This window comes from Mesocricetus auratus, unplaced genomic scaffold, assembly GCF_017639785.1.
Source record: "Mesocricetus auratus isolate SY011 unplaced genomic scaffold, BCM_Maur_2.0 Super-Scaffold_100027, whole genome shotgun sequence".
Taxonomy (NCBI): domain Eukaryota; kingdom Metazoa; phylum Chordata; class Mammalia; order Rodentia; family Cricetidae; genus Mesocricetus; species Mesocricetus auratus.
The window spans coordinates 22,717,949-22,858,759 of NW_024429208.1; the positions used below are offsets into that span (position 1 = coordinate 22,717,949).

At 46.7% G+C, this 140,811-nt stretch overlaps 5 protein-coding genes across 8 annotated transcripts; 1 reads left to right on the forward strand and 4 right to left on the reverse strand.

Moving 5' to 3' along the window:
- The first annotated feature begins 1,356 nt into the window (after nucleotides 1-1,356).
- LOC101840911 (core histone macro-H2A.2) lies at nucleotides 1,357-51,731 on the forward strand. 2 transcript variants are annotated; one of them, XM_005070830.4, is made up of 9 exons: nucleotides 1,357-1,794; nucleotides 27,863-28,093; nucleotides 34,286-34,392; nucleotides 35,762-35,959; nucleotides 39,762-39,872; nucleotides 41,601-41,700; nucleotides 45,097-45,186; nucleotides 47,614-47,788; nucleotides 50,897-51,731. In XM_005070830.4, exons 2-9 carry the CDS (start codon nucleotides 27,922-27,924, stop codon nucleotides 51,060-51,062), a joined length of 1,119 nt encoding a protein of 372 aa, XP_005070887.1. In that variant the 5' UTR covers nucleotides 1,357-1,794; nucleotides 27,863-27,921; the 3' UTR covers nucleotides 51,063-51,731. The 2 variants fall into 2 exon arrangements, with proteins under 2 accessions (XP_005070887.1, XP_040588076.1); XM_040732142.1 differs by lacking the exon at nucleotides 1,357-1,794 and adding an exon at nucleotides 23,132-23,267.
- Nucleotides 51,725-73,038, reverse strand: Aifm2 (apoptosis inducing factor mitochondria associated 2). 3 transcript variants are annotated; one of them, XM_013113974.3, is made up of 9 exons: nucleotides 72,933-73,038; nucleotides 63,328-63,526; nucleotides 62,911-63,026; nucleotides 61,981-62,100; nucleotides 61,471-61,563; nucleotides 57,590-57,698; nucleotides 55,872-56,024; nucleotides 54,682-54,882; nucleotides 51,725-54,120 (listed from the first exon to the last, which is right to left on the reverse strand). In XM_013113974.3, the coding sequence occupies exons 2-9, from the start codon at nucleotides 63,503-63,505 to the stop codon at nucleotides 53,969-53,971; spliced, it is 1,122 nt and encodes a 373-aa protein (XP_012969428.1). In that variant the 5' UTR covers nucleotides 63,506-63,526; nucleotides 72,933-73,038; the 3' UTR covers nucleotides 51,725-53,968. The 3 variants fall into 3 exon arrangements, with proteins under 3 accessions (XP_012969428.1, XP_021083286.1, XP_040588075.1); XM_021227627.2 differs by having other exon boundaries at nucleotides 63,328-63,521; nucleotides 72,933-72,983; XM_040732141.1 differs by lacking the exon at nucleotides 72,933-73,038 and adding an exon at nucleotides 72,903-72,922.
- A 3,962-nt stretch (nucleotides 73,039-77,000) lies between these two features.
- Nucleotides 77,001-85,115, reverse strand: Tysnd1 (trypsin like peroxisomal matrix peptidase 1). Its single transcript, XM_005070832.4, has 4 exons — nucleotides 83,901-85,115; nucleotides 82,222-82,352; nucleotides 80,862-81,047; nucleotides 77,001-77,836 (listed from the first exon to the last, which is right to left on the reverse strand). The coding sequence occupies exons 1-4, from the start codon at nucleotides 85,067-85,069 to the stop codon at nucleotides 77,619-77,621; spliced, it is 1,704 nt and encodes a 567-aa protein (XP_005070889.1). The 5' UTR covers nucleotides 85,070-85,115; the 3' UTR covers nucleotides 77,001-77,618.
- A 2,298-nt stretch (nucleotides 85,116-87,413) lies between these two features.
- Sar1a (secretion associated Ras related GTPase 1A) lies at nucleotides 87,414-102,737 on the reverse strand. The gene is made up of 7 exons (XM_005070834.4): nucleotides 102,616-102,737; nucleotides 98,115-98,188; nucleotides 97,887-98,006; nucleotides 97,271-97,336; nucleotides 93,958-94,061; nucleotides 91,402-91,533; nucleotides 87,414-89,498 (listed from the first exon to the last, which is right to left on the reverse strand). Exons 2-7 carry the CDS (start codon nucleotides 98,170-98,172, stop codon nucleotides 89,382-89,384), a joined length of 597 nt encoding a protein of 198 aa, XP_005070891.1. The 5' UTR covers nucleotides 98,173-98,188; nucleotides 102,616-102,737; the 3' UTR covers nucleotides 87,414-89,381.
- Nucleotides 102,738-107,014: 4,277 nt separating this feature from the next.
- Ppa1 (inorganic pyrophosphatase 1) lies at nucleotides 107,015-135,850 on the reverse strand. The gene is made up of 11 exons (XM_040732200.1): nucleotides 135,665-135,850; nucleotides 132,894-132,952; nucleotides 123,670-123,723; nucleotides 121,587-121,706; nucleotides 119,844-119,930; nucleotides 118,304-118,430; nucleotides 114,978-115,105; nucleotides 114,156-114,241; nucleotides 109,971-110,040; nucleotides 108,632-108,674; nucleotides 107,015-107,358 (listed from the first exon to the last, which is right to left on the reverse strand). The coding sequence occupies exons 1-11, from the start codon at nucleotides 135,726-135,728 to the stop codon at nucleotides 107,327-107,329; spliced, it is 870 nt and encodes a 289-aa protein (XP_040588134.1). The 5' UTR covers nucleotides 135,729-135,850; the 3' UTR covers nucleotides 107,015-107,326.
- Nucleotides 135,851-140,811: the final 4,961 nt, after the last annotated feature.

Sequence of the window (140,811 nt, forward strand, 5' to 3'; positions counted from 1 at the left end):
TTTTTGGTAGAAATTACAGAGAACATGACTATTACGTTCCAATGAATAATTCAATTACATTCCTGTGAGCCTGGCTGACTGGGGCCCTGGAGTGATTGTCAAGTTCTCCTACAAGGTGCCAGAACTGTCTTGAATGGTGGCTTTAAGTTTTTTTTTTAAATAAGACATATTTCCCTCTAGGAATATGTGAAGATGCCAGTGGGAGACATCTCAGATGGCCATTTGAAATCCTTTAAATACACGTCTCTGGAAAGAGGACTGTGTGCTGCTTGGATTTCTGGCCTGGCAAGGGCTTCCAAAACAAAAGACGGAGAATCATACACAGAAAGCATAAAGGGTTTGGTTAAAAGAATTAAGGTTGCCCTGCCTCTCTGATTATGGGGCCCCTACCACAGGAGATTAAAATGGAGCCTTATTTACAGCATAATGAAACATATATAGTTTGGGGGAGAGCAGAAAGACGTCTGGTTCTCAGCGAACACTCAAGATTAAAATGCACATCTCAGTGGAAACCACTGTCTATGAATGCCAGCTGCCGGCTCCATGAAATGGCACCGAGGTAGGGTGGTAGGGTGGCTAGCCTCTCCCCACCCAGGCAATCACATGCATCGGTCACCCCACAGTCCCTCCCTGAGCACACAGATCCAAGTATAGTTTGTGGCAGCAAGCACACACAAAAGATCTCGGGTTCAGGGAATGTCCATTTGGTCAATGCTGAAGATTTCACTTCTCTTACGGTTGCGGATTATCAAAAGGTTGCCTGCCTCTCAGGCGCCTCTGATTCATCCAGAAAAAAAACCTGAGGACACATGGATGTTACACTAACGTTCAAGTTAGTGTTTATGGTGACTGGCCCTGGAACCATGTGTCTTTGACAAGCTTCACAGGATAAAAGAGTCATGGCTCCACCAGGAACAAGCAAATGCACATGCCCAGTGTCACCTGATACTGCTCACCGCTCCGCCATCACAATGAATTTTCTGGAAACTAATAAAAACTACTCCTTCTGACACTGTCTTTGTGCTAACCTCAATACCCGTTGGGAGACGGCAAATTAAAGCAACCCAATTTTAAAAAAAAATGATGCTGGGGCACACGGTCTTCATCCACCAAGAAGCAAACACATCTGTGCCTCCAAACACTACACGGCGGATTCTCACTCGGTCTTCGTTTATAAACAGTGGACAAGCAGAAGTATAAATTCTCGGTTCCTGTGGCCGCCGTGCGCGACACAGTAATGTGTTTAGTAATATTTTCAGGTCAGGGCTGCATCCAAGGTGGGTTTTTGTGTTCACCTTCTCACCCCATAACCGGCAGATGAACGCCCACACCTCTTCCTCCCAGCCAAGGTGGGTCGAGCTAAAGGGAGCCTGAGGCTGGTGACCACAAGGCCTCGGTGCAGGACTCTAGGGAAGCGAGGTCCTCGCAGCCAACAGCTCCGCGAGGCGCAGGCCCGGTGGTTCCATCGTGACCACTGCAGAAGGACAATAGCTCATCAAGCCCCACGAAAGCCCCCGGACCCGTCGCGGAGCCTGGGCTGGCGGGGGATGAGGCTGAGCGACTCCTCCTAGAGGTGGTTATGTGGAGAAGGAGCAATCCCTTCTCCCTCCTCCTCCTCCCCCCGCTACTATCCGCGGCCCGGAGAACTGCCGCTTGCCGCCATTGACACGCACAGATACAACCCCAAGAAAGGCAGGGTCCTGCCCGACACCAGCGGCACGCGGGCCGAACCTGTGGCCAGGGATTGGCGCGCACTAGGCCACCGGGCGCCCGGAGCCCGCGGCGCAGCACCAGGTGAGCCCGCCATGCCCGTGGCATCATTGTTTCGGGGGGCGCTGGGGGTCTGGAAACAAAACCCTGTGCCCGGGCAGTGCAGGGGCCGAAGGGAGCCACGGCGCCTCCCCCTGCAGCCCTGCGGGCGTACCCCGGTCACCGACCCACCTCTACCACAGAAATTAATAAATCGATTTGCTCAACTTGCTTCCTCGGGAGATAAAAGGGGGGGGGGTTGCAGAAGACGCCGCGCGATGCCCGCAGCCGGTGAGGGGCTGGGGCATCCTGGGCCAGGCAGGGAGGATGCAGAGATGTGGGGTCCAGCGGCCCGGCTGGCGGTGCCGGGAGCTCAGGGCTTCGAGGATGAAGAGCTCAGGGCGCAGGGGAGGGAGGAGGGAGGCGCCCGGGCGCCAAGGGGATCGGGCGGGGGACGCAGGCTCGCCAGGGCCGAGGGCGCGCGACCAGGGCCTCCGGGATGCCGGGCTGGGCGCGGACTGACAATGGAGGAGGACGCGAAGGCTCCGGGGCGGCGCGGGCGAGGAGCCGGGATGCTGCGGACACCGCGGCGGAGGAGGACACGGGGCCGAGCACTCCCCTCGGGTTCCCTTTCCGGGGCGCTCGGTGCTTCCACCAGCAAATGGCGGCCCCTGCGCGGCTCGCCCAGTCGGTCACAGTTGCTTAATTTGCGCGGGAAAGTAACAATAATATTAATAATATCAAGAAGAGGGAAATCAAAACCAAGTCAGGAAAAGGCTACACCCGCCGCAGCGGCTTGGAGTCAGCCCTGCCTCCCCGGCTGCCAGAGCGCCATCCAGGTGCGCCACATCCCAACCCTGCCAGCCTCCTTGATAACTCCCCAGAGTGTCTTTCCACGCCTTTCCTCATGGGGGCGCCCTCAGCTCCTGCCCTCTTTGTTCCTCTTAACAATGGCCAAAGGGGCATTGAAACCCCCCAAACGGCAATTGAGTCTTCTCCAGGAGCTGAGCATTGCTCATTGTGCCTGGGAGTAAAATGGGCCACCGATGGGCTTGATTTAGGTCTGGCCCTTGCTCCATCCTTTAGGGCAGTAGTTCTCTCCGGTGAGTGGAGAGTAAAAGGGCTAGTGGAAGGAGGTTGGAAAACCAAAGTGTGGATCGGTGCCTGTTGGGGGACGCAGTGGGAACCAGCCTAGACTGGAAAGCAGTCCTCCATCCAGGTGAGCTGGCAGTCCTAGCTTCAGGGGAATTCACAGCAGGAGGCCACACACCCTCGGAACCCTAGGGCGATCAATCCTTGGTCGTCACGTGTTTATGTGGAATGCAGTTGCACCCTCACTGGGCTCGCTACTTAAAAAACGGTTCAGTAGGTAAGGGGAAAAGGAAACGTTATTATTCAGAGCAAAATACCTTCGCTTAGGTCGTCTCAAAACAAATTAAATGGCGCATAATCCCCAACCTGTCCACTCTGTCTGCTAAACTGAAAGTTGTCCTCTACACCATAGGCACAGGGAACTCTCAGCTCCAGGATTGGACGACTGTGCCTTTTGGTTTTCAGAAATGGTGACATGAAGGAACTGAAATATTGGAATCTCTCTGTAGGAAGTTGTATCTTAATAAAATAATTCACATCAGCAAAATCTCTTTCCTGCATCCCTCTCCTCCAGCTTGTCCCATCCTAACACTGGTTCTGCCTCACCTAGATCCACTCATCCTTATCCTTCAGCTGAGATTTACAGATTCTGCTGTTTTCAGAACTCCATAAAGAGAACGTAACCTCTGTGGATCCAGAATGCCCCAGATTCTGACCCTACTCTATCTTCTGCCTTGCTGCCAGGGCTTGTTTGGCGCCTGTGGTCTGCTGCGCCCCAGTGGGTGGGACCCCCTGCTAACTATAGCTGAGACAACTAAGCTCTGTTTTCTCTGCCTCCTGCCAGGAAAGCAGGAGGTGAATTCTGTCGCGGACAGCTCTAAATGGAAGATATCAATACCCACAGAGAGGCCCGTGCAAAAACTGAATTCTCTTAAAATTTTATATATATATACACACACATAAGAAATAACCTCAAAGTTAGTTGCTGTCTTGGTGAGTGCTTTTGAAAAGTGTGTGTTGTGGAGATGAACAAGACTGATCCAGCTAGGAATCAGTCAGCCAGCATTCACTGAGCATGGACTCTTAAACACATCCAACAGGGACAGCAACACGGATTTAAGGAAGTCAGGGCCCCACTCTCAGTGAGCATCTAAGGTCTAAGAGATGCTAAAGTAAAAATGGAGGTGGAGCACTCCCCTCGGTTCCCTTTCCTTTACCAAGGAAAGGTAAAAAATGTTAACCTTCTACTGCCCAGATGTGTGATCACTGATAAAGACAATGTGCATAGCAGTTAGACATGATTTTTTTAAATTTTTACATTTATATGTGTGTTTACATTTGTCTGTGTGCCTGAAGGGGCATGCATGAGCCACAGTACCCATACAGAGGGCAATACCAGGTGTCAGTCCTTGCCTTCCACTGTGTTTGAGACAGGCTCTCTCCAGGCTAGCCCTCAGGCTTCTGGCAAGTCTGGCTCTGCCTCCCATTTTTCTGAAGTACTGGGATTGCAAATACTCTTCCTACTCATCAGGCTTTCATGTGGGTTCAGGGATTTGAACTCATGTTTTTGTGCCCAGAACATTTACCCAAGGAGCCATCTCCCCAGCCTGGAGCTTAGCATATTAAATACATAATATGCGCATTCTGTAAAGTAGAAATTTATTTCTTCTTCTGATATTGTTATATTTGGGGGGGTCAGAGGGAGACAACTTACTGGAGTTGGTTCTCTTCTTCCATGATGTGGGCCCTGGGGATCAAACTCAAATTATCATGCTTAACAGCATGCACTTTACCTCTGAGTTGGCTCCCTAGGACTCCATTTCTTGGTATATGTCCTACTGAAGCAGACCTGTGTGCTCCATATGTGTGAACGTTTGTGGCAGAATTTCGGTAGTTTCAACAATGAAAAACACCTTAACAGCCAAAAGTAAGGAACACTACATAATCCTTCACACATCTATATTCTGGAATACTAGACACCCGTTAAAAAGGATGGAGCCAACGTATATATACAGAGAAAGATCACCAGGGCATGCTATTAATAAAGAAAGAAAAAGGCAAATTGCAGACATGCAAAATGAAACTGTAGATTTCTATAAATTAAAATGCTGTGTAAATAGACAGAAAGTGTAAAGAAGGTATCTGAAGGACTGTGAAGAGCTTTGGTTCACAGCTATGTTGACTGTTGTGACCCTTGGCATTGTACACATTGACATTGCAGTTTATGGATTGCTTGGACAGGTCAATGCAACTAGTCATTTGGAAATGGTATAAGACAGTGTGTATGAAAGCCACAAAAACGCTGAAGTTTCTAAAGGAAGGTTTCAGGATGGAAGGGAGGAGCAGGGCTAGGCTTCCTAGAGAAGGTGGTGGAACTGAATGGAAGCCGTTGAGTGCCTAGGCAGGAAGACAAGAAGTGCTCCCTCACCTCCTCCATCTCCATCAAGATTTTATGTGTCGCCCCAGCAGGGCTGAGTCCAAGCTTATCAGCTTCCCCTCGAAGGATGAGCTAAAAACCACTCACAGTGCTTTTCACCACAATGATTATGCTAACAGGTCCATGAGAAATTTAGGAGGAAGAGAAAAATGAAAGAGGAGAAAGGGGTAGGTGGTGTTTGTTTTGTTTCGTGACAAGGCGTCATGTAGTCTGGCTTGAACTCTCTATTGAGCTGAGAATGGTCTTGTGCCCCATCCTCCTGCCTCTGCTTCCCAAGTCCCTCCAAAGTCCCTGGTGTACTCAAGCAGCACCACACCTAGTTTGTACAGGACTGAGCTGCATGATACTAGGAAAGACACACCCCCAGCCTGGAGTCTTGGTAACAGGGCTGAAAGCTGTGGTTTTCAGCAACAGCTGGAAGGCAAGGACCCCCTCTTGGGAATTCAATTGGGGAGATGGGTATTTTTCTGTACTTCATTTCACAAAATACAGAGGAAACCTAAAAATGCTTTTGTAAAAGGTTTAAAAAAATACCCATAATATGTTTTAGCATGTGGGGCGGGGCAGGATGAAGACAATTTCAAGAGTCAGTTATCCTGAGCCTCCTCCTTCTTATGGGTTCCGGGCCTAGAACTCAGGTCTTTAGGTTTTGCAGCAGTCACCTTCCCTACCTAGCCACCTTGATGGTTTTTAAAAAAATGCTTTTGAAGCAAAACATTTGAGTGGTTTCTTTTAAATTATCCACTCACTCTAGGAATACTTATTGGGTGTCAGCTGTGTCCCTAGCACCCTACAAGGTGATGTCCGGGGCGATGGGGAGTAAAGAAAGGAATCCAGGAACTGGAGGGTGGGGCCTCCCAGGTGAGGTTTTATGTAGACAGTGTAGCTGTGGCAAGTCATTTCCTGACTCCTGAAAGTTGTCATCTGACTGCCACACAAAAACTGCAGTGTGCACTAACACACACACACACACACATAAATAAGTAAATGTAACTCATTTTTTTTGTAATAGCTTCTTTGAGGAAACAAATCAAAGAAGTCATATTGAGGGCTAGTGAGTTGGCTCAGTGGCAAAGGATCTTGCTGCCAAATCTGACGACCTGACTGATCCCATGGTGGAAGGGGAGACCCAGGTCCTGGAGGTTATTCTCTGTACTCCACATGCTCGTCGTGGTACGTGCATGAACACACACAGGCATGCACACATGCACACAAACAAATAGTGTAAGAATTCAAATGCAGGGATTTAGAAGTTCATCTTGACTGTGTGTGCACTGCCAGCCGGGTTCTACCTGATATGAATGGATTTATTTAGTTCTGACCATGATGCCACAGATAGTGGATGCTGTCCCTACCCTTCAGAAAGGAAAGCGAAGGATGAGGAGGTGCCAAGGGACTCCAGCCCAGGAAGCCTGCAAGCACTCTCTATCCGTGTATTAAAAACAAAAACAAAAAAACAGTGCTCCTAGTATTCGAGCGATTCCATGCTGATTTATGCAGATTACTTTGAAGTATGAATTTTTTATTCATAACACTTCTTTGCATCACTGCCGGGAAGCCCCTCCCTTGCTGTGACAAATGAAAGATAAAGAGAATTCGATGGAGCCACGTCCAACTCTGCTTTAAGCCCTCGTGTCACTGAGTATTAAGTGAGATGAATCTGGTGGTGTCTCTGAAGCCTTCACTGTTCGTTTATCCATCTCGACATCCATCATACTTTGCCTGATTTATTTGACTGGCATTGCCAATTTGGACCTTGGCTGGAGTAAGTAATTCAAGTAAAAATTCCCACGCTTTGACATAAGTAGGTGTATGACTTACACACAGACCACCAGCCAGGGAACACCACTTCGGCTAATCCCCTGATATCACAAGACTCACTAAATTGGTCTTTTTTAATTTTAGCATTTATTTATTATGTGTATCTATGTATGTGCATGTGCACATGCTACCGCACGTATGTGGCAATGAGTATGTAGAGGACATGCTTGCAGAGGACAGAGGACGGTTTACAGGAGTCATTTTCCCCCTTCCCCCATGTGTGTCCCTGGGATCACATTCAGGTTGTCCGGCTTGGCAGCAAGCACCCTTATCTACTGAGCCATCCTGCCAGCGGTAGTTACACCACTCAGTCTGCCTCAAGATTTGAGGGTTGTTTCTGTGTGTAAGACACCATTCTGGGGAAATAGTTCAGATGCCTAAGTTTTGTTTTCATGAGAATTCCTAACATAATAAGGTCAAATCCAATTCTTCCGCACCCCAGGCCCATGCTTGCTGGGCAATGCTATAAGTGATGTATGTTCCACAACCCTTGCTGCTCAATAAAGCATAAAATTAAATAGTGGTGTGGCCCACAGAGAGGTCAAGTCCAATAGCTTCTGCAATAAATGCTATAAATGTTTAGGTCAGAGGATAATTCAGGGAATTCCCCATCAGCACAGGAAAGTTACAAATTGATTATTCGCATGGAATTCCAATCAAGAGATGACTGATTCCTGTATTCCTCTGTCCACCATCAACTGGCTTCTGTGTACGTGTGCACATGTGATGTATTTGTGGTTACATGTTTGTAGCTGTACATGTGAGAGAGAGAGAGAGAGAGAGAGAGAGAGAGAGAGAGTGTGTGTGTGTGTGTGTGTGTGTGTGTGTGTGTAGATCAGAGGACAACTTACAGGAGTTGATTCTCTCCTTCCACCACGTAACCTCCAGAGATGGAACTCAGGTCATCAGGTTTGGTATCAAGTGCCCTTACCAGCTCCAGCCCCATGACCCTTGTTTTGCCTGACCTGGCACTCACTTTGGTGACCAGGTGTCACGTCTGCTTCTCAGCCTGTGTCCGAGAACGTGCGGAGGGTGTCGGGGATTGACAACACAGAGACTCGTTCAACGATATAAAGAAAACTTTAAACAGGCTCCAAAAAGGTTCAAGAAAACCTCCTAAGAAAAGCTCCCACCAGAGAAGCTTCTGCTCTCTCCTCTACCCTGGCTGGTTCTGCTCTGACCCAGAGGTGGATATGTGTGGGTTTTGAAGGTGCAGTTAGTCTTTGGACAAGGTTGAGGTCAGGGCGGTTTCCGTGGGAAGGCCTTTTCCAGGAACTTATTGTATCGTTTTTAGTAAACATGTTTTTACTAAACATTGTCTTACAGCTGCCTACTCCCAGGCAGAAGGGGAAGTGGGTCTCTGCTCAAGGTCTGGTGTTCCCACAACCAGGTTGTTCTGGAACTCAGAGAGATCCGATTGTGTCTGCCTTCCCTGCTGTTGAGTTAAAGATGTATAATCATGCCCAGCCTACCCCCTGATGTTTTTAAGAAAAGGCTAGGCTGGGTGGTCAGTGAGCCCCAGGGATCTCCCTGTCTCTACCTCCCCACGTTACCATTGTGTAGACTAATGACACTGCGTCTGACTTTTTACATGGGCACTGGGAATACAAGACTCTGGTCCTCATGCTTGCAAGTTGACCCGTCGCCCTAAACAGAATGTTTCCTTTAGCTGTTCTCTGATTGACAGACAAGGTGTATCATTGTTCTGGTGGGTGAAGACTAGACTGTTTCTGTGCTCAGTGAAGTCCATTTGTCAGGCCGGTTTTTTCTTTTCTTTGATTATCACAAGCAATATGACAGTGGCTTCAAAAGAAAGCTCCTTGGGTGTGATCAGCTTTCTCTGATGTCAGCGATTGAAACCAGTTAGGGTCTGGTGGGCTCCTGTGTCCACTGTCTCTGGGGAGCATCTTTTCTGGAAGCCTCAGAGGTTAGCAGGTGGAACATTCTCAGGTAGAAACTCTGCAGAGTTCCCAGGCACCTTGCTCCCCTTCCAGCCAGGACAAATCCCTCCCATCTTGTCCTATTGTGAGAGTTCCTGCAAGCTTTTGCTCAAGCCAAAGACGAGTTTTAAAGAATCTACTGATTTGCCAGAGAGTTTACCTAAAGAATTGACTGATTTGACCCACAGCTGATCAGTGAGAAGTAGCCCGGTGCTCTACCACCATCGGGTCTCCATGAGGCAGCAGAAGAGATGATGTGACAAGAACAGTGAGAGATTCACTAGTGCCAGCATTTGGGGGGCAACACATTGTAATCTGCTACCTGCCAACAGCACAAAATGCTGCAAGAGAAAGAAAAGCCCCAGCCACTCCCTGGGGAAGGGCAAGAGAGTAGGGAGGTGTAGGTAGGAAAGGAGTGGGGGAGGGGATCCACAGCTGCTGCCTGTGTGTTGAGTCAGACTGTTGGTGACAGAGCAGTTGTCAGGTGTCTGTGTCTGCCTTGGTGGGTCAGGTAGCACCAGTGGCCTGGAACCCTCTCTCCAACCCTGAGCAGCCCATCGCCATTCAGACAACACCAGGCCCCTTCCTAGAGAAGCCCAAAGGATGCTGCTTGCAAGAAACTCCATCACTAGTTGGAATCCATCAGATTTGGAGGAAACAGAACAGTTAACCCAGACAAATCCTATCTGTCCATTCTTAAAGAGCAAAAAGGCAAGCAGTGACTAGGCTAAACACACTGAAGGTTTTTGTTTGTTTGGGTTTTTGTTTTGTTTTCCATCGATACATAGATTCAAGGCTAGTGAGGTGTCTCAGTGCATAAAGTGCACTTACCCTTTGCAGACTCCGTGCCCCGAGCTTTAGGAACCCATGTGAAAGTGGCAGGAGAGAACCAACACTGTAGAGGTTTCTCCTTGACTTCCCAGGGCTTATCCCCGCCCCCTGCACACACACTAGTAATAAATAAATCCAAAAGGCAAACTAGCTCATTTTCTGGTTGACTTTCTTCTGGGGTGCACTTTTAGCCCAGATTCATAAAATTATAGCCATCTTTCATCCAACTAGTACCATTAAAGGCCAAATGTATTTATATTAAAACAGCATATGGATAGCTGGAAAGAAATAAACACAGCAACCACTTCTGCTCTTCTCTTGTTTAAGAAAACCGTAGCTTGGGTTCAACAAAGACAAGAAAACCGTGTTAACAGTCACCATGTGCAGCTGGGGAGATGGCTCAGTGAGTGAAGTATTTACCATGCAAGCACAAGGACCTGAATTTAATCTCCAGAACCCCACATAAAAACAGTCAGGATTGGGACTGGATAGATGGCTCAGAGGTTAAGAGCAGTTCTTGCTTTCCCAGAGGATGCAGGTTTGATTCCCAGCATCCACATAACAGCTCATAACTACCTGTGACTCCAGTTCCAGGGATTCCGGCACCATCTGGCCCCTGTGAGCACTGCATGTACAGGTTGCATCGACATACATGCAGACCAAACACCCATACACATAAGATATAAATAAATGTGTTTTTAAAATGAAAGCAGTTGCCGGGCGGTGGTGGCACACACCTTTAATCCCAGCACTCGGGAGGCAGAGGCAGGCGGATCTCTGTGAGTTCCAGGCCGGGCTGGACCAATAGCCTCTGAAACAATACAGAGAAACCCTGTCTCATAAAAACCAAAAATAAATAAATAAATAAAATAAAATGAAAGCAGTTGACTTGCTGGTACATGCATATAATCCTCGTGCTTGGGAGGTGTAGACAGGTGTAGATCCCTGGGGCTTACAGACCAGCCAGCCTCGTCAAATAGGTAAGCCCTGGACCAGGAGACCCTATGGGTCTCACAAATTAGATCTACAGCTCCTGGTCAAAGACTCTGAAGTTAACTTCTGGCTTCCACATGCATTTGTGCACACATACCCACACACTTGCATGCATGATGCACACACACACGCCCCACCACACACACACACACACACACACACACACACACACACACACATTGACCCACCTCTTCTGATGTCCTCTGGAATGACCCAGGTGGTCCAAATTCCTTGCCTCTGAATTACAGATAGCACATGAGCTTCCTGCTTCATGGCATGAATGGAAATGCATTTTTTAAGGGAGTGATTTGTTTTCCAATAGTATAATTAAAATCAGTTGGATTAATGCTTGCTTTTCATGTTCCTGGTTGGTTAATTTGATCCTCCTGTCATTTTGATAAAACTGCATTTAGTGTTGCTTTTTACATGATAAATTGGTACTGTACTTTAATGTATGTGACAATGAAATTATTGACTGTTCTCAGTCACTCAGAGATGGCCCTGGAAGAAAATGGTGTGGAAAGTATTACTTGTGCAGTAATGGCTTGCCCTCGGAGTTCCTAAATGGAAGTGTAATAGAGCTAGTGATTTAGCTAGTATCACTGAAAATGGGTTTTACAGCTACAGAATAATGCTAACAAACTATTATTGTCTTAATACAGTGCTCAGGATAAGACACCAAAGCATGTTGGAATTCTATTAGGTGAGAAGCTGTCAGGAAGCCCTGTTTCCTATTTCACACCCTTTAAGATGCAGTTCTGCATATAGTCAGATATTTATATTGAATTCCTTTATGTCCTATTTAGTGCTATTTTATCTCATTTGATTCTCCCAGAGGACAGTTTTGAACTGACAGAGAAAAGCTACTTCACGGTGGCGTCTGCTTCATTTTTTTCATAAATATTTACAATCTAAAATATTCTGGAACACAATACCACAGAGGAGGGAAATGCCACAGGTACTAACAGAATTTTAACACAGTCCACTGATCCACTGGGGACAATGCTGGGAGCTTTGTGTTTGAAAATGTCTCAAAAAACAAAATTTAAAGGGTTTTTAAAGATTCGTTTTCATCACTAAAAAGCAATATGACCTCTTATTTCTTGCTTCCAGATAACACAGGTGAATGTTTGATTTGAATAGTTCTGAAGCGAAGGGTCTCTAACAAAACAAAACATGTTAATGGTCTCAGGATTCTAGGACCTTTGGCAAGATGATGTAGACACATGAACAGACATCACCTGGGACACAATGGCTGCAGTGACTGCATCCATCCCCCACCCTTTATCTCTCCTGCCTCCATCCAGTCTTCTTCAAAGCCTCCAGCTAAAGATACTGAGGATGAAGCTCATTGATGGAGCATTTGCCTAGCATTGCCAGTTTTCTGGGTTTTACACACACACACACACACACACACACACACACGAGAGAGAGAGAGAGAGAGAGAGAGAGAGAGAGAGAGAGAGAGAGAGAGAGAGAGAGAGAGAGAGAGAGAGAGAGCGCAAAACCCATCTCAAAAAGAAGCAAAATAAAGAGACTGGAGAGATGGCTCAATGGTTAAGAGTACTGGCTGCTCTTCCAGAGGACCTGGCCTCAAATCCCAGCACCCAAATGGCTGCTCACTAAAGTTGTCTGTAACTCCAGGCCCACGGGATCTGGCACCCTCTTCTGGCCTTTGTGGGTACTGCATACACATGGTGCACAAACACACAGTAGTCAAAACACCCATACACATAAAGAGTTTTCATTTAAAGTAGTGTTGATAGAAATGATAAATGCCTTTTGGGGAAGTATAACTGTTTTGAAAAATGGTCATTTACATGGGCACTGGAGGTTCATTTTTTTTCCTTCTTCTGATTTTAGCAATTGTTTTATCACATGCTTATTTGTGTGCTGGAAATGAAAGAGATTGAACTCAGGTTGTCAAGCTTTGTGGCAGGCACTTCCAGCTACTGAGCTTTCTCTCGGGTGCCCAGTTTTTTGTTTTTGTTTTTTTAGAGGCAAACTATCAGTATCCCAGGTTGGCCCAGAACTCACTGTGGAGCCAGTGGTGATGATGAACTCCTAATCTTCCTGCCTCCACCTCCCAAACAAAAGTCGTGGGGCTGGAGAGTTCGTTGTTCAGTGGTGGGGTACTCCCTTAGCACGCCCGGAGCCCTGGCTTCCATCCTTAGCACCTTGAACAAGACATTACTACAGGTGTTCGTCTCTTACAAATGGGTTGTGTTAGCCCTGTAGTAAGTTGAAGATACGAAAAGCATTGAATTCACCTGCAGTCCCCAGAGCACCCGTTCAGCAGCACAATACCCTGTACGGTACTGGCTCCTTCTCCCCTGTGACCACATGGTAAACTGTGAAACATAGCTCACTACAGCCCAGCAACACACGAGAGCATCAAACTGCATTATCGCTTGCATGTAAGATTAAAATGCCAAATTGAAGGTACAATTTCTACCAAATGCACCCGTCTAGCGTGTACCTCTGCCAAGTCAAAAAAAAAAAAAACACAAAGGCATGTCTATAAGCTGGTGGGCAATGAGATGGACACGGGAATCCAAGACTTGCATATCTCCCAGAGGCCCCAGTGAGGACACTGTTGCAGGAGAAATGCCTATTGGTTCCATCGATTAAGTGGCCGAGCCTGAAGAACTTAATAAGCCTGTATGCCCTCACTGCAGTAAGTGACTGAGGAGGCACGTGCACCTGTTGGGGACTGCACACACTCTCAAGAGGTGGGCTAGGCCTGGATGCTGCCCGCCATGTTTTCTCTATGTATTGACTTTCACCTGGTAGTTTTATTTACAGCGGTTCTCTAACCCTGCGGCCCTTTAATACAGTTCCTCATGTTGTGGTGACCTCCAACCATAAAATTATTTCATTGCTACTTCATAACTGTAATTTTGTTACTATTATGAATCATAATGTAAAATACCTCATATGGGGGCTGGAGAGATGGCTGAGAGGTTAAGAGCACTGGCTGCTCTTCCAAAGGTCATGAGTTCAATTCCCAGCAACCACATGGTGGCTCACAATCATCTGTAATGAGATCGGGTGCCCTCTTCTGGCTTGCAGGCAGACAGAACATTGTACATTGTATATGTAACAAATAAATAAATCTTTAAAACAACAACAACCAAAAGCAGACCCTAGGACAGCAGACTTCCAGCCCCCTTTCCCAGCATGCCCCATTGGTGTTCTGACAAGTATTTCCTGGTTCCCCATGGGTGTGCATATAACTCTCCTGGCCAGCCCATTGCAGTGAGATCATATGCCCCAAGTCCTTCAGCTATGGACCAACCAGATGTACTGCAGGTGAGGACTTTCTTCAAGTGCATTAAGGGATCCCATCTGCAGCCTGAATTATGCCACCCCCAGGGAGACCCTGGGAGGTCCATATCATTACACAGTGAGCTCCCGCCAGCCAGTGTTTTCTTCAAACAGAATATATTATCATCCTTGAGCTCTGCCTGAGTGAAACCAAATTGTTTGAGAGCAGAAGGATGGTAAATAAGGGTAAACATTAACTAGTAGTCAGATGGAATTGGACCCTCCCACTGATGGGTCTTTCTTCCTAGACCAGTGGCTCTCAACCTTCTTAAAGTTTCGACCCTTTAATACAGTTCCTCATGTTGTGGTGACCCCAACTATAAAGTTGTTTTTTGTTGCTACTTCATAACATAACTGTAATTTTGTGTTGTTATGAATCGTAGTGTAAATATCTGTGTTTTCCAATGGTCTGGGCGGGGGGAGTCATGACCCACAGGTTGAGAACCACTGTTACAGACAGTAGATCACCCCAGGCTCAAGCTCACAGCTGAAAGACCCCAACCGGGGGACTTCCACGGGAGGGAGACCCGAACCCAAGGAACACCAAGACCACGACCTTGGATGCAAACAGCAAGAGGCTTTATTGATAATACACGGGTACCCGGGGCGTCTCAGTCTCGGGAACTGAGAGCCCCGAGCTGGGGACTCGGGGGTTCTTTTATAGCAAAAAGCGCAATACAGAAGCGAGAAGCCTAGTTACGGGACCCTGATTGGGCAATTTAAATGAGGCGGGGGCTCAGAACGAGGGCAATTAAGGTTTCTCTCAGAACTCAAGTCTCGGCCTTGGCTCTATCTGAGGAACAATAGGTCTCTGTGCTTGCCCAATCTTGCTGGGCTGGCTATAGACACCTGTGTCCCTGGGCAGAGTTCCCTTCTGATAAAAAAATGACTATTCAGCTGTGGGGGAAACGGAATTTTCCATGAGCCTCAGCTTGCCTGTGTGGGCCGGGGTCTTTCATTCCCCCATTGCTCTTGTAACTGAATGAAATCTTTCATTCAGAGGTTTCTGCCATCTCGAGATCCCTTTGCTTTAGCTGCTGGTATTGCTGAGTCAAGACCAGTGATTATACAACCAATAGCCTTTCTTTTATGAACTGGGTCAGTCTGTTTAAGATGCATGGCCCAATATGTCCCACTGGGGGCTATCAAGTAGCGGCTACTTTGGGGCAAAGGCTCAGTAGCATTGCATAGTCCTTGATGCGTAGCGGGACTTTACCTATACATAGCCCCTCTCCAGACACTTCTGAGATGGTCAATTTATGTTGCATGGCTGTCCCACAAAGAGCCTCGGCTGTGGCCTGATTTGTATATTTGCCCACAACCGCTAAGCCTTCATAATAGGGAGGTTGCAGAGTCAGACAAAGCCAGCATTCCTTAGTCTTATCTGGGCGAGTTAAATTCAGAGTGGCATATGTCCCTTGGATCAGGGCTAATATTCTATTTCCCGTGCCTTTAAGGGGGGGGACCTGAGGAGGGGGGGTTTGGGAGTGCTTTCTGTAGGCGCGGGAGCAGCTGTGGTTTTAGGCAGGGTCAGGGGCCTGGTATCAGCCTTGGGCAGAGTAGGCTAGGCTGCTTTTGATCAGCAAGAACCTGGTTAGGGCCTATGGCCTGTGGATTGACAGGAGCCACCTTACATCTGATTTTGAAGATTACCCCCTTGTCTGGCCCGTACAGATACCAACGCAAACCCCAAGTATACCCAGTCTGCCAGTCCGGGGCTTGCTTTCCCTGCGCAGTGAAGGAAATGGCAAGAGGCATACCTATCATTCCAGATTGTCCTTTGTCCCAGCCTCTGCGTACTTGTATTTTATCCTAGGATGAGGACGGCCTCCAATATGCGTCCCCTGTGGTCTCGCACCCCCAAGCTGCACAGAAAAAGTAATCATGTCCCCCACATTTCTGGGCCTGTTGCCAGGCATGCCCATCTCGGGGGCAGACATAGAAGTCCTTTGAACTTAGCTGCTCTCTGGCTCTTTGATCAACACACCCGGGGGTGGTTTCTCTGGAGTCCATGAGTGCACGTCGACGTCTGTAAAAATGGGAACCACTGGCGCATGCCTTTGGGTGGCAATGGGGAATGTCCCAAGTGTCCAACCCTGCTACCAAATCATAAAATTCAGGCCATAGAGTAGGCCACCATGTCCCAAGTGCATGTGGTTCCGTGACAGCATAAATGACCTCCCCACTTGGGAGAGAACCTCCCAGGTTAATTTATAAACGGTATGGGGACTGGAGGCCACACCAGTGTCTGATTTTATGAGGAGGGCTATTAGCAGGAGGGAGAGGAGCGGGTAAGTTTTATTTTTAGAGGATTTTGAGTGCGCTGAGCCTTTCATCCTGGGTCCGGATCCTCAAGGAAGGCAGCTTTTACGTGCCAGGCATGTATCCAAGCAGCAATCCCGTCCACCTTGAGAGCAGTAGGGGTGGTTAACAGGACCGTGTATGGTCCCTTCCAGCGGGGTTCAAGGTTCTTAGCCTGGTGGCGCCGGACCCAAACGCTGTCTCCCACGTGGTAGGAGTGAGGGACGATAGGGTGTTTCCTCTGGTCTCGGTAGGCTTGGGCCAGAGGCTTCCAGACTTCCTGCTGAACCAGCTCTTGTGCCTGCAGGTGAGCTTGAAGAGAGGAGGAATTGGCATAGTCAGAAATATCTTGGTCAAAGAACTGAACAAAGGGAACGGTGGTTCCATATAGAATTTCAAAAGGGGTGAGGCCATGGGGGCCCGGTGTATTCCGGGCACGATAGAGGGCAAGGGGGAGCAAGAGGACCCAGTCTTTAGTGCCAGCTGCCAGCGATAATTTAGTTATAGTCTCCTTAATGGTTCTATTCATACGCTCTACCTGCCCTGAACTTTGGGGTCGATAAGCACAATGTAATTTCCAATCAATCCCCAACAAGGTGGCCACAGACTGACTTACCTGAGAAACAAAGGCAGGCCCGTTGTCTGTCCCCAATACCTGTGGCATTCCGTAACGGGGGAAGATTTCTTCAAGAAGTTTCTTGGTGACCACCTTTGTTGTCTCGTGCTTGGTGGGGTAGGCTTCAGTCCATCCCGAGAAGGTGTTAACAAAAACCAGGAGGTCTGTGAAATCTATTTCCCAGTGCACCCCAGGCCGGTGCCCACGAGCTCGAGTTCCCATGGGTAGCTTTAGCCTGGTCATATTGACGCGGGCGCAGGCATCACATTGCTCAGTCACTTGTTTTAGTATTTCTTCTATTCCCAACAGGTAGCGAGTATTTTCTTCCCGGGCTAACAGTTCTCTCGTTTTCCTGGAGCTCAAATGAGTGAGTTTGTGTAGGCTGTTAACCAAATATCTAGTCATTAGGCGGGGAAGGACAGTTTTTCCTTGGTAGGTCCAGAGACCATCATGTACTCGGGTCGCCCCCAGTCTTTTCATGGCTTTGATGTCTTTTATCTCATAGTCCCATGACGGGGAGGTCTTCTCGGAAGCCTCATTAGTTACAGGGACTACAGCTGCCTGGAGGAGGTGACTGCTGCTTTCCAAGGTCAGGGCAGCCTCCCGGGCGGCCAGGTCTGCCCTCCGGTTTCCCCGGGCAACGGGCGGGGCTGTCGCCTTTCTGATGCCCTGGGCAATGTATGATACTGAGGGCGGTTGGGAGGTGCAGAGCCTCTAAGAGGGCCAGGATTTCCTTTTTGTTTTTAATGTCTCTGCCCTCTGAGGTCAATAACCCCCTTCGCCTATAAATTTCACCATGGATGTGAGCGGTGGCAAAAGCATAGCGGCTGTCTGTGTAGACAGTGAGTTTCTTACCTTCTGCCAGTCTCAGGGCCTGTGTCAAGGCAATCAGTTCTGCTCGTTGGGCCGATGTTCCTGGCGGCAAGGCCTCGGCCCAAATTGTTTCTGACTCAGTTGTCAATGCAGCACCGGCTTTCCTTTCCCCTTGATGTACGAAGCTGCTTCCCTCCGTGAACCAGACATGGTCGGGGTTGGGAAGGGGTTGATCCGTGAGGTCAGCTCTCGCCCCATGGACCTCAGCCAGGACCTGCAAGCAGTCATGAGTCTCTGCTTCCCCGGGAGGGGAGTAGCGAGGCGGGGTTCAGGGTCACCGGAGCCCCGGAGTGAATTCGGTCCTTGTCCAGCAACAGAGTCTGGTAATGGGTCATCCTGGCATTGGTGAGCCAGCGGCCCGGTGGCTGCCTGAGCATAGATAGTCAAAGGCTGCCCCAACGTCAATTTGTCAAAGGGTTCAGTCAGATCAGGTAACCCCAGAGCTGGGGAGCTGAGCAGAGCCTTCTTGATGTCCATGAAGGCTTTCTCCTGGCTCTCCCCCCAGTCAAAGCTGTCCCGAGATTCCCAGGTCTGCATCCTGCCATTCAAAGGCAAACAGTGGCTGACTGTCTTTGTGTAATCGCAGGCAGAAGAAGGCATCCTTTAAATCCAGGACTGAGTACCAAACATAGTCAGGTGGCAGTCCACTCAGGAGGTTATAGGGATTGGGGACCGTGGGGTGTATGTCCTCAACCCGCTCATTGACTTCCCGGAGGTCCTGGACCGGCCTATAGTCATTGGTTCCTGGCTTCTTGACTGGCAACAGAGGAGTGTTCCAGGGGGACCGGCAGGGGGTTTGGGTCTCCGAAAGGTCCTTCTTTCTAAGTGAGGCCCCCTTCGTCCCTCTCTCTGCCTATCCTGTCTCTGCTCTGCGACTACTGTGGCCAACAGTTTAGTCATTTCTCTGTTACGCTTCTTGTCCCTTGCTATCCTGTCTCTCTCATTTCCTGTCTCCGACATTCTGTCTCCATCTTTTCTCTCTCTGTCTGAGCTTCTCTTTTCATAAAAAATGCGTTCTGTCTCCCTCAATACATAAGCTTCCTTAAGTCTTTCTAAAAAATGCAGCTGGCGATTCCTCTGCCTTCTTAACTATCTGTCTTACCTGGGCCAAATTTGTAGGGCACCCCCGGAGACCCGCTACAAGCAACTGGCAATAATAGATGGGTCCTACCTGCCTCAATGGTGAAGTCCCAGTCTGGGCGGTCGAGGGAGAAGCAGCATCAATTTCATTTGGAAGCTGCGTAGGTTGTCCATTTGTCCCAGGAACAATTTTTTTTCGGGCTTCAAGAAGGACCCGCTATCTCTCCTCCGAAGTTAGGAGGACCTGTAAAAGCTGTTGGCAATCGTCCCAGGTGGGGTGATGGGTAGTAAGAACCGACTCCAATAGATCAGTCATTCTCACAGGATCTGCTGAAAAGGAGGGGTTATTATTTTTCCAGTTATAAAGATCTGAGGCAGAGAACGGCCAGTACTGCAACTGGCCATCATGGCCCGTCCGGAGGCAGGGCAGTGGAATCCGGAGCGGCTGCTCCCTGCGGCCTCGCAGTCCGGAGGCCAGGGGGTGGGGAGAGGAGGAGGAGTGACCTCCTGGGTGTACAAAGGAGCGCACCCAGGGAGGAGGGTCATAGACCAGCACTTCCCAGGTAACTATATAGGGTACTTGGTCCGGGTGGCCCTGGGGTCCAGGATCCATGACTTTCTCTTTCACCTGGAAAATAATTTGAGAGTTAAAGGTGCCATCTCGTGGCCAGCCAACATCAAAAGTTGGCCATTCAGAAGAGCAAAAGGTGATTCATTGCTTCTTGCGCACATCGACAGACCGGTTGTGAGCGTACTCCTGGACCTGTTGCCAATGTGAAAGGGTCAGGCTAAGCAGAGTGGTAACTGTCTGGCCCATTTTCTCGAGAGCGATGACAAACGACACTAAGACGGACGAACAGATAAGAAACAAAAACAAACAGATTTTCGCTGCGCGGCTTTGACGAAAGTCAAAAGCAAATTCAGATCGGGGACGGGGGCCTTGTGCTCCCGTCCTTGTCCCCTATCAGGATGGAAACTCCCTCGGCCAGTGGGACTTCCCCAAACAGACGGGGCAGATTCCTAGGCATCTACCCCAAACAACCGAGTCCCTAAGGACTCCCAGATACAAACGGGGCAGATTCCTAGGCATCTACCCCAAACAAACGGTTCCTTAAGAACCCCAAATACAAACGGGGCAGATTGACATCCACCCCTACAAATGAGTACTCCAAATACAAACGGGGCCCCCAAACAACAGAGTACTCCAAACGCTACCAGGACGTCTCCTGGAGCTTACAAATGCATACAGCTGTATACTACAAACGCAGGCGCGAGAGAATAACAGGCATAGACAGACAGCAGACAACAGAAACAACAGAAATTTAGTCCGGACAATTCTTACCTCCCAGAAGTGGGTCGGTGGTCCCTGGGCGGGGTCTCAATTCCCGGCCAATGCACCAAATGAAAGACCCCAACCGGGGGACTTCCACGGGAGGGAGACCCGAACCCAAGGAACACCAAGACCACGACCTTGGATGCAAACAGCAAGAGGCTTTATTGATAATACACGGGTACCCGGGGCGTCTCAGTCTCGGGAACTGAGAGCCCCGAGCTGGGGACTCGGGGTTCTTTTATAGCAAAAAGCGCAATACAGAAGCGAGAAGCCTAGTTACGGGACCCTGATTGGGCAATTTAAATGAGGCGGGGGCTCAGAACGAGGGCAATTAAGGTTTCTCTCAGAACTCAAGTCTCGGCCTTGGCCCTATCTGAGGAACAATAGGTCTCTGTGCTTGCCCAATCTTGCTGGGCTGGCTATAGACACCTGTGTCCCTGGGCAGAGTTCCCTTCTGATAAAAAAATGACTATTCAGCTGTGGGGGAAACGGAATTTTCCATGAGCCTCAGCTTGCCTGTGTGGGCCGGGGTCTTTCACAGCTATGGATATAAAACTCACTCAAGCTTTGAACTCCTCCCTCTTCCAAGACAGAGTGGAGTAAGGAAACCTGGTGGAGCAAGTTAGGGCGATTTCTGCTGACTCCAAGCAGAGTACAAATGAGCCTAGAGAGGGGTGATCCCAGGGTACGGGGGCTCTCCAGGAGTCAGGAGGTGAGAGGCTTCCTTTCTTGGTGGACTTAGGTCCCTACCAGCTCCCAGCATCCCTCCTTACTTCACCTGTGGGTTCTAGCAATGGGCAGGGTGTCTCAGACCCAGCAAATTCCAGGACCCTGCAGGTAAGCGCCTGGCTGCTTGAAGGCAGCAGGCCTGTCTGAGAAGGTATGTTCCCCAGCACCAAGAACCTCTTGTCCCAGGGCAAGCCTGTGTCATCTCACAGGCAGACCTCACCTGGTCCTGCTCCCCAGCTCTGTGCCAGGCTGTGACTAACAGGAAGCCTGAAGCTGCAGAAGGAAGTCTTGCATTTAGGAGCTTTGGAAATTTACAACCAATTTCCCTGTGGCATCTCACCTTGATTTTCCTTACCTAGCTAATTTGTCTTCCTAAGTATTTTAAGCACCCCTAAAGTCACTTGCTGCTATTACTAGTCCTAATTTCTAAGTTTAGGACAGGATTTTACTAGTCTCCATTCATCTTGAGGAGTCCCTGGGTAGCATTATCTCACAAACCAAAGTATTCTGGTTTGTGTTAGAAAGGTGTGTGTGTGTGTGTGTTGTGTTGTGTTTTGTGTGGGGTGGTGCTCCTGTCCATTTGGTACAGAGCATATACATGGGACATGTTTACCTTGTGGTGGGCATTTCAGATGGTTTCCTTGGCAACCACACTTACTAACCCCTGGGATCAGGGGGGAGGGGGAACCTCATGTAATAGTGAGTAAAAAAGCGTGTAATTGGCTTAGTGGGCTCACTGTGCATCTTTGTAAACCTGAACTGACCCTGAACTGATTGGAGGGGTATAGTTTTGTTTAGCAGTTTGTTTATAGGGTTGGTTTTTGTTTTGTTTTATTTTGGTTTTTTGAGACAGGGTCTCATGTAGCCAAGTTCAGCTTTGAACTCCATATTATTTACACACACACACACACACACACACACACACGAATAAAACTGGGCTTAAAATCCTAATTCTGCTGCTTGCACTCCAGAGAGCTGGCATTACAGTGGTGAACCTACACCATCAACCTCTCTGAACTCTTTCGAACTGACTTTATTTAGAGGTTAACCTTCTTGACCAAAACAATTTGAAGGTGTATTTTAGAAAAATGAGAATATGTGAGAGAAAGACTATAATGCTCACGAGCCACCTGCCCTGCAGTACAAATGAAGCCCCAGCAGCCGTGCCCACGGCATGGGACACAAAGCCTCCTGCTCCCGCTCTGGCCTCTTTCCTCTCCACCATGAGCCACGTGTGTTTGAGCACCACCCTCTGACTTAACCCAAGCACAGGGAGATGTCAGGGACATTTACATTGCCGTGAGTCCCCTAGTTCTCAGGACAGTGCTAGTGACTGCTGGTGTTCCTTGCATTTCCTGACTCCTGACCCCTCCTCCTCAGCCTGTTTGATGTTCATACTTCAGTCTGCAGTTCTGGCTTCCTCAGGGACGGAGCACACTCACAGCAGCTTCGGACAGCACAAACACAGAAACCGCGGACATTTTCAACACTCGACGTCATCCTATTCCTACGTCCTACCTTCAGAGATGATATCCTAGGGCCATTATTGTTTACATTCCACCGAGGAATACCAATGTCCTTTGGTGGCAAAATGGCATGAAACAGGAGAGGAGTACCTGCATGTAAGCACGTAAAAAATGTAGGTCAGTTACATAATAAAATGCCCAAGCCCACCCACTTCATTCACTTCAGGGATGGTGTGTGTTAAGAATGATGTTTGAGTTGAACATAATGGCACCTGCTTATTATCCAAGCCAGGGGGAGCAGGAGGATCATGAGTTCGAGGTTAGTTTGAACTCCATAGGAAGATCCTGGTCAGCCTGTGATACATTCATATGCATATGGGATATTTTACTTGCCCGTATGTCTGTGTGTCATTTGCATATGGTGCCCACGGAGGCTAGAAGAGAATGTTGGATCCTCTGGAACTGGAGTTACAAATGGTTGTTAACTGCCTTAACTGTTGGAAGTTGAACCTAGGTCCTATGAAAGAGCAGCCAGTGCTCTTAACCACTGATACACCGAGTAGGTGTGGTGGTTCACACCTATAATCCTAGCATTTGGAAAGCTATGACAGCAGGATTACCTCAAGTTCAAGGCCAACCTGAGCTACACAGTGAGATCTAGATCAGCCTGGACTTCATGGTAAAACTTATTTTACAAAATGAAACAAACAAAAGGCCTAACTCTATAGGTTTTAGGGTTTGTGCTTTTTACAATCTCATACATGCACAGAATGGATTGTGGTCATGTCCACTCCATTTCTCTCTCTCTCTCTCTCTCTCTCTCTCTCTCTCTCTCTCTCTCTCTCTCTCTCTCTCTCTCTCTCTGTCTCTCCTTCCATTTCTGCTAACTTCCTTCTCCTTCCCCACTAGCCCCTCCTACTCTCACATCTTGAATGCAGTGTGCAAACTTGTTCAGGTAATGACAGCTGCTGTGTGTTCCTGATTGGGATGGCTGTGCCATATCCAGAGGACCACGTTTTGTATCGTTCCTCTCCATCTTCCAGCTCTTTTGTGGTATTCCCTGGGCCTTGGAGGGGGTGGGAGAGGGGTGACAGAGATGTCCCATTTCAAAACAGAAAGGGGAGGGGGCTGGAGAGATGGCTCAGCAGTTAAGAGCACAGGCTGCTCCTCCAGAGGACCTGGGATTGTTCCACAGTTCCCACAGCTCTCCACTGTCTGTAACTCCAGTCTCCATAGGATCCAGCACTCTCTTCTGGGCTCTGTATGCATAAGGCTAAACATGCCTGCACATAAAATAAGCATTAAAAAAGGGGAAATAAAGGAAAAGAGAGAGGGGAGAGAGGGAATGTCTCACTTAGTACTGAGCACTCTTAATTCCATAGTTTATGTGTAAAACACCTCAGTCATAGCAGACTATAGGATACTATAGGAAACTAAAGCCAGCAAGATGGCACAGTATGTAAGGGCAGGTGCCGTTAAGCCTGATGACCCGAGTTCAATTCCCAGGACTCACATGGTGGCAGGAGAAAACCAACTTCCTATAGTTGCCCTCTGTGGTGTGGCAGTCATGCAAGCTCCCCCACCCTGTACATGTATACATACATATACACACATACATATGCACACATAGATACACACATACTATCTTTGTTAGGGTTTCTGTTGCTGCTGTGAAACACTATGACCATAAACAAGTTGGGGAGAAAAGGGTTTATTTGACTTATACTTCCACATCATAGTCCATCACTGAAGGAAGTCAGGACAGGAACTCATGCAGGGCAGGAACTTGGAGGCAGGAACTGATGCAGAGGCCATGGAAGAATGCTTCTTGCTGGCTTGCTTCTCCCTGACTTGCTCAACCTGCTTTCTTACAGGACCCAGAACTACCAGCCCAGGCATTGCACCACCTAAAATGGGCTGGGTCCTCCCCGATCAATCACTAATTAAGAAAATGCTCTACAGGCTTGCCTACAGCCCGATCTTATGGAGGCATTTTCTCAGTTGGGGTTTTCTCTTCTCAGACAACTAACTCTAGCTTGTCAAGTTGACATAAAATTATCCAACGTTTGCATGCATGCATACATACATGCAAATACTATCAAACACACATATGTACACACTATAGGGAAAAGGGACCAGTCAAAGAAACACACTTTGGCTCTGCAATCAGAACCAAAGAAATGTACCCTGAACCTGAAACCAGTCCAAAGGAACACACTTTGTCCCTGGAATCAGAGTCAGTGGAAGAAATGCACCCTGGCCCTAAAATTGGAGCCAAAAGGCTAAAAAGGACCAGAGAAAGAAACACACTTTGGCCCTGAAACCAGAGCCAAATCTGACCCTAATCCTGTGCAGAAAACTAACCAATCCTGGAGCAGAGCTCTAGCCAATCTGAGTTCAGCACTGAAATTGGACCAATACTGACCCTGGAAAAACTTCCTCGCCCCCAAGAATCCCTATATAAACCTGTGTATGTTCAGCTTAGCTGGTCCAGCTGCTTTCTTCCAACTCTGGGCAGAGCAGAGCGAGCAGGGCTGTAACACTTTTGCCTGGGAAACCTTCCCTTGGCTCCCTGCTCTCCCCTCTCTGCTCTCCAGGAGCAGAGCTGAACTGCAGCAACTTCGCCAAGAAACCTCCTGCAGAGCAAAACTGCTATACCAGGTGAACATCCGCAGCTGGAAGACCCTGTCCTGCAGGAGCAGAGCGGATACACTGAGGAAGCCTTTCCCTGAGTCAAGGCTGTAAACTGCTAAGCTTACTACAACCTGTGGGTGGTCCTTGGCTCATGAGCTCCAGGGTACCTTTCCACCTGAGCTGTGTGACACTCAGTATTCTGTGGCTCCTGAGCTCCAGGATACCTGACCCGCCCGAAATGCACACATACAAAAATAAAAGAAAGTGGCCGGTGCCAGGTTCAGGAACCCTGGTTGTGTGTCTCCCAGCAGCTGCCCATTCGTTTAGCACTGTCCCATCATCCTTGAGCCTTCTTTGGCTTTCTCATTGTCACGTGGGCTGCAGCTAAGACAGTCTCATAGGAATGTGAGCCGTTGCCTCAGTGGGCACAGTTTCAGTTAATTTTGACTTTCTCGTTTCTGTCAACAATAGAATGCTGACACCCTGGAGTAGAGTTTTGACTCATTTCCTAGAAATGTCTATGGCTTCACTCTGCTCCTGTTTGTCCTGTGCAATTTACTTATTCTGAGTTATATTATTTCATAAGTATATATTGTTACATATATTATAATGTAAACATATAAGTTATTGTGGTGGTTTTAAAGAAAATGGCCCCCAAAGGGAGGAGTTGTCTATTAGGAGGTGTGGTCTTGTTGGGGTATGTGTGTCCTTGTTGGAGGAAGTGTGTCACTGTGAGGGTGGGCTTGGGGGTCTCTTGTGCTCAAGCGATGCCCAGTGTCACAGTTCATTTCCTGTTACCTTTGGATTAAGATGCAGAACTCTCAGCTCCTTCTCCAGCCACCCGCCTGCCTGCATGCCGCAATGTTTCCCACCCTGATGATAATGTAAACTTTGAAACTGTAAGCTACCCAAAATTAAATGTTTTCCTTTATAAAAGTTGCTGTGGCCGGGCGGTGGTGGCACACGCCTTTAATCCCAGCACTCGGGAGGCAGAGGCAGGCGGATCTCTGTGAGTTCGAGGCCGGGCAGGACCGATAGCCTCCAAAACAATACAGAGAAACCCTGTCTCGTAAAAACCAAAAAAAAAAAAAAAAAAAGTTGCTGTGGTCCTGGTGTCTCTTCACAGCAATTGAAGCAATTGAAACCCTAAGTGATAAATAGTATATGATTTTTCTTATCACAATATCCCCTTACCAGACAGCTCAAGATTAACCCAGCCCTTTAATAATTATTTTTAGCATTAGAAAGACTATGTCCGGGCCAACCTAATCCACATTCTGAATTCAGGATAGCCAGGGATACATAGATACACCCTGTCTGAAAACAGCAACAATATCGAGACTGTGTTCAGGATGCTAGAGCTGTGTGTTCTTTGCTCAGAACATGGCTTCCATAAGGGACAGTGTGTTGGCGAGTTACTATTGGCGCATTACATGGAACCCACCTCTCTGTGTGACTTCAAATGTCTCCCCCGAATCATCCTGGATTCCCCATCCCAAGAGCAGACGCCTCGGTTATGCTGTGACTTTCTGTTTACCGTCTGGTTGCTAGGCGGTAGTATATTCCATTAATATTGCCCTTCCTGGAGGGCCTCTGGGGTTGGGGCTGTAGCTCCGTTGGTGGAGAGCTTGCATGAAGGTCTGGCTTTGATCCCCAGAACCACATAAACTTGCTGTGGTCGTGCATGACTGTAATCCCAGCTGTCAGAAGGTAGAGGCAAGAGAATCAGAGGTTTAAGATCATCCTCAATTATATATATATAAATAAAGTTCCAGGTCAGCCTAGGCTACCTGAGACCCTGGGCAAAAGAATGACTGCATTAGAGAAGTTGCAGCGCTTCCTTTGGAGACACGTGTAAAGGCTTATTTACATCGCTTAAAACTATGGCCAGCCATGGTGGTGCACACCGTTAGTCCCAGTACTGAGGAAACAGGGGCAGGTGGATCTCTGTGAGTTCAAGGCTAGCCTGGTCTACATAGTGAATGTCAGGCTGGCCAGGACTACACAGTGAGACTGTGTTTTGTTTTGTTTTTGAGACAGGGTTTCTCTGTATTGTTTTGGAGGCTGTCCTGGAACTCACTCTGTAGACCAAGATGGCCTCAAACTCACAGATACCCTCCTGCCTCTGCCTCCCGAGTGCTGGGATTTAAAGGCATGCGCCACCACCGCCCGGCTGTGAGACTGTCTTTAAACAGAACAACCAAAGCTAACTATGGAGCCAGGTTGGCGGGACTCACTGGTCATTCTCAACATTTAGGAAGTGGAGGCAATAGAACAAGGGATTCACAAGGAACCTTAAGTATGTGAGAATCTGTATTTTTTAAAAAATCGTTTAATCGTGTCTGCAAATTCCCTTTTTCATGCAGAACCCATAGGTTCTGGGGACAAAGGAATAACATCTCGACCATCACTGCACAGCTGAGCATAGTGACAGCTTCCTTGAGCCTCTGCTGCTCAGGGCTGCCCCGTGGGGAGGAATGTTTGTGTGGGGGCTGCAGATACCCTTCCGAGGCCCCGCCTACCTCATGCCTGCAGCTTCCTGTGCTGGCAGCCAGACATGTCACATTATGTCCTGAGGCCACACTAACGTGCCCCTGACGTTTCCAGCCAGCCTCAATCCCCCCTTTCTTTCCTTCCTAGGGTTGTGTAAGTGCCAGGAGGTCACTGTGTCAGCAAGCTGAGAGGGAAACTGAGCCAAGATGTCAGGCCGGAGCGGGAAGAAGAAAATGTCCAAGTTGTCCCGGTCAGCCAGGGCCGGTGTCATCTTTCCAGTAGGTCGGTTGATGCGTTACCTGAAAAAGGGGACATTCAAGTACCGGATCAGCGTCGGTGCACCCGTCTACATGGCAGCCGTCATTGAGTACCTGGCAGGTAATTCTGGCATGTAAGGGACCTCACACCGAGGTCCCCGCCCTGTGGGATCCTTCACATTTGGGTAGGATGCTGTGGATCACCCAGTGCCTGGCTCAAAGATACTGCAGGTATTGATGGGGCTTTTCCTGGCCTTCTTGCCTAAGGTCGGCTTCTGGAGGCTTTGGGGAAGGAGAAAGGGCTTTGGGAAGTTGTTCCACATAGGACAGAGTCCACATGGAAGGTGCTCTTCTACACCTGCCAAGCAAAGTGTGGCTTAGAGTAGCAAACGCTATACACGACTTTCTAAGCTCACAGGAGACAGTGCAGAGAGTGTTCTGGTAAAGGGAGAGGGCTCTTCGCTTTGATCAGATTGCGCTTTAAGTCCCTGGGGGCAGGGGTTGTTTTCTGTTTGGGTGGTTTGGTTTGGGTATATTTAAAGTGGAAGGGGGTGAGATGGCTCAGATGGTGAAGTGCTTGCTGTACACTCATGAGAACCTGAGTTGTTTGATCCAGAGAACTCATGTAAAAAGTGGGCACAGGGCCACAGGAGAAGTGTAAACAGGTGCATCCTTGGGGCTTGCTGGCTAGCCAGCCTTGCCAATCAGTAAGTTCCAGCACACACACACACACACACACACACACACTCAAATTGTCATGCTTGTAGGGTGAGCACTGTACCTATTGAGCCTTGTCCCCAGCCCCAGGAAGAGAAGGGTTTTGGTTTTGAACCAGGGTGTCTGTTGCCAAGACTGGCCTGGAATTTTTTTTTTAAGACAGGGTTTCTCTGTGGTTTTGGAGACTGTCCTGGAACTAGCTCTTGTAGACCAGGCTGGTCTCGAACTCACAGAGATCCGCCTGGCTCTGCCTCCTGAGTGCTAGGATTAAAGGTGTGCGCCACCACCGCCCGGTGATTGGAATTCATTATTTCACCAAGCTTACTTCATACTCCATTCATTCCTCCTGCCTCAGCCTCCTCAGTGCTGGGATCACAGGTGTGTACCACTGCACCCATTAGGTAAGATGCTTGTTGCACTTCTTAATTCTACTTAACATTTACATTGTCTTCTTGTATTAAACCAAAACAAAACTTAAAATGGTATGGTTGCTTTTTAAGAAATACATCACCTGGGCAGGGGTGGCACACGCTTTTAGTCCCAGCACTCGGGAGGCAGACACAGGCTGATCTCTGTGAATTTGGGGCAAGCCTGGTCTACAAAGCTGCACAGAGAAACTCTGATTTGAAAAATCAAAAGAAGATGGAAGGAAGGAAGGAAGGAAGGAAGGAAGGAAGGAAGGAAGGAAGGAAGATGTAGTGCTGTCGTGGTTGGGTATGGTGGTGCACACCTTTAATCCCAGACTTGGGAGGCAGAAGTACTCAGATATCTGAGTTAGGGCCCAGTCTGGTCTACAGAGCAGTTCCAGGACAGCCAGGACTACACAGAGAAACCATGTCTCAAAAACAAGCAAAAGAAATCTATGCAAGTCAAACATACAAAATTGTAGATATCTAACTGGGATTAGTCCCTCTACAGTGTCACAGTTTGTCATTCCCCCTCCTGCATAGCAAAGTTAAGTGACATGAAAATTCTGCCCAATTGAAAAGCAACCTCCTGGTCCCTCTAACCTCGGCACTCTAAGCACTCAAGAGGCAGAGACAGATGGATTTCTATGAGTTTTGGACTAGCCTGGTCTACATAGTGAGTGCTAAGCCAGCCAGAGCTACATATAATTTTTAAGAGAAAGGAAAGCTGAGCGTCATCCTGAAGCCACATACCACATAATCTAATAGGGCATTAATTTCAAAATATATGTCCCCTCTTCTTTTTTTGGGGGGGTGGGTGTTGAGACAGGGTTTCTCTCTGTAGCTTTGTAAACCAGGCTGTCGAACTCACAGAGATCCGCCTGCCTCTGCCTCCCGAGTGCTGGGGTTAAAAGCGTGCGCCACCACCGCCCGGCTTGTGTTCATACTTCTACTACAGTGCCCCAACCTTTAATTCAGCAGATGAGGTCATGGGGCTGGTAAGATGGCTTAGTAACTACAGTGCTTGCTATGCAAGCATGAGGACCTGAGTTAGTAGCCCAACACCCATGTGAAAGCCGTGCATGGCTTATAACCCCAACACTGGGAGGGAGGGAGTCCCCAAAACTCACTGGCCAGCCGGTCTATTCAAAAGAGCAAGCTCTCATTTCAGTGAAAGACTCTCAAAAAGTATGGTATAAAAAAGGGGGACGCTAAGAGGGACACACACGGAGGGCCCAGGAAGGGAAAACAGTTAAGATCTCCTGGGTAAGCTGGGAGGGGGTTAGAAGGAAGGGGATGAGGAATGGGAACATGAGGGATCAAGAAGACCCAGTTGGGGGGAAAGATGGAGGGGGAGAGCAATGGAAGAGAGATCTTGATAGAGGGAGCCATTATGGGGTTAGGGAGAAACCTGGTACTAGAGAAATTCTTAGGAATCCACAAGGATGACCCAGCTAAGACTCCTAGCAATGGTGGGAGAGGGTGTCTGAACCAGCCTTCCCCTTTAATCAGATGAGTGACTGCCATAATTGTCACCGTAGAACCTACATCCAGTGCCTGATGGGAGCAGATGCAGTGACCCACAGCCAAACACTGGGTGAGCTCTTGGAGTTCAGTTGAAGAGAGGGAGAAGGGACCATATGAACATGGGGGGGGGGGTCAAAAGCAGGATGGGGAAAACCACAGAGACAGCTGACCCTAGCTAGTGGGAGCTCATGCACTATAGACTGACAGCTGGGGAACCTGCATGGTACTGAACTAGACTCTCTGAATGTGGGTGACAGCTATGTGGCTTGATCTGTTGGGGTGGGCCTGGCAGTGGCACCAGGACCTATCCCAGGGCCATGAACTGGCTTTTTGGAGCCCACTCCCCATGGTGGGATACCTTGCTCAGCCTTGATAGGGGGTGGAGGGGGCCCCTCTCTCTCTCTCTCTCTCTCTCTCTCTCTCTCTCTCTCTCTCTCTCTCTCTCTCTCTCTCTCTGGTCACTGTGTCAGTGAACTGTTAGTAAACTCAGCCACTGCTGAGTATTCCAGTAAAGGCACGAGAAGAATGTGGAGTTCATTAGTGCTTTCTATTCTGGAAATGCCATATAAATATTTAACTCTGGTGTTTGTTTTGTTTTAGTGCTTTTGCTAATTACATCTGCCTGGCTACTATGGCATACTTATGGCAAGTTTCAACCATTGCCCTAGGTTTTCTGGATGATGGCAGCTCTATGGGCTATTTGGTTTAAAATTTGGTTGATTGCAAAGACATGTGCAGAATCCCCTGTTCATTTCAGGCATGAAATCCTTCAACACACAGAGACTTGTCTGTGCACGTCCACACAGAACATTTGTGCAAACACATGCACCCTTCCTTCCCTCTTCAGTGAGGCATGTTGGCCCACTGCCTCCAGCTTTCTAGTAAATGGCTTTCTCATTAAACTCACTCTTCTTTTTTTTATTTTATTTTCCAGTTTAAATTTAGATAAGAAACAAAGTTGCTTCACAAGTCAGTTCCAGGTCCCTCTCCCTTTCCCTCCCCTCCTCCCGTGCCCTCCCCCCAACCCCCCCCCCCGTTATCCCCTCATTCCCCCAGGGAGGGTGAGGCCCTCCATGGGGATGTCCATAGTCTGTCATTTCATATAGGGCAGGGCCTAGACCCTTCCCCAAGAGTTCAGGGTGAGAGTGCACCTCACATTGTTCTATGGGAGTCCAAAGTCCGTGTGTATACTTGGGATGGGTACTGATCTGCTGCCCAAGGCTCAATAGATTCCCTAGGCCTCTTCACTGACACCCAGATTCAGGGGGTCTTGATCAGTCCCATGCTGGATTCCCAGGCTGATGCCTGGGATTCAAGAGTTAACCTTTGTCTGGTCAGCTGTTTCTGGGGGTTAAACCAGCCCAGTCTTAATCCCTTTGATCATCAGTCCTCCCTCTCTGTTACTGGCTTTCTTGAGTTCAGCTCAGTACTTAATCGAGGGAGTCTGCCTCTTCTTCGATCAGCCACTAAATGAAGTTTCTGTTTCCCAGACTCTCTGGCCATAGGATTGTAGGCTGGCACTCCCCAGATCTATGTCTAAAATCCATATATGAGAGAGTACATGCCATGTTTCTCTTTTTGTGACTGGGTTACCTCACTCAGGATAGTTTCTTCTAGTGTCATCCATTTGCCTGCGAATCTCATGATTCCATTATTTTTTTCTGCTGAATAGTACTCCATTGTGTAGATGTACCACATTTTCTCTATCCACTCTTCAGTTGAGGGACATCTAGGTTGCTTCCAAGTTCTGGCTATTACAAATAAAGCTGCTATGAACATAGTGGAACAGACATCTTTGTTGTATGAATGGGCATCTTTTGAATATATGCCTAAGAGTGGAGTTGCTGGGTCTTGTGGTAGGTTTATTCCCATTTTTCTGAGGAATCTCCATACTGATTTCCAAAGTGGCTGAACCAGTTGGCACTCCCACCAGCAATGGAGGAGTGTCCCCCTTTCACCACATCCTCTCCAGCATAAATTGTCATTGGTGTTTTTGATTTTAGCCATTCTGACAGGAGTGAGATGGTATCTCAGAGTTGTTTTGATTTGCATTTCCCGGATGGCTAAGGATGTTGAGCACTTTCTCAAGTGCCTCTCAGCCATTTTAGACTCCTCTATTGAAAACTCTCTATTTAGTTCTGCAGCCCACTTTTTAATTGGGTCCTTTGATGTTTTGGAGACTTGCTTCTTGAGTTCTTTGTAAATTTTGGAGATCAACCCTCTGTCAGATGTGGGATTAGTGAATATTTTTTCCCATTCTGTGGGCTGCCTTTTTGTCTTTCTGACTGTGTCCTTTGCCTTACAGAAGCTTCTCAGTTTCAGGAGGTCCCATTTATTAATTGTTGATCTCACTGTCTGTGCTACTGGTGTTATGTTCAGGAAGCTGTCTCCTGTACCAATTCGTTCAAGGGTACCACCCACTTTCTCTTCTAAGAGGTTCAGTGTGGCTGGATTTATGTTGAGGTCTTTGATCCATTTGGACTTAAGTTTTGTGCATGGCGATAAACATGGATTGATCCACATTCTTCTACATGCCAGTCTCCAGTTATGCCAGCACCATTTGTTGAAGATGCTTTCTTTATTCCATTGTATATTTTTAGCTTCTTTGTCAAAGATCAGATGTTCGTACGTGTGTGGGTTAATACCCGGGTTTTCAATTCGATTCCATTGGTCTACCTGTCTATTTTTGTGCCAATACCAAGCTTAAACTCATTCTTCTATTTTCTCATTTTCTTGTTTTTTGTTTGAGTCCCACTGTGTAACCCAGGCTAGCCCAGAACTTGGGCTCCTTCCACTTCAGCCCCCCCAAGAGCAGGCATTTGTAAACAGGCGCACTAAACCTATTCACATTTTTTAAAAAAGATTTGTCTTTTATTTGTATTTGTATTTAAAAGGATTTGTTTTTTATTTGTATTTGTGTATGTATCTATGTAAGTATATCCAACATGTGAGTGTATCTCACATGAAAACCAGAACAGGGTGCTAGACCCTGGAGTTATAGGAGGCTGTGAACCACCCTACCCGACATGGGTTCTGGGAACTGAACCCTGGTCCTCTGGAAGAGCAGCCAGTGCTCTTAACCACTGAGCGATCCCGCCAGCCCCTCATTCACACTTTTTAAAGCCAATGCATCATCTTTCCACAACTGAAAAATAAAACAAACCATTGCAGTAACTACATGGTGGCTCACAGCCATCTCTAGCTCTAGTTCTAGGGGATCCAAAACCCTCTTCTGAACTCGGCAGTCTCCATGCACATGCATGGTGCACACGTGTACATGAAGGTAAGACACTTGAAGATACAAAGTATGCAAATTTAAAAGAAATAAGAAATGCCAGAGAAATAAATGGTGTAAAGTACCAGATATATTCAACCTGTGGCCTTTGGACCGCATACACCTCTAGGTATCTGTGATGACAGCCCAAAACAAAAATCACAAATTTTAGGATGGGAGGGATGGCTCAGCAGGTGAAGACACTTGCTGCATAAATCTGACAGCATGGGTCTGACTCCCAGAACCCACATAAAGGTAGAAGGAGAAAACCAACTCCACAAAGTTGTTTTCTGATCTCCACATGTGTGCGAATGCACACACACACACACATACACACACCAATAGTAATATAATTTGATTGTCTATTAAGCTTCCCCTGTAATTTCAGCGGAAATCCTAGAGTTGGCTGGAAATGCTGCAAGGGACAACAAGAAGGCCCGGATAGCCCCAAGACACATCCTGCTGGCCGTTGCCAATGATGAGGAGCTCAACCAGGTAGGTCTGCACCCGAGACTCAACTTTGGGAGACAGGGATTAACAGATGGCACACATACTCCTGGGTGGACCCAGCCAGCCATCAGTCATTCTTGTGATAGTTCCCAGTTCCATACACACACACACACACGCACACGCACACGCACATGCACACGCACGCATGCACATACACACACCAGGGTGAGGTAGAGAAGAGAAAATACTGATGGCTCTGCATTCAGAGTCAAGATCAAATCCCCTCTTGAACAGACTCTGCCTTGCCTTCAAGACCTTGTCCCATCATTAAATACAAGTCGCCGCATGCATGTACTATTCCTGACAATTTCTTGACTCAAACCTTGTGGATGATTTATTGGGATCTGAGTAGGAGAGTCCTTATTTATGCAGTAGAACTGATTGACTCCACAGTCAAGTGAATGCCAGGCAAGCTGATGGGTAAATAGTATGAGAAATTTTATTTATATTTATACTCTTGATGTCATTGTTCTCAAACTAAAGAATCTTCAAAGTTGCCAATCCATCATAGATTGACCATTTTCAAAAAAAAGTAATAAAAACTGATCACTAGAAAAATGAGAAATAAGCTGGGTGGTTGTGGTGGCGCACGCCTTTAATCCCAGCACTCAGGAGGCAGAGGCAGGTGGATCTCTGTGAGTTCGAGGCCAGCCTTGTCTACAAAGCGAGTTCCAGGACAGGCTCCAAAGCCACAGAGAAACCCTGTCTCAAAAAACAAACAGACAAAACCAAAGGCATGAAAATGAAAATCCTCAAACATTCGTTGTCAGAGTCAGTGGTGCTGTAACAGCTTGCTGTAGATGTTTCTAGACTCTCGAGTTGTCTGTGCTGCTCTGGTCACATATGGGTGGCTAGTGGTTCAGCTGTGGGTTGAGACCACTGTCTGCTTTAAGATATTCAGAATATATGGCCATGAATTGATTATTCAAAATATATCCATTGGGAGGTACACGGTCAAACATATGTTCCTGATAGGACACGGGTTTCAGCGTGTGCAAACCACTGGATCTCGTTCTTGTGTTAATCTTTGAATCCAGGTTTGACCAGCTATGCTTCCTACCTGTGAAACCCTCTATTCTCTGGTGTCATCTGAAATTCCAGAGCCCTGGGCATTGTCCCAGTTCCAACGTCTCTGGCCCTTTGGTTTTGCCTTGCTTTTGCTGTCTATGCAAGACCACAGACCAGCGGATACCTACTGAGAAATGCTTTGCAAGGGCAGGATGGGAGAGCCAGTAACTGCATGTTAATCAGTTCTATTAGTTAAGCAGAAGCCAGACTCAAGCCTTGTTAGGCCCGCACTGAGACCTGAGTTAGCCGGCAAAGACCTGACCAGCTCCTTGCATTTCTCTGTCAGCTACTGAAAGGAGTGACCATCGCCAGTGGGGGTGTCCTGCCGAGAATTCACCCTGAGCTGCTGGCCAAAAAGCGAGGGACCAAAGGAAAGTCAGAAACGATCCTCTCCCCACCCCCAGAGAAAAGAGGAAGGAAGGCCGCATCGGGCAAGAAGGGGGGTAAGAAATCCAAGGCCACCAAGCCCCGGACGTCCAAGAAGGTGAGTCACAGGGCATTTCGGGAGCAGGGGTTACCATTGCCTTAGACACACTGCTTCTCTGTGGAACTCTAACCCCCAAGGAACAAGGTTAGGAGGTGGAGCCTTTGATCAATGGTGAAATCATGGTGACACATCCTTCAGGTGCAAGATTAGTGTGTGTCTTAGTTTACTTTCCCACTGCTGTGATAAAATACCCCAATGAAAGCAACTTTAGGGAGAAGGAGTTTATTTTGTCTCATAGTTCAAGGTTATAATCCATTATGGGGGTGGAGGGAGTCGAGGTGGGAGTTTGGAGCTGGGGATGACAGCACACATCTTTAATCCCAGCACTTGGAGGCATAATCTGGTGGATCTCTGAGTTCAAGGCCAGCCTGGTCTACCGAGGGTGTTCCAGGACAGCCAGGGCTATGCAGAGAAACCCTGTCTTGAAAAGCCAAAAAAGTGACAGGAGTTTGAAACCACTTGTCCACATCTACAGACAGGAAACAGACCATAAAAGAATTCTCGACTCCCTTTCTCCATTTAATGCAGTCCAGGATCTCTGCCAGGGAATGATGCTGCCCACAGTGGGCAGTTTTTTTTTTTTTTTTTTTTTTTTTGGTTTTTACGAGACAGGGTTTCTCTGTATTGTTTTGGAGGCTATCGGTCCAGCCTGGCCTCGAACTCACAGAGATCTCCTGCCTCTGCCTCCCGAGTGCTGGGATTAAAGGCGTGCACCACCACCGCCCCACCAGTGGGCAGTTTTAATGAAATCAAAACAATCCCTCACAGGCATGCAGAGTTCCGTGTCCCAGGTAATTCTAGATCCTGTGAAGGTGGCAGTACCACCCATCACAAAACCCTCAAAGTAAGGCCCAAAACAACTTCACCTCCATCACTTGAGGACACAGTCACACAGTTTCACCTGTGAGGAAGCCAGCCCTTGCCAGACACAGAATCTTCTAGAAAACCTTCATCTGGATCTTCCCGGATCTCTAGAACTAAGAGGAATATGCTTCTGTGTTTACAAGTCACATGTCTACGTTATGTGTCAGATCTTCCTGAACAGATAGAGATGCCCTTGCAGTGAGAAGGAAGTCAGTGTTTGCAAAGGTCCAAAGACACTGTAGCTTAGCACTGGGATTGAGTGATAAAATTGTGTATGGTGCTGGGTGTGGTGGCACAGGCTTCTAATCCTAGTATTTTGAAGCTGGGGCAGGAGAATTACAAATTTGAGGCCAGCCTGGGCCATCTAGTAAGTCTCAATCTTACTAGAATGAGCAGGGAGGATATGTTTGCAGAAGAGTAAAGAACCTTTCAGGTGGTGCTGGAGAGATGGCTCAGTGGTTAAGAACACTGACTGCTCTTCTAGAGGACCCAGGTTCAATTCCCAGCACCCACAACTGTCTGTAACTCCAGTTCCAGGAGATCCCATGCCCTCTTCTGGTCTCCAAAGGCACCAGACAATGCACATGGTATACAAACACATACATAGGCAAACACCTAAACCCCTAAAATGATAGAATAAAATAAAATTTAAAGAACCTTGGATTCTAGAGTTGACATCTTCATGTTTCCAAAGAATGGTGGCTTTCAGGTTCTCTTTTTAAAGCAAAGCTGGACCAGTACTCCCCTGCTAAGTCACATTCCTGGTCCTCAGATCATTTGTGTGTGTGTGTGTGTGTGTGTGTGTGTGTGTGTGTGTGTGTGTGTGTGTGTTCGAGACAGGGTTTCTCTGTGTAACAGCCCTAGCTATCCTAGAACTTTCTCTGTAGACCAGGCTGGCCTCAAACTCACAGAGATCCACCTGCCCTGCCTCTTGAGTACTGGGATTTAAAGATGTGCACCACCACTGCCAAGCTACCTCAGACCCTTCTTACTGCTTGAATTAGTCAGCTTTTATTGCTATAACAAACTGAAATATTCAACTTCTGGGGAAGAAAGGCTCATGGTATCAAAGGCATCAAGTTCATATTCACGTGGCCCTGTTACTCTGGAGCCAGGTCAAGACAGAACATCTTGGCAGTAGTGTATGGAAGAACAGAACCGCTCACTTCATAGTAGCCAGGAAGTATCAAGAAAAAGAAGAGAAACCAGGACCCCAGCATCTGCTTTAAAGGCACCTATTGAATGACCTGACTTCTTTTCCACTGTGGCCTGCCTCCTTAAGTTTCTACCACCTCCCAATGGTGCCACAAGCTGCCTATCAAACCTTTAACACATGACCTTCAGAGGACATTTAATGACTGAACCCTAACACTGTCCCCACCAAAGTCAGGAGTGACATCAACTTAGGGTGTTGTTATCCACCGTGTGCAAAGCTCGGGTTGGGTGTTAAGCCACCTTCAGGGTCTCACAGACAGTGCCCTGGATTTGGTCAATAGATTCCATGTGATTTGTGCAGCTTACAAGCTAAGTGACTTAGCTCCATGATGCCACCACTTGTGGAAAAGTATTTTCGAGTTTGGCCTAATGCAGTAAGCACCGGTCACATGTGACTATTACAGTTTGAGATAAAATTAAGCTGGGGATGTAGCTTAGTGGTGCAGCACACACCCATCATGTAGGAGGCTCTGGGTTTTCTCCCAAGCATTGAAAAGAATCCATTTCACATGCTCAGTAGCCCTGAGCAGGAGAGATGCCGAGTGTTTCCATCGAGGGTGGTAAACGACAGGAACTTTACAGGTCCTCATGAGAACACAAAAGTTCACGCCCCTGCCACATAGCCCCAGGACAATCCTGGGGAGGACGGAGGCCCAGCATTAATGCAGCTCCTTGACCCTGCTACTTGGCTTAGAATTCAGTGGCTCTTGATTTTCCTAACATTGCAACCCTGTAATGCAGTTCCTCATGTTGTCGTGACCCCCAGCCATAAAATTATTGTTGGTGCCACTTCATAACTATAATTTTGCTGCTGTTATAATCATAATGTAAATGTCTGATATGCAGGAGATCTGATCTGCGACCTGAAGGGGTTGCAGCCCACAGGTTGAGAACCACTGGCTTAGATGCTTGTAACAAACTATAAGTGTAGAAAGATTAACATAAGCAGTCAAGAATAGCCCCTCTATGTCCAGATTTGGATAAAGACTACAGGACCTGTTAGCTCCTGTAATAGTCGTGATACTGTGGGGTTTTGTTATTTTGTTTACTGTGGTTTTGTTTGTTTACAATAGGTCTTTTGTAGTCCAGGTTGGCCTCACTTGTCTTTGTAGCTGAGTGCTTGGATGCTATCACACCTTGGGTATTGAGTGATGGAGGCTATCACACCCGGGCTTCCTACCTGTGAGACCGGCACTCTGGCAGCATTACCTCTCCATATTGTGTTACCCTTTTCTTCTCCTTGCATTGCCGTCTCTTGTTGCTCTCCGTCAAGACGAGACTGAAGAGCTTGGGATGTGGCTCAGAAGCACCCTGCATGATTAGCGCTGTGAGGCCCTGAGTTCATTCTGTAGACCCCACCCCCACCCCAGAGAAAAGAAACAGCAGAGGGGCTAGTGGAGGGGGTGAGCGAAGCATAATGATATGTGTGTGTTGATGTCATAGCGAAAAGATGGGAAAAAGGGAGGGAGGGAGGGAGGGAGGGAGGGAGGGAGGGAGGGAGGGAGGGAGGGAGGGAGGGAGGGAGGGAGGGGAAGGAACAGAGAGGGACCAGCAGAGTACACATGATGCCCACATTCACTGCAAAACAAATCAACCAGAATTTACCACCTGACCGCTTCCCTTCACACCCAAGTTGTTGGCAGCCATGGAAGAACCATCCTGCAGTCGCAGAGGAGGCTTCTCCAGACTGTTTTCTCATCTCTCTGGTTTTCACCCACAGTCCAAACCAAAGGACAGCGATAAAGAAGGAACATCAAATTCCACCTCGGAAGATGGGCCGGGGGACGGTTTCACCATCCTGTCTTCCAAGAGCCTCGTTCTGGGGCAGAAGGTAATAAACTCCAGAACTGGGCTGTGGTGCGCCCCTCTGTATAACCCCACGGTTCACAAGCCGCCGTACCTCCTTCTTCCCTTCCTCCCTTCCACTCAGTTCTTGAATTGCCCATTTTTAAAGGAAAATCCACGTGATGTATGCATTTCTAGAGCAAACCAGGCCTTTGGTGCTGAGAATGGCTTGTACTGGTCAACCTAAGGTCACCTAAAGTCATCCTAGAGAATCTGATCAATAGGATGGCATTCCTGGTTCTGCTGGAGAATCCCCAAGCCCCAGTTATGTCTGCACCCACCAAGAAAAACCCATTGCTAACTCCCAACCAGGATCGAAGAGGCCTAGCTTCCATGATGAAATGTCATTTAACAGAGGGAGAGAATAGCCATGCATGTTTCTTGACTATGCCGGGTGCTAGAAATGAATTATTTGTCAATAAGTCAGTCTGCCTGCCTTCCTGAGCTGCAGAAAAAAATAAAATGAAAACCTAACAGGATGGATTCCAGCAACATCTCAACATCCTGCCAGACATGCAAGTAATTCATCTCTACTCGGGACAAATTCACTGAGCAGACAATTTATATATTGAGTCAACTGGGCTGAAATAAGATGCACCGGGAGGTAGCCAGTGAGTCAGCGAGCCGAATCTCTGGTTGCTGCCTGTTCTCAGCCTGCCAAACAGTTCATTTCCATCCATACAGTGGGGATCCCAAGGTCTCTGGGGAGCAGAGATGTGGTGGGTTCCTCATTCGTTTCTGGCACACACCTTTAATCCCAGCACTCAGGAGGCAGGCAGATATCAGTGAGTTCAAGGCCAGGCTGGACAGCTAGGGCTGTTCCACAGAGAAACCCTGTCTCAAAAAATAAAACAAAAAGAAGAAAAAGAAAATCAAAAGGAAAATGAAAGAAACTAAGATGCAAAAAGGTGGTATGAATGTCCAAGGAACATCCCCCCAAATTTATCTAGAGAATCAGAAAGTTCCTATTCATGTGAGGGAAACTGGGAAATGCTCTTCATCCTCCTCTGCTGAAACCACATAGACAGCCCAAAGAACGTGGTACTCGGGCTGAGGATGTAGCTCGGGGTAGGGTGCTCACCTGGCATTCACAAAGCCTTGAGTGTGTCCATAGCACAGGAGGAGGATTGGGGACGAGGCAGTTGTGGGAACCCAGAACCTACTCCTCCACGGCAATACTGCTGACCTCCCCAAATGTTCTGTCCTGTCTCGGGGGTGAGCAGAGAGCAAGCCTCGGGCTGCTTTCCACACACAGCCACTGAGACGATGTGTCCATAGAGACCAAGGTCACCAGGGTTAGGGACGAAAGACACATAAACGATGAAGAAAAGAAAGAGGAAGGGAGAGCCCATTTCTGTTCCTGATGATGGAGGCTGCGTGTTTGCAGTCTGCTGGTCTCAAGAGCTCCTGAACTCAAAGGCGCCCGCTCAAAAACAAACCCCTGGAAGCCTGGCACAGCAGCTCAGGCCTATAATCCCAGCATTAGGAGGTGAAGGCAGAAGGAGTTGAAGGCAAATACCAGCTATATAAGTGACCTCAAGACCAGCCTAAGCTACCTGAGGCCCTGTCTCAAAACCAAATACCTGGGAATTTGAGCCCCCACGCTGACCCTCAATCTGAATAACTGAGAAAAATAATGCTGATGGCTAAATTAAGATGATTTTCTGTGGGAGTTAATCTTGCCCCTAATCACTGTCTTTCCTTCCTAATGCAGCTATCCCTGACCCAAAGTGACATCAGCCATATTGGCTCCATGAGGGTGGAGGGCATCGTCCACCCAACCACAGCCGAAATCGACCTCAAGGAAGAGATAGGTAAGACCTGGGGTTTGGAGAGGTGTCATGGCGTAGCCCACTGTCCAGTTCTCGTGGACTCGGTCATCCTCTGCCTGAGGTCCCCCGTGGAAATGTCTCTCTGTGGATAAAGTGGCCTCACTGGAGAGGAACAGGCAGTGCTTTGATTCTACACAAATTTTGTCAAGCTTCTTGTGGGGTGCTATATTGAGACAGACCGTTTATGTACAACCTGATGGCACTTTCTCAAAATGACCGAGCTCAGCAGGATGGAGTACACAAAGCTCAACCCTCAGCATGCCATAAACTGGGTGTTCTGTGTCACGTGTGTAACAGTGACATTCAGAAGGTAGAGGCAGATGCATCAGAAATTCAAGATTGTCTTTGACCACGTAGGGAGTTTGAGGCTAGCCTAAGCTACCTAAGACCCTGTCTCAAAACAAAGAGTAAAGACCATTGTGCAGCCAGCACATTGATTGGTGAGTGGTCCCTTCCGGCCCTGCCCCTTTTCATGACTTCCTCTGGAGGAAAGCAATCTAACAGCACAGAGGGGCTTGTTTGGATGTGATTGAAATGGCTCCATATACTCTTCATGCCTGGCTCCTTTAGCTCAACTTAATGTCCGCAAGATCTGCCCAAGCCACTGAGTGTGCTTGTTTATTTTCTTGGCTGTGTGGTATTTCATTGCATGGATATGCCATAGTGGGGCTTCCATTCGGTAGCTGATGGTGGCACCTGGGTCATTTTCATACGGGGCCATCCTGAGCGCCGCTGCAACGAACATGGTCGCACACGTTTTGGATTCAACTTCACATGTGTTCTAAGTTCACATGTCGAGAATGCTCCTGGTGGAAAGGAAAGGGGACATGGGAACTTGGGGTACACCACTGCAACTTCTGCACTCAGGAAGCAGGCAGGACGGTTATGAGCTGCATTTGGAGACACTATCTCAATTCCCCCCAGCCCCCAAAAAGAGATAAAGGGCACTTTAGAAAGAACTAAGCAGCCGGGGGGTGGTGGCACATGCCTTTAATCCCAGCACTCGGGAGGCAGAGGCAGGCAGATCTCTGTGAGTTTGAGGCTGGGCTGGACTGACAGCCTCCAAAACAATACAGAGAAACCCTGTCTCAGAAAAACAAAAACAAAAAAAAGAAAAGAAAAAAGAAAGAACTAAGCAATCCGGAGGCCTGCATCACTGTGCCAACCCCATGAGTTGTGATGGAGGTTGTAAGCAGTGATGTAAAGGACAAGGGGGGGGGGTGGGGAGTGACACACTGTCAGAGGCAAACATAATGGCCACCATCTGGTCCATTTGCAGCCATGTTGTCCGTTTTCACAGTACAAAACTTGTTTTAAACCCTCCATTGAAAGGGTGAATGGAGGGGCTGGAGAGATGGCTCAGTGGTACTGAGTTCAATTCCCGGCAGCCACATGTGGCTCACAACTATCTGTAATGAGATCTGGTGCTCTCTTCTGGCCTGCAGGCAAACATGCAGACAGAACACTGTATACAGTATAAATAAATAGAAAGGAAGGAAGGAGGGGAGGAAGGGAGGGAGGGAGGGAGGGAGGGAGGGAGGGAAGGAGGGAGGAAGGAAGGAAAGGGTAAATGGAGTGAATAGTTGAACCCGGTACTAGCGGTTCATCCCTGGGTGGTGGCCTCAAACTACTGGGCTCACTATTTCTCTGGCACCAGAGGCCATTTGCTATGCTAGAAAGTTGGTGGGGTAGCACTGGGCAATAACAGAACTGCAAATCGTCTTGTTTCTTGCCGAGTTACAGACCCTGACATTGCCTTTCAGGAGGCAGAGGAAGGACGCCCCCTAGTGGCCAAACCTCCAGCTATGTTTTGTTTGCAAACAAAGCAAGTTTCTGTTTCAGACATCCTCATAGTTCTACTTCTCTGTTTTAAAGTAGGGTGGGGTGGGGTGAAGCACGCTGTTGCGGAAGTGAAAAGTCAAGTTTGGACCACGCTGGTGGACCCTGTGGCTGACCTGTGGCAGTCAGAGGAGGTGAATTGGGCTAAGAGGCAGGCAGATAGGCAAGAGAGCAACCTGAGTCGCCTTGGTCTCTCTCCAGGCACTTACAGATCACTTCCTAGCTGTGTGACTTTGGGTGTGCTCACAGGTGGTCTGAAGACCAGATGGCACAGGGCTGGATGCAACACCAGCTCACCCCAACTCCCTAACTGACAGGTCTTCATTGTTGCTGCGTCACTAGGAGACTGCCATCAAGAGTCCATCCGGTACCACCAGCACCCAAGTCAGTCGTCCTGTCCAAGCCCAGGCCCTGACTTGTATCCCCTAGCACAAGATTTAAAAAATGTGCTAGGGGATACAAGTGTAGCTTGGTGGTAGGACCTTGCATCATATGCACAAAATCCTAGAGTCAATCTGCAACACAAAATTTAAATGTAAAGACACTTACTGCCCAGGCTTGATCCCTGGGACCCACATGGTAGAAGGAGAGACCTAACTTGCCCAAGTTGTCCTTTGACCTATACACACATGTGCACACATGTTCACACACACACACACACACACTAAGTGAAATGGGGGGGAGAAAAGTCTTTTAACCCAATGCCTCTCCCACACTTCTTTGAGGTCTATTTACTGAGAAACCAGACCGATTTTCTCCCAGTTTGGATTTTTTTGCTTGCAGTATCACTAAACATGTTTCTACCTGCTTATCTGTTTAAATCGACAGTAGATCTAGAGACTTCAAGACATTCAGGCTCAAGAAATAGGGTCTAAGGCAGTGGTTCTCAGCCTGTGGGTAGAGACCCTTTTAGGGGTAGTATGACCCTTTCACAGGAGTGTGGACGGAAGTTTCTGTATCACCCTGTCCCACAGCTATTTAGTCCCAAATAAACACACAAAGGCTCATATTAATTATAAACTGTTTGACCTATGACTTAGGCTTCTTTTTTTTTTTTTTTTTTTTTTTGGTTTTTACGAGACAGGGTTTCTTCTTTGTATTGTTTTGGAGGCTGTCAGTCCAGCCCGGCCTCGAACTCACAGAGATCCGCCTGCCTCTGCCCCCTGAGTGCTGGGATTAAAGGCATGCGCCATCACCGCCCAGCTTAACTTAGGCTTCTTACTGGCTAGCTGTCTCTTGATTACTAATCCATAACTATTAATTTGTATATCCCCACATGGCCTTTTCTTACCAGAGAATGCCCATGCATCCTACCTTCCCAGTAGCTACATGGCATCTCTCTTGAGACTTTCTCTCTCTGTGTGTTCCTCTTCCCAGCATTCTCCTTGTCTGGTAGTCCCGCCTGTGCTTCCTTCCAGGGTAACAAATGGGACATGGCATCCCTAGTTTTCAAGGCTTTCCTGACATACTAACCCATATCCAACAATAAGACTCTATTGAAAGGTCGTTCACCACAGTCCCCATTGTTCTTCTTTGTAGGTAAAGCCTTGGAAAAGGCTGGGGGTAAAGAGTTCTTGGAAACAGTAAAAGAGCTTCGCAAATCCCAAGGCCCTTTGGAAGTTGCTGAAGGTAAGTGTGAGACTGGGCTGCATCCCAGCCTGGCTCAACCCCATCCTTGCAGTCTCCAGCCTCTCACATCCATACGTGGTCATTGTATACAACAAGATATGCCATCCCTCACCCCCACCCCAGTTAAAAGCCAGGCACATTCGTTGTCATAGGCCTGTGACCCATTGGTGGGGAGGTAGAGACAGGAGGATCCTTGGGGTTCATTGGCCAGTCAGTCTAACCTACTTAGTGAGGGCTAGGCCAGTGAGAGTTCATCTCAAAGGAGGGGACAGTCTCCATGAAGATGACACCAAGACTTCCTCTAGCCTCTACTCTCTCTCTTCTCTCTCTCTCTCTCTCTCTCTCTCTCTCTCTCACACACACACACACACACACACACACACACACACACACACCAATGGTTTGAAAGAAAATGGCCACCAAAGAGAGTGGCACTATTAGGAGTTGTGGCTTTGTTGGAGTGGGTATGGCCTTCTTGGAGGAAGTGTATCACTGTAGAGGCAGGCTTTGAGTTTCATATATGTTCAAGCCACACCCAGCATCTGAGTCCACTTCCTGATGCCTTCTGAGCAAGATGGAATCAAGAGGAATCCTTAAAGCTGCCCATGAGGAGAGATAAGGAAATTGTAGTTTGAGCTGATGAGATCACTGAGCCAGTGACAGTTCTCACCATGGGCTTAAAAACCTGAGTTCAGCCCTGGGACCCTCTCAATAGAAGAACTAGCTCCCTGCATTGTACTTTGACATGTGTACTGTGACCTGCATGCATTAGTGCACACACATGCGCACACACACAAATATGATGCCCCACAAAAAAAATCAAAATAAAGTGGGTAACAGCTAACCTTGCCTTGCAGAAGGGTAGCAAGTTCTGCTCTTGACCTTGGCATTAGTTGGATGGTGTCTTAGATACTTTTCTATTGTGTTGAGCAAATAGCACAACCAGGGCAACTTAGAGAAGAAGTTTACTGAGGACCACAGTTTCAGAACGTGAGTCTGTGACCATCACAACTGGAAACATGGCTGCTGGCAGACAAGCATGGTGCTAGAGCAGTAGCTGAGAATTTATGCCTTGATCCACAGAGAGAAAGATAACTAGGAATGGCATGCACTTGAAATTAGTGTGTGTGTGTGTGTGTCACTGTGGAGTTGGGCTTTGGGATCTCATATATGCTCAAGCCACGCCCAGTGTCTCAGACCACTTCCTGTTGCCCACGGGATCAAGATGTAGCTCTTTCTCCAGCACCGTATATGCCTGCATGCTGCCGTGTCCTGCCAGGGTGATAATGGACTGAAGCTATAAAACTGTAAGAGTTGCCATGGTCATAGTGACTCTTCACAGCTATAGTAACCCTAATTAAAACAGGGAGGGAGGGAGGCAGAGAGGCAGGGAGGGAGGGAAGAAAGAAGGAAAGAAAGAAAGAAAAGAGCCTAGAGAAGTGGCTCAGAAGTTAAGAGCACTGGCTGCTCTTGCAGAAGACACAGGCTATCTTCTAGCCTCTTAAGGCAGTGCAAACATAAATGTAGGCAAAACACCCATATGCATAAAATAAACTTATTTTTTAAAAAAGAGAAGAGGAAGGAGGGACTAAAGAGATGGCTCTTCCAGAAGACCTGGGTTCAGTTCCTAGCATCCATATGGTGGCTCACAGTCATATTTAACTCCAGTCCCAGAGGATTTGCCCTTTTCTGGTCTCCTTGGGTACCGCATACATATGGTACACAGACATGCATGGCAGGCAAAATACTCATACCTAAAAAAAAAAAAAAAACATGTTTTTTAATTAAACCTTGCCAGGTGGTGGTAGTGCACACCTTTAATCCCATTACTTAGGCAGCAGAGGCAGGTGGATCTCTTGAGTTCTAGGACAGCCTGGTCTACAGAGCGAGTTCTAGGACAGCACCAGGGCTGCTACACAGAGAAATCCTGTCTTGAAAAACTAAAAAAAAAAGAAAAGAAAAGAAAAGCCAGGCACTGCGGCACACCTTTAATCCTGGCATCATGGCAAATCAACAAAACCAGTGTGGCACCCCGACAGTCCATCTCCAGTGTCCTTAATTGCAGTCACAAAGTGCTCTTGGCCATGTCAGGGGACAGTTAACCTGGGGGTTCCCACGTTTGGGGATGGCAGTTACTTGACCTTCCATAGCACTAGATGTTATTTTGATATGTTCCTGCCACTAGGAACCACCCAGGTGGTCCCTGACCTGGGGCATGTGGGCAGGTCACCCACAGTGATAAACTGTCACATCAACACCCAGACTTGGCGTTTCTCACACAGTGACAGGGATGAATGTGTCTAGCTACCTGCGCTATCACCCCCTCGTCCTTCACAATGTGACACAGGGTCACCTGGGAGGCCCACTATCATCACCCAGATGAAGGTGGAGCTCCAGAAATAACCTACTGTGTTTCTCTCCTCCCAGCTGCCGTCAGCCAATCCAGTGGACTCGCTGCCAAATTTGTCATCCACTGTCACATCCCCCAGTGGGGCTCGGACAGATGTGAAGAACAGCTGGAAGAGACCATCAAAAACTGCCTGTCTGCAGCTGAGGACAAGAAACTTAAGTCTGTCGCCTTCCCACCTTTCCCCAGTGGCAGGTAGGACACAATTTCTGTCCCCAGCCTTTCCGTTGGGAACCAGCTGCTCACCAGCGTGTCCGCATTGCATCGGCCCATTCTAGAAGACGCAGACAGGGTCCGCCAGCACTGGCAGCATGTTACGTAGGCAACAGAGTAGAAAACCCAATTTCCCATCTTCCAAACACAGACAAGCCCCTGGCCTGGGGTGGCAAGTCTCCCTGGCCTGGAACCAGCTTCCCTGGCTTGTGGCTATCAATGCCCAGAACAGAAAGACACTATGGATGAAGCCAGGTAGCATTTTAGTTTTATGTTTGCTTGTGAGTGCACATGTATGTCATATGCGGACGTGTGTTGTGGAGACGAGTGTCATTCCTCAGGTAACTAATACTCTCGTTGCTGTGATAAAACATTCTGTCCTTTAAAAAAAAAAGTGTTCTAAAGTAACTTAGAGGAGCAAAGGGATTATGTGTCTTACACTTCCCAGTCACAGTCCATCATCGAAGGAAGTCAGGAACTGAAGGCAGGAATTTGATAATGAAACTGATCTAATGCTGCTTGCTGGCTCATACTTAGATAGCTTTTGTTTTTTGTTTTTTTAAGATTTTATTTACTATGTATACAGTGTTCTGCCTGCATGTATGCCTACAGGCCAGAAGAGGGCACCAGATCTCATTACAGATAGTTGTGAGGCACCATGTGGTTGCTGGGAATTGAACTCAGGACCTCTGGAAGAGCAGTCTGTGCTTTTAACCTCTGAGCCATCTCTCCAGCCCTAGATAGCTTTTTATATAACTCAAGATCATCTGCTAAGGACCCACAGTGATCTGGGCCCTTCCATATCAACCCTAAATCAAGACAACTCTCCCCCCCACCACTCCCCTCGCCCCCACAGACATTACCACAGGCCATTATGATCTGGGAAATTCCTCAGTTGAGGTTTCTCCTCTCAGATGACTCTACGCTGCCCATCTTGTTTTTGTTTGAGAAAGGGCCTCACTGTGTCATCTTGGCTGGCCTGGAACTCAATATGTAAATTAGGCTAGTCTAAAACTCAGAGAGATCTGCCTGCCTCTGTCTCCTCAGTGCTAAGATTAATAATGTGTACTATCACACTCTGGCACCTTGGGTTTTTGTTGTTATTGTTTTGGTTTGGGGATTGTTAGTTAGTTAGTTAGTTTGTTTGTTTGTTTGTTTGTTTGTTTGAGCTAGGGTCTGACCTGAACTAGGTCAGTGGCCCATGTCTTTAGACTAGGGAGGCAGAGGCAGTCAGATCAGATGCATTGAGTTCCAGGACAGCAAGCATCACGCAGAGAAACCCTGTTTTAAGTCTGGGGGGGGGGGACAGTGGGGAGAGAGAGACAGTCTCATTGAGTAACCTTGACTGACCTAGAACTCATTATGTAGACCAGGCTAGCCTTGAACTCACAGAAATCTGCCTGCCCCTGCCTCCCCAGTGGTGGGGTTAAAGGCGTGTGCCACCAACGCCCGGTCTACCACCTTCTTTTTGGCAAGTCTCTGATTGGTTTTGAGCTAACCAATCAGGTTAGACTGACTGGCCAGCGAGTCTCAAGGATCTACCTGTCTTTAGGGGTTTCAGCCATTATCGCCATGTTATATCACCTTGTTATATTTGTTCTAAGAAACTCAGGTCTACATGCTGCTGTGGCAAGCACTTTCCCCACCAAGCCATCGTCACAGAGTACCCCATGCTTGTTTCTAAAAGCCTGCTATGTTTAAAACCCACATCCCCACCCTTGGCCCTCACCTAGAACACACAATCCAAAACCCCAGACTCACAGGCCCTGCTGTTATACATGTGGTCTGGGATCCATCAGCAGCATCCCCTGGTTATAAATCCAGCCCCTGGACCGCACCCCAGACCTGCTTCCAGATCTGCAGGGAATGCTCCAGGGGACAGTGGAGGAGGAGGCTAAGATTTTGATGACTGTACCAGAGCAGTGGAGGGTTCTCGCTGCAGTTTGATGGAACGAGGCTGGGCTCTGAGACACAGGAAAGCTGAGAAAAAACCAGAGTACTATGGGATGTATTCTCCATAAACAGACCACGGGTGCTATGTTCCACACAGAATTCAGGAAGCAGACATATCCTGGACTCTTGGACCTACCCCAGGTGTCTTCAGTAGCAAACCCCAAATAGCCATGGTGGCTATGTCCCTAGAAGCTGGTAAACAGCATTATCAATGACTCCCTACTGGTGGGGTCCTCGGCAAAACTTTCACAAACCCAGCCCATCCAAAGTAGCTGAAGTCACAAATGGCATGGATGTGTGGGTAAATGAAAGATTAAGTGTGTATGTGAATGTGGGTTTTGCTTTGTTTTTGCAGGTAGGGTCTTGAACTAAGTAGCTGAGGGTGACCTTGAACTTGCAATTTTCCTGCCTCCACCTCCCAAGTGCCGGCATTTCAGACATAAACCACCATGCCTGCTTTATGTGGTCCTGGAGACCTAACCCAGCTTGTTAGGCACAAACACTGACCAACTGAGCCTCAGCCCCAGCAATTTTGAAAGGCCCTAGTCGGAGAAACTGATTAGCATGTGAACTGATTTGAAGGCACTAAAACAAAACAAAACATTTTTGTTTTTTGAAGACATGGTCTTATAAATGTGAAATCGATAGAGTTTACAGAGTCAAGTTCCTTGAGCCTGCTGACACAGGTTCAGAATTGTGACATCTTTTACATACCAGCCCTGTAAGCTTGTCTGCAATCATCATATCTGAGACAGTGTTGTAACTATGTAGCAGGGACATCTCCACCTACCCACGTCTTCCCCTTGACTGGTGCCAGAGAAGGTAATTTGTGGAGTGGCCTGCACATGCTGAGTCCCACGCTGTACAAACAAGGGTCCGGGGCCAGAAGAAGAAAAAGAAGCTGTTAGCAGGGTGTGATGTCACATGCTTTTAATCTGTGCACTCCGGAAAGCAGAAGTAGGCAGATCTCTGAGTTCATGGCCAGCTGGTCTGCACAGTGAGTTCCAGGGCTACATAGTGAGACCTGTCAAACAAAACCAAAAAGGAACCAATGTCCCTTTCCCCAAGCTAAGAGAGTATTGCAGCAGTGGGTACAAGGACCAAAATGACACAGGCTCTTCTTTTGTTTGGGCATAGAAACTGCTTTCCTAAACAGACAGCCGCCCAGGTGACACTCAAGGCCATATCGGCCCACTTCGACGACTCCAGCTCATCCTCACTGAAGAATGTGTACTTCCTGCTCTTCGACAGCGAGAGCATCGGTATCTACGTACAGGAGATGGCCAAACTGGACACCAAGTAGCTCTCCAGTGGGGATGGAGGAGGATCAATGTCATGTCACAAGAGCAGGGGTTTTATTTTTTAAAAGGATTGAGGAAGGGTGACATGGCAGGGGAGCAGAGGGTGGCTGAGTGGGTAGCAAGGGCAGTGGGAACCAGTCCTGCCTGCCTGGGGAAGGGGCCCGGTGCGTTTTATATTCTCTTTACAAAGGGCCACTTCCAAAATTAACCAGGTCTCCACCAGGGGTTTCTTTCCATGTGTTTTCTTCCTGTTGTTTTAGAACTTTTTTTAAAAAAACAAACATAAAAATAGACCTTGTTTAGATTTATAGCATTGACTTTTACACACTCTCAATCTCTCTCTCTCTTTCTCTCTCTCTTACACACACACACACACACACACACACACACACACAGAGTCTTTTCAAAGTTCTTAAGTCTTTGGTTTCTGAGTCAAGAGGGTGAGACAGCCACTTGGGTGAACTGGCTGTCTCCCTCAGGGGAGAGAAGATGGAAAAGACGTCCTAGGGTGCTTTTCTCTTCTGTTATAAGGTCCCCTCCCTGACGCCTAAAATATTTGTAACTACACCTCAAAGGGTTTTGCCTTGGGATTTTTGTTTGTTCAGTTTTTGTTTTTTAAAGAAAAAGAAAAAAATGAAAGAAAAAAAATAAAAGATCCAGTGTCTTTCTTATAATATATCCCTTTATTGCAATATTTCCTCCTCTTGGAAAACTGTCGCCACCAGTGTAAAGAAATCGCCCAAAGGTCTGTCACCGAAGAGTCCCACCGTGCTAAGGCTCCTGGTCAGCCAGCATCATGGCTGGCTTTCTGCAGACGGTTGGTTCTGCCTTCAGAGAGGGTGAGCCTGCTGGCTAGCATCCAGAGCAGCAGAGGCGGTGGCAAAACTGCCAGTGGGGTCAGCATTCCCTGGAGGGAGACTCAAGTCTCAACTCTGGCCTGTGCAACTAAACAGAACAGACCTTAGCCACAGTACCAGTGGAGATGGCCTGGGAGCATCAGGGAGGATGCTCAAGGATTCTGTCACTCATAACCAGAGGCCAAGGCCAGAAACAAGCGGGGAGAGGCAGGGTGGAGAGGGTGATGTCTCAATCTGCTGGAGTGTACTCACAGTCTGTCTTTTCTGCCATGGACATTCACCTTGGGCCATGCACAATGAGCTCTTCCCTGCTGGGTGAGCTCACTTGGAGAGAGAAGTCATTTGTGTACCTTGGCAGTCTGTAGTAGACATGATAGCCAGTGAGGGCCTGAGTGACAGGAGCTGACCAGGAATCGGCAGCCAGCATAGCCTCCCACCCCATGTCCCAGCAGCAGCCTGTGACGATAACCTGGAAATCAAATCACCCACAGGTGCCAGTCTGCTCTCTGAAGGTCAAGCAGCTAGTACCTGCCCCGAGTCATAGATCTCCTTCCTGGGATTCCTACAGCAGTGGCAAGCCAGACTTATAAAATTCACCCTGCTAGGATGGTGTTTGGTGACTATCCTCAGAGCCAAGCGACCACATCCCGGGGTGGGGGATCAGTTTCTCACCCCCCCTTTTTTTTGAGACAGGGTTTCTCTGTATTGCTTTGGAGGCTGTCCTAGAACTCTTCTGTAGACCAGACTGGCCTTGAACTCACAGAGACTCCCCTGTCTCTGCCTCCCAAGTGCTGGGTTTAAAGGTGTGAACCACCGGGCATCTGCTCCGTTTTAAAAGGAATGTGCCCGCTGGCACTGTTGACTGCTTCTATGCTTGTGGATTGATTGGCGGGGAGGCAGGAGACCCTCACCTGTGTATCCGGCAGCATCCTACCGCCTGGTGCATCCAACACTGCCTTAATCCCATGTGGCCTCCAGGAGGGGCTAAAGAATATAGGCCAGGAAAGGCTAGGAGACAGGACTCCATTCATGCTGCTCCATAGGTAATGAAGCCCTCATCCGTGTTGGTTAAAGATTTCCAGGTTTGGCCTGTTGTGGGGAGAAGCACTCACACCCCTCCGATACTATATAAGGAACCCCCAATAAACTCACTGGTTCCCCAGAATAAAGTTTTACAAACTTGTGCCTTGGTTTGCTATTGAGACCTAAGGAGAAGGGGACAGACGTTGCTTTTATCTTTCACCGGGAAGAGATTTCCACATCAGATGGACTAACTAGAGGGGAGTTTTGTCTAACTCTTTGTGAATGTATCTATGACCTACAGTGAGATGGATATGGAGATAAAGGGACATGAAAGTTAAGAGGGTCCCCAGGGACTAGAGAAGCTGAGGCAGGAGTATTACTTGAGCTCAGGACTTCCAGGCCAGTCTGAATAATGTAGATAAACACTGGAGGTGGGGGAGAGTTAGAGGGAGAGAGAAAGGAGAGAAGAAAGAGATAGCAATGTGCAGATACTAAGTTTGGGAGAATAAAACGAGGTCCCTATTAATAACCCACTTACTGTGGGGTATACAAGCTTGCCCGCCCCAAGTGAGGAGAGGTCGTCTCACAGGCTGTCTCCAGCACTCTAGCTGTCTTGTGCTGTGACTCTACTACAAGCAGGACGCCACCTAGAGGAGCCCAGCTCTGCCCAACGGGAGCTCTGCACACTGCGTCCAAAGCCCTATGCATTCACGTGCACGCAGACGGAAGTCTACTGTACAGAAAACCCCCTCTGCTGCCCCAAGACCCTTTAGCTGGCACAGCTGCAAGCAAACCTTCCAAACCCAGAACGAATCTTCTAGGGCTTTTTTTCTTTTTTAATGTCTCCCCTCTTTACTCTCTGTCTCTCATTTTGGCTTTACACAAGTTGCATTTCCAGTCATCCCACGACTGACACCATGATCCAGACAAAGAGCTTCTGCCCTGGGCACCTGTCAGGAGGGTGTCCTTTGTCAAGCAGTCTGTCACCCCCTCCAAGCAGTACCGCAAACTCCCACGCAGCCTCCCTGTCATGGCGGAGATTGCCGCATGGTTTTCCAGCTTGTGGAGACGAAGAGGTCCCTGCTCTTGGCCAGCCGCACCATGAGGCGGCCCACATAGAAGCCACTTATCTGGCCCACGCCATCATTTCTGCCCATGGACAGGAGGAAGGTCAGCGCACCTGGGAGGCAGACAAAGCAAGGAGATGCCTGAGGGATGCAACCTAAGTGAAGCCTTCAGAGTTCACGGGCAAGAAAGCAAGTCAGGGCGTGCGTGCGTGCGTGCGTGCGGGTACATGTGCCTATGTGTGCATGTGTGTGTGCCTATGTATGCATGTGTGGGTACATGCTGAGACCAGAGGACAACCTGGGCTGTCATTCTTCAGGTAACATTCACTTTTTTTTTTTTAAGACTGGATTTCTCACTAACCATGAGGCCCAGGCTTTTTTGTTTTGTTTTGTTTTTATTTTTTTGAATATGTGTTCTGGGCATCAAACTAGGACCCTCCTTGAAAGTGGCTTATTGACTGGGCCATCTCCCCAGCCTCTGTTGCTAGCAATGCTGGAGATGAGCCCTCAGTGTGCCAGGCAAGAATTCTACCACTGAGCTACAGCCCCAGGCACGTTTGCTTTTAAAGAAACGTGGTGTTGTGACCTGCAGTCTACTGGTCATTTACCTTATAGCCCCCAAAGCCTTCCACACATCTTACCCCACACTTAACAAAGTGTCCAGGCTTTCTTACCTGGCTTGTAGGCTTTGAGAGGCCTCTGCTTCATGGAGTTGACAATGTTGGCCACGACAACGTTGGCATGCAGGCCAGCATGATAGGCCATCTTGGGCTCCTTGATATCGGCACAGTCACCGATGGCATAAATATTGCTGTAACCTTCTACCTGGAGGAACTCATTCACTTTCAGAGCGTCATTGCTGGCCAGTTTATTCTCTGTTGGGCGAGACGACACCCAAGCAGCCCCTGAATAACGATGTAAAGTAGCCTCCAGCGGGATGAGTCCCGGGTGTGGGTCCAGTCACTTCAGATGTATGCTACAAGTGACACCTCCACCTGCTGTCACCTGCTGTCACCTGCTGTCACCTGCTGTCACCTGCTGTCATCCTGCCTGAAGTCCCATCCAGGCCCTTCCTGCCAAGGCAAGCCTGAGGCAGAGCAAGAGGCAAGACGAGGCAAGGACAGGAAGAGGCAAAGCTCCCGGAAGCCTCCTCAGACAAAACACAGACAGCCTTCCCAAGTCCCTTGCCTTTCTAAGTCTTTGGCTGCCTTTGGGACACACATTGGAATTTTAAAATAGGTGCAGGCCTGTCCTAAACAATAAACAGCTTCCGTAGGGACTTGAAAGAACTTATCTTTGAAAACACATTAGAACAGTGAGGTGGTAAACTCCGGGTGATCTGCCCACTACCGCTGTGGACTGCCTTCCTTCTAGACTAAAAGCTAACGTCCTGCTGGACTGGGCAGAGACTGGTCAGGGAAGGGTGCTCAGTGAGTGACAGGTCCCTGGTGATGCAGAGCAATCACGGGGCTTGGCCACTGAGTCTCACTCTCATATCAGTCCCTGGTATCTGAGAACTGAGCTGTAAGAGATGGAGACGTGCTAAGGTCCCCATTTCCCACAAATGGAGGTTTGGAACTGAAGTAGCCAGATGCTTGGGTCTGGAAAAGCCGTTCTCACCTCTCTGAAGCCTGTTCCCATCTCTCACCACTAGGGGGGAGAGCCCTAACCTTGGAAGATTATGGCCTCCAAGCAGAGCAGGCGAGGCCTCTCACCTTAATTTAAAGTTCAAGATCTAATGAGCTGATGGGGTAAGAGGAAGAGACAGAGAGTGCCAGTTCGGGTGCCAAGGGCTGTGAGGTGTCTCTGAATGCCAAAGAGAGGAGGCAGCCTGGGGAGCAACTACTGTTGGACGCCCACTCACCGAATGCACTGCGGTAGGCAGAGCTGTTGATCTTGATCCCATTGCACACGATCACCAGGTTGGTGGCCACCTCTGTGCCCTTGTCCGTCTGCACCTTGATGTACTCCCGGTACTCATTGAGAGGTAGTTCCTCCAGATTGCTCACCCGCTCACCTGTGGAGGGTTCCATGACAGGAAGCTGGCAGAGGCTGGGCACACACTTACGCAGACCACCACGGGGGCGGGGGGGGGGTGACTGCTCCCCCTCGTGACTCTGCCCGCAGTCCACTCTCCTGTCCCATCCCCGAGCAGCAGAATGTATGTGGACATCTGTCCCCAGGGGATCCATCTGGAGGAGAGTTCCAGGAAGCTAAAGCGACGAGAAGCCAATCTTTCCAAATTCTAGGAAACACTATTACTCAACAGAGGACCCCTTCCTTCTCTGAATGAATGGCAGCTTGCCTGTCCTATCTACGCAGAAGGCCCCCAGTACAGCACTGACCAGCAAACCAGAAAGCAGAGAAAGCCTTCAGCTGGTAGGGTACTGCTCGACATGCAGAAAGCCCTGTGTTCTAGACCCAGCACTGCAAAAACTAAGCATGGTGTGCATGCTAGTGCTCTTGAAACGGAAGCGGGAAGATTACAAGTTCAAAGTCCTCCACGATGACACAGTTTAAGGTCAGCCTGGTCTACATGAGATATTCTCAATCTCTTTTTTTTTTTTTTAATGAAGGGGCTGGAGAGAGGGCTCAGTGGTTAAGAGCAGAAGCTGCTCATCCAGGGGGCCCAGGTTTGATTCCTAGCATCCAAAGAGAAGCCAAAAAAAAAAACCATCTGTAACTCCAGTTCAAGGGGATCTAATGTCCTTTTCGGGCCTCCATAAGCACTGGGCACATACATGGTACATAGACGTGAACACAGGCGAAACACCACACACATAAAAATTATTTTAAGGGATAGGTGGGGTGGGCGGGAGGATGACAAAGGCAGAGAGAGCGAGGGAACCATCTGGTCGCAGCGTGCTTCCAGGCCTCCGTGACCAGTTGCCAAAGGAGGTTGTGACAGCCGAGAGGGGCTTCCACAGCAACGGCCACACTCCCTTCTGCACAGAACATGAAGGTGACACCCAGGTGTCACCCCACTCCAAACACTGGGATCTTCTCTCCCTTCCTGCTCTGGACTCAAAAAAAAGCCACCCTCAAAAACAAGTCAGTGATGGCCTTTAGTCCCAGCACAGGCAGGTGGAGTGCTGGGAGGCAGAGCGAGTTCCAGGACAGCCAGGACTACAAGGAAGCTCACCCTGGGGGTGGGGGCAGGGCATGGGGGGGGGGGGAGTCACACTCTATGCCTCAAATTACACCCTGTTCCCTCTTCCACAGAGACAGCAAAAATCAAAACGTGGGGCGGATCCTTTAGAGGCACTTAGGTCATTCTGTAAATGGCATCTCCTATCTGTCCTTGTCCTAATCTACAGCCGGGGACTGCTAGCCCTGTGACTTTGACCTCCAGTTGGATACAGCTCAAGCAAGCTCTGATGCTTGAGACTTCCTGACGCTTTTCAGATAAAGTGAGAAAGAGGAAGCCTGAGTGGATGTGCTGCCCCTGACACGCCCCCACCCCCCCTGCCGTGCACCCTCCCCCTCTCCCCCCTTCCCGCCCCACCCTGCCATGGCCATGGTTAGGCATTGGGCGGTACATCAGCAGGTAGGGGCTGGGCAGGAGGGGTTTGCCACACGTACTCAACAGCAGCTGCACACCCTTCCGGAGAAGGATCTCCTTGACTTCCTGCCGCACACAGGGCAGGAGCTCCTTGTCGGCCAGGGGTACTCTGGAGTGGATGAGAGTCACCTGAAAGAAAAAACACACACACAAACACCACAGGGCTTGAGAGGGAAGCCCCAGCTCTCCCCTACCTCCCTTGTCACACTGGGAATCTGAGCACCAGAGACACAAACCCGACGCAGTGTTGAGGGCTCCAGCCCGCCGCTCAGCACTCAGTGCTCCCAAACCAGAGGACCACCCATGTGCCACTGCCCAAACCCACACCTCACCTGAGGCAAATGGACAGTTACATACAAATGCAATTGTATGATCAGTATATGCTGGCATTCCAACCCGATACCAGGCTGATAGCAACGCTCATGATAGTTCTAAAATTAGCCTCATAGACATGTCCACTTGCTGTCTCAGCACGAAGACGTGGAGGCAGATTGTGACCACTGTCCAGGTCAGACTTTGAAATCAGGCTGCCTCTCTGGCCTGGTGGCACAGGCCTGTAATCTCAACTACTATGGAGGCTGAGGTAGGAGGATCTCAGTTCTAGGCTAGGCTGAGCTACAGGGTGAATTCTAGACCAAGGGGCACCTGAGTCAAACCCTGTCTCAAAAAGTAAAAAGAGGCTGGGCAGTGGTAGGCCACACCTTTAATCCCAGCACTCAGGAGGCAAAAGCAGGCAGATCTCTGAGTTCGAGGCCAGCCTGGTTTACAGAGTAAGTTCTAGGACAGCCAGGGCTACACAGAGAAACCCTGTCTTGAAAAAAAAAATGTAAAAAGAGGGCTGGAGACACAGCTTATTGGCAGAATGCTTGTCTAGCGGTACAAGGTCTTGGAAGGAAGAGTGAAGAAGGGAGAGAAGGAGAAGACAGGGAAGGGGAAAGCTAAGAAGTGGGGAAGTCGGGGGACTGGACTGGGTTGAAATCCCATCTCTGCCTCTTGGATCAGACATCTCCCTGAGACTCACCAGAATTCAACCGCCCCACTGTGTGATGATGGACAAGAAGATATTAAAGGGGGCTGGTAAAATGGCTCACCAGGTAAGGTGATTGTCACCAAGCCTGACAAACTGAGCGTGAGCCCAGAACCCACATGGTAGAAGGAGAGAACCAACTCCTACAGTGTCCTATGACCTCCTCATAGAGAGCAGAATGTGGTATGTGCACACGCACACACTAAAATAAATGAAAATGTTAAATTACTTGGTTTTCTGAGACAGGGTCTCTCTATATCAGTGATTCTCAACCTGTGGTCGCAACCCCTTTGGGAGGTCAAACAACCCCTTCACAAGGGTCACCTAAGACCATCAGAAATACCAGATGCTTACATTACAAGTAGCAAAATTACAGTGACAAAGTAGCAATGAAAACAATGTTGTGGTTGGGGATCACAGCATGAGGAACTGTATTAAAGGGTCACAGCATTAGGAAGGTTGGGAGCCACTGCTCTACATAGTCCTGGCTCTCGGTGTGTAGACCAGGCTGGCCTACAACTCACAGAGATTCTCCTGCTTCTGCCTCCTGAGTGCTGGGATAAAAGGTGTGTGCCACTATGCTTAGCCATAAATAAAACTATGTTAAAGGAGGTAACTCAGCACATGCCGATCACACAATGATAGATGGCTACTACAATGCCCTTTTATTTTATTTTATTTTAGTTTAGTTTGTTTTTCGAGACAGGGTTTCTCTATTATTTTGGAGGCTGTCCTGGAACTCGCTCTGTAGACCAGGCTGGCCTCAAACTCACAGATATCTGCCTGCCTCTGCCTCCCGAGTGCTGGGATTAAAGGCGTGCGCCACCAACACCCAGCTACTACAATGCTCTTACATGCCTATTAATACAACATAGATGTTTTACTGAGGTAAGTGAAATGTACTAATTCAGACAGACTTTATCCCTGTGTCATGACAAGAATTCCTGTTTGTCCCTGGTTGCTGACACAGAGCTCTCGAGCCCTTCTAGTGCTATGAGAATTGTTGTTCTTATATTTGGCCCTAATTCCTAACCCAGAGCTTCTTCGATCTTTGTAATTCCCTGAGTGACATAACTACCAGGTGCCTTGGAATTTCCTGGGTGACAAGCACATCATTCAGTCTGATGAGACAATGCCACCAGACTCAAACCATGATGGGAGTTTCCAGCTCCTGCCCCAATCCTGGAGGAAAATTGAGTTCGACAGTCCATCATGTCTAAATGATGAAGCCTTCAAAAAAAACCCCTGCAGGACCGAGAAAGTCTCCACCTGTCTGAACATGGCCAGGTGGCACACCCCAACTCCAAGGAGAAAGAAGCCCCTGTGCTTAGGCTCTCTTTTATCTGGCTGTTCATATGACCTTTAAAGATATATTTTATTAGTTTTTAGTTATATGTATATGTGTCTGTATGTGAATAAGTATGTGCACATGAGTGCAGTACCTGTGGAGTCCAGAAGAGGGTGGTAGATCCCCTGGAGCTATAGTTACAGGTGGTGTGAGCTCCACAAAAGAACCAAACCTCTCCAGCCCCATCTGGGATAGGTTAAACTCAGCAATGCTAAGCAAGCTGTATTCTGGGGTCTACCTATGGGAGGAACCTTCCATTTATAGCTGGGCCAGAGGTGTTATTTAGCCAGGGCCCTACCACTCCACTGTCTCCTAGGTGGCAGCTGTTTTATGGGACGGAGTCCTTGGTCTATGGTGTATGTGCTAATTCCAGGCAGCTTTGGAGTTGAGTTGCATCATGGGACACCCCACTGGTGCCAGTAAGATCAGTCAGTGCTGGGAGAGACCCACTCTTCTCATGCCAGAAGCACTGAGAACGAGCAGCGGAGGATGGGCTTTCCCTACGCAACACTCATGAATCAAAATGGACACTTTAACTACATCGATCAGTCGCCATAATTTCCAACCATTTGTCAGAGAGTAAGCATATAATTAAACTATGCCGGATTGATTCTCCTTGTTGAAGTCAACCATCTCTCCCCAGGGAGATGAATGATGTTCACAAGCTCTTTGTGGCTAGAAAAGGCTGACTCACATGAGCCAAGGATGACCCATATGAGGTACCAGGGAGCCGGGGACTGCAGAAGCCACCACTACAACTGTCATTCAGCCCCCAGTACTCAGGGAGTCTAGACCCTCCTCTCTTTCCAAGGTCCCAGCCAGGTTTCTATCTCTCCAGCATTAGAAAAGTCAGGGCAGGCTGTTGCTACCCTTCCATGGGGAGAAGGAATTGAAGACCAGTCCTACCCCCAGTGTGGGCAGGTCTGTCAATGCCATGGGCATGGACCACCATGCAGCTATCCAGGGCAAGGGCTGCCAATCAAACATACCAAGAAACTTGACAGCAAGGAGGTTATTGAAGAACACCCAGGCCTCATCCCAAAGGCCCTATCTCTGAAGGAGAGACATGGGAGGCTGGGTTTGAGAGACAGCTCCCTGGTCCTCCTCTCCCCACATTCAGAGCTCCATATAGCCAGAAGCCTAAGTAGGAGGCTCTTCTCGCTGTGTGGAATTGCTTTTAGTACAAGATGGAAAACACTCTTCTTATGCTGGTGGGGCTCCAGCCTCCCAAAACCTGAGCATAGTCCTGATTTTGCTGGGGTGGCAAGGTGGGTAAAGGTAAAGGCGGCGCTTGTCCCCAAGCATGATGACATGAGTTCAAAACTCAGGGTACACAAGGTGGAAGAAGAGAACTGACTTCCACGTGTTATTCCCTGACTCTCATGTGGCACACACATAAAGACTCGTGTGTGTGTGTGTGTGTGTGTGTGTGTGTGTGTGTGTGTGTGTGTGTGTAAAACTTTCAGAACAAAAAGAAAGGAGGGAAGCTGACTGCTGAGAGCTCATAGTCCAGGGGGCCGCCTCACCTCCTTCTCGGGGTATTCAGTTTTAATCTCGGCTGCCATCTCCACTCCTGCTGAGCCGCCTCCCACCACCACGATGAACGGTGAGCGCTGGATCTGAAGAAGAAGGGACCATGAAACACAGCCACGTGCCATCAGCCTATGGATGGGGTAGGGAGGCCCTGGCCAAGAAGGGCAGAACTCTGTCCATATTTGGGCTCTAGATGGGCTTCCTCCCCACCTCACAGGATCCCTGGGAAACCGGGGAGCATGTGGCCTGGTGTGCTGTACCACACACAGCATCTGGAATGGGAGGCATGCATATATGAAGAGGTCCCAGGTGGGACGAGCCAGAGACATGCCCAGCACAGCAGACACAGGAACTTAGGTCGGAGGCCTCCTCTGGGAAAATATATCTCTAGCAACTCTCGGCTGTTCCCAGACTGCTGAGGTCCTCCCAGAGAGTGTCCCTGCTCCAGCCCAGTAGCGAACTGTGCTCTGGCCCGCCCACCCACATCCGTCAGTGCGGCACACCTGTTTCACCATGTCCTCATAGGCCTGGATGGCTGCCTGCTGGCAGGACACCTCGTTAAATTTGCCAGGGAAGGGCCCGGTGCTGCCTGTGGCCAGGATAAGATGTGAGAAGGGCAAGGCCTGTAGGGGATACAAAAAGGAATTGTGAGAGTGAAGTCAGAGAGGAAGGACTGGGCCACTGCCTCCAACAGCAGGGCACCAGGGGCCATGGCGCACTGCAGAGAAGAGGCTCCTGGGCTGGGTTTACCACCCAACGGCCCAGCTCGCCTCTCCCCACATTCAGAGCTCTGTACAACCAGCAGTCCAGAAAGGAGTAGGAGAAAGAAGCATACAGATGGGATGCTTGCAAGGTACTGGGAGCCAGCATTACGTAAGGACGCAGGAGAGCGTGGGACGCAGAGCTGATCGGCATAGAGGCCAGGAACAAGAAATTGCATGGGGAAAGAAGCGTGGTGCAATAAACAAGACTCACGCCTCCAGTAGGGAGTTAGTTTGGAATCTTCTGGACTTTTGTTTTGGCGACTGGGTCTCCCAGCCAAGGATGACCTTGAACTTCTAACCCCCTGCCTCCAGCTCCGATGGAACTGGGATTATGTGGCACAGATCACTGTGCCCGGTGCTGAGGAACAAACCCGGGGCTTCATGCACGCTGGGCAAGAACTCTACCAACTGAGCCACATCCCCAGTTCCTCTCCTGGACTTTTAGAACCTCCATCTATCATGCCAAGGTGGGAGGGTGACACTCATGTAAAGGCTCGGGACAGTGCCTGACATGTAGGGAAGACTTGGGCATCCCCGGCCACCTCTGCTTGTGTCTGCTGTGGCCACGCCTTTGTCATGAGGAATGTGCTGTGAAGCAGGAAGCAGGACTTGGGGCCCACGGATGACTCCTCTTGGGCCCCTCCTACCAGAGCACCCACATACGCTCACCTCACCGCCCTGCAGCAACACTGTACGGTTCTTCAGGTCTACGCCAACCACTTTGCCCTGGCGGAAGTTGTCCTTGAAGGTCACTGAGTAAGAAATGAACGTCTTTTTGGCAAATCCTGGGAACAGACACAGAAGATGTCATGAGGTCACACAGGACTGAAAACTTTCCTGAACCACAGCCAGGCCAGTGGGTATTCCCAGGTGTCTATTCTGCCCTGAAGTGCCCATATGGTCCTCAGAAGACCCTAAGCTCTTACCCTGGGGCTTCGTTATGGGCGATGCGTAAGACCAGTGTCTGGAGCTTAGGAAATGAATCTAATGCCTGGAGCAACTTGCCCTAAATGGAGAAAATGCCCCCAGCTCTGACACCATACCCCATAAGAGTGACAAGACCATGCTTTCAAAGGAGCAACTCACCACTCTCCACGGAGGCCCGGAGGGCTGCCACATTGTGGTGGAAGGAGTCCTTCATGTCCACCAGCATGAAGGGGACATTCAGTGCCTGCAGCTGGCTGGCAGCCGCTATCCCTCCAAAGCCCCCGCCTACAATCACCACATGCACAGCTCCTGTATCCACCGAGACCTGGGACCCCATCGTGAACTTGGCACTGCTGGGCTGAGAGAAGAGACTACATTAGATTCAGGGGAGTGGAAGGCAGGGGTACCCACTGAAAGAGACAGGTTGACATCAGGAGTCCTCCTCAATCACGCCACTTTCCACCTTATTCATTGAGACAGGGTCTCTCGATCAAACCCAGGGCTAACCAAGTTGCTTCTCTGCCTTTCTAGAAATGGAATTACAGGTGGGCTGCCGTGAGCACTTGGCATTTATTGGATACTGAGTATCCAAACTCAGCCACCACACTTTCATGGCTTTAAACACTGTGCCGTATCTTCAGCCCCAAGAGTTTGTCTTTCATTCACAAAATTACAGCCCCATGGACACTGAAATAAATTAAATTAAATTCAAAGAAGAAGGGGGCTGAGCAATGGTGACACACATCTTTAATCCCAGCACTCAGCAGGCAGAGGCAGGCAGATCTCTGTGAGTTCGAGGCCAGCCTGGTCTACAGAGCGAGTTCCAGCACAGCCAGGGCTGTTACACAGAGAAACCCTTTCTCAGAAAAAAGAAGAAGAAGAAGCAGAAGAAGCAGAAGAAGAAGAAGAAGAAGAAGAAGAAGAAGAAGAAGAAGAAGAAGAAGAAGAAGAAGAAGAAGAAGAAGAAGAAGAAGCAGAAGAAGAAGAAGAAGAAGAAGAAGAAGAAGAAGAAGCAGAAGCAGAAGAAGAAGAAGAAGAAGAAGAAGAAGCAGAAGCAGAAGCAGAAGAAGAAGAAGAAGAAGAAGAAGAAGAAGAAGAAGAAGCAGACGAAGAAGAAGAAGAAGAAGAAGAAGAAGAAGAAGAAGAAGAAGAAGAAGAAGAAGAAGAAGAAGAAGAAGAAGAAGAAGAAGAAGAAGAAGAAGAAGGGGAGGCCTGCTCTCTCATCCCATCAAAACCACCCACTCCCTTCTCTGGAGGCATCTGAACCCTCCCCAGAGTTGCTCTATGAACCTGCGGCCATGACTATCAAACTGTTCTTCAGCTTGCTTTTCCTAAATATATGTCTTCAAAGATTTCCAAAGAGGGAGCGATGTCTACTCAACACACATGTACATAGCACGCTGTTGCTGTGCATCATGTGATCAGACAGACAGACATGGCCCCACCCTTATAGAAACAGAGCTCAGGCCAGCAAGAGGGTTCAGCAGGTGTATAAGCCTGATGACCCGGGTTGAACCCCAGAAACCAGTGGAAAGAGAGAAGCGATTCCCAAAAGTCGTCCTCTGAGGTACGCACACACAAGATGGCACACGCATGTCCCCCAACAATATCATACACACACAATAATTATTACTTAAACAAATAGTGCCCCCAACAATATCATATACATACAATAATAATTATTACTTAAGTATTCTTTTTAAAAAAGAGTTTAGAGGCCGGGCGTTGGTGGCGCACGCCTTTAATCCCAGCACTCGGGAGGCAGAGGCAGGCGGATCTCTGTAAGTTCGAGACCAGCCTGGACTACCAAGCGAGTTCCAGGACAACCTCCAAAGCCACAGAGAAACCCTGTCTCAAAAAACCAAAAAAAAAAAAAAAGAGTTTAGAATATCGAGGGATGGGGTGGATAACAAAAGGTGTGTAGGAAGTTGGGCAGGTAGGTGAACAAAGAACCATGTCCTAAAGCCGTATCTAAAGGAAAGTCCTTTGACTCCCATGCTAAGCAAACACTGCAATGAGATTATGCGAGGGTCCTGGGTCACCAGTGTGAACCCCGGGTCAAAGGGTGCCACTAGCAGAGTATGATAAATATCTTCCAACACAGGATGTTATTATGGTTCCAATGTGTTCCCTAAAAAGCACACCTTGGAAACATAATCTCCATGTGGCATGGAAGAGGTGGCTCTCCTGGGAGCTGTTTAGGTCATGAAAGTCCCACATATGAATGGATTTATGCTGAATATAAAAGTCGCTGAGGGGCCAATGAGATGGCTTAGCTGGTAAAGGTGCCTGCCACCAAGCCTGCTAACGTGAGTTCAATCCCAGCTCTCCCGTGATGAAAATCAACTTTTGAAAGTTGTCGTCTGACCTCCACACATGGGCCCTCCCACCCCCACACACAAGTGTGTGTGTGTGTGTGTGTGTGTGTGTGTGTGTGTGTGTGTAATTTTAAGAAGCAGGGCTTTGAGGCTTCAAGTACTAGCTCTTTCTTGCTTTCCCCATGGGAAGCTGCAAGGGAAGGCCCTTGGCAGAGACTGGAACCTTGACTTTGAACTTTTCCCAGCCTTCAGAGCCATGAGCCAACAAATTTCTGCTCACTATAAATTATCCAGTCTGCAGCAGTCTGTAGCAACACCACACACAGACTGAGATCACAGGGGAGGAGCCTGCCATGGGATAGGTCTCTCCACAGCAACACACTCCTCACCCCAGGGACATCTAGGGGGTATGACCCAAGACATGGAGGTGGGGCTGCTGGGAGAAATCTCAGTGACTGTCTGTGGGAGGACGAGGGTTGAGGGGAAAGCACTAGCTATCTGGTAGACCCCGTGCTAAGAGGGCAGAGCAAGGCCCTGATGGAGGTCGAGAGGAGAGATGAGAGTGACCATCCGAGGAGTGTGTCTGCCGTGGGCGTGGCCTAATCTTTGGGCCCACTGCTTGGATTGAGGCAGGGCTACCCAGTTCCCAACACACTGAGAGCAAACCTTGGCTGAGTCTCAGGAGTTAAAATCTCAAAACCTTTGGCCCAGAGCTGGATGGTAAGGTGTATCTAAGGCAGAGGAAAGTAGCAGTCTAGGTCACTAGACACAGTACTGCTAAACCTAAGGTAAAAGCAGATGGAAGGTGCCTGAGACTGTCAGGGCCACTCTCAGTATCCTGGAGTCTGTCCCTGTGTCCCCAGTCCCAGTGAACCCCAGAGACAAACATGTGGCCTTGAGTCAGTCCAAGGGCTTGCCAGTGTGGAAAGAGCCACCCATCCATGTGAGGGCCAGGTCCCTCCAGCTGAGATGTAGACAGCAGGACAAGGGTTGCTGGGCGGTACTGTCTCAGACCAAAGGACATAAGACTCCTCCAGCCTGGGCCAAGTCATACAAAGGGAGTCTCTAGGGAGATACTAAGGACAGAAAAGCTACAGAAAACAGCCAGAGAGGCCCAGCTACTCCGTGGGCTTCAGGGCAGGGCACCAATGACATTTGGGGGACATAAGAAAGGAGGAAGTAAGTCAAGCACAGTGTGGCCCATGCCTACAACCCCTGCATTTGGGAGGTACAGGCAGGGAGATCTGAAGTTCAAGGTCATCCTCAGATATATATCAAGTTCAAAGTTCAAAGGCAGTCTAGACTATTTGTTTAAAAAAAGTCTTGGGAGGCATCTCAGTAGGTGAAATGCCTGCTGTGCAAGCATGAAGACTTGAGTTCTATCCACAGCACCTACATAAAAAGCCAGGTACAGAGCCCAGCGTTGGTGGCGCATGCCTTTAATCCCAGCACTCGGGAGGCAGAGGCAGGTGGATCTCTGTGAGTTTGAGGTCAGCCTGGTCTACAAGAGCTAGTTCCAGGACAGCCTCCAAAGCAATTCAGAGAAACCCTGTCTCAAAAAAACAAAAAGCAAAAACAAAACAAAACAAAAAAGCCAGGTACGGTCGTGTGTACTTGTGGTACCAGTGATACGGGCAGGAGGATTCCTGGAGCTCACTGGATGGACAGCCAGCCTGGTGGAAATGGGTGAGCCCCAGGTCTCAGTGAGACACCCTGTCTCAAAACATAAGATGGATAGCTCCTAAGAAATGACGCACAAGGCTGACCTCTAGCTTGCACGTGCTTGCACACACATGTGCACCCACAGACAAAGAAAGGAAAGAAGTGCACGCGGAGGTGAAGGCTGGAGGCACAGGCTGACAAGGCTGAGCAGCCTCATGAGGGAGTATGTCCCAGCCCATCAGGGACAGTCTCAGGCGACTCAGTGGCACTGGAGGACCACTTATTATCTGACCCTGTGTGGGGCTAGAGGGAACCCTGCTCTTCTCTAGGCCGGGGTTTACTCCTTCCTTTTTTTCTTTTTAATTGATTCATTTCATTGTCTGTATTTGCTTGGCTTGCACGTGTATCTGTGTACCACATGCATGCTTGGTGTCTGGAAGGCCAGAGATGGTATCTGGAACCCTGGAACCGGAGTTATAGATGGTTGTGAGCGGTGGGTGCTGGGAATGGAACCCAAGTTCAGCCAAGATCAATCAGTGCTCTTAACCACTGAATCTAGCCCCTCAGTTTACCCTTTCTAAGGGGAAGCACTATACACATTGCCTTGTATGCATAGAATTGATTCCAAGGCATGAAAACCCCTGGGAGTGTTCCCAAATCCTCCCACCCTCGCAGGATAGCTGATGACTAGAACTCCTGGCACTGTTTTCATTGGTGCTAGTGTGGGGTGTGGGGGAGCTCTGCATCAGGGGACTGGAGGGGACTCAACGTTATTTCTCATTGGCCAAGAGACCGCTAATACACCAAGGCATCAGCATCTGACCCATCTGACAGATTAGGAAACTGAGTCCCTGACAGAACCGAGACAAGGACAAATGCCCCAGGAGGCAACGCTCCCTCTCCTCCTCTGACTCCTCAGGATTGCCCAGAGCTAATTCTGAGAATTTAGCAGACTAACTATGCCAACTGAATAGAAGATGTATATCCCCAGGAAGCCAGGACCCAGGAAGACACGGGTACTCAGGCAGAGGCAGGAAGGGACACCAGTAGGTTAGCAGGGCCTGGAAACGGGACCACAGCGGAGTATGCTCCACCTGTCCCCTTATGTATGGACCCAGTCCTGCCCTCAAAGCTGTCAGTCAGTGGTAAGTTCAGAAGTGAGTAGGAGCTCAAGGCACATGTGGCAGAAATGTGGGGTGCGCAGGTGACAGGCCAGCACAGACGTCACTAAGAGCCCATCATGCCAGATGGACCAACAAACCTACCCTCGCCTCTCCTGAGAACCCCATTCCCGGGAGGAAAGAGTGTCAGTGACCACTGAGCAGGCAGAAAGGCCCAGATGCCTCAGCTCCTCCCTGGTCACCAAACTGCTTCCCCAAAGGGCAGACAGACCTTTGCTGTGCTCAACAGAGCCAGCCCCCAGTGAAGCCAAGCTGTTGCTCTGGCCTTGAGGGCCAAGACTGCCAAAGGGAGGCCGTCTCTCACTCCCTGCTACTCTCTCTGGAATCTTTCTTCTCTCTCCTCCACTGACCTCTGCCACCCTCACTTGGGGGATAGGAGGCGGGCAACTCTCTAGAACATTCCATCTCCTTGCCCAACACTTGGACACACTAATTGTCCTTGGCTCTTCTCTGTCCATTCTTTCCTGCCCCTCCCTAGAGTGGGTAGGGGGTGGGGTGAAGCAAGGCTTCTCTTTGCTGGACCATGGCCTACTTGGCCAACCACCTAAAACCAAAGGCCTAGGCTGCAGTGCCCTCCACTTCCAGCTGCAGACCCTGTGGTCGCTCCAAATGCATGCCTGGAATGAATGAATGTTACTTGTGTGTATGAATGTACTTAACTTGGTAGCCAGGCTGGGCCACCTGAAGTAACCTGAAGACTCCATTAACCCACAGAAAGCTCCATTGGTGGGAGACTCTAGAAGAGACTCCCACACACCCACACAACCTGTTTGTTTTTAAAGAATGAATAACATTTTTCCATGAAAGGCTTGTCCATGGAAAAGTCAAGGCAACAGAATGACCATCTATAGACCCTCACCCTGCTTACAAGCAAAAAAACATAGCATCTCTGTGTATGCACACACGTGTGATTGCTGCAATGCTCAGTATATGCACACGCATGTGTGGTTGCTGCAAAGTTTGGCGTTCCCTGCCTTTTCCCTGCAGCTTTGCATTTCATACATGTGGGCTTTTCACCCCATTTTGGAAAAAGAAAGTTCAACTACTGGAGAATGAATGCTCCATCTTTATCACACCTGACCCCATCCCCTGAACCACGACATCAATAGTGGACTAAGAAGAGGTTTCTACTTTCCTCCTTAGCTTTTTCTTGTTTGAATTACTAAACAGGTATGTGTTGTTTTGACAAAAATAATTCAGCTTCAAAAGCGAGACATGGGTGTGGAGCTGTGGTAACGTGTCTGCCATGCAAGAACCCACTTAAAAGCTGGGCACTGTGGTTTGCACCTGTAACTCCAACACTGGATAAGCAGAGGCAAACAGATCCCTGAAGGTGACTGGCCAGCTGGCCTAGCCAGATCAGTGAGTTGGTTCAGAGAGACCCTGTCTCCAAAAAAAAAAAAAAAAGAGGGACAGGAATGGAGGCACAGATCTTAAATCCCAGTACTCTGGAGGCAGAGGCAGAGATAGGCAGATCTCTCTAAGTTCAAGGCCAGCCTGGTCTACATAGAGAGAGTTCTAGGCTAGCTAGGACTACAAAGTGAGACCTTGACTCAAAAAATAAAATAAGCTGGGCAATGGTGGCACACATCTTTAACCTTAATGCTCAGGAGGCAGAGGCAGGGATCTCTGTGAGTTTGAGGCTAGCCTGGTGTACAGAGAGAGTTCCAGGGCAGTGAGTGCTATATAGAGAAACCCTGTCTCAAAAAAATGAAATTAATTAATTAATTTAAAATAGGTGGGTACTTATCAAGGAAGGTACCCAATATCAACTTCAGGGCTACATGCGTGCGCGCGCGCGCACACACACACACACACACACACACACACACACACACACACACACACTGCACAGGGAAGCTAGCTGTGATGGCACATCATACCTGTGATCCCAGAATTTAGGAGGCAGAGACAGAAGGATCAACATAAGTTCAAGACCATTCTTAACTAAATAGTGAATTTCCAGGCTATAGAGTAAGACTTTCTCTTAAAAAAAGAAACTAGTGAGATAGGTCTGTCTCTACATGATTTCTGTAATCAGATAATTCATAGATAAAAGCTACCATCTAAAGTATAAATTGGCAGGTTTTATTATGCTTTCCAGATTGAACAACCACCACAACTATCAACCCAGACCACTCTCATCAGGGTGTGATTGTACATGCCTATAAACCCGGCACTCAGGGAACACGGCATGGAAGAATCGACAGTTTGAGGCCAGCCTGGAATGTGTACGGAGACCCTGTCTTGGAGAAATCCTTTGGCAGCTACTAACATACCTTTGTTTCTACAGATTTGCCTACCCTAGATGTTTTGTGCAAATGGAATCATACAACATTAACCTCTGTGTCTGGTTCCTTTCCCTGACTTGTATGGTGTCTGTTTCTCCTTCACTTGACTAAATAACACCATCATATGACTACACCACATTCTTAGGATGGTCCAACATTTTAGTTTGCATTTCATGGCTGTCGTGAACAGTGCCACCATGGATGGACATCTGTGCACAAGATTTTACGTGGCTCTGTTTCTAAGTTTAGTCAATGGCTACGGTAGAACTGCTGAGTCACGGGTAACTCTAGGTTTAACTTTCTCATGCACTCACAGCAAGAAAGCACAGAGAATCTCCACTAAAACTGCTAGGTTCAGAAATATAAGCTTAGCACAGCGGCTCTCAACCTTCCTAATGCTTCAACCCTTTCATACAGTTTCTCATGTTGTGGTGACCCCCAACCATAAATTTATTTTCGTTGTTACTTCATAACTGTAATTTTGCTACTGTTATGAATCATAATCTGTGTTTTCCAATGGTCTTAGGTGACCCAAAAGGGTTTCAACCCTCAGGTTGAGAACCACTGGCTTAAGAGAAGTCTTAAGTTCAGTTGGTGGATTTCTTGCCTAGTGTGCACAACGTCCTAGGTTTGATTCCTAGCATCACATAACCCAGATAATGCTCACTTGTAATCACAAGAAGAGACAGGAGGATCAGAAGTTTAAGGCCAGCCTTGAATACATAGTAAGTATGAGGCTACCAAAGGCTACATGAGACCCTGACCCCCCTGCCCATCCCTCACCCCTCAAAAAAAAAACTTATAGTACAGCAATTCCTAAGTAATTTTCCATTGTGCCATCTCCCAAAACACACACACACACACACACACACACACACACACACATACACACAGATATGGTTCACACTTGAACTTGCTAACAATCTTATTTTCTCTGCCATGCAGCCCAATCCCAAGGTAAGAGACCTCCAGGAATCTACTGGAACACATTCCTGCCATAGCTGTCGAGAGGTCAAACCTCAGACAACACAGAACAGAAGCCCTGTACAACCAGGCCAGAGTGAGACCACCCTGCTGTCTTGCTCTACAAAAATCACAAGTACACCACACAGCCATTTGAGTCACCCAGGCTTATACAAGAAGGAAGATTTCAACACTGACATACAGGGTAGCCTTGTATCCACAGAGGCCAAGAAGGAGAAGGTTACTGAAGTGTCACTCAATGGGCTATGACGTCCCCTCTTCCACTGGGGAAGGGAGGTGATGGCTCCCCTCTCTGAACAACAGGGACTAGGTTGAGAGTGGATATTCTATGACCAGCAGCTGAGGATGTACCCCCAAATGTACCCTTGAAAAACACCCAGCGCTAAAAGGGACTGACTGAAAGGATGAAGAGACAGGGAAGTTCTAGGACAAGCGGGCTCACTTCATGGACACTCCTGTACTCACACCCCACCTCAAGTGACCTGCCCATCCCTGTCCACCGCCAGCATTTCATCTGCCATCAGACAAGGCCCACAGACAAGGTCCTTGACAGGTCCAGCTCTATCACTTAGGGGCAAATGGTCCTGGAACACCCTAACACAGGCTGGGGTTCAGTGTCTTGGTGAATAGAAGGCAACCTGGGTCGGTGCTGAAGTTCACCCCCCTTGAGGAACTCCTCTAGGTGTGGCTGAGCACTTGGGGTGTGTGGGTAGCAGACACAGGCTCATGCTAGAGGCTGATGTCAGCCTTGGAGCATAGGTGCTGAGTGGGGAGACCTGGGAGTCCCTTCCCAAACTGTCTACGGCTGTTCTCCCACAGGAGACTCAGTTCCTAAGACAGCTGAGCACCCCCACCCCTTAAATTCCAGAGTCAAAGAGATCTTAGGATGCCAGGAGAGTGAGTGAATTGAGCCATGGCTGGTCTTGTTATGCCAGAACCCCGATTTCGAAGGGGGCAGGGTGAAGCCGGTTCCAATGCACCCGAATTGATGATCACTTGGGCAACCCCACTCACTTTCCCTGAGATCCCTAGGGATCTCCCCGCGGCACTCAGACTCTGCAGTCCTTCGGTCTGAGACCCTTCCGAGATCGGGGCCACGCCTGACATGCCTGCCCCACCGACCCTGAGTGTCCTGCTCCCAACACGGCCTAAATTCCCCCGAAAGACTTAGTGGGGATTTAGGGCCGGAAATCCCCGGGGTATCCGGTCCTACGTGTCTACGCTGGGTATCCTAGGCAACGCCCCCCCTCCTCCCAAAGCCTTGGTCCATGTCGTCCCTCCACCGTAGCCCCGCGCACCACCGGGAACAGGGGCCCAGGCGACCTCACCTGCCGCTGTCCGCGTGTCTTCCGGCGCCCGCCGAGGCCCTTGGCCGGGGCGTGCCCATCACTGTCCCTGGCCGGTGGCGCCGCCCCGAGCCCCGCCCCTCCCTGCTGCCCCGGCGCTGACCTTGACCGCCTACTAACCGCCTGCAACTTGGACACAGTGTTGCCCACGTAGCCTCTCCGCCTGCCAGGGCCCGGCGCCCCAGTTATGCCTGGGTATCTGGGAGACACCTGTAGGTCCTATGACCCCCAGCACTAGCTGTGCCTCCTTCACATGTGTGTACAGGCTGAGCGTCCCTTGTATGCCCAGCCCTGGGAGCTTTAAAATGGAGAGTGGTCCAGGTGTATCTTTTGGGGAAAGAAGGAGTTAAAGCCAAAACTGGGAAGGTGGGGTGTCGCTCAGTAGGTAGAATGCCCTGGGTTTCTTATCCAACACTACAAAAACAGAGAGTAGTGGTGTGTGCCTGTAATCCTAGTGCTCGGGAGGTGTAGACAGGAGAATTAGAAGTTCTGGGTCATCCTTTGTTACTACAGCAAGTTTGAGACCAGTTTGGGCTTCCTGAGATCCCGTCTAAAATTTAAATCATTAAAACCACTACCACTACCAAAAACATCTCTTGTCACCTACTGCGGTGAAGAAATTTGAAGGCAGAAAAAGGTATTAGACCTCTGTCCCATACTGAAGGCAGCACTGGGCAGAGGAGGAAAGGGAACATGTGTGCGCAGTGACAAACGTGACAGAGCTATGAAAGCCAGAGCGTTCTACCACACAATCTCTAGGGGAAAGAAAAAGATAGGCTAAGCCCGGCAGTGGTGGCACACGCCTTTAGTCCCAGCACTCAGGAAGCAGAGGCAGGAGAATCTATGTGAGTTCGAGACCAGCCTGGTCTACAAGAGCTAGTACCAGGACAGCCTCCAAAGCCACAAAGAAACCCTATCTTGGAAACCAAAAAAGAAAAAAGAAAAGAAAAGAAAAAAAGAGAAAGATAGGCTATCTGTCTCTGTCTCAATACAGTTGTTGTCCCCTGCCCTAGGAGCAGTAGGCAACTGTCTGTGAGATCACTTATATGACTGAGCTGGGTGTACTAGCTCATACCTGTACTTGAGGTACTAGTATGTGCCTGCACTCGCAGCCCCTGAGGAAGCTGAGCCAGGAGGATCACAAGTTCACCATACTCTGGGCTGCAGAGTGAGGCCTTGTCTCAAGTCAAGTAACACATATATGGAGGAGCTGGAGACATGGTTCTGTGGTTCAGAGCATTGACTGCTCTTCCAGAGGACCAGAGTTCAATTCTCACACCCACATGGCAGGTCACAACTATCTGCAATTCCAGTTGGAGGGAACCTGACACCCATGCTGAAACACTGATGCATATAAAAAATTAAAATTAAAAAAATTTAAAATAAAGGGGGGAAGGTACTATTTCTTTTTCCCCCTTTGAACACATTTTATGATAATTTTATACATGAATACTGTACATCAATTCCATCCCTCCCACCCCCCAGGTCCCCCAATTCCCCAAACTCATGATCTCTTATATAATTACTACTGTTGCATGCACAGAAAGAAACCAAACCTAAGTCCATTTAATGCTGGTCTTATGAACATATAACCAACCTGCTCTTATGAGCATGTAACCACCAGGAAATGTAAAACATTAGCGGGGGGGGGGGGGGCTTTTTCCTAGAGAAGCCTGATTCATCCATCCATCCATCCATTCAGTCTGTATGTCTCCAGCCATTGATCAGATCTCTCTCTACCTATCAGATCTTTCTCTGCATCTCTACAGGCTCTAAAGAACCTATAGCTCTTTAGAGATGGGACCTTGTGAAATCCCCATCCACATTGCCATGTTGTGTGATTATTATGCAGACCTTTTTTTTAAAAAAAGATTTATTATATATGCATTGTTCCTCCTGCATGTATCTCTGAATGTCAAAAGAGAACACCAGATCTCATTACAGATGGTTATGAGATGCCATGTGGGTGCTGGGAATTGAACTCTGTACCTCTGGAAGAGCAGCCAGTGCTCTTAACTGCTGAGTCACCTCTCTAGCCCCTGCAGGCCTTGTTAAAGCAACGTCATCATTGAGATTTCATGGTAGCATCATGTCCATGAGACACTATCTCACAGCAAACATCTTGGTCCTCTGGCTCTTACAATCATGTCCTCCCTTTGTCCTCTGTGTTCCCTGAGCCTTAGGTGTGGAGGTTGTGTTGTCAATGTACCAACTGGGGCCAATTGTGGATCCCTGCAATGGCCCTGGCTCCTTTCTCTGCTGCTTGCATGCAATGGCATAGACTGTACTCTTCCACCTTGCCCTCCACTCTGGGATAGATGGATACACCTAGAGCTGAGCCCAAATAGATCCCTTCTCACTTTGCTTATGCTAGGCATTCTGTCCTGATCAAAAAATTAACACAGCGTATCTGCTGGCTTTGCCCACCGCTAAGGACGGTCTCAAAACATGAAAGCCAAAATACTCTTTTACAATTTAAAACTTGTATTGTCGTTGTGCGTATGTATGTCTGCATGATGCATGGGCACTTGTGTAGGGGTCAGAGGACAATTCTGTGGCATTGGCTCTCTCCCTCCACCTTTGTGTGGCTCCTAGGGATTAGACTCAGGTCAACAGGCTTTAGGGGCAAGCGCCTTTACTGCCTGAGCCATCTTGCCAAGCTCTCAAAGGTTTTCTAGTGGTGGCCCAACAGCTTGTTGTCAAGCAGAATACTTGATCCAGGACAGGGCCTCTGCAGTCCTCCAGTTCCGTATCACATCTCACTGCCCACCCAGCAGTGTCCAGAGCCTTTGAAATTGGAACTCAGGGCTCACTGTTGTGCCCAAGTTGCAAAGTCCCCAGAGGCCAGCAGGAAGACAGACCCACTAAATTGTAACAGCAAGGTTTAAGGATTGTTTATCCAACCATAACAGGGACCCCCCATCTAGAAAGCTGTTGCAACAGCCTCCAGAGGGAGTGGAGTTCCTTGTCTACTGCTAGATTTTAAAGACAAAAGTTACAGGATTACATCAGTAGGTACGGGTTGGTTTATTGTTGGTTGACATTTGGGAACAATTAGGAGAATTTCTCAGTCATATTTTGGCATGAAATACCTGTGTACCAGCTATTTTTATTGGTCAGCGCTGAGAGGGAACATTCTGTGGTTTTTATGGCATTGTCTTGTTACATGTAGGTGGCCTGTTGTATATAAATGCCAATAGTTTTCAGAACTATGTCCTGGAGACTACAGGGGAGGTTTTGGTTCCCCCTGGAGTTTCTTTCGTGGCCAAACAGCTCCCAGAAACTGAGTATCTAGGAGGCTGGAGTTTCTTTGTGTTCAGTTTTGGCCCTAGACTCCAGGAGGCCAGAGAATCTGGAGTTTCCTTGTGTCAGAGGCCTAAGTGTCTTTTCTGTAGCCTGTCATGGCTGCTAAAGCAGGGGCTGAGTGAGGGTCTGGTCCCTTCATTTTAAAAAGTGAAGCCTTTGAGTTTAGTTTACCCCTTTCAATCACCACTTGACAAAGGACCTGGCTGACACAGCAGGAAGGATTGGTAGTCAGGATGCAGAAATACCCCATTTCATTCCACATACTGAGGATCAAACCCATGGCTTAATGCATTTTAGGCAAGTATTCTGCCAACTGAGCCACATTTGCAGCCCTCAGTCACTTTTTATTCATTTTTGGTGGTGGTGGTGTGTGGCAGGGGTGGGGGGTGGAGGTAGAAGGGATCCAAACCCAAGGTTCAACATGCCAGAGTAAGTGATTCAACACCAGACCATACCCTCAGCCCTTCTCATTCAATGTTGACCCCTTCTTCATTCATACCTAGGACCCATTCTGGGCCTCTGCACACCGAGGACATTCTGCGCACATCTGCTGCCACGCCAGGCCAGACCAGCACTTCCCAAGACCCTTTCCATGTCCCGGGTGGCATGGATGAATGCGGCTTTGGGCCAGGCTGGCAGACAAAGCACAGGGAGATGTGCAAAGCAAAGGAGCGTGTTTCCTTGCCAGGTGCTGGCCTCTTCCCTGCTGTGCTTTTAAGGAAAAGTAGCCAGTGTACAAAGTGAGGCCATTCAGACTGTTTATTCCCCAGCTCCCACCGCACACACCACCCACTAGACCCGAGTCTCAGGCTCTGGGCTAGTAAATTAAGGCACCGTGTCAGAGCGAAGGCAGGTGGCTTTGGGATATTTGCTTGTATATCAGTGTGGCAATGTTAAGGAATGGCCTGTTAATGAATGGCCTGTTAATGAATGGCCAGAGGGACTCTGGGCTTCCAAGCAGGGTCCTCTACCTGCTGAGTAGACTATCAGGCAAGAGCCCTAGCTGTAGCTACTTCAGGTAACCATGGGCTGTCAGGCAGAGAGATTCTGAACTGGGGGATGGGGGCGAGGCTGGCCTGCCCTTCCAGCACATCTGCCCAATGGACCAGAATCCCCAGGAGGAACAATGACAATACCGAGCCTAGTTCTGGGAAACAGATAAGACAGGCTCAAGAGAGCACCCCAAGGCAGAAGAGAGACCCGCAGAGCTGCACGGAACATTGTTCCTGGACAGTCCGTGGGTGAAGATGAGGGGGTGGCTTCGACTGTGCCCTGGCAGGTGACTGAGATGTCAAAGTTACCACATCAATGCACTTCTCACAGTCAAAAGGTGGTCTTCCTCGTCCCAGAAGAGGGACAGTCTCAGAGCTTGCTCCGTGGGGCTTCAGGCAGGGGCCGCTGCAGCCGCCACACCACCCTGACTGGTTCAGTGGCGAGGTCCAGCTCTCGGAGGCCACTTAGGTCACCGGTCTGACTATACTGCTCCAGGGCTGGTTGGAGCACCGTTATGGGAATGCTGAAGTTCAGGTGTGGGTAGGTGGCACCTGTGTCGTTGTCCCGAGTGTTGCTGGCAACGATGCCTGTTGGGGCGAGAGCAATGAGGATATGAAGCAGTGGGTGAATATCTACGGCACAGGGAGGACGTTCTCCTTGAGGAAACCTTGGGGGCCCTCTGGGAGTTTGGACCCTCCCCCCACAGCGACATGTGCTGAACTTCCTGCCATGGCTTCTGCTTCTCACACCTCACCTACCCCCAGCCACGATCTCTCTTTCATACCATCCATGTAAAATAACCTAGCTCACGTCTTTGGTCATCTTTCTCTCCTGCCCCAAACGGCAGGACTGAGTGTGTAGAGACCCTGAAAACAGGTACCAAAATGCACCAAATGGGGGGAAGAGTCACATGCACATTGCCTGGCCTGCTTTGTGACTGCCTTTATGTCAACTAGACACAACCAGAGTAATTTTAGAAAAGCGCATCTCAATTGAGAAAATGCCCCATCACATTCCTGGGATAGATTTTCTTGACTGACCAGGGAAGGCCCAGCTCCCTGAACTGTGCTGCATCAGCAGTTCCAGGCTCCTGCCCTGTTTGAGTTCCTGTCCCGATTTCCTTCAGTGATGGGACGTGGCGTGTAAGTGTGTAAGTGTGTAAGTGTAAGCAAGATAAGTCCTCCCCTCCCCATGTTGCTTTTGATCATGGTGTTTATCACAGCAACAGAAACTCTGAGCAAGAAGCCTGCCCAGGATCTTTTGTTTTTTTTTAAAGAACATTTTAAGGGTTAAAGAGACAGTCTGGTGGTTAAAAACATTTGTTACTCTTGCAGAGGGCCCAGGTTGGAGTTTCAGCACCCACAATGGCAGTTCACAACATCTGTAGCTTTATGTTCTGCCTGCATTATGTCTATAGGCCAGAATTCATTAGAGTTGGTTGTGAGCCACCATGTGGTTGCTGGGAATTGAACTCAGGTCCTTTGGAAGAGCAGCCGGTGCTCTTAACCACTGAGCCATCTCTCCAATCCTCCATCTGTAGTTCTAGTCCCAAGAGATCTGAAAGCCTCTTCTGATGTTTATGAGCACCAGGCATGTTCATGGTATACACACTACATGCAGAAAAAACATCCATATACATAAGTAATAAAGTAAATACACGAATCAAAACATATTCAAAAGAAATCACTTTAAATTTGGCTCAACTAAATACTGGGGCTCCTGTGTATTGATATCTAAATCTAGACAATACCACGCACCTGCCCTCCTCTACACTAATATCTTCTGTCATCAAAAAAGATAAATGTTACAACCAAGCTGGCCTCGAACTCACTGACATCCTCCCACCTCTGCCTCCTGAGTGCGGAGATGAAAGCCAGGCACCACCTCATCCAGCCTTCACTGGGCATTTGTTTCTAACCCTTCTGCCTCCAGTGCTGTGATTTAGGTGTGCACCACCATACCCAGCATCAACCAGACACTACAAAGCAAAAATCAGGCAGCTGAAGCAGCTCAGCAGTAGCTAGACTTGGCTCCCAGGACCCACATGGAGGGTCACTAACTCTGTTTCAAAGGATCTTATGCTCTCTTCTGGCCTCCACATGGTGCATGGACACACACACACACAGTAAGGCATTCATACACATAAAATAATTTTTTTTGATCCTGTGCAGCCCTGTCATAGAACTTGCTCTGTATATCGTGCTGGCTTCAAACTCAGGGATCTGCCTGCCTCTGCCTCCCGAGTGCTGAGATTAAAGGTGTGTGCCACCACTGCCTGGCTTAAATTTAAAAAAGAAAAAAAAAAGCTGGCTGTGATGGCCTGTAACCTGTAATTCCAGCATTCAAAAGGCTAAACCAGGAGGACTGCCCTGAGTTTAAGTCCTACCTCAGCTACACAGGGAGTTAAGGCCAGCTTGAGCTAATAGTGAGACAGGTCTTGGAGAAAGAAAAAGAACCTGCCCACAAGTAATGAGGTGCTTGCTAGAGTGGAGGCTCACAAGGAAGTAGATTTGCAATTCTAATTGTACACTAGAGCTTAAAATAAGTGCTTACACACAGACTGCCGAGAGCAAGGCTCAGCACCGCAGGAGACAAGAGTTAGAGTAAGAGGAGGTAGAAGCAGCAGCGGCCAGCCCAAGTCAAGCAGACTGCAATTCGGTGGTTTTGTTCCTTCATAGGTTTGTTTGGTGCTATAGATCAATTGCTCTACCGACTCTGTCTTAAAAAAAAATCCTGAATTCGGGGCTGGAGAGATGGCTCAGCGGTTAAAAGCACTGACTGTTCTTCCAGAGGTCCTGAGTTCAATTCCTGGCAACCACATGGTGGCTCACAACCATCTTGAATGAGATCTGGTGCCCTCTGCTGGCATTCAGGCAGAAGACTGTATACACAATAAATAAATAAAATGTATATAAAAAAATTCCTGAATTCATCACCAAAGCTTAAAAAGTGGTGGTGTACGCCTGTAGTCCCAATATTTAGGAGGTAGAATCAAAAGAATTAGGAGTTCAAGGTCATCCTTGGCTATATATTGTGCTCGAGGCCAGCCCAGGCAACATGAGACCCTGTCTTAAAGCTAAACAAGGACTGGACAACCACATACAGAATAAAAAGGTCCCTCTCTTCTTGAGACATCCTGGGTTATCACTCAGCTTTGAAGTCACAGTCTATTGAATTAAGCAGTGTCTGCCCACTGTCCCCTGCCTTGCCCTCCACCCTGCTGTCTTCACCCCTGCCTTGCCCTCCACCCTGCTGTCTTCACCCCTGCCTTACCCTCTGCCCATGCTCTCATTCACTACTTCACAAGCTCAGCTCTATAGACTTTTGAGTTTGTGACTCCCAAACTAAACTAACCCCTAAATTTCACGACTAAATGGGATTTAGTGACTTACGTAAGGTCACAGCAGTGGCCAGAACCAGGAGAGGTCACAGGCCTAGCTAGCTCTCCCCACTCTCAGTTCAGAGGCAGATTAGCTGAAAATTTTGTCTAACGATCTCAAGGGACAAGGTCCACCATTGTCCCGGAAGGGCCCCCCCAGACAGATGTGGGGGATCACTGGCAGGATCAAGGCTCTGGCAGCAAGGAGATTGGGAGTGGAAGGAACTAGTTACCCAAGAGGTCCCCTGAGCGTGTGGAGAAGAGGGGTCCTCCGCTGGAGCCACCATGCACGGCACACGTGGTCTGTAGCATCACTGGGGTGTCGCCCACATGCACCACGGCTGACAGGATGCCTGAGGTCACCGAGGGCCCGCAGGCGTGGCCAAAGACACCAAAGCCCACCACACTGACAGGCTCGCCTGCCAGAAAGAGAAGGAGGGAGAGAAGCTGGGTACCATCATTCATGGCACTTCCTTCCCACTCTCTCAAATGTCTAGTCCTCTCCCCTTGGAATTCCTGCTCATCCTCTCCCACACTCCTAGGCACCTTCCCCAGGAACCCTGCAGGGAGATGTAGAAGTCTTTGTCTAACCACTATTCTGGAGCATCAGGAAGGTCTCCAGTCCTAACCTCCTTACTAAATGGGGTAGTCCCTCTTGAGGCTGTTGTCACCTAGCTCATATGGGTAATTAATATTCATCTTTCTCTTGGTGAAGACGTGGTGATGGTGGCCATAACATAGCCCCACCTTCTTCTCCAAGTGCTGTGAAGGAACAGGGACTTCTCACCCAGTCCTCACCATGCCAGGAGCAGCAGCCCCATCTTACAAAGGTGCAAACTGTGACAGGAGGCATTTAAGTAATTACTAGCCCAGAGGGTCTATCCCTTTGTCACCACACGAAATGGAATATTTGGGGCTAGAGATGTAACTCAGTTGGTAGAATGCTCGCCAACATGTACAAACCCTGAACTGCATCCCCAGGACCCCATAAACAAGGTATAACAGCACATACTTTGTTTTTTTGTTTTTTCAAGACAGTGTTTCTCTGTAGCTTTGGAGGCTGTCCTGGAACTCACTCAGTAGACCAGGCCCTCAAACTCACAGAGATCCACCTGTTTCTGCCTCCTGAGTGCAGGGATCAGAGGCAAGTGCCACCACCACCCGGTGACAGCACACACTTGTAATCCTGGCACTTAGGAGGAAGATGCAGGAAGACCAGAAGTTTATAGTCATCCTTGGCCAGATGGGGTGTTTACTGCCAGCTGTGTTACCTAAGGTCCTGTCTCAAAATATACAAAATAAAGGAAGGAAGGCATGCATCTATATTCATGTAGTAGGATCAGACTTTCACCCAAATCACGCCACTGGAGCTCCCACATCCCAGCACCCTATACTACACTGCTGCAGGCCCTCAACAGGGTATCCCCGTGGCTCACCACTTGGGTTTTTTGATACACAAGAATATCTACAGTAAGAACCCCAAAACTCCACCGAAGTTGCCAAGTCCCTTGCTCAGCAGGAATGGGAAAAGGAACTGGCTACCGGGTCTGGCATGGTTAAGTGTCAACACTGACCCCCACCTTTGTCCTTTACCTTCATGGAAGTGCTCAGCGGGGACAGGCATGGGGACACCATTCAGGTCCTCTTCCAGGCTCACCACCGCTATGTCATATGGAGAGGTCTCCTGAGTGGCAAACACCACTCGACCCCAGATTGCCACATTCCTGGGGACACAGGAAACAAGTAACAAGCTAGCCTTCTGATTTAGCACTGGGGAGAGAGCAATATGAAAGACAATAAAAGCCATGGGATGGGCTGGTTTTAGTGGCACACACCTTTAATCTTAGCACTTGGCAGGCAGAGGCAGGAGGATTTCCATTGAGTTCCAGGCCAGCCAGGACTACATAATGGGATTTTGTTTAACAACAACAACAAAAAGTTATGGACTGAAGTCAAAACATATGGGTGTATATGGCAGCCCTGAAACCTTAGCCAGATATGCTTTACAGATTGTAGTATACTTCTATACACTGCTTATGCCTTACCATAACCAGCACCTGTTACCTAGTGAGCGCTGTGTGTGATGAGGCCTTGCCAATGCTGCAGCTCCTCACCTAGTTTTAAGCCTACAAACGAGGCACTGGTATTATCCTCTTCAGATGGTGCGACTGAGGCTCAGAGAGGATGAGCAACCTTCTAAAAGGTCACAGAGCAAATAAGGAGCCAGGGAAAACTGAGGGTCAGAAATCAAGAGTGTTTGTGTGTGTGACTTTTTTGTTTGTTTGTTTGTTTGTTTGTTTTTGAGACAAGGTCTCTCTACACAGCCCTAGCTGTCCTGGAACTGACTGTGTAGACCAGACACAGAGGTACCTTATTTCTGCCTACCCTACTGCTTCCAGAAAACCTAGTGAGTCACTTAGGAATCAGGCAATCCTCGTTTTCACTAGGAAATCATAGCTGTTGGGCTTGCTGCCTGAGGGGACTCTGGCAAAGCCGCTCAGCATTCGGGGCTAAGCTCAGAAGTTCAGAAAGGTCTGGGCTGTTAGTGGAGGGTCCAGGCTTAAGGTCAAGGGGCTACTTTGTCCTCAGTTACACTCCTGGGGCTACAGAGGAAACAGAGCTATAGCAAAACATGTCTGGAGCCAAGGCCACTGGCTCACTGCCAGAGAGAGAAGAGGAGGGTAAAGGTGTTTTCTCGCTACAGAGGGAGTAAGGTGACTGTATGAAGTCACTGCCTAGCTGAACTCGGGGGTCACTCAGGCTGTTCAGAACACAGCCATCTGCAAGGGCTCAAGGCCGACATTTTAATTAGGGAAACCCTCATCTTCAGGTGCCAGAGCAGCCCTAATGAGGCACTAAGGGAGCCCTTACTGGGTAGGGCCAGCTCATCACCTCAGGGCCTTCATTTACCACTTACACTGTAGTCTTACAGGGTTGAAGTCCTCAGGGTACGTGTTCTCTGGTCAAAAGGCTTTAACGGGGTCTAAACTGTAAAGCTAAGAGACAGAGGAGCTGCCCAAAGGGCTTCAGGCTAGTTCAGGGGCTCAAAGCTACACGGTTCTACCTGCCTATAAAGTCCCCTGGCATGCTAAGAGTTGCTTGTGCCTAGCAGTTTGCTCAAGTTCCGCTGGGGCCCACTAGGAGACCCAGATCCCCATACTGAGGTTCTGGTTGTCAGAAATGGACCGAGGTCTCTTAACAGTCTCTACAAGACTTGTCCCACATGGCCTCCACACTGATACCTGGTGAGGGGAGGCAGCCCTGGGCCTTACTTGGGGGTGGCCGAGTGCACCAGGACCCTGGTTGCTTCTCGGGGAGCAACATGCCGGCAGGTCACCACCAGGCGAGGAGCCACTGCCACTCCGGAGCCCCACACAGTACCACATTCCACCAGCACGGCCGCAGCTGCCCACGGCGGTCCAAGGTCTCGAAGGGGCGGGCCCCGCAGGGCGCCCACCTCGGGTGGCAGCAGAGCCGACATAGAGGCGGGGTCCGGATGCAGGCATGCGAGCGCGGAGCGGGCAACCTGGAGCAGCGGGGCTGCAGCGCAAAGCAACGTGAGTCCCACCCACTCGCGGGCCTTCCAGCAGAGCGGGGCGGCCACCAGTGCCACCAGAGCGCCCGCAGGCCGCGCCGTGAACACGCCTCCGCCTTCCGTGCCCGGCAAGCATCGAGCATCCGTGAGCAGTAACGGCCCCGCAGCGTTGCTGAGCACACCACGGCTCAGCGTGTTGAGGAAGATGTCCGGGCAGAAGGCGCCGAACGGAGAGCCGCAAGCCAGCAGCGGCGCGCCCTTGGCCACGGTCCCCAGCGGCGCCACGGCCACTGCCGGCCCCCGCCTCTCCTCCGCCGCCGCACCTGGCCGCACCCGCAGCAGCGCGAACCAGCCGAGTGCGCGCAGCTGGTCCTCCTCCTCCTCCTCCGACACCGCGTCATCGGGCGCCGAGCTCACGAAGTGCCATTGTTCGGCCGCTTCGGTCCCGAAGAGCCGTGCGAAGTGGGAGCGGAAGGCCGGGCAGCTGAGCAGCAACAGCAGCTGCGCGGGCCGCGGGGGCTGTATAGACCGTGCGCGGGCCCGGCTGGTGGCTCCGGGTTCGAGGCCCAAGCTTGCACACTGAGGCGTACACAGCCCCGGGAGCTCCTGCTCCGCGCGACCGGCGGGGCTGGCCGCCGCGGATCTCCACTGCACGTGCAGACGCAGGTCATCGCTGCAACTGTCACCGGGCAGGAAGGTGGCACCCTTCTGGGTCAGCGCCGCGCTGCCCGTCCGCAGGAAGGGGGTGAAGATGCCCCCGTGGCACAGCACAAGGCCTGGGCTGCGACTCAGGATCACCCCGCTGCAACTCCATGAGCCTGCGTCGGGCTGCCCGGCCCGTGAGGCGCTCACCACGCAACCTGCCTGCTCTGCCACCTTCATGGAGGGCCCCCACTGCCGTCCCATGGCTTCCCCAAGTCGCACAATGGCTGTCACCACAGGGCGACCGGCGCAAGCGCTGATTCAGGTCTCCTCGTTGAGCCTGATTGGCTAACCCCCAAGCAACTGCCCCTATTGGCTGGGCATAGCGCCGAGTACCGATTGGCTACTGATGCTTATCCTCCTTTCCCCGCCCCCTGGTTTACTCAACCTGGGACCTTTGGGAAAGGGAGTTCACAGGAGAAACCTGGGCAACAGGCATGTAGTATCACAGGGAGACTTGAGGGCATTACTCCCCAGTCGAATCTCATACTTGGACGGCACATAACTGATCTCCACAGCCTATGCACAGGTCTAAGCTATCTCTGTCCCTGAAGCTGGGACAACCTGTGCCAAGAGAACCCTTGATGGGTTATATACTATGAATTTTAAAGTAAATCCTATCACAATCCACCAGGGGGCTAACCACTCACAAAATTGTTCCTAGGATAGCTATCAAAATTCCCACACCACCAATCTAGCTTTTAGAATCGTTTGTTTCTGAGACAGGGTCCCACTAGTTAACCCACACTGACATCTACCTTTGGCGATCCTTCTGCCTCATCCTTTTAAAGTTCTGGGATTAAAGCTGTACACTATCACACACAACAGGTTAAATTATCTAACCTATACGTTATATTAACGAGCATGCACATTTCACATGACATCTCTAACCACCACATGGGATTTACTTTAGACCAGGGGGTAAATACTTTGTCTTTGAAAATCCAGAATGAAAACAGTTCAGGTTTTTTTGAGTTATGCAGTATTCACCTCCAAATACCACAACCCGGAACAGTCTCATAAATTCGAATTTCATACATAATTCGCTATCACAAAATTGGTCTCCCCCACCATTTACAAGTGTAAAAATCAAGACTTGGGAGAGGGTTCAGCAGTTAAGAGCCATTCATTACTTCTCTTAACCATGGACCCTAGTTTGGTTTCCAGTACCAACATGGCAGTTTACAATTGCTTCAATGGTATTCAATGACCAATTCTGGCACCTGCTGTCTCCTGCATTAATGCTGTACACAGGCCCAGGCAGGCAAACACGCATACATGTAAATACAAAAAAAAAAGTTCACCACTTTCCAAATCTTATCTGAGGACAAGTGAGAGCAGGTATGTTTGGAGACTTCATGAGCTCCCAGAGGAGTGCCACAGCTTGTTTCAGAGGGATGCCTGGATCACTAAACTATGCATTAATATCTAGTAAAAATTCTAGTATGTCTGCGAGCATTAGTGAAAAAAATATCCATTTGCTGTTTTGCTGTATAACTAACTTCTCTGAACAAAACTAACACTTCGGTGTTGCTTCCCCAGTAGGCATACCAATGCTCCTGGTGACACAGCCTATCCGGGACGAGAAAATGGATGAGCAGGGCAGAACTGGAATAAAACAGTCTTCCCAGGTAAGCAGTCCTGGTTTACCAACACAGGTGACCACAAGATCTCTTACTTTCCTCAAATTCCTGGCAATTAAGACTGTCTCTCTAGAATCCAACAATTCCTCCTCGATGCACCTCAAGCCTCCAGCACCCTCGTTCCTTAACAAGCTTTTGTGTTTAGGCAGACCACAGTACAGAAATCAAAGTCAGCAGGCAGCAGCTGGCGTTAATGACCTCAGATTTACAGTCACTCACACTCAGGTTCTTCTGCCCCCAGCAAACATACCCTTTTCCCACACAACCACAGTCTCTTTCCACTGTCATGGTGACCCCAGGGCACATCCAGCACCATCCTTTCTTTGCCTTAAAGAACGTACTGTGGCCGGGCAATGGAGGTATTGATTCCCAGAACTCCGGGGGCAGATAGATATCTGAGTTTGAGGACAGTCTGGTCTACATTGTGAGTTCTAGGATGGCCAGGACCATTACATACAAGTCTCACACACTGTCTCATAAAACAAAATGCAAACAAACAAACAAATCTGTTGTATTTGGTTCTGTCCTCTGGTGCTTTCTGTAAGCAACTGTAAATGCAGAACCATAGACTTCTGTTTTGCCAAGTGTGGCTCTGTATGGTTCACTCCAGTGTTTGGAACGAGGGCTGTCAGTCGGTATGTTCAAGCACAAGTCACTGGCATTCTGTTGCAGAGATGGTCAACAACCTCAGGCCCACAGCATGATCCAAGATGCTCAGACAGTACTACTACATTTGCTACTAGCGTCCAACCTTTTTATTTTGTCTTTTATCCTGGTAGCAATTCAAGTCTCACATTCACTCTAAATGTTCCTATGTGTTAGGAGAACATTTGTTTTTCCTCCCAACATAGGTAAAACTGCATGTTCACTCTAAACAAATCAATGCCAAAAAAAAAAGAGGCAAGTTCATTTTAGCTTTTTATTAAAATGCTTAGGCTACAGACTGACCTTTTGTAAATGACAGTTTTACTTTTGCTGAAACAGGACACATGTGCACTCTGATAAACAGAATGGAGAGTTTCCATTCATCGGAGCCCCCGCACAAGGAAGGCCCTGACCTCTGGTGGAACTGTGCTCACTGTGGCAGGTTCTTTTGGCCACCTTATTTAGGATGGGGTCTGTGGGGCAGGAAACAGACTGGTGCCACTTCTCAGTCATCTCTTTCTCCAGTGGCCAGAATAAACCACTTTCACAAAGAGCTGCCCTGGACAGGGTCCAGTCTTCTCGCTTGCGACAGGGTGATTAGGGACAAATGAGAAAGGCAAATAAGGAAATCAACACTGAGGCAACCATACCTGTCATGTGTCTGGACAGAGACCTAGGGGCAGCCGTTAGCAAAGGTAATGAAAAGCACACCAGAACCTACCCTAGTTCACTCACCGCCAGTTAGATTCCTTCATTAATGCTTTAACAACCCTTTCCACACTGACAGTTCTCATCCCAGCTATTCATGGGTGAATGCAAGGCATGCACTCTGCAGACAAGATAACCTCACCAAGCCTCTACATTGGGAACCTGACAGTGTAAGAGAACACTGTCTCACAAGCTTAGTGCTCAAAACTAAGGGAACTCACCCGCAGGAGTGTGCTACCCATCTTCACTACCCTCTTGCGGGACACAAGCCTGTCACAATGCAGCAGCATCGTCATTCTCACTTAAGAACATTCTTCTCACCTTGCAATAAAAATGAAATAAGAAGCAAGATAACCTCCCCTCTGCAGACCACCTCTCCTTCCATCTACTACAAGGATAGAGTATAAGGTTAACATCATGAAAACCTAAGTAAAGCAAATGCTATAAAAGTCATGCTCATAATCCTTAGAAGGCTGCTGCTTTCCCACCGGTGCTCACTGTTGCCAGGAGCTGCCCCCAAAGCCAGGCAAGAAGGCCATTTCGTGTTTTCTCTGCTTGCTTCTGGAATGGAAAGCACAGAGCCCACTCGGTCCTTCCTAGGCTCACTTGCTGCTACCAGAGCAGACGGAGAGGTCTTCTACTCACAGAAGTCAGAAGCTGTTGACAGTGGCCTGCGTCCTCTTGTTTAGAACCCACACATCCCTCTAGAATCCGTTCAGATGCTTGAGACACTCAGCATGGGGTCTACATGGGAGATGTTCTTAACTCTTTCATGAGGCAAAGTCACTTTTTCTATCTACAGTGAAAAAAGGAAGGTGCTACACAGGGATGAAAGTCCCCAACAGTATAAAAGCAAAGCCTGCTGAAACTGCTAACTGCAAGCAAAGCTGACAATGTAACAATGACACTTTCCCACTCCAGATGAGGGACTCCCCTTACCACAGTGGACACCGCCCCAGGTAAGGCCAAGGCTCCATCCTCTCCCAGCACTTGTGCTCCGGTGCCCCCTCCAACAAGGCAGTCAGACAGCGGAGCTCTGACCTCCAGTGCGCTATCTGTTCATAATTTTATGAAGTATCTAAGTTTCATTTACTAGTTAAAAAAAAAAAAAGAATAGAAAATCTGGACCAAGTAAATTGTGAACTCAAAAAGTTAGAAGGGATACCAATTACATTAACAACACTTTCTTTAAAAAATAGAATCACTTTCTTTTGAAATCAACCAGTGGTGAGACGTGTTTTTCTTTCCAGGTGTCCCATGATGGCACCCAGCTTTTCCTGGCAAATCCTGCCAGCCCCAGTCCCTGCACACTGACCTGCATCAGCAGACAGGCAGTGTTACTTCCCATGAGTGGAAAAGAGCACATGTCACCACTGGGCGATGAGCGTAGACAGAGATGCATGGCTTCTCAACGCCAGACATGGTTGGAGAGCTTTCCTTGTTCTATTAGAAAAGTCCATGAGGAAGCTGTGAATAGGATCAGTCCAGAAGAAAAACTCTTTATTTTCACTGTCCAAACATCAGTCAATATACTGGGAGAGCCAGCGGAAACCCTCGCCGTAGCCTTGCCTCTTGAGCACACTGCACATGAATACTTCCATGGGGCGGGCGTTCAGCTCTTTCAGAGACACATTTCCCTAAGGGAGGAAAAACCCAGAAAGGCCTGTTAGGAAATCCACAAATACACATAGAGTGTAACTGCAAAATGTGTCTGGCTACACAGATGACTTCTGTGGCCTCCTGCTTCAGAATAAAAATAAACAGCTTCTACATACTTCATTTGCTCTGAATGTTTAACATTCACCTGGAAGTTATGACAAGAAACTGTGAAGGAAACTTTGGGGACCCAGGGATCCAGCATGTTCTATGACAGACAAAGCAAGTTTGGACATTTTAGTATATTCATTAACATAAGCATTCTAGAAGAAACTGATGTCCATGTAGCACTCATACAGAAGACAATCAGATGAGCTTAGAGGAGGAAGCATTCACACCCACACAAATAAATGCAATAAAGGAAGGTTTTCATTCTGTAGCCCAGGCTGCCCTCAATGTGCACCATCACACCTGGCCTGGAACTATTTCTAGAAATAAAAAGATAATGAATGCATGGTGGTGCACACCTTTAATCCTAGCACCTTGGAGGCAGTGGCAGATGGATCTCTGTGAATCAGAATTCAGTCTATAGTTCTAGGTCATCCAAGGCTACACAGAAAGACTCTGTCTCAATAAATAAACAAATGGGAATTATGTACAAAAAAAAGCTCAACCGATGAATGCCAAATTCTTTTCTTGAGAATGACAGCCAAAGTTGACCTCAGATCTCTACATACATGAACAAGTATGTACACATACTCAAAGTACCAGGTTTTACTTCTGTATTCTTTCTTTCATCAGTCTGCTTTTCTGGAACAGAGCCCCTCTTCACACTATATGACACACTGATGTAAGACATTCCAGTTCTATTTCTGATTTTATTATCCATTTGCTCTATGAACCTGAACAAACTATTTCCTCATTTGTCAAAATGGGATAATAGTTTCACATCTATCAGTAAGAGGACACTAGGCATTGGGGGCGCACGCCTTTAATCCCAGCACTTGGGAGGCAGAGGCAGGCGGATTACTGTGTGTTCGAGGCCAGCCTGGTCTACAGAGCGAGTTCCAGGACAGCCTCCAAAACAATACAGAGAAACCCTGTCTAGAAAAACAAAACAAAGCAAAACAAAAAAAACCAAAAAACAAAAAAAAGAAGCACTGAGGATAACCAAGTGCTTTGATCTTAATACTTGGAAAGCATTAAGATTTATTTTTATGTTTTAATTATGCAATGTGCAGGTGAATGCAGTATGCATTGAGGCCACTAACTGATGTCAGATTCCCAAGAGCTAGAGGTACAAGTGGTTGTGAGCTGCCCAACACAGGTACTAAGAAACAAACTTCTCTGTAAGAGCAAGACATACTTTAATCCCAGCACTGGGGAGGCAGAGACAGGCAGAGCTCTATGAGTTCAAGGCTAGCCTGGTCTACATAGACTTTATCTCAAAATAGTAATAATAATTATTTTTCAATCCATAAATAAATAAATATTAGCATCCAATGGTGGCTAACAACCATCTCTAACACCAGTTCCAGGGTATCTAACACCTTCTTCTGACATCCATGGGCACTACATAGCCATGGTGCACAGGTATATATGCAGGCAAACACCACATAAAATATTAAAAGAAAACTGCCTCTCTACAATTTCTTCAAATATTAGGTATTAGAAAACAGGTAAAACAGGTAAAGAAAGAGGTAGGAGCATGGCTCAGTGGTACAGCACTTACGGGGCATGTACAAGGCCCTGGGTTCAAGGCCCTTTTTGTATCACTGGGAAGGAGGGAAGGAAAAAGGAGAAGGAAGATGGTGGCTAAAGGATATGCCCCTGATAAAACAGTCACACTGAAGAGACCCTGTCTCAAGAAACAATAAAGGAAAAGCACCCACGTTTAAGTACTGTGGGCATCCTCTCCATGCCTCCTCAAGACTTTTTTCTTACCTTTCCTGTGGTTTGTCCATAAAGCCCAAATATTTCACGGAGTTTTTCTTCACTGATTGCATCTGTCCTGTCAATTTTGTTTCCCAAGATAAGAATTGGCACATTGGATATTGTTTCATCAGTCATTAAAGCCTAAAGACAGGATTAAAAAAACAAGTAAACAAACCCAAGTGAGCAATTTATGAAATGAAAACTCATCATGTAATAAAAGTCAACTTCTATTGTGTTTTTTTTTTCGAGTCAGGGTTTCTCTGTGGCTTTGGATCCTGTCCTGGAACTCGCTCTATAGATCAGCCTGGCCTCGAACTCACAGAGATCCGCCTGCCTCTGTCTCCCGAGCGCTGGGATTAAAGGTGTGTGCCACCAATGCCTGGCTTCTATTGGTTTTATATGGCATCATCTGGTCCTCTTTGCCATCTGATGAACGGCATCTTGTCATTAGGTGCCAAGATCATCACAAGTGAGATGCCCTGGGTTCATGTTTATGTTAACAAACATAGATAAAAACAGGACGTACTGAGTGTCACAATGAACTGGGACAGAAAATCAACATGAGCATGTTTAGGTAAACATCCCAATTCATGCTTGAACAAAATCTCAGCCAAGATGTGCAACAGAACCTGGGTCACAGGAAGGGCAGGACTTGGTAAGTGAAAAGAAGGAAGGACACGCACAATGGCTCTGCAACAGTATGAAGATTTAAGAAGCCACACAGAGCACTGCTTAACTGAATTAAGACATTTACACAGATGTGCAGCAACAGAGCAAATGTGGTGGCAACCAACAACCCATGTCACAGCTCGTCTGCAAATTTAAGTTGCACTAGATCTTAAAGAGTGTGAACCTAAAGGCAACAAATCTACACTTTCAGGACAGTGAACTGAAAACACTGTCCATCAGTCACACTCATCTATGAGATGATCTGTAAGACATCAGAATTTAATGGATTGTGCAAGAAGGATTCTGGGAAGAATTGAAGTAAATGTCTAAAACAGTATTTTCAGACAAAAGAGAAGACAGTGCTGACATGGATTTCAAGAGTGAGCACCAGATTCTCACTAACAGGAAAGCAAAGTTGGAAGAACGTGTGTGTTTTTCCCTGAAAGTGATTGAAACAATTAAAGGAAACAAGCAGAGGAGTGAGTGACAAGTTCCCTCTGGCACTCCACTGCATGACGGGTGGTGGAGAATCTACAATAATTAATTCAGAGCACGTCCAGGATGGTGGAGAGGAACAATCGATAGCTTCGCTGTGGGAAGGACCATCCGGTAGGCAGCACTATAATGCTGGGTCTCAGCAGGTATGGACGAGAGACTCACTTGGAGGCACTGCCATGCAGATGGTGTCGGGAGGGCTTCAGGACTAGTTAGGTCCATTTAGGACAAAGCAGAAGAACAAGTGTGAGAGCTAGCACTGGCCGGGCATGTGGTGCACTCTTGCAATCCCAGCATTTTTGGTCTGCACAGCAAGACCCTGTCTCCAAAAAGCCAAACACATTAGTAAAATAAAATTAAATCAAAAGTATAAAGTAGGGGATGGAGAGATGGCTCAGTTGTTAAGAGCACTGGTTGCTCTTTCGAAGGATATGGGTTCAATTCCCAACGGCAGTTCACACCTGTCTGTAACTCCAGTCTAGGGTTTCTGACACCCTCACACAGACATACATGCAGGCAAAACACCAATGAGTATGGGGAAGAAAGAGAAGTAGAGCCTAAGAAAGGAAAGCGGTTAGCCCCACACGTATAAGACCTCAGCATCAAAAACATACATTAAAAACCTGAGACAGGTTCAAATTGCAAGAAGAGTGAAAGGAAGACTCATAAGGAGAGAGAAAGGCACTGGAGAGACGGCTAAGTGACTAACAGCACTGCTTTGGAGAGGACTTGGGTTTGGTTCTCAGCACCCAGCTCACAATCTTCTGAAACCCCAGTTCCATGGGATATGACACCTTCTTCTGGCCTCTGTAAGTACCAGGCATACATGTGGTGCACATACACACATGCATGCAAATACGCATACAAAATAATTTTAGAAAATAGAGATGAGCTATAGGTGAAGGAAGAGGCATTACAAGGAACAGTATTATAGAAAGTCTGACAAATGAGAAAACCCAAAGTGCAAGTGAGTAAAAAGCTGAAGAGTGCTAGCAGACGCCAAAGTCCATCACATGACTCTATAGAAGTAGATTCAAAATTTAGAAACTCAGGGCTGGGAGACGGTCAGCACTAGCTGCTCTTTCAGAGAATCTATTCCCAGCACCCACATGATCGCTCACAATTGTTCATTATTTGTTAGCTCCATTTCCAGGGAATTCACTGCCCTACTCTGGCCTCTGCAGGCCCCAGGCAAGCATATAACCCCCATATACAGATTTAGGCAAAACACTCATATACATAAAATAAAAATAAATACATCTTTAAAAAAAAACAAACCATATCTCAGATTTTAAAATCCTTTCTTCTAGGACTCTGGTCACATTAAGTACTGGCACTACTGAGTTTAGTTCTTAAAACCAAGGGCAAGACAGGAAAGGATACATACAAATATAAACCTACATTAAGTTCAACTTTAGATTCCATGAGACGAGAATGATCCGCACAGTCCACCAGAAAAACTATCCCATTAATCGCTGGGAGATAATTCTTCCAAACCCGACGTGCTAAAAGACAAAATTTGTAGACCAACAAAACAGTTGACAAGTGAATAACCTAATGGTCTATAAAACGAGATTTGTTGAGCTCACCAAGTCCTGGCCAATAGTAGTTAGAACAGAGTACACATATTGATGACCTGTGAGCAAATTCCAAGTTTTGAAAACTAAGACAAATGGTAAACCTAGCAACTCCATACCCATCTATAACTTAATGTCTGTCCCCTTTGTTAAAGTCTGCCAAAATCTCCACCAGTCCCAATGCTATAAATACAGAAAATAATAAACTGATCCGTGTGGGCCTTGGAGCTAACTTTGTTTTCAACCTTCAAGTTAAAACATGACAGTAAGATTTAATTGCTCATAAAATTTTAGTCCTGTGGTAGTTCCTAATAGCTAATGAGCATGTGTGCGGACAGACTTGAGTGGTAGGCCTGGTAGGTACTTGAAACTCTCAGGCCAGATACTCAGTCTCCAATATTTAAACAATGTTTGTTTGTCATTGTTCTAAGACACAGTCCCACAATGTTGAATAGTCTAGGCTGGCCTTGAACTCTCAATCTTTCTGCCTCAGTCCCCCAGTACTGAAATTACAGATCGGTACCAATATGCCAGCAATAAGTCATTTTTACATACATATTTATTGTGTGTGACAAAACATGGTAAATGTTTTTCAAAGAAGTGCTTTAATGTACTACCATTTCAGGGCATTGGGGGTGAAGACTGAATTCAGTGAGCTACATTCTCAAAACTTCAGGGATTTGTTTTTTTGAGACAGGATCTTCCCATATGGTCCAGGCTGGCACTCACCTCCCTAGTGCTGGGATTGCAGGCATGCGCCACCACACCCAGACTGTGTGACTAGGGAGGCAGATCTGCATGGTCACCTGGCTGCCTCTGAAGGGAGGTGGTAGGAGAACGGCAGCTTTCACTTTCACTTCGTTGTCATGCTGAGAGTGTATTACCTGCCTGCTCTGCCTTTATAAATTAGTCTCGCAAATAAAAAACATCAAGGCACACAATACTGTAGTAACTCCTATAAAATGGTAGTCATGCACATACCGGTAAAGCTAGCAGTTGGGAGCCTGAGGTAAGAAGATCAAGAGTTCGGGGCCAAAGCTCAGCAGGTAAGAGCACTTCCACTAAGCCTGATGACCCAAGTCTAATCCCTAGAGCCCACACAGTGGAAGGAAAGACTCCGTGCCCACAAGGTGTTCTCTAATCTCACAGGTTTGCCACAGTGTGCAAACACACACAGAATAAATATTTTAAAATGTTTATTTGTTAGAAACAAACAAAACCAGTTCAGGGTTTAGAGACGAGGTTCAGTACTTAGAACATTTGCTACTTGCTCCTCTAGAGAACTATATTTAGTTCCCAGCACCATCGGCAACTCACTAGTATCTGTAACTACAGCTCCAAGGGATCTAACACCCTCTCTGGCCTGTACCAGGCCGAGTCTGATCTCTCTCCCTCTCCCCCTCCCCCCATCCTCTCTCGCACGCACGCACACACGCACGCACACCAGCAGGTACTAGAGAGATGACCCAGTGGTTAAGAGTGTATATATACTACTAAACCTAAGTTCAGTTCCCAGCACCAAGGTCTCTAACTCCAGCTTCAGGAGGATTCAATGCCTCTAGCCTCTGCCAGTACCTATATTCACATGCACACCTTCCACACACAAATTATAAATAAAAGTAATGTTTTTTAATATTTTATTTCTTTATTATGTATTCAATCTTCTGCCTGCATGCCAGCAGAGGGCATCAGAGCTCATTCAAGGTGGTTGTGAGCCACCACGTGGTTGCCGGGAATTGAACTCAAGACCTTTGGAAGAACAGTCAGTGCTCTTAACCACTGAGCCATCTCTCCAGCCCAGTAATGTTCTTTAAAAAATTTACAAGGCTGAAGAAATGGTTCAGCAGGTAAGAATACTGATTGCTCTTCCAGAAGACCTGGGTCCTATTCTTAGCACCCACCTGACAGATTACAAATGTCTGAAACTACAGTTCTGGGGGATTCAATGCCCTCTTCTAGGTTCCATGGGCACCAGGAACACATAGCACAGACACATACACACAGGCAAAACACCCAGACAAAATAATTTAAAAACAATTTATGGAGTAAATTAAAAGCAAATAAATATCCATAGAAAGCACTTTATGGAAATCTAAGAGCAAAAGACACAGGTCACATTGGGCAAAGTGGACTTAGAACTGAACAAAAAGTTAATAGAAAATGTCCCAACTGAGCAGAGCACAGAAAATACAGTTCAAGGGTTCACAACACTGTGTTCTTTTGGGAATTTTTGAGAAATTTAAAATTACTTGCTAAGTAATAATTTTATACAAACTCATGTCCTACTGAATAAAGTATACAAAACAGAACTAAACTAAACAGAAACATGACATTTTTATTTATTTATTTTTATTTTATTTTATTTTTTTGGTTTTTCGAGACAGGGTTTCTCTGTGGCTTTGGAGGCTGTCCCGGAACTCACTCTGTAGACCAGGCTGGCCTCGAACTCACAGAGATCCGCCTGCCTCTGCCTCCCGAGTGCTGGGATTAAAGGCGTGCGCCACCAACGCCCAGCTGAAACATGACATTTTAAGGCCAGCTTGGTCTCTACAAAGTTCCAGGCCAGCCAAAGCTATATATTGAGATCCTATCTCAAAAACAAGACTACTAAACAATACATGTTGTTGAATAAACAAAACTTCAAAAATGATTCATAAAAAAGACAGTACTATGTATTGAGGAGACTAGCAAATCTGAACAAAATCTGTTAAGTAAACAGAATTCCCTGTATTATTTACACTGTTTTTATACATAATTGAAATTAGAAAAACTCAGACATGGTGGTGCATGCCTGTAACCCTATGGGAGGTAAAGGCAGAGATGAAGGAATTCATGGCTAGCCTGGGCTACATGAAACCTGTTTCAAAAAGAAATAACTTCACTGAAGTAGTAAACCTCTAATCCTAAACACAAGTAATTTATAAGGTAAAATGGGGGGTGGAGACTAGTGAGACAGCTCACTCCTGACCTGAGTTTGATCCCCAGAAACCATGAAAAGTGGAAGGAAAGATCCAATTCTACCAGGTTGTCTCCCAACCTCCACAGCAGCACCACAGCATGCACACCCCATACACCACGCACACACAATTATTTAATTTTACAAAGGTTAAATGGCACATCCTCACTCAGTCTCTTACCTTGCTCATGTCCACCAAGATCAAAAGTGGTAAAAGTCATTCCAGCAATCGTCAGTTCTTCTGAGGCTGAAAGTGCCAAAAAAGGCAAAAATAAATAAACTTCCAACCAAAGGTCCAAGTGCCAGTCCTGAAAACCAATACTAACGCAAATGTAATCATTTTCATTTTGTAAAGAAAAGGACACAGGGGGCTAGAGAAATGGCTCTGAGTTCAATTCCCAGCACCCACATGGTGGTTCACAAACTAATAAGATCTGGTGCCCTCTTCTGGTGTGCAGGTACACATGCAGGCAGAACATTGTATACATAATAAATAAATTTTTAAAGAAAAAAAAAGGGTACAGGAATGAAAACAGTCTTAAGCTAAAAGGCTTCTATTTCCCTCTTCTCCAAGAAGTTTTCTGCCTAAGATCAGACTGGGACTATGTCTCATAGAACTGGTCAGCAACGTCAGTGACTTGGTTCCAAAGATGCAGAGCAAGTGACCTGAGTGTATTCAAAATAACTTGAACGTAATCTGCTTCAGGGGCCTCAGCAACTGAAGTACATTAACTGGGGATTCATCCTCCATGCATGACACTGACTGTCAAAAGGTCACCTGATATTCTGAAACTTACTGGGATGTAGTGTTGGTACGTGCTGGCCTAGTCTGTCATCTTTCAGCATGTGAAGAAGAGTGGTTTTGCCTGCGTTGTCCAAACCCAAAAATACAAGTTTTCCAGATTTCTTGTAGAGTCCTGCAATAGAAAAGAACATCTTAATGTTCTTCCCACCAAAGGCCCCTTAGATAGAATTTGAGGATCTGTAGATGCAACCTATAATATAATCCATAAAAATGGCTTTACCTAGGAACTGAAGCACACTGCTGAAGCCATTATAGATCCACTCAAAGATGAAAGACATTATTGATGCTTACAATCTGTGTAAAACATGAAAACAACAACATTAACTTTCTATATGCCTTATTCTCTGACCATGACACATATTCAAAGACCCAAGTTTTCTAGACTAGGAAAGCAAAGTCTGGGGCTGGAGACATGGCTCAGCAGTTAAGAATGTTGCTCCTCTTCTAAAGGACCCAGGTTTGACTCTCAGCACCCACATAATGGTTCACAACTATCTGTAACTCCAGTTCCAAGGAATCCAACACTCTTGTTTAGCTTCTGTGGTAAGCATACATGCAAGCAAAACACTCATAACACATAAAATAAAAATCAATCTTGTGCCAGGTGGTGGCAGTGGCACATACCTTTAATTCCAGCACTTGGGAGACAGAGGCAGGCAGATTTTTGAGTTCCAGGCCAGCCTTGTCTACAAAGTGAGCTCCAAGACTGCCAGGGCTACACAGAGAAACCCTGTCTCAAAAAACAAATCAATCTTGCAAAGACCAATTAATCTCCTCCCCTCTTGAGACAGAGATTTTGCACTCTGAAGGGAGCCCTCTAGAAGTCTCTTATCTGCAATCCAGATACTCAAAGAACTCAGAGTTATACATATACTGTCCTCCTTTACTGCTCCTGGAAGCTGTCCATTCACATCCTTAGATAACCACTGCTGCCTAACAATTAGCAACATTCTTAGGAATTCTGTGTCTTTAACAATCAGAATCAAGCCCAGCGGTGGTGGTGTTCACCTTTAATTCCAGCACTTAGGAGAAAGAGGCAGGACAATCTTTGGCCAGCCCGGCCCACAATGAGTCCCAGACTACCCAAGGCTACATAAAGAGATTCTGTCTCAAAACAAGCACAAAAAGAACCAAAACAAAACCATGCATGAAAATTACATTAACCTGAACAAAGGTTTATTAAGCTATTCTTCGCAGTTCTAAAAGAGTCATCCCAAATCTATCAACTGGCCCAATTTGTTCGGTTCTACTTACCAATACCCTTAACTATTTTACAGATATGTTTTGACTCACAAAAAGATAAACTATTTTATAGAACCATGTAGGAATAAAAAACTTCTGTAAAACAATTAAATACATATCCATTTTATAAACTCTTAATTTCTTAAAATAGTAATACTCATTCATAATATAGCAAGAGATCCCAAAGCAAGTAAATATATTTTATTTGTTCTTTAAAGACAGGGTCTCAACTACATAGCACTGGATTGCTGGCATAAGTCATGTCATTAACACAGACACCAACACTACTTTTTCTATTTCCTATAGAAAATACACCAGCTCTAAGTGTAGTTAAGAGGGAAAGATTTAGAAATACTGAAGAATCAAAGACTCTCAGAGATCCATTTCCTGGTCACACTGAATTTTTACATCAGTACCTCAATTTAGCACAGAGAAGAAAAATCACTACTTTTTCAGTAAGACAAACTTTAATCAAGATGCAGTCAACTGCAATCAGACAAAACTGTCATGAACAGTAGCTGGAGGAACTGTTACCCACAAGATATGCATGCATATACATTGGTATATATGTGTGTATAGGATCTTGCTGTGTTGCCCAGGCCAGCTTCAAGCATCAGGGTTTAAGCTAGCCTCCTGCTTCAGCATCCTAAATAGCTACCATGCAAAGTGTTACCTACATTCTTCAAATATGCTAGATGAGCCAGTTGGTGGTGGCGCATGCCTTAAATCCCAGAACTCGGGAGGCAGAGGCAGGTGGACCTCTGTGAGTTCGAGGCTGGGCTGGTCCGACAGCCTCCAAAACAATACAGAGAAACCCTGTCTTGTAAAAAAAAAAAAAAAAAAAAAAAAAAAGCTAGATGAAAAGCAAACTATCTAATTATTGGGGTTAGGCCTTAGAACCCACTTCATGCTTATTTCATTCAGCTTTTCCAAAACAAGAACATAGTTTGGTCGAAAGTACAGACGAAACCATGGCAGACAGAACACATTTAGCATGTTAAGTAATAGCCAGGAAAGGTAGTACACACCTGTCATCTTACCACACAAGAGGCTCAAGCAGAAAAATCACAGGTTCAAAGCCAGCTTAAGCTATACATAAAGACCCTGTCTCCAAAAGGAGGGGGAAAAAAAAGCTGGAACCGGGCATGATGGACTGTGCCTGTAATCCCAGCATTTAGGAGGCAGAAGCAGAATATTAGGAGTTCAAGGGCAGCCTCAGCTATACAGTGAGTTGAAGTCAACCTAAATCATGAGGGGTTCCATCTCCAAAAAATTAATAAAAAAGGTTAAGGAGGGGAAGTCGAAACATAGCTCATTGCTATAGGGAGGCATACTTAGCTAACATGTATGACGCTATGTTTGAGTCTTAGCATTTACAAACAACCAAACAAACACACACACACTCACTCACTCTTTCGGGGTTGGGGGGGGGGTTGCGCTTTATCTATAAACTTAGCACTTTAAGAAGCCAGTAACAAATACATATTAAGTTTAAATTTACTGCAGGATAAATAAAATACGCCTTTCTTCTCCAGTTCCCCAAATGAGACATCCTCTCTTGTTTTTCTCACTTTATTCTTGGAGAAGCACAGTTCTTCTTTAACAGGCTATTACTCCCACTGTGGCCACTCTTTACAACCCAACACTTCTAAATTCATGTGTAATGGTTTGCTGTCAGTAGTATAGGTGGGTACTTCTACTTTTTTTTTTTTTTTTTTTTTTTGGTTTTTCAAAACAGGGTTTCTCTATATTGTTTTGGAGGCTGTCCTGGAACTCACTCTGTAGACCAGGCTGGCCTTAAACTCACATAGATCCACCTGCCTCTGCCTCCCAAGTGCTGGGATTAAAGGAGTGTGCCACCAACGCCCGACTACTTTTACATTTTTTAACACATCTTTTTAGAAGTAGTCACAAGATGGGCATGGCAGTGTAAACTTTAATCACAGCACTTGGGAGGCTGAGGAAGGAAAATGAGCTTCTGTTTGTAGCAGCTTTGCCTATATATAGTAAGCAAAAAAAAAAAAAAAAAAAAAACAAAGAAAGAAAAGGAAAGCAAATATTCTCAACCCGGTTAAATTTATGTGTCACTTGGGGGATTTTTTTTTTAAAGTAGTAACTGAATTACTTTGATTTTCTAACTTGTTTTCCTTTTCAGTCCCTGTCTTTAACGCCCTATAAAGCCTTCCCACCAAAATGATAAGGGAAAAGTATTAGAATGAACTCTTCAGCAATGTTAAAAAATAGTAACTTCTACCAGACCTCAGGAGTTGGGTTGTACTGCTGCCCAAAGTTGAGTAAATGGCCTCTGTCCTTGAGAACTCAGGATCTGAACCAATTCATCCATCAGCAACCTTAAAATTTGCTAGGCACCTGCCTATATTTCTCACTTCATCTCCTCCCCAAATCTACCAAGCAGGATCTCTGGCCTCCTTAAACACGATGAGGATGTGGACACTCAGGCTACCTTGTTCAAGACTGCTGCGTTGCTGAAAGTTTCAGTTCCAAGGACTTAAAACTCTCGCCTAAAACCGGAGCCCTTCCTGCTAATGTAAAAATCCCAACCACCAAACTTCCAAAAATGAAACTTACTTCCCTACACAGACGATAATCTTCCCAAGAACACACCTTATTTCTTTTCTATTCTTCATCTACTCTATCATTTATAGACTGTTAAGAACATGAAAACCAACACTATTCCTGAACCTAAAGTAAAAGCGTGCAAATAAATATCCAGAGCAGTGGAAACAAACAAAAGAGAAGTCCCAAAATGACCATTGGCCAATGAAAACTACTCATTACTTAATGTGTACTTCAGATGAACCTGGGGTAGAAAGCAGCTGGTTATCACCTAAGGAATTCTGCGCTGCTGCGGGGTAAATGTCAAAGATCAGCTCTCTGCCAATTCCCCCTAAACTTCTCAACCTGAGCAGATGGAGCCAGATACTAAGAAAACACACCAGAACAAGGGAGAATACTGAGAAAGGGAATTTGTTACTATCCTCATCTGGGTAAAAATGATGAAGAAAACACTCTTCTACAATAAACGCCAGAGAGGGAATTTTCCCATGTACAGAAAAAAAAAAAAAAGAGGCGGTGTTGGTGGAAGGAGCGACCACTGGGTTCCAGACAGAGCGTCGGATGCCCAGAGGCTGAACGTGGGGCTCGAGCGCCCACTCGGGACCTGCGTGGCCCCCAGGTCTGCAGAACCCAAGGATGAGCTCCCAGGGCTCCAGCTAGCCTCACCAAGGACCGAGGCTCCTGGGCCACGGAGGCCACCAAGCCTTTCAGAAAACTCGAACGCCGCCACGCCACCCCGCAGCGGCGGCCCGTCCCCGCCCAGAGCCGGCCCGCGGAACCGCCTGCGTGTCACTTCCCCCCCCACCCAGCCCCTCCACAGCGGCCCCCGCCCCGACCTTCGCTGCCGCCCACCCCGAGCCCAATGCCCCGCTGCCTCGTCCTCTGCTTGGGCCCGGACTCACGGCCCGAGGGGCTCCTCCCGCGGTGGCTGGCGGCGCGACCCTCCCTCAGAGCACACAGACCAGCAGTACCCGGGACCGCCAGCTACGCGCCGGATGTACGTCACGCCCCTCCCACGGGACTTCCGGGCACGCACTTGCCTCGCCCCCTCTAAGCGTCACGCCGTTCGGCCGGTAGGTACCGCCCTAGCATCCAATCAGGCGGCGGAGGGGCGGGCCCAACGAGTGACGTACGCTCCGGGTGTGGCCCCGCCCTCTCCCTGAAGGTGCTCAAGCCGCGCAAGACGTGGCAGTGCCTGTCAGGCGGCCTGGGTTTCTGTTTCCAAGTTAAGCAGCTTCTCCACCCCGGGGCTTCCAATCCCAGTACGTTTCTAGGCGCCCCTGAGACGTCAGAAGTGGAGGCTGCCTGATATAGGTAGACTCTAGGACCGCAGAACTGACTTTGGTGACCTCAGCCTAGGTGGATGATGCCACCTAGTCATTGTTTTAAGTTGTTTTCCCTGTCTTGGGATAGCTTCTTTTTATTTTTATTTTTTAACGTAATAAAAGAAGCAAGAGTTTATTAAGTAGTGCCAGGCAGTAAACTGAGTACTTGGGATGCTTCATCTAATCTAACCCTCGTTACCATTCTATGAAGTAGCCCCCTTGAACACCCGTGAACTGGCTCATCGGGGTAAAGGCGCTGGTTTGCCGCCTGTATTAGCCAGGGCTCTCAAAGAAACAGCTGTCCCGGCATTGTGGTGCATGTCTTTAGAGGCATTTGGATTTCTGAGTTCCAGGTCAGCCATAGTTACATGGTGATACCCTGTCTCAATAATGATGCTAATACAGGAGCAGAGCTGAAAGAGTGAATATACATTTGTAATTTTAAATCTTTTTAGAGCCAGGCGATGGTGGCACATGCCTTTAGTCACAGCACTCAGAAGTCAGAGGCAGGCGGATCTCTGTGATTTCGAGACCATCCTGGGTTTCTCTGTATTGCTTTGGAGCCTGTCCTGGAACTGGCTCAGTAGACCAAGCTGGTCTCGAACTCACAGAGATCCGCCTGCCTCTGCCTCCTGAGTGTTGGGATTAAAGACCTACGCCACCACCGCCCGGCGTGACTATATCTTCTGCAATGTGTATGTTAACCTCTTCCATAAAAATGGGTTCTATAGCTTAAGGGTCTAAGAGAGGGTCTGGTGTGGTCTCAGCCATACAGATAGCATAGAGGTCACCAAGCTATAAAGTATATGTGACATCTCCCCTGAGGAGGGGTTCAATCTCCAGCATCCACAAGGCAGCTCACAACTGTCTGTAACTCTAATCCCAAGAGGAATCCAGCACCCCTTTCTGACCTCCGAGGTCACTTCAAACACAAGTCACATACATGTTAAGCAAAACACCAGACACAAAATAATTCATTTTAAGAATTAAAAGCAACACAGCAAGGTGTAGTGGAATGTACCTACATTCCAGCACTCAGAAGGCACAGGCAAGCCAACCTGGCTTGCACTGATAAAGAGGCACAGCCTAGTCCGCACCTGTAGCCTGAACTGTTCCTTTCCCCACTCCACTCAAACAAAGCCAGACACTTGGTTACCGTGCAGAAAAGACTATCAGAAGAATCAGAGTGAAGCAAAGTTAGCCAGCTTATTAAATAGACCTCAGAGAGGAGACATGCTTTAGAGAGGTGGTCCCCAACCTTCCTAAAGCTTCAAGCCTTTAATACAGTTCCTCTTGTGATGACCCAAACTATCAAATTATCTTTTGTTGCAACTTCATAACTGTAATTTATTACTGTTAGGAACTGTAATGTAAATATCTGTGTTTTAGGATGGTCTTAGGTGATTCCTGTGAAAGGGCTCATCCCACAGGTAGAGAACTATTGCTTTAGAAGTTAAGTTTGAGAAGATAGGTGGGGGTTATTTGGTTTAAGAAAAACAGAGTACAGAACCCAAGTTGTGGGTATGGGCTTCTCAAAAGGTTAATACTTGGTTGTTGTTGGTGTGTGTGTGTGTGTGTGTGTGTGTAATTTTGTGACTCTCTAAGTTACATTGTTCAAAGCCTGTGACTAATAACAAGGCTTAAAGATTAAGCAAAACTGGGCTGGAGCGATGACTAAGTGTTTAAGAAGGCACACTGCTCTCACAAAGGACCTCAGTCCCATTCCATTGGGTAGCTCACATCCTGTAATCCCCAGGACTGCACTCGTGTCTCACACCTACACACAATTAAAAGTTTTTTAAAACGTTTTGAGATTGGAGATGGTTTTGCTTTTTTAGAGGCCCCTGGTTTGGTTCCATGTTGAGTGGCTCACAACTCCCCCACAGGATGATACGCTCTTCTGGCTTCCACAGGCACTTGTACTCATGTGGACACACCTACCCACCTACCTACCCACAGATAAATACATAGTTAAGAATGTATCTTTGGGGACTGGACAGATGGCTCAGTGGTTAAGAGTACTGGCTGCTCTTCCAGAGATCCTGGGTTCAATTCCCAGCATCCATACGGCAGCTCACAACTGTCAGTAACTACATTTCCAGGAGATCTGACCACCTCTTCTGACCTCTGAAGACACCAGGCACACATATACACTATGAAGTCCTGACTGGCCTGGGCCCTGGTATGTAGACCAGGGTAGCCTTGAACTCAGAGATTCATCTGACTCCGTCTCCCAAGAGCTGAGATTAAAGCTATGTGCACCATGCCCATCTAAAATCTTTTTAGATTTTATTTTTTAGCTGTGTTTGTGCACTTAAATGCAGCCCCTACAGAGGCCAGAAGAGGGTGTCATTATCTTCTAGAGCTGGAGTTACAGGTGGTTGTAAGCCATCTGATGTGGGTGCTGGGAACAGGACTAGGGTCCTCTGGAAGAACAGCAAGCATCCTTATCCACTGAGCCATCTCTTCAGACCCTAGAATAATTTTTGAGACAGGGTCCTATTATCTTACTATCAAGTTGTCCTTGAACTCACTTTTAATCCATGCTGGCCTTGGTCTCATAGCCTCTTGAATTGCTAGGACCATAGGCTCACACCAACCCTAGAGATCTTGAGGATTCTAGTTTAGCAATGTGGTAACTCCTGGATGGATTCCCATGCAGGCACTATTGGAAGATGGGAGTAGGAGGTTAACGATGTAGACACTATGTATGTACTTTGGCAGATGTACTTTGTACCCAGGCCCATCTTGCCTCTTCCTGATGGCCACAGGGTTCCACTGTATTAGGTCTTATCATTTCCAGAGCAATGGATCCAGTCAAGCTTGGCCTGAAACTTATGAGCCAAAATAAACCTTTCTTCCTTTCTCTCAGGTATTTGGCCATACTAACATAAAACTAACACAGAGACATTTTACCAAAGAGGAGACACAGGTGAGACATAAGCATATGGAAGACGCTTGACATCATTACCCATGACAAAAATGCAACTAAAACAACAAGGAGACATCATTATGCATCTAACGGAGACAGGAGGATCCCCAGAGCATGTTGTCAGCCAGTCGAGCCAAATCAGCAAGCTCCAGGCTCAATGACAGATTGCCTCAAAAAAAAAAAAAAAAAAACAGGAGACCGCTTGGCTCAGTTAGTAGTGTGTATTGACTGCTCTTGCATAGAATTGGAGCAGTTTCCAGAACCCACCGGGCAGCTCAGACCACCTGTAACTCCAGCTCCAGGTGTTATTAAGTCTCTAGCCTCCAAATAGCACCTGCACTTACCTACACACACACACACATACACACACACACACACACACACGACAATAAAGTTCAGATTAAATAAATATGAATGTTTACTATAAGTCAGTACCTGATATTTAAACAGGTTTAGTGGTTTGTTCCTTGCCTGAATACAGACAGAACTGGTAAGAATTCAAGCTCAGGTTCTTTCCAGCTTCAAAGGCCACAAGCTCACCAAAAATTGTTCTGGCTGGTAATTTCAGTGCAATGCAAATGACTTAAGGGTTCAGTTCATTGAATAAAAGGTAAATATCATGCTTACTTCAACCTTCAATAAAGGTTTGGCTTTCTGTTAACATAATACTAATTTAAAAGTTTTTGGTTTAGAATGCGATCCCAGAAACTAGACATAGAACAAGAAAGATTTCTACATGCACAAGAGATTCCATTCTCAGATTCCTAAAAGCAAATAGTTTATCTTTTTTTTTAAGTAAGCACTTACAATGTAGTTCAGGCTATCTGGAAGTTGCAATGTAGACCAGACTGACCTTGAACTCAAGAGATCTGCCTATCTCTGCCTCTTGAGTTTGAGGATTAAAGGATATACCACTGTGCAGTTTTCAGTCTAATAATATAAAACGGAATTCTAAGACTACTGCTAGGAAACAAACACGCAGAAGTACCCACAACACCTTGGTAATGTTGACTCTGGAATTAAAAAAAAAAAGCCTAAACCAAGTTTCAGGAAAATAATTTTATTTCCTAATACAGTAAACATATACATCCAGTATGTGTTCACCTTGCACATCTATGCGTAAACGACTCCATGTCACAACGGCTTTGAGAGCTAATGTGGTAAAAGCTTTCTTGGTTGAGATGCGAAGTGTCTGGATGGCTAACCTTCTGAACATATTGGACTGACCACAGCACAATCTGCTTCAGTAGGTAAGTTATAGATGTAAAGCTATGAAAAGTGACTACACTTTTTGCATCTAATGCTTCCAGGTGAACAGGATGCAGCAGGATCAGCTTGGATTGATTCCAGGGCATCTCAGTTTTTCTGGTGATGGAACCATTTATCCACTGTATCCAGAAAAAAAGATAAACAAGTTAAGAGTCTTTGCTAGGAACCCAAATTACCAACGTAGAACAAAGAGAGAGCTGGGAATGTGGCTCAGCAGGAGAATGCTTGCCTACCAAGGAATACCACAGGGCTTTGCATGGTTCCTCCTCTAGGTGACCTCTAGAACATGCATGCAAAGCCACAGTCAAAAGCTACTGCTCAGCACAGAGCTTACACCAGGGCCGCCTCGTCCATCTTTCCCCTCCCTTCTTTCTTTCCCTGTGTCCATGTTTTGAAATGAGGTCTTGGCTGATCTGAAACCCACTATGGAGCCCAAGTATCACCAAACTCCCAGGTACTAGAGATGAAAGGTATACACCACCATGGCAACATGAATTATTCTAAGCGGCAGACCCCTTTTCTCACCAGAAGAAATTTAGATTCCTTTTTTTTTTAAGATTTTACTTATTTATCCTGTATACAGTGTTCTGCCTGCATGTATGCCTGCACACCAAAAGAGGGTACCAGATCTCATTATAGATGGTTGTGAGGGGATATAGCTATTTTTCTGAGTGAAGCATAAGCAGCCAATGTCTGGATGAGAACATAGAACACAGCCCATGCTGGAAAACTCCCTCAGTGACCACTGGAATTTGAGGGGTCAGAGTGATAGAAAATGCCTACAAAAGGAAAAGGGAGGAAAAAGGAAAGGTGGCATGTGGGGTCTCATCCTTCACACATGCACTGTAGAACCCTAGCATAGTTTGCCAAGTGGAATAAAGACAAACAGCTTGACTCAACTATGGACTCTTAAAAGTGTGGAATTCTGCAGAGGTGGAGAATGGTTGCCAGAGGCTGCGGGCAGGGAGGCTAGATGGGAAGGGGAAACAGAAGCTCATCAAAGGGCACACCGTCCATGTTAAGTCAGGGCAATGAGCTTCATTTGAAGGAATGGGGACTGACTACTAATAATGCACTGCCTATTAATATCTTCTTCCTGCTGCTGGGGAATGAACACAGGTTTTCTAGCATGATAACAAACTCTACATCAATCTACACTCCTGGGTCCCATTATATATTCAAAATGGGTACAACTGTCGATTTTAAGTGTTTGCCCACAAATAAGTATAAAAGGTGATAGATTTGCTAGCTTGATCTAATCTTTCCATATTATAAACACACTGTAAAACTTATACCTGTACCTATATATAACTATTTTCCAAAAAGTATGTATACATATAAAATTTCATAGACATATATTTCTAATATGACTGTAGTAGAGTCAGGTCTTACCATCTGTTGGTAGTGAGCAGGCAGATTCACATGGTGGCGGCAACTAAAATAAAACATCAAACTATTAAAATGTTGTCTAACCCCAAGAGGGAAAGCTAAAAGCATACTGGTAAAACTGGAAAACAACGGGCAGGAAGACTACCAATTTTCAGTACCTAAAAATAACTTACAAGAACAGTGTGAGTTGCTAAGACAGGGTTCTCAACCTGTGAGTCACAACCCCTTTGAGGTGACATAGCAGATATTTATATTATGGTTCGTAACTGTAGCAAAACTATGGTTATGAAGTAGCAATGGAATAATTTTAAGGTTGGGGTCATCAAAGCATATCCTAAGTGTTTTGCCTACATGTACATCTGTGCACCATGTGTGCCCAAAGACCCAGGTTGCATCCCCTTGGAGCTGGAGTTACAGGTGATTGGTTGTAAGGCACTATTTGGATGCTAGGAACAGAACTTAGGTCTTCTGCAAAAGCAGCAAGTGGTCTTGACTACTGAGCCATCTTGTCAGTCCCAGAAATGAAAATAATTTTTTAAATGATCTAGTTCAGTCTTTTGCTAAATTCAAATTAGATTTTTTTTCTTTTTGGTTTTTCAAGAGAGGGTTTCTCTGTGAAACAGTCTGGCTGTTCTGAACTCTGTGCAGACCAGGCTGGCCTCAGACTCAGCAATATGCCTCCTCTGCCTCCTGAGTACTGGGATTAAAGGCATATACCACCACTGCCAAGCCAAATCAGATTATTAGTAACAGTATAAAAGCCAGGTGTAGTGGCACATGCACACCATTAATCCCAGCACTCATTAAGTAGAGGCAGGCAGACCTCTATGACTTCAAGGCCAACTAGAACTATACAGGGAGACTCTGTCTCAAAAAACAAATAAAAAGAACAAAAAAATCCTATAAAAGCCAGGTGCTGCTCTCCTGGACTGTACTTCTTGTGAGAAAGTTCTGTACCATACATCATTCCTGCACTTATTCCTGAAGTGTACCTAACTACCTTGGTCTTGCCTTAAACAAGTCAACTAACTTCCTATTTGGTCTCCTGTGGAAGATGGTTGACAGGTGATGGGTTCCTAGGCTACTAAATATATTCAGCAATAGCTTTGGTTTTTACAAGTTACCTACTTTGTATCTGTACAACTTAGGGTTGATCTGGACCACCCTTCAGCTTTCCCCTCAAGTGTCTATTTGTCTATGTTCTGATCCTCAAGATGTTACACAGTAACATGCACACAAAAGACATTCAAACACTTGTTACAACTAGTGTTTCTTCCCATGGAGCACCCTATCTTTCAGCCACCCAGGCATCTTTCAAAAGCAAACATTAAACATTACATACAGCATCCACAATGGCTTTGGCAGCATCAGGATCACATTTGAAGGGGCTCTCCGACACTGTGGTATTCATGCTATTGAATGAAATGAACATAATCAGAAGAGAAAAGAACAATATGGTCTTCTTATACATTTTAAAAAAACCTAAGTTGATGATAGTAGATCAGATGGCTTTCTTTGGGGGGGGGGGGGGGAGAGGTGTAACAATGTCTCATAATGTAGCCCTGGCTAGCCTTGGACCTCAGAGAATACTGGGATTAAAGGCAAGTATCATCATGCCTAGACCAGATAGCATTTAAATTTGGTTTAATTGAAAGCTTTCTTGCCTACATTCTAATTATTTATTTGGTCAAGGTACACGTGTTTTTTTTTGTTTGTTTGTTTTGTTTTTTTTGTTTGTTTGTTTGTTTGTTTTTTTTTGGTTTTTCGAGACAGGGTTTCTCTGTATTGTTTTGGAGACTGTCCTAGAACTCAGTCTTTAGACCAGGTTGGCCTCAAACTAACAGAGATCCACCTCCCTCAGCCTTCCGAGTGCTGGAATTAAAGGCATGCACCACCAATGCCCAGTACTCACTAAAATAGCTGAGAAATGCAAAATAAATTCTGAAATGTATCTTCCCCAATTCTGAAAAATAAAATGAAGCTAAGAAACAGAAAAAACAAAAGAAACCCTGCTCCCATCAATGTTGGTAAAACATGTAAAATATACATACTCCTGATAAGAAAAAATACATGCTAGCTGGGTGGTGGTGGCACATGCCTTTAATCCCAGCACTTGAGAGGCAGAGGCAGGCAGATCTCTACAAGTTCGAGGCCAGCCTAGTCTTCAAAGAAAGTTCTAGGACAGTTTCCAAACCTATAGAGAAACCCTGTCTTGAAAAACAAAACAAAACAAAGAAAAAAATACATGCCTTAAATCCCATCACTCCAGAGGCAGAGGCAAGCAGATCTCCAGTTTGAGCACAGTCAAGGCTACAGATAAACCCTGTCTCAAAAACCAAAACTGCTTATTCACAAAATGGATTAGATGGTTATGGAATCTTATACAATCTAATGGGTGAATGCTTAGGATGTAGTTTTAATATTAAAAAGCATAATATAATCCTAATGTTTAAAGAATATTTTGCACACACATAAAGGACTGATAAGACAAAACAAAAACCCTACAAAAAAACTTTATTTTTATGCAGTGGAGGGTTTTTTTGGGAGGGGCTGTTGTTGTTTTTCAAGACAGGGTTTCTCTGTGTAATGACTCTGGCTGTCCTAGAAATTGTTTTGTAAAGCAGGCTGGTCTGGAACTCACAGAGATCTGACTGCCTCTGCCTCCGAGTGCTGGGATTAAAGGTGTGCGGCACCGCCGCCGCCACCACCACCACCATCACCACCACCAGTAGCGGGCTTACTGCTGGGATCTCAAATGTATTAGGAAAGCATTCAACTAATGCTAATTCCCCACTCTTTTAAAATTGTATTTTATTATTTTCTGAGACAGGGGTCTCCTGTAGTACATGTTGGCCTCAAATTGGCTCTAAAGCTAAGGACGACCTTAGAGAAACTTCTGATTACTGGGATTACAGGCACCAGCTAGCATACCTACCTTGTGCAGCAACGGGGTGGAATCTAGGGTTTTGTGCATACCAGGCAAGCACTGTATCAACTGAGTTACATCTCAGTCTCAGAGCTAATTTTCAATTATAATTAAGACTATATATCTTCAGCAGGGCGGGAGTGGCATACAACCTTTTCTTTTCTCGAGACAGGGTTTCTCTGTGGCTTTGGAGCCTGTCCTGGAACTAGCTCTTGTAGACCAGGCTGGTCTCGAACTCACAGAGATCCACCTGCCTCTGCCTCCCTCTGCCTCCTGAATGCTAGGATTAAAGGTGTGAGTCACTACCACCCAGAAAATGGCATACAACTTTAATCCTAGCACTCAGGAGGAAGAGGCAAGATCTCTGACATTGAGGACAGCTAGGGAGGGCTGCCTTGAAAAACCAAACAAATAAATAAACAACAAGCAAACATTTATTTTGTGTATGTGTATGTGTACATGCATACACGCACCAGGGTAGAGGACAATTTATGGAACTCAAGCTTGCAGTAAGTGCCTTTACCTGGTGAGCTAGCTATCATGAGGGCCACACTTTGGTTTTGTTTTGTTATTTTGTTTTTTTCTTTCAGTATTAGGGTCTGACAGGTATTTAAGATAAGATACCAACACTTATTCTGGAGTGAGTTTGGTTAAGTTCCTCTATCTGTTTCATGCTTGGCAAATGTTAATTAATCAATTAACATTAACTATTAGTACAAGTGGGAGTAAATCAGGGAGCAAGGGAGATACTGGAATAGCAAAGACTGCTTTCTCGTGGCAGTTAGTACAAATCAAAAATATTGATCCCCGCCGGGCTGTGGTGGTGCACGGCTTTAATCCCAGCACTCGGGAGGCAGAGGCAGGTGGATCTCTGTGAGTTCGAGGCCAGGCTGGACCGACAGCCTCCAAAACAATACAGAGAAACCCTGTCTCGTAAAACCAAAAAAAAAAAAAAAAAGATCCTCAAAGAGCTCTGGTACTCATCAGATTACAAATCCGCAGAGAGCTGAATGAAACATGACTGGAAAGAAGCCAATCCTGCTTCCTAGGAAATGAAGCCACAGCCACTGATATATGGTCTATGCTGTCCCACCAACGGTAAAACCATGGGAGAGGATAGCAGCCACCTCAACCTCAGACATATGGGTTGCAGTTTGCTCCTGAGACAGCTTTTGCTTCTCTGGAACTCTGAAGCAGTGCTGATGGTGCTCCAGGAAAGCTGAAGGGAAGCTACCGGACTCCACATCATCTCAGCCCACAGCTGTACCACATCCCTATCAGAGAATGCCAGCACAGGCACTCACCCAGGCTCCCAAGCTCTGACCTTATTGTCCCTCTTATGAATCTAGTCTGTATTTGTTTAGACAAGGTTTTTCATTATTTTCAGTTATGTGCAGGTGTATGGGTTAGCATGTAGGTATATGCATGTGATTGCAGGTACCCGAGGAGGCCAGAGATAACTCCCCTGGAACTGAGTTAGACAGTTGTGGAGCCATCTGAGGTCCTGGGAACCAAACTTGAAGAGCATCAAATGCCCCGAAACCCGGATCCCTCCCCTCTAACCCACTTAGAAAGGAGCTTATGGGAGGTTTTAAGTTGCTGATTCATTAACTTGAATAGAAACCATTTTTTCCATTATTATTTATTTATTTATTTGTTGGATGGTCTGGAACTCGCTATATAGACCAATACTTCGAACTCATAGAGATCTACCTGTCTTTGCCTCTGAGTGCTGGGAATAAAGTATTACCACACCCAGCATTTTTTTTAATTTTTAAATTTATTATTGTGTGTGTGTGATATGTGCATATGTGGAAATGCACATGCTATGGCACACATATGGAGGCCAGAGGAAAATTTTGTGGAGTTCTCAGGGCTTGAGCAGCAAATACTTTATCTCACTGAATTATCTAACTGGACCTAGTTTTTTTTTTTTTTCTAAGTAAATGTAAGAGTAGTATCATGTTAAGGCAGGTAAGTATGGAAATAATTTAGTATACTTGGGACTCTCCTTCATTTGGGTTATGTACACCACCCCTATCTAATAATGTATTGGCAACCTGGCTACTTTATGTTTAAGCACTGTACATATCCCTCTGAACAAAGGACCTAACTATAATCTAATTTTCTCTACCCCTAACAAGCATTAAATAGGGACAATCTGCGTTCAAATATATTCCCAATGTATCTTGTATTAAGAATGGAAAAGCAACTTGATCTGAACTGGTTTTGGGTATATGGGTAGGAAGGCAAAACTGTATCCTCTAATAACCTTTTAGAGAGAACCCCCTATTTAGCATCTTATGACTATGCATAATTAGGCCTGCATTTGATTATGAGAAGGGACTTGTCCAATAGGAAAAGAAAATATATGACCTAATCTATCAAGACAGAGTATCCCTTTCTGATCAAAGCTCCACTTTGAAAAGACTTTGCTACTGTTGCAAATCTGTGTATATCATTATTTTAGTTCTTTGATTAGGAGGTATTCTGGAAACACCTATCTAGACCCTGACCATTGGCAACATTACAATCTCTAAAATGTTTGGTGTATGCTGGCCTACTGTGTGTTAAAGGCATAGAAAAAGAGTTAATACTTACCAGCTGATTCCTTTCCCATCTGTTTTCTTAGTCACTAATGCTTTCCAATAATCATGAGTGCTTTTAATAATGTCAATCGCAAAATCCTGTAATTTGAAAACAGGCATTAGGACAGTAAAAAGGAGGTCTTTCCCCATCGCATTTTCTCAAAATTGATACTATCTCTTTTGAATCAGGAAGTGACTTAACAAAAGAAAAATTTGTTTACAAAGGAAGGGAATACTTACATAAATAAGAAGCCAAGACTATCTTACATCTTTAGAACTGTCTTATATGAGTAATGGGGGGGGGTTACTAGGGGTCCAGCTCAGGGTCTTATGCATACTAGACAATCACTCTACCACAGAAGTATATCCCTCTCCCCCTTCTTTCATGAATCTTTGGATAGGAATGATGGGGGATGTCCTTCTGTATGCTGTGATTATGTTTCTCTTATTGGTTGATGAATAAAGCTGTTTTGGCCAATGGACAGGCAGGATTTAGCCAGGCAGGAAATCCAAGCAGGGATAGAGAAAGGTAGTAGGTGGTGGAGTAAAGGAGGCACCGTGTACTGCTGAAGAAGCAAGGGATCCAGACACCTCTGGTAAGCCAAGACCACGAGGAGATACACAGATTAATAAAAATGAGTTAATAATTAAGAGAGAGCTAGCCAGTCATCGGCCAAACAGTTTATAATTAATATAAACCTCTGCATGTTTGTTTGGAACTGAATGACTGTAGGACGGGGTGGGGCAGAAACTTCCATCTGCATGGGAGCAACATATTTTAACTGTAAATCTCAATATAAATGCTCTAAAGGTACAGTATTGAAAGATACATTACCTTGCCTTTAAATTCTGCATTGAATGCAAACTCATTTTCTGGTTTTCCATCAGGAACCTTATACCTTCTAAACCAGTCAACAGTAGCTTCCAAGTAGCCAGGTTTCAGCCGTTCGACATCAGAAATATCTAAGGGGAGAAAATAAACACATTGCATAATGCTTAAGTAATTATTTAGGCATTCAACAACAATATCAAATGTTTACATTGAGAGAGACATGGGAAGGTTATGAAGAATCCCAAGATAACATGAGAGTTGAGAAAAGAAAATCATCCAGTGTCTTTGAATAGCTTTGACATTAAGAACCGGAGAGGATCAAGCATGACTAACTGCTATAGATCCAAGAGAGATGAGTAGGGTTATATAATCAAACCAGTTTGGCAGGTAGCATATTGCTGTAAGGAGGGTATGGAATACTAAAACAGGCAAGTTGAGGCTGTAAGTCAGAGGCTCATACCCCAACACACCAAAAGACAAGAAAAGTAGACTCTACTCGTACTTACGGATTACTAAATTCTAATTGATTACAGCCAGGCTACACAGAGAAACCCTATCTCGAAAAATCAAAATAAGTTAGCTGCAAGTGGCCGCACATGCCTTTAATCCCAGCACTCAGGAGGCAGAGGCAAGCGGATCTCTGTGAGTTTGAGGCCAGCCTGGTCTACAGAGTGAGTTCCAGGACAGCCTCCAAAACAATACAGAGAAAAACCAAAAGATCAGCCTGGTCTACATATCAAGTTCCAGGCGAGCCAGAGCCCCATAGTGAGACCCTGTGTCAACAAAGTCTGGAAAGCTTGTGAACTGGGAAATTACACTCAGGACTAGGATGTAGCGGGGGTGGTAGAGTGCTTGCCTGCATAATAAATGAGGTCCTGGGTTCCATCCTTAGATGGCATGGACTGATGTAGAGAAGGACACCTATTATCTCAGCATTCAGAAAGTAGGCGATCAAAACGCACCCTCTGTGGTACAGCTGGTAAAACTCTATTCATTTTATTTCATGTGACTGTTGTGCTAGCATTCATGCTTGGTGCCTGTGACATCAGATTCCTTAGAACTGGAGTTAGAGGTGATTGTGCGTCACAATGTGGATGTTGGATACCTAGCCTAGGTCCTCTGCAAGAGCAGCAAGTGCTCTTAACTGCTGAGCCAGCTCTCCAGTCCCACATTATTTTACAGGTTTGTTATCAAAGACAGCACACTCAGGAACAGCACAAGGAGGGGATGCATGGGGACAAGCAGAGAGACACACACTGCCTTCAGGTGACATGCAGTGAAAACAGCGCATAGCTTACGCTATGGCACTGATGAGCCAGGGAATTTTCAGGAGTCTATAGCTCCATTGCTGGGCACCAGTCAGAGCAAACCAGTGCTGAAACAGTGGTTCAGCTTTACAAGCCGTGGCCAGGGCATGCCACCAAGCGTGTGTGGGCACAGACCCTGACCAACACATCAACTGCATACCGGATGGCTAACAAATGGCCTAAATATACTCACCGTACCACGTTCAAACACAGAGCCTAACAGACAGTTAAACTTTTTATCATTGCACTTCAAAGACTACTGTCCTCCCAGCAGTCTATGAGATCACAGGCACACCAAAGTACAAAGTACATCATTTCAAGGGTCCACGCTCAAGAAGACCTTCTCTATTAACCACTGGCTGAGGAGTTATTTCTCTGATGTAAAGTGATTCCTCCCATAGTGCACTCTTAGCACGCATAACCTACAATGAGAGAGGGACTTATAGAGTGCCACAGCTGCATAAACTACTTGGAATTTACACTAGAGATTCCTTTATCTTCCTCAGTTGCTAATTTGTCTATTTATTTATGTGGTTTCATGGTTAGTTATCTATTCTGGGTTACAACCCAGAATTCTTTGATGGATACCTCATTCACTGCCTTTTAAAAGCATGTCATAACTGGTTCCACTGGTTGGTCCAGGTTTACCTTTTTCATTCCCTGGCCCAGACTTGGAATCAACCATTTCTCCAAGGAGCCTTGACTTCTTTCTCACTTAAACGTTATAAGAACCCCAGATTTGGGTATCAGGGGGTGATATCACTGAGAGGGTCTTCCAAGTCCCCTTGACTGACCAAATGTGTGGATCCTAATCCACACCTATAATCCTAGCACCTGGGTGGACAATATTCTGTTGGCCTGACTAGAAATACATATAACACCCTTTACAGGAGGTGTGGGGGGTGGTGTATGAGGGAGGGTGGTGTAAAATGACATCTGTTTTCATTTATATAGCTCACTGTGATCTCAGCTTGACTATTCTCTATAGTTACAAAGGACCCTGAACTCTTGGCCCTCCTGTCTCTGCCTCCCAGATTCTAACTACAGGAGTATGGCAACATATCTGGAAGTTGCCTACATTTTAATATCAGACATAGGCAGACAGACCCTGACAAAATTACCTTCAAAGACAGGCAGGTAAAGAGAGTTAAAGCTAATGTGGTTGAGACTCTTTCAAAAAACAAAAAAAAAACAGATGCTGAGATGACTTCGTAGATAAAGAGCTTGACGAATATGAAGACTTGAGTTCTATTCCCAACTCTTAGTAAAAAGAGCACAGCAAAAGTGGAGATAGGCAGACCATTGGAACTTGCTGGCCAGTCTCCCTAGCCTAATTAGCAAGCTCTATCTCTGAAACAGGAGAGACACTATCTCAAAAAACAAGAGGTCCTAAAGAATGACACCCAAAGTTGACCTCTGGCTTTCAAAAGCACAAATGCCCCCCATGCCCCCGAGACCCATCAAACTACATGCTTCAAAATGGCAACGTTTATGTGAATATCTCAAACATTGAAGAAATGAAAATAAAACCCACATTGATGGAGTGCTAAACTCCAACAGTTCTGTAGTAGAAAAACCAGTGTCAATGTTTGAATGTGTCACTCCTCCCATCTAACAACTTGAAGGCACAAGTTTGCAATTCCATTATCACAAGTGTGGTGGTACTTTAATCCCAGCACACCTTTTACCCAGCAGGTGGGGGGCAGGGGCAATCGGATCTCTATGTAGGGTCTACATATTGAGTTCCAGGACAGCAAAGGATACATAGAAAGACCCCGTCTCAACAATAATAATAACAAAATGATTAGAAAGCCTGACATAGCCAGGCATTGGTGACACATGCCTTTAATCCCAGCACTCGGGAGGCAGAGGCAGGCGGATCTCTGTGAGTTCAAAGTCAGCCTGGTCTACAGAGTGAGTTCCAGGACAACCTCCAAAACAATACAGAGAAACCCTGTCTTGGAAACCTTCCTCCCACCCCCAAAAAAGAAAGCCTGACATATACTTTTCAGATTTCCTTACCATTATAATTGGCTGCATCTGGGTCGTCCATGTTAATGGCGATGACTTTCCAGTCGGTTTCGCCTTCATCAATCATAGCCAATATGCCCAGAACTTTCACCCTGATTATTTCACCTCTTGAACACACCTGCGAAATAACCAGAGTCAAAACAAAACACTACAGGATGAAATTTGGAGGTTTCTTTGGTGATAATAAGGAAGAAAGATGTCAATTTTTAATTGTCTTAAAGAAGGAAAAGAAACCTCTTATTGCCAACCATGATGTCAATCATCTTTAATCCTAGCACTCAGTAGGCAGAAGGCCAGTCAGCCAGGACTATACAGTGAGATCCTGTCTCAAAAAATTTTATTATTTACATATGATGGAGGCAGGGAGTAATACACATGCCATTGCATGTGGGGGACAGAGGAAACTTTGTAGCGTTGATTCTCTCCTTCCATTTTTTTCATGGGTTGTGGAGACCAAACTCAGGTCAACAGGCTTCCATAGCAAGCACCTTCACCCATTGAGTCATCTCACCAGCACCATGTTTTTGAGACACAGCTTCCCTGTGTAGTTCAGGATAGCTAAGAATTTGCTATCCCAAGCTGATTTCAAACTTGCAATCAATTACCCTGCTTCAGTCTTCCAGGTGCTGGAATCACAGATGTGTGTCCTCATGCCTAGCTCTTGAAGTTTTAAAAGCCAGGCAAATAAATACTTTAATAGTCCCATTTAGGTTGAAAACAGGATGATATATAGGACCTGTGCTCTTTTTTGTTTATTTGAGACAACTTCTCTCTACAGTCCCGGCTGTCTGGGAATTCACTATGGTCTCAAACTCAAGAGATCTGCCTGCTTCTGCCTCCCAAGTGCTGAGATTAAAGGCATGCACCACTACACTCTGCTCTGTATACACTCTGCTCTGTATACACTCTGCTCTGTATACTTACTTTTATGGTGTGTTTTGCCTGCATGTATGTATATACACTACGAGTGTGCCTCGTGTCTGCAGAGGCCAGAAGAGTGTGTCAGTTCCACTAGAACTAAGTTATAGACAATTGTGAGCTGCTATGTAGGTTATGGAAACTGGCCGCACTTAATTTTTACACCATCTTTGATTGTGCTAAATAAGGCCTATATAATTTGTTTTAGACACACACTTTAATATGCTTTATCTTTTATAGAAGTCACTGAATTGAGCCAGTCATACGTCTTTAAATTTTTCACTTGCTGAGGCTCTGAGTTTAATCCCCAGAACAACAATAAAACAAAGACAGAAATGAAAAACCTAACATATTGGTTTTGGGTTGTTAACTGCTCTGCTGAGCTTGAGAACTTGAATTTTAGAATAGCAACCCACTGAACAGAAGACTCCCTACCAGTCCCTGTAGCATGGAGGGTTATTTAGCTGGAGTCAGTCACTGATCATCCCAAATCCTTGAGCAAGGCCTATTTCACTAATGCTCATATTTTATTCACAACAATTTCCAAGTATAAACTTTGGTATGATTTGTTAATTTAATTTTAATATCACAGAAAAAAAATTGATTTCACTACCTTGCTTCCAATTTCACAAACGTCAATTGGGTCGTTGTCACCACAACAGCCAGTGTGTTTGTCACTGTGTCCTGGGTCTTCCCATGTCTAAAACAAAGTGAGGGTTAAAGCATGCATTCAGACAGTCATTGCCAACCAAGCAGAATTGCTTGACACTAACTAGTAACAGTGCATGAATCTTAATGTGAAAATATAAACTTCGGCTGTTTTTAAAATGTTTACAAGTTCCATGAGAACTTTAACTATACAGAAGAATTCTAATTAAATACTGGAGCTATTATGCATATAATGCTAAACTAAATCTAAGCTTCAAAACAGAGAATGAAGCTGGGTGTGTCAATACACGCCTTTGAACCTAGGAGCCAGGGGCACGAAGATCTCTATGAGTTCCAGGCTAGCCAAGGCTACATAGTGAGATAGCATCTCAAAAAACCCCAAAACAAAAACACTAAGGGTCGGGGGCATGTAATTCTGTGGGAAACACTTGCCTAGCATGCACAAAGCCCTGGATTTGAGCCGGGGCACTGAAAACAGAAAAATACGTTGATTGACTGTTCTAGGCACTTCATCTATCTGCTATAAGCTGGATTCTCTTCATAATAAATTTCTACAACACAGATGAAGAGGCAGTAAGCCTGAAATGGAAATGATACCCTCTGATGTTGAAAGCATCGCTGCTGGCTGGGAGCCAAGGCTGAAAAGCCTAAATTGCCGGTGCTCTTTCTTGGCTAAATTGTGGCCAGAGGCACAGCAGAGCATCTCACAAAGAACCGATGGTGTACTGTCAGGTGTGCGGTGGAAAATGAGCTGTCTTTTATTCCTAAGCAGAATACATTCGTGACTTGGATTTGCTTCCCTATTCAGTGGCAGGAAGAAGATCAAAGTGAAAGGGGATAAAGGCAGACTGCTTCCGACACTAGGAAGGCAAAAGTCAGCCCCTGGAAAGAAGCTCTTCAGCACTGTTTCCCCACAGGGGTCACACTTCAAAGCTAAATACCAAATCAATTGAAGAGCAAAATAAATTGCTGTAATTGGGGCAGACAAATGACTTTGTGATTACTCAACAAACTAGATGAGTTTGACCTATATCTTAATAACTTATGGAGTTTCACAATGTTTCCACTTAATAATTCCGCCTAAGGATGAATAAACCATTACCCACAGGAAACAATAAATTGAACAAGTGTCACTGGATCAAACATATGTCCTTACTAATAATAGATACAAGTCTTTTTTTTTTTTTTTTTTTTTTTTTTTTTGGTTTTTTGAGACAGTGTTTCTCTGTGTGGTGGCGGTGGCTCACACCTTTAATCCCAGCAATGGGAGGCAGAGGCAGGTGGATCTCTGTGAGTTCATGGTCAGCCTGGTCTATGGAGAAAAGTTCCAGGACAGCCAGGGCTACACAAAGATACTCTGTCTTAAACACACACACACACACACACACACACACACAAGCAAGTTAATTTTTACTGAGCTAAAAATGTTCATTTTCAGGCTGGAGAGATGGCTCAGAGGTTAAGAACACTGACTGCTCTTCCAGAGGTCCTGAGTTCAATTCCCAGCAACCACATGGTGGCTCACAGCCATCTGTAATGAGATCTGTTGCCCTCTTTTGACCTGCAGACATACATGCAGACATAACACTGCATACATAATAAATGAATAATGAAATCTTCAAAATAAATAAATAAAGATTAAAATTCTTTAAAAAAGTTCATTTTCAGCAAACTCTTGGAGGCATACCTGAGGGATGGCACCATAGTTCCAGATGTATCCTTTATAAGGGAACAGATTCGCAACATAACGGAGCTTTCCTTTCTTCACGTCTTGCTTAATTGGATTTAAAGGGTCCTTTGTAGCAATCTGAAATAAATGTCAGACGGTTGTGAAATACTACCTGAATAAGGATCTGAGGAAACAATGGTATGTATGTCCCCAAATTCCACCTTAAGGACTTGAATCATCCCTAACATGTTGATTAGTGAACTAATAAACTAATAAACTCTTACAGAGTTTACTTGTGTATAACAACACTCAAGAAAAGCAAAGGAACATTACTGGTTCCAGAAAGGAAGAAGTAATATGGGAATAAACACCAGCATTATAGAGAAAAAGTTCTGTGCTGGCAAGATGGCTCAGCAGGTAAAGACTCTTGCCACCGAGCCTGACTACCGGAATTTCATCCCCAGGACCACGCCTACACATTGTCCTCTGTCCTCCACAGGTGTGCAGTGGCATATAAGTACCTACACACACATGCAAGCTAAAGTTTTTAAATTATTAAAAACAAATAAATGCAATGGTGGTGCACGCCTTTGGTCCCAGCACTCGGGAAGCAGAGGCAGGTGGATCTCTGTGAGTTCCAGGCCAGCCTGGTCTACAAAGCCATACAGAGAAACCCTGTCTCAAAAAACAACAAAAAAACAAACAAACAAACAAAAAAGCCAAATAAAGTAACAAAATAAACAAGACTTTTAGGAAAAGTACAAAATAAATATCCAACTTTGGTATTCTTTCCTATTATTCAAACATCTGAAAGTTTGCAAGTGTGGTTACTGTTTAAAAAAACAAAAAAACAAAAAAACCCCCGTAATCTAAGGTAGCAAGGAATAGTGGTGAAGGTCTTTAATTAATTAATCCCAGCACTAGGGGACAGAGGTAGGCAGATCCTGATGTTGGAGGCTAGCCTGGTCTAATAGTGAGTTCTAAAACAGCTAAGACCACAGAGAGATACCCTGTATCAAACAACAACAAAAATCCAAGTGACACAAGGTGAGTATCAATAAGGAATGGCAGCTATGTCATTTGCCATCAGAAACAAAATTCAGCTGGGTAGTAGTGGGGCCCACCTTTGAATCACAGCACTAGGGAGGCAAAGGCAGGAGAATCTCTGTGAGTTCGAGGCCAGCCTGGTTTAGAGTAAGTTCCAGGACAATCAGGGCTGTTACACAGAGAAGCCCTGTCTTGGAAAATAGAAAGAAACAAACAAAATTCAACAAAAGTCCAGCAAGCTCTTTCTGGCTGAGATGCTAAAGGAGTCCAGGTAGGCTAGGGGACAAGGAGAGACAGCTGTCTACGGCCACACATGCCTGAGATACCAGCATTTGGGAGGCTAGGCAAGAGGATGAAAAAGAGTCAAGACCAGCTTGGGTTACAAAGTGACAGCTTATCACAAGAAGAAAAGAAAGGAAACGAAAAGAAAAGGAAAACTGAGATTCGGCAGTGGGGTCGCACGCCTTTAATCCCAGCACTCGGGAGGCAAAGGCAGGTGGATCTCTGTGAGTTGGAGAACAGCCTGGTCTATAAGAGTTAGTTCCAGGACAGGCTCAAAAGCCACAGAGAAACCCTGTCTTGAAAAACAAAACAAAACAAAAACGAAAACGAAACGAAACAAAAAGAAAAGGAAAAGCGAACACTAACACTGGCTTTGGGGCCATCAGAAGCAGTGGCCTGGGGAAGCAGTCAGGGGCATATATATAGGTTTAGACAAGACATAGGAAGCCAGAAGTCTGGATAGTTCTCATCTTTAAGCAAATCAGTTTGGCTATACAAAAACTAATAAGCTGGGGGCGGGACAGACGGCTCAGCACTAAGAGCTTACTGTTCTTGGAGAAGAACCCAGTTCGGTTCCAACACCCATTTGGGCAGCTCACAACTGTCTATAACTTGGGTTGCAGTAGATGCTACACCCTTTTCTGGCCTGTGCAGATACCTCAACACACAACTTGGCACACTCACAGACACACACACACACACACACACACAAACTAAATAAAATCAATCTTATAAAAATAACTAATACACCAAGTGTGCTGATCTCCCTTACCTCCATCTTGGCATTTGACCAGCGTGGAACCTCAACCACCATGTGGAACACATCCTGGAAAGACAGAGACGGTGAGAGAAGCAGAGCTCATTTGTTCTCATCATTTGTTCTCGCGGTGTGTCCACGCTCTAGTTCTTTCAGAGCTAATTCTGACAATTGAAATTTCAACGAAATGTAGGAGAAAGACAGAGGTGTGTGTGTGTGTGTGTGTGTGTGTGTGTGTGTGTGTATGAACGAAATGCAGGAGAAAGACAGAGACGTGTGTGTGTGTGTGTGTGTGTGTGTGTGTGTGTGTGTGTGTGTGTGTGTGTGTAGATGAAGACAGGAACACATTATAGTAGAATCAAGGTGGCAGGTGCATGGTCATTTACTGTATATGATTCTCTGAACTTTCTTATGTTTTACATTTTTTCATAATAAAGCATTTGTGAGTTTCTCAAAAGAACCTTCCCTGAAAGGAGAGGATAGTTTTTCTTTTCTTTTCTTTTCTTTTCTTTTAATATTTTATGTATTTATCATGTATACAGCCTTTTGCCTGCATGCCAGCGGAGGGCACAAGATTCCATTCAAGGTGGTTGTGAGCCACCATGTAGTTGCTGGGAATTGAACCCGGCTCCTTTGGAAGAGCAATCAGTGCTCTTAACCGCTGAGCCATCTCTCCAGCCTGGAGGGGATAGTTTTTAAACAAACATGAGTATTTCTCTCTGGCTGGAGAGATGGCACAGTGGTTAAGAGCAGATACTGCCCTTCCTGAGGACCTGAGTTCAGCTCCTAGCGCCCACATCAGGTGGTCCGCAACTACCTGTAGGCCCAGGGCAATCTGACCTCTGGGGGCACTTGCATTCATGGGCACATACCCCCCATACACAATTAAAATAATGAAAATCAATCTTTATTTCTGCCTCTGGAAAAGGCTGTCTTCAGGAAAGTCACCTCCAAAGGCTGCTGCTGTTCCCTGCAGTGTCCTCTAACTACCCAGGGGGTGTGGAAGCCCCTCTTTCAGAGCAGCTCTGTAAGACAAACATGATCCAGCCCGGTACCTGGTGGCCTCAGTTTCAGTGTCAGCACTAATCAGTCGGATTGCTGACACGATTCTCCAAATTTGGCTGCTTCCTGAAGTGATGGGAAAGTCCTGTGTATATGTCAATAAAGCACTGTTGGCCAATAGGGAAGCAAGATAGGTGGGACTAGGAGTCCAGGAGGACTCTGGGTAGGAGAAACACAGGGAGTCATCATGTAGCCTGCCAGAGAAGTAAGATGTCGTCCGGTAAGAGAAATACTTAGATGGGTTAAATACTTAAGTCAGAGCTAGCCAGTAAGAAACATGCAAGGCCAACAGCTTCATAATTAATACAGTGTCTTGTGTGTTATTTGGGCACTACAACCCAACAGAGCCCAGGTGGGGGAAAACCGAAGCAGCTGGCAAGGAAAAGGCTTCTCCCTACACTGAAGGTCTTCCAGCAGAACTAGAAGCTTGATATTAATGACAGGAGCACACCTTGATATTTTACCTGGTGGGAGCTCTAGTATAATTACAGCTTAAACTGTGTAATACATTGCAGTGAATGATACATTCACAAGCAGAAATCCCAAGATGCCAACAGCTTAAAAGGCACACAAGTCATGTATGGATTTGACAAGGGTTTTTTTTAACTGAAACTGAACATCAAGTTGTCTAAACAGTGATTTCTATTAAAAAAAAAAAGGACTTTAAATGAAGTATTTCAGTTTACAGCCTTTACAAGGGCACTCATGAACCAAGCTGCAATTGTTCTTTAATAAAAAGCTTATCTTTCAGACAGGCGCGGTACACATTTGTAACCCCACCACAAGGCAGGCAGGAACAGGAGAACCATGAGTTTGAAGCTATCCTGGACCACCAAAAAGACAAGTTTCAAAAAGGAAAGGAAGGAAATAAAAACAAAACCCTAAATTTGTTTCCAACAGCAATACCCAGAATGTTCACAAGGTGGCGCTGTTGCAGCATGAGAGATTAAATGAGAAACTCAAGTTGGTTGTTAATTTTTCTTCTTTTTCCATCCTCCACCACCCAAGGAATGGCATACAATGCCTAGACATGGCAAATGCCTGTAAACTCAGCACCTAGTAGTTTCAGAAGACCAGCCTCTGCTACATATCAAGTTCAAGGTCAGTCTGGGCTGCATAAAACCCTATCTCTGCCGGCGCACGCCTTTAATCCCAGCACTCGGGAGACAGAGGCAGGCGGATCTCTGTGAGTTCGAGGCCAGGCTGGACTGACAGCCTCCAAAACAGAGAAACCCTGTCTCGTAAACCCAAAAAAGAAAAAAAAAAACCCCTATCTCCAACAACAACAACAAAAAAAGTAAAACCACAAAAAGAATTCACTCCTGGAAATTAAAAAGTAGTGCCTGGCAGTGTAGTGTGAGTCTATGACCAGAGCAACAAAGTGGAGCATGATCAGTTAGAGCTGAATCCCAAACCGGAGGCTGAGAACAACGCTGAACACGTTAGTGGAACCAAATGACAAACACACACGGACGGTAAAGTTGCCTATTATTACACTACTACTCTAAACACAAAAAAGGAAAGAAGAAGAAGAAGAAGAAGAAGAAGAAGAAGAAGAAGAAGAAGAAGAAGAAGAAGAAGAAGAAGAAGAAGAAGAAGAAGAAATCCTCAGGAAAAATGGTAACAAAAGAATCCTACTGCAAACACTCTTAGAAAAGCTAAACAAACTTTAAAAGCTGGGATGTAGCTGGGCTGCTGGAGAACTTATTGAACATACATGAAAACCCAGGTTCCATCCCAGGCACTGGATAAACCAGACATGATGGTGAAAGACCCCTACCCAGGACCCCCTAAAACAAGAAAAGCAAGGCCAGGCCGTTGCCTAATGAAAGAAACCCAGACCAGGTGCCTGGCCCAGCTGGCAGGATGTCAAACAGGATCTGTGGTCACCAGAGCAGTCATGGGACCCGGATAATAATTGCTGAAGCGTGCCAGGGTCTTTCATAAAGTAATACCAGGAAACTTAGTCCGTGGGAACTACCCCTGCCCCCAAGATGAGCCAATGAAATGCCTGTTACTTATGTAACCATTAAAACTCTATAAATATTGTACTCCCTGCAAGCCCGGTATGCTCTGCACCCGAGTTGCAGTAGCATCCACAGGCGCCTGTGTACCTAATAAATCACCTCTTGCATTTGCAGCCAGTGGTCTGGCCCCGGTTCTTGGGCAGAGGGTTCGGTTCAGTGCCCGGCGCTTTGATGCCGAGGTCTTTCAATGGCACATGCCTATAATCGCTGACCTTTGGAGATGAAGGAAGGAGGATCAGGAGGATCAGGTTATCCTTGGTCAGAGGTTGGAAGCAAGCCTGGGCTACATGAGACCCGGTTTCAGAAGCAAAAAGGAGGGCAATTGATACATTGAAGTTGGTAGTGGGCTTGCCAGGTGTCGTGGTGCACACCTGTAGCCCCAGCAACCAGGAAGCAGAGACAGCTGAGGTGATCCTCAGATGCATTGCAAATTCAAGGGCAGCAGGGACTACATGAGATCCCGCCTCAAAGATGAGCAAAATGCTGCCCCACCCACCCACTTCCAGAGTTCGAAAACTATCAGAAGAGCTCACCTTGTATATATAAGGAAATGCTCCTGCCCAATAACCACACTCTGTCTGGACTTGAGACAAGGTTTTGCCACGTAGTCCCAGCGGGCTTTAAACTCAACCTCAGCCTCCTAACTGCTGGGATTATAGAAATGCGATACCACACTCAGCCTCATGATGGCGCTCTCACACAGGTATCAGGCTTCACCATCTCTTGTCAAGAGTTTCCCTTACTGCTCACTGAGACAAGGGATTTTAACCCTTAATCTTTAGTCTCTTAAGATTATGTTATAGGAGCCGGGCGGTGGTGGCACACGCCTTTAATCCCAGCACTCGGGAGGCAGAGGCAGGCGGATCTCTGTGAGTTTGAGACCAGCCTGGACTACCAAGCGAGTTCCAGGATAGCCTCCAAAGCCACAGAGAAACCCGGGGGGGGGGATTATGTTATAGGAAACCAGGCGGTGGTGGCATAGGTCTTTAACCCCAGCACTAGGCAGAGACAGGTGAATCTCTGTGAGTTTGCCTGGTCTACAGTGTGAGTACCAGGACAGGCTCCAAAGCTAGAGAAACCCTGCCTTGAAAAACAACAATAAAAAAAAGTTACAGAAATATATTGTCGAAGTAGTTAAAAGTAAATACAAGACTGGAGAGATGGGCTGCTCTTCCAAAGGACCTAGGTTAGATTCCTCGTACCCGCAGGATGGCTATAGCCATTGGTAACTCCAGTCCTGCGGGATCTTGTAGCCTCCGGGCAGGCACCAGGCACACATGGTACACAGACATACATGCAAGCAAACACCCATGCTCATCAAAAACTTAAATTAAAAAGTAAAATTTCTGAATTATTTTGTTGAGAAAAATATGATGGACAAAGCTGACACTATTGTGTTGTAACTTAGAGCTCTTGTTGTTCTTGACTGCCATGCCTGCTGCTATTTTTGTGGAGTACTAAATAGACGTGTTTCCTTAAAAAAATATATAATTCAACCAAAGAAAATGTGATATATACCAACCAAAAGACTACTTCTCAACACATTGTTAAGAGTCAAGAGTTAACCTATTAGAGTTGAAACACACACACACACACACACACACACAAAACAAACAAACAAAAACTAACACGCACACAAATTTCTGGTAGTACAAGTCGAATGTCCCTTTAGGCAAATGTTTGGAGCAGGGCTGATGAGATGGCTCATGGGATAAGGGTGCTTTCCAGCAAGTATGACAACTTGATTTCAATTCTTGGAACCTCCGTGGTAAAATAAAATGATTCTACAAACTATCCTCTGATCTGTACACCTGCTCTGTGGCAGGGACATTCCACACATACACACTTAGATAAACGATCATAAAGATGGTTGGGACCATAAATGTTTCAGATTTCAGAGGTTCTTAGGGTTTGATATACTTCTGCAGGATTTACTGAGTGAGCACATCTAATCCAGCAATTGAAACTGCTCTGAAATCTGAGTGTTCAGTTTAGGGATGTTGAAATGGAGTGCCTTTGTCCTGTGATTAAACCTTCCAAAAGGCTGGTCACACTCACTCCTGTAGTCAGAAATACAGTGGTCATAGGCACCTATGCAAAAAAAAAAAAAAAAACAACTTAATCTGCCATGTGAACTAAGACCAAGGCCCTGTTTCCTCTTCAGAAATACTACAGTATGATTGAAATTTGCTAGGATATTCTAATCATACCTTTTATCTTCTCTTCTGTACAAACCAAGCAAGAGTTTGTGTTTTCAGTTGTCAAACCTGCCTATAATTTGCAATGACTATGCATTTAAACATCAGTCTATCTAATTAAAATTTGACTTCCCCACCCCAAGGGAAAAAAAGAGATAGTTTCATATTTATTTGTGCCCTCAGGAGCCTGGAAAACAGAAGTATAGTCACTACTAGTGTTTAACATGAACACTGAAGACCCAGCACTAAAAAACATCAAATTTCCAAAATTATAGTATCAAGTCATGATAGCTGAGCATTTTAAGGTGTGGATCTTGGCTGGGTATGGTAGTGTATGCCTATAATCCTAGTGGGAGTAAATGGAAACTCAGGGACTTGAGCCAGGGCTATCAGTAGTTTGAGGTCAACTTTCATTGTATAGAATGGGCCTGATCAAATTGCCTCTAATCCTAGCTACTCAGGAGGCTGAGAGAAAGATGGTGAGATCAAAGCTTGCCTGGGATAGAGAATGAGCTATGCTAACTTCACAAGATAAAAAGAAGGCTAGGGATACAGCTTAGTGGTAGAGCATGTGCCCATCACAGTGTAACAGCCTAGGTTCAACTCTCAGTAACAAGAGGAGATACAATCCAAAACCAAAACCAAAACCAGAACCAAACTGATCTTATCTACTCAGTGTTCCATATTGTTTATGCCAGGTTGAGTTTTCCATTGTTCTGAGTTTGTTTTCTGTTATCTCTAATGCTGTCATAGAAGATATTCTCAGTGATAACTACACTTTTAAATTTAAACCCTAAATAGACTCCAACACAAAGAACATTTCTGCAATTAACAAAACAAAACAAAATCCAGTAAAGTCCCTGCCATCCTCTTTACTGCCCACTATGTTTGGACAGAATCCAGCAGCACACCTGATTTACAAGAATTTCCTGATCCTGCTGGCTTTGTTAGCTAAAGCAAAAGCAATCCCAGTATTATCAGGACTGAAAGGTCTGACGTGGACTAAAAGCTCTAAATCCTCGGACATTTTTCTGCAGAGTGGAGTCATTAAAAGCATATTGTCACTTGTTAGAAGCACACCCTCACAACCCAAAACTACTCACGTACACTTACACTAGAATTCAGGGGTCAGGGAGAGGCAGGGAGATGCCTGAGGTGAGGGCTCTTGCTGCACAAGTTAGCAACCTGAGTTGGATCCCTGGAACCCATACAAGATGGAAGGAGAGAACTGACTCCACCAAGTTGTTTTCTGACTGCCACATTAAAATTACACTCTTCTGTATTAGGTCAGGTTGCTTTTTTTGTTGTAATCCAAAATAACATCTGTCATCCACACCCTTATTTGTATTGCAATTAAATAACTTCCTTAAAAACAAACGAACCTGTTCCGGCTTCTTGAGTGGCAAAGAGAAACTAGAAGGCCCTTCTAGTCTGAGCACTGCTGAAATCCAGTTCTCACAGGGGAATGTGTCTTATGAAAAAGATTCCTAAGTAATTCCATCACAGACACAACACAATCTCTAAGAAATGGTGTTTTGCAGGATGTAAAACTTCATCTCCATTTCCTATTTTGCAGTGTCCTGAAACTGCTATCAGAGCAGGAGCCACAACTATGGTGACCCGTGGCTATAGCACTGTGAACTTGTGAAATGGGAAACCAGCTCTGGATCAAGATACTTCTCTCCTCAGCACACCATGCGCAATGAATGTACCATCGGTCAACCCATACTCCATCTCCTACGCCTTCAGAACTCAGAGGGGCCTGAGGTATCATTGTAAAGCATGTTACAGTATGGCATGCATACTACCAGACCATACATAGATAATCCAAGCCACACAAACAAGACAGTTGAAGGGGAGACTCAGCAATTCATGTCAACTTTCAGGAAATCATAAGGAACAAATCAGAGAACCTGAGTAAATACTACTGTGAGGCTCCCATAGGGAAGACATCCAATTAGACTCCTGTAACTGCAGTACATAATTGGCTTTGTTTGCTCCACTGCCTGGGGGGGGATGGGGGGTGAGGGAGTAGGGATAGGTCAGACCAGTTCCTCTGAAGCTACCTACAAACCGGATTTCTTGCCAGTGTTAGCACACTTCCTAGTAGAAGTATAACTCAATGTATACATCTATTCCTCTCTTAACTTTAAAAAGTTATTGTGTGTATACGTGTATATATATGTATGTGTATGTGCACAAGCATAGATATATGTACAGAAGTCGGTTACCTTCCTCCAGGGGAAGTGTTCTCGACCCATCTCAGCAGCTCTACAGGCTTATTTCTACCGAAGAGAACAGTGATGCTTTGAACACGAGGTAAGACTTTACCCTGGCAATATTACTCTACATGTGCTATGGGGTACACATGGATTATGTATCAGTGGGTAAAGGCGCATGTTGTCAAGTCTGGTGACCTGGGTTTGATTCCCAAAGTCTACATGGTAGGAGAACCAACTTCCTGCATCACACACACACACACACCCACACTCCGCTGCCCCCCAAAAAACAAATAAGATTAATCTCAACAGTAAGTGCAACTTTTACAACTTAAAAAGCTTTGTCTTTAATGCAAACAATACCTCCTAAAGGAAAGGCTGACCCATGTGAAAACAATCAGAGCTCCCATGTGTCAAGTTCCTATACAGTAAAAACTTCTGCTGCAATATAAAAATAAAAACCTAAGCTGGCTTTTTGTTTGTATGTTTGTTTGTCTGTCTTCAATTGACCCTGGTTGGTCTAGAACTAGAGGCAATCCTCCTGTATCACACTGAGATTATGCCCAGCCAAAACTGAAAACATAGACTGGGAATAAAGTCAAGCAATAAATACTTTTCCCAGCAGGTATGAAGCCTTAAGTGTGATGTCTAGTTATTGAAAAAAGTAACTGGCAATGTACTACCAAGGGCAGTAAATATTTATATAAAGCCATAGATCTTTTTCCTTTTTCCTAGGAAAGTAAATATTCTTACTAATTTGTAGCATACCTACCAATCTGTGCTAAAGTCAGATTTCTGCAGTTCACTGGTGTGTACAAGAACACACATATCAAGCCGGGCAGTGGTGGCGCACGCCTTTAATCCCAGCACTCGGGAGGCAGAGGCAGGCGGATCTCTGTGAGTTCGAGGCCAGGCTGGACCGACAGCCTCCAAAACAATACAGAGAAACTCTGTCTCGTAAAACCAAAAAAAAACAAAAAACAAAAAAAGAACACACATATCTTTTCAGAGATCTGTGTATACCTTACCTAACACTGTTTGCAAATTCACTAACCTACTAAAAGAACTAAGTTTTCTTGTACTCACTGAGTTTATTTTCACTGTTTAATAAACATCTGTGCTGCTTGGTGTATTTAAAACCCTTAATATAGCAGGAAGGCTTCAGTTCCAAACACACATATCAATGTGAGCCTCATCACCACACACACAGACAGGCATCTTAAAAAATTCTGCTTCTATTCCTTCCCCAACTTCTAGCTGCTTCTTCAATCTAATAATATGGTTTAGTATGACTTCTTATTTACTCATCGAACTTTTGTATGACAAATGAGAAATTTCAAGTGTTTATTGAGATGTCAGTAAATTCATTATGTACAACTAGGGAGCTAATTTGAGAGCCCATATTGGTTGAATGAGGTAGCACATGAGTTTAATACTAGCACTCAAGATGGCAGAAGCAGGTAGATCTCTGAGTTCAAGGACAGCTTAGTCTGCATAGTGAGTTCCAGGACATCCAAGGATATGTAAAGAGGGGGAGGATAGAAGAAAGAGGGAGGGAGAGAGGGAGGGAGGGAGGGAGGAAAGAAGGAAGGAAGGGAGGGAGGGAGGAAGGAAAGAGGGGAGGAAGGAAGGAAGAGAGGGAGGGAGGGAAGGAGGGAGGAAGGAAAGAAGGAAGGGAGGGGAGGGAGGGAGGGAGAAAAAAGAGAGCATATTCAAATGACATGGATTCTTACCTTTTCTGCATAAATCGGGATATCATGAAATGGAGAAATATACTGTCCTTTCTCATTTTCTGAAAAACAAATAAGAAAAGCTGTTGAGTGGTTATATTTCCAAATGACTTTTTAACACTAAGATTTTATTCCTACACTATAAAACCAGAACAGAACAAAAAACAACATAGCCTCAGTGGTAAAACAACTGCCTAATGTGAGCAAGTCCTTCAGTTCAGTCCTCACACTGGAGTGGAAAAAGAGGAAACCACTTTGCAGCTGAGCCTGGTAGTGTTGTGCCTATAAACCCAGAAACTGGGAAGATTGAGACTTCAGGGTTGTGCCTGTTCACATATTAAGACTGTAGCCAACCTAGGCTAGGCTACATGAGACCCTGTCTCAAAAATACCAAAAAGCAAAAACAAAAAAACAAAAAACCCAGCACCCAGGAGACAGAAGGAGCTCTGTGAGTTTAAAGCCAACTTGGTCTAAATATCAATTCTATACCAGCCAGAAAGAGAGGGGGAAGAGGAGTGGAGAGAGAGGGAAAGAGAGAGATCTTGTTTAAAAACAAACAGCAAGTGCATATTTTACATTCTCCAATCCCTCTCCAGGACCAGGTTTTCATCTTATGTGCTCTTTCTGCTTATACAGGGTGTAGCTCCTATTATGAGCGCAAGGATCTAATTATATTCCTCCCAACCCCAGCCTTGAAGGGCTTACTATACAAAATATATATCATTTATATATTATATTAATAATAATATATTACATATTACTACAATTAACTGCTTATAGAATTTTGGTGAAATACCTGCAGGAAAGAGGCCAACTAACATACTTAGAAATTCATGCTGTTTTAAGTGACACTTCAGACCTGCTTCAACGTTATGACTTTCCTTAAGAATGATCTAGTCTCAATGACATCTTCACAAGCAATTTCTACATTCTAGAACTATCATTATCTGGAAAGTAATTTTAGTCCAAGATGGTGGCCCATGCCTGATGTGAGCTTTTGAGGGACTGGGACAGGAGGGTCAGGAATTCAAGGTCATCCTTTGGCTACATATGTAGCTTGGGCTACATAAGACCCTGCCCATCTGATATCTCCAGGATTCTTTCCATTAGTTGTGACTCTACAATCTATCACCAAGCACATCTAACTTTTCACATCTATCACTCATACGGTTCACACTGAGAACCTTGCAATCAAGTTACCTCCCCAAAAGAAAAATTATTTATATTAGGAATGGATGCCAGCTGTCAGGTGTGGTGCCCAGGGCCTATTTTCTAGTAGTTGGAAGGTTGAAACAGGAGGATGTCAAAGTTGAAGCCAGGCTGAGCTGACCAGGAAAACCCTGAGGTCCTACCCCACCACCATCCCCAAGAAAGAGGGGGAAAAATGCTAAGAAACTTTTTGGGTTTTTTTTGTTTGTTTGTTTGTTTTTTTTGGCTTTTCAAGACAGGGTTTCTCTGTGTGACAACCAGGACTGTCCTGGAACTCACTCTGAAGACCAGGCTGGCCTCAAACTCAGAGTTCCAAATGCCTCTGCCTCCCCAGTGCTGGGATTAGGTGTGTGCCATCACCGTTCACATAACTTATCATTTTTAAAAAACGCAAAGAACCAGAATTGGTTAAATTACATAGTGATTCTAAATTATTAGCATTTCTTACGTTCCAGACAGTCCCTTTAATAAACTTTGGCCTAGTCCAAAGTCAAGGAGTGGCTTTGGTCTCCACTAACAACCAAATAATCTCAGCCAATACATTATCTAAGTTAAAAACAGGTATTTGTTCTGCACATATAGCGATCCGCCCAAAGGGTCACTCTAAGGTGTACTGATAAGGTCTGGGGCTAACACTATTTCCAGACCAAAGTTCCTACATAATACTTCCCTTATTGTTTAACTCTGTAATTAATTAAAATGAGGCCCACCCTTCCCGGATTTCCCCTTCATTAGATGTATAAGCTTAGGAATTCACGGTCCCTTTCGCTCCAAACCAGTGTTTACTGCCCTGTCCTCCATCCACTCAGACCTCGATAACCCGTCCATCCCTCCCGAATAACATAAAGTTACAATATGGAAGACTTTCCTTAGCACCACAAATGTATACCTAGAAGCTGGGGGTTGAGCTAAAGAGAAACCCCAGATAGGAAGCTTCCATCACCAACAAGGCAGAAGATAGCACGACCTGGAAGGCGCTCCACCTTTCTGAGTGCAGCGCAGGGGATAACTAGAAGGTCGGGACTCGGGTCCCAGCACCAGGGTTAAGAACCTGGCTGCTCTCCCTCCTGCTCCTCGGTGGCACGTCACCAGTCTGCCTGGGGAGGAAAAGCTTTCAGTTTCCTAGGGAGCACTCCCAGCCATCAGTGCTTAGAGAAGGCTCGCAGCCCACGAGGCAGGAGCGCAGCTCATCAAGGACCGAGCCGGCAAGACCTGGGCCTCAGTTTCCCATCTCTAGAATACCGGGGAGGGCTCGATCCCCCTCGGGATCAAATGAAGGTCTTGAGGAAATCGCCGCCCTCCCTCCCGCGTTGCTCTGAGGACAATCCTCTTACGGTGACTGTTGTCACCTCCCGGCACCTTCTTAGGGATGACTCAATGGTTTCCTTTCCCACGTGGCCCCAGTTCGAATGTGTGGAGGGAGCGATCGCGGTGGGCACTGGGATGTCTGCCCTCGCCAGCCCCGCCGCCCGCTCGCCGGTGGGAAGGAGACGCGCCCGTCCGCTTGCTCTCAGAGATCGGGCTGGAATGAATGGGCTGCCGGCCCGCGAGCAGCCTCCACTCACTTAGGAAGACGCGGTACTCGAGGGTGAAGGGCGCAGCGCGCTCCTCGCTGCTGAAGCCACTCATGATGTCCGAGACCCGCCGTCACCTCTGCACAGCCACACAACCACGCAGCCCCGACACAGAGCAGCCGGAGAAGGGGAGAAAGTCCGCGCCTGCGCACCGAGGGCCCACCAGCTGGTCGTCCGCGCCGTGCCTTTAATGGGCTGGGCTCGGTCTACGTCCCGCCCCCGCCCCGCCCTCGCCCCGCCCTCATGCGCAGGCGCACTCTGCCCGGCGCGCCTCCACACGCCCCGCCCCCAGGACCGCCCCTGGCTCGCAGCCTGGGCCACGTGGCCGGCGCCCGCTGCCCTGTTGAAACTGTCAGCCGGTTGGTGGCTCCACAGGGCTAGAACGCAAATTGCCCTCCAGACGCACACCCCGCTCACCTTTGACTCCACTCGTAGCCTGAAGATGAGGTCCTTATCTCTGGAGGCCTTGATAAGCCACCTGCTTCCCACGCAGTCCTTATTAAAGCTGAGGTTTGGCTGACCCAGCTCTGAAAATTGTAGGCTCTGACTTGGCACACTTTAGAGCCACCAGCGAAATGCCTGCTCTTCCATTTTCCAGCGGTTAACATGGGGTAAATTTGCTCTTACTAATCTTCCTGACTCTGCTTCTCTTCTGGGTTGTTGTGTGGGTTCTGCTTGGACCAGTCCGAAGTTCCTGCCCTCCCCATTTGCGGCGGCTTTCTCCCCAGATCCACTGGGACTGAGATTGAAGCACTGGGGAGACCCAGGAGTGCACTCCTTGAGGACATTTCTCTCAGGGGCAGCTTCTTGGATCTTGTTTTCCTACTAATGTTGCAACACCTCGGGCCAGACACCATCCCTCAAAGTGTGAGGCCGTGGACATCACTAACTTCCCAGTTAAATATGCATTTTATTTATATATAATATTTATATATTATAACCCTAATTATAAACCAGGTATGGTGGCTCATACCTGTAACCCCAGAACTCAGGAGGCTGAGGCAGGAGGATTGTCATAACTTAAAGACCAGCCTGAGCTACATAGTGAGTTCCAGGCCATCCCCTTGCTTCAGTCTGAGACTGTCTCAAAATAAGACAAGTCTAATTATAATCCAGGAAATGAGCTACATTTTAAAAAATAGCTAATTACACTTTTTTAAATGATAGGCAGAATTTCTTTTTAAAATACTGTTTTTTTTTTTTTTTGTCTGTTTAATACGTTTTCTCTTTGTAGTTCAGACTGTCTTGGAACCTGTTCTGTGAAATCTACCTGAGTGTTAGGATTAAAAGTATGTGCCACGGCCGGGTGGTGGTGGCGCACGCCTTTAATCCCAGCACTTGGGAGGCAGAGGCAGGTGGATCTCTGTGAGTTCGAGGCCAGGCTGGACCGACAGCCTCGAAAACAATACAGAGAAACCCTGTCTCGAAAAACCAAAAAAAAAAAAAAAAAAAAAAAGTATGTGCCACTACCACCCAGTTTAGCTCAGTATCTTAAAGACAGTTTCCTTTAAAACTATTTTCAAAACAATGTCTATTATATAAAATGGAATGTACAAACCAAGTACCAAGTGAAAACCTAATAAAATTAATTTCTAAATTGGCATGATTGTATATACATGTCGCCCCAGGGCTTGGGAAGTAGAAGCAGGAGGATCATGAATTCAAGGTCATTCTTGGCCAGTCTGGACTACAAGAGACCCTGTCTTGAAGAAGAAAAATAAAAATATCAAGGTAAATTTCTCATTAGTTTGTGTTCCTCCTTGTCCCTCCTCCCAACTGCTCATCCTGCTGACACCCATTAATTTTTAGTAGAGATAGATCTCTGTACATAATAATAGTAAGCAGGACCCGGACTGGGAATATGCTGAGGGCTGCATTTCTGATTGAGGATTGTCCTCATCATCCGTCCTGTCCCCGTCCCCCCCCCTCTTTTTGTCTACTGAATGGCCAGAAATGACACAATAATAATAGCCTACATGCACTTTCCCTCAGAGCCAGGTGAGGTAATATCATCTCCCTGACCTCTGAACCTACACTCTATCTCTGATCCATTGAATTTATTTAGAGAGCCAATCAGTACTCACTGTAGTAAAACGCCCAGCCCTGTGCATTGTAACTTTCCCTAGCCAGCGAGGGTAATGAGCCCCACAGACCTTGAGGACCTTGTTCAGCCAGGCTTGGTGACTGTTCAGATAGATACTCCCAGTCCTTGGGAAGCTGAGACAGGAGGATAACACGTTCAAGGCCAGCCTAGGCTCTCCAGTAAGACCCTGTCTGAAAACACTTGGGCTGGAGAGGCCTAAGATGTCTCAACAGTTAAAGCATTTTGTGTTCTCACAGAGGACCCAGGGTTCCATCCCTAGGTCTCACAGGAAGCTTACAACCTTCTGTACCTCCAGTGCCCTGTTAGGGCCTCTGGGGTGTCCAGGACCCATGCAGTGTACATACATACATAATTCAGGCCAGTCACTCATACATTTATTTTTTCTTTTTCCAGACATGGTTTCCCTGTATATCCCTGGCTGTCCTAAAACTTGCTCTGTAGGTCAGGCTAGCCTGGAACTCAGAGATCTGCCTACCTCTGCCTTCTGAGTGAAAATAAATATACTTTTTTACGAAACTGGGGTAGGGTCTGGAGAGATGGCTCAGTGGTTAAGAGCACAGGTTCTTCCAGGTGATACAGAGTTAATTACCAGCACCCCCATGCTGGCTCAGAACCATCTGTCACTCTCATTTCAAGGGATGCCCTCTTGAGGCCTCGATGGACCTCAGGCACACAAAATATCCATACATAGAAAATAAAAATAATGATTCATTTAGAAAATTAGGTTAGAGATAGGGCTCAATTAGTAGAGTGCTTGCCTAGAATACAACAGAGCCTGTGGTTCAGTCTCCAGGACCACATAAAACCAGGCTTAGAAGCATATGCTTATTGTCCTAGCATTCAGGAGATATAGACAGAAGGATAAGGAATTTAAGGTCACTCTTGCTTTATAGCAGGTTTGAAGCAGGAAGACAGCTTGAGACACACCAGACCCTGCCAAAAGAAAAAAAAAAAGCAGGAGGTAGAAAGATATATCAGTCAGTGCAGTTCTTACCACACAAGCAAGAGGATCTGAGTTCAGATCCCCAGCATCTATGTAAAATGTCAGGTGTGGTGGCATGTACCCCAGTAATCTAAGTGCTGGGACGCAGAGACTAGAGAATGCCTGAAGCTTGATAGCCAACTCATCGACACAAATCAGTGGTGTCCAGGTTTATCAAGAGACCCTGTCTCAAAAAATAAGATGGAAAAGATGGAAAAGCGATTGAGGAAAACACCTGACATCAAGCTCTGACCTCCAAACTCTCTCTCTCTCTCTCTCTCTCTCTCTCTCTCTCTCTCTCTCTCTCTCTCTCTCTCTCTCTCTCTCTCTCTCTCTTTCTCTCTCTCTCTTGTCATACACACACACACACACACACACTGTCTCTCTTTCACACACACAGGCAAATGTACACAGGCAAGAGAAAGAGTGGTCATCATCTATGAGAGGTTTTTAGTGGGAAAATTACCTGATCCAATTTGGGGTTATTTAGTTTGTTTGTTTTTAGTAGTTCTGGTAAGTGAATCTAGGGCTTCATCATGCTGGGCAGGAGTTTTATCACTAAGTTTTATTCCTATCCCTGCTCTTACTTTTTATTTTGAGATAGGGTCCTACTCAGTTACCCAGGCTTACCTTGAAAGGCCCAGAATTGCACAGGACACCAAGACCAAGTCCTCGGCCCCAAAGGGAAAGAGAGACAAAGACAGAGGACAAGGGAAAAGGAATGGGGTGGGGGGATATTTGCCCTGGAGGGACAAAGGACTGTCTCTGGATAAAGAAGACACAGAGGTGGCCCACAGGCAAATGGTGCTTCAGAAAGGGAAAAGGGAAACCTGTGTTAGGATGAGTTGGTTTGTTTTGATTCAGCATGTTAACTAGGACAGCCAAAGGGGGACTTTATTTTATTTTATTTTATTTTTATAAAAGTTAATTTATTTTTACATTCCAATCCCAGTTCCCCCTTCCTCCTTTCTTCCCACTTCCTCCACTCCTCCCATCTGCTCCACAGAGAGGGTAAGGCCTCCCCTAGGAAGTCTACTAAGTCTGTCCCATCATCTCGCTGAGGCAAGACCAAGGCACCTCTCCACCCCCATACCCCGTGTCTAGACTAGGCATGATATCTCTCCATCTAGAATGGGCTCCACTAAGTCAGTTTGTACATTAGTGTTAGGTCTTAGACCCACTGCCAGTGGCCTCATATATTGTCCCAGCCACAGCATTATCACCTATTTTAAGGGAGTCTAGTTTGGTCTTATGCAGATTCCCAAAGCGGGGCTTTTGATTGCTGGATTCGAATACTTCGATAGCTAGACCTTGGTAGTCAGCCTCAGGAGGAGGAAGTGGCCAAAAAGGTTATAGATCTTAGTCTAACCATTCAGCAACGAAGAGGGAATGGGGACACAAGATTTGCCAGAATGGTGTTTGCCATGTTCCGGCCTACCAGATCCCTTCAGACCTTCCACACATTCTGTAGCCAAGGCAGGCCTTGACCTTTCCATCTTCTGCCCTCTGGCTCTGGCATAGTTGTGATAACAAATCTGTCCCACTAGGTCTGACTTGGAAGTATCTTAAAAAGAAATCCTGTCGCAGCATTTTTGAGGTTGAGAAAGGACAATTTCCCAGTTCAAGGCAATCCTGGGCTACAGAGTGAATTTGAGGCTAGCCTGGGCTATCGTGTGAGACCCTGTTAAGTAGCTTAGAGCTTGGGTGGTTGGTGGAAATGGAGGTCGTGGGAAGCCACTCAAGCCTTACGGTCACATTTCTCATAGATTGCACTGAGGAATGGTCTCTGTACAGGTTTGCTTCAGGACACACAGCCCCCCTCCACCTTCAAGGGAGGAGTTGAAAATGAGCTAAGTGGGTCATAGTTGCCAGACCTTCTTTTCGGTCATGTAACTGTCCCAGAAGGAATGAACACATTCTAAAGAGACATTTGTGTCCCACCCATTCCTTATCAGACTTTTAAAATAATGGCGCTCCAAAACTGGACTCTCCCCCAGAACTGTGTGCTGAGAGAAGAACCTGGGACAGCTGGCTGGCTGGCCGGGTGACCTG

What these genes read in the sequence shown, in the direction of transcription:
- Sar1a (XM_005070834.4), bottom strand. Translation starts at nt 98,172, where the DNA reads ATGTCTTTCATCTTTGAGTGGATCTATAATGGCTTCAGCAGTGTGCTT. An exon ending in CAGTGTGCTTCAGTTCCTAG is followed by an intron (nt 98,007 to 98,114) that starts GTAAAGCCATTT and finishes TTTCTATTGCAG; the next exon opens with GACTCTACAAGAAATCTGGA. An exon ending in AATCTAAAGTTGAACTTAAT is followed by an intron (nt 91,534 to 93,957) that starts GTAGGTTTATAT and finishes TCCTGTCTTTAG; the next exon opens with GCTTTAATGACTGATGAAAC.
- Aifm2 (XM_013113974.3), bottom strand. Translation starts at nt 63,505, where the DNA reads ATGGGGTCCCAGGTCTCGGTGGATACAGGAGCTGTGCATGTGGTGATT. An exon ending in ATGAGGACATGGTGAAACAG is followed by an intron (nt 61,564 to 61,980) that starts GTGTGCCGCACT and finishes CTTCTTCTTCAG; the next exon opens with ATCCAGCGCTCACCGTTCAT. An exon ending in TCTCAAAGCCTACAAGCCAG is followed by an intron (nt 54,121 to 54,681) that starts GTAAGAAAGCCT and finishes TCTGCCTCCCAG; the next exon opens with GTGCGCTGACCTTCCTCCTG.
- Ppa1 (XM_040732200.1), bottom strand. Translation starts at nt 135,728, where the DNA reads ATGAGTGGCTTCAGCAGCGAGGAGCGCGCTGCGCCCTTCACCCTCGAG. An exon ending in AGATGCAGCCAATTATAATG is followed by an intron (nt 115,106 to 118,303) that starts GTAAGGAAATCT and finishes TTCTCCCCTTAG; the next exon opens with ATATTTCTGATGTCGAACGG. An exon ending in CCAAAGCCATTGTGGATGCT is followed by an intron (nt 108,675 to 109,970) that starts GTATGTAATGTT and finishes GTTTTATTTTAG; the next exon opens with TTGCCGCCACCATGTGAATC.
- Tysnd1 (XM_005070832.4), bottom strand. Translation starts at nt 85,069, where the DNA reads ATGGGACGGCAGTGGGGGCCCTCCATGAAGGTGGCAGAGCAGGCAGGT. An exon ending in GTGCACTCGGCCACCCCCAA is followed by an intron (nt 82,353 to 83,900) that starts GTAAGGCCCAGG and finishes CTGTGTCCCCAG; the next exon opens with GAATGTGGCAATCTGGGGTC. An exon ending in CGCTGAGCACTTCCATGAAG is followed by an intron (nt 81,048 to 82,221) that starts GTAAAGGACAAA and finishes TCTTTCTGGCAG; the next exon opens with GCGAGCCTGTCAGTGTGGTG.
- LOC101840911 (XM_005070830.4), top strand. Translation starts at nt 27,922, where the DNA reads ATGTCAGGCCGGAGCGGGAAGAAGAAAATGTCCAAGTTGTCCCGGTCA. An exon ending in ATGATGAGGAGCTCAACCAG is followed by an intron (nt 34,393 to 35,761) that starts GTAGGTCTGCAC and finishes TTTCTCTGTCAG; the next exon opens with CTACTGAAAGGAGTGACCAT. An exon ending in CGACCTCAAGGAAGAGATAG is followed by an intron (nt 41,701 to 45,096) that starts GTAAGACCTGGG and finishes TCTTCTTTGTAG; the next exon opens with GTAAAGCCTTGGAAAAGGCT.